General features: G+C 32.6%; 10 protein-coding genes, 1 long non-coding RNA gene and 1 other non-coding gene across 25 annotated transcripts in view; 5 read left to right on the top strand and 7 right to left on the bottom strand.

Moving 5' to 3' along the window:
- Positions 1-16,216: 16,216 nt before the first annotated feature.
- On the top strand, positions 16,217-19,996 carry LOC107885981 (uncharacterized protein C24B11.05). Of its 9 annotated transcripts, none has more exons than XM_041107953.1 (10): positions 16,347-16,533; positions 16,965-16,985; positions 17,253-17,320; positions 17,397-17,462; positions 17,559-17,653; positions 17,729-17,766; positions 18,989-19,076; positions 19,163-19,453; positions 19,555-19,620; positions 19,728-19,996. In XM_041107953.1, the coding sequence occupies exons 3-10, from the start codon at positions 17,260-17,262 to the stop codon at positions 19,884-19,886; spliced, it is 864 nt and encodes a 287-aa protein (XP_040963887.1). In that variant the 5' UTR covers positions 16,347-16,533; positions 16,965-16,985; positions 17,253-17,259; the 3' UTR covers positions 19,887-19,996. The 9 variants fall into 9 exon arrangements, with proteins under 9 accessions (XP_040963891.1, XP_040963887.1, XP_040963883.1 ...); XM_041107949.1 differs by having other exon boundaries at positions 17,227-17,320; XM_041107944.1 differs by having other exon boundaries at positions 16,436-16,533; positions 19,151-19,453.
- On the bottom strand, positions 19,864-22,341 carry LOC107885980 (ubiquitin recognition factor in ER-associated degradation protein 1). Its single transcript, XM_016809760.2, has 10 exons — positions 22,206-22,341; positions 21,929-21,963; positions 21,670-21,732; positions 21,523-21,547; positions 21,380-21,412; positions 21,174-21,295; positions 20,942-21,072; positions 20,621-20,844; positions 20,314-20,534; positions 19,864-20,200 (listed from the first exon to the last, which is right to left on the bottom strand). Exons 2-10 carry the CDS (start codon positions 21,929-21,931, stop codon positions 20,111-20,113), a joined length of 912 nt encoding a protein of 303 aa, XP_016665249.2. The 5' UTR covers positions 21,932-21,963; positions 22,206-22,341; the 3' UTR covers positions 19,864-20,110.
- A 303-nt stretch (positions 22,342-22,644) lies between these two features.
- Positions 22,645-24,934, top strand: LOC107885983 (uncharacterized). Its single transcript, XM_016809764.2, has 5 exons — positions 22,645-22,914; positions 23,202-23,287; positions 23,777-23,858; positions 23,969-24,033; positions 24,349-24,934. Exons 1-5 carry the CDS (start codon positions 22,873-22,875, stop codon positions 24,545-24,547), a joined length of 474 nt encoding a protein of 157 aa, XP_016665253.1. The 5' UTR covers positions 22,645-22,872; the 3' UTR covers positions 24,548-24,934.
- Positions 24,935-25,323: 389 nt separating this feature from the next.
- On the bottom strand, positions 25,324-27,915 carry LOC107885982 (scarecrow-like protein 30). Its single transcript, XM_016809763.2, has one exon. It carries the CDS (start codon positions 27,414-27,416, stop codon positions 25,497-25,499), a length of 1,920 nt encoding a protein of 639 aa, XP_016665252.1. The 5' UTR covers positions 27,417-27,915; the 3' UTR covers positions 25,324-25,496.
- An 11,785-nt stretch (positions 27,916-39,700) lies between these two features.
- On the bottom strand, positions 39,701-42,675 carry LOC107885984 (scarecrow-like protein 14). 2 transcript variants are annotated; one of them, XM_016809766.2, is made up of 2 exons: positions 42,532-42,675; positions 39,701-42,311 (listed from the first exon to the last, which is right to left on the bottom strand). In XM_016809766.2, the coding sequence occupies exon 2, from the start codon at positions 42,292-42,294 to the stop codon at positions 40,012-40,014; it is 2,283 nt and encodes a 760-aa protein (XP_016665255.2). In that variant the 5' UTR covers positions 42,295-42,311; positions 42,532-42,675; the 3' UTR covers positions 39,701-40,011. The 2 variants fall into 2 exon arrangements, with proteins under 2 accessions (XP_016665255.2, XP_040963863.1); XM_041107929.1 differs by having other exon boundaries at positions 39,701-42,421; positions 42,532-42,647.
- A 32,483-nt stretch (positions 42,676-75,158) lies between these two features.
- Positions 75,159-78,119, bottom strand: LOC107885986 (scarecrow-like protein 33). The gene has a single exon (XM_016809767.2). The coding sequence runs from the start codon at positions 77,781-77,783 to the stop codon at positions 75,474-75,476; it is 2,310 nt and encodes a 769-aa protein (XP_016665256.1). The 5' UTR covers positions 77,784-78,119; the 3' UTR covers positions 75,159-75,473.
- Positions 78,120-81,723: 3,604 nt separating this feature from the next.
- Positions 81,724-87,506, bottom strand: LOC107885987 (telomere repeat-binding protein 5). 4 transcript variants are annotated; one of them, XM_041107922.1, is made up of 10 exons: positions 87,186-87,506; positions 85,782-85,965; positions 84,806-85,670; positions 84,504-84,710; positions 84,354-84,416; positions 84,178-84,257; positions 83,615-83,856; positions 82,912-83,229; positions 82,722-82,812; positions 81,724-82,177 (listed from the first exon to the last, which is right to left on the bottom strand). In XM_041107922.1, the coding sequence occupies exons 2-10, from the start codon at positions 85,860-85,862 to the stop codon at positions 81,980-81,982; spliced, it is 2,145 nt and encodes a 714-aa protein (XP_040963856.1). In that variant the 5' UTR covers positions 85,863-85,965; positions 87,186-87,506; the 3' UTR covers positions 81,724-81,979. The 4 variants fall into 4 exon arrangements, with proteins under 4 accessions (XP_040963856.1, XP_016665257.1, XP_040963858.1 ...); XM_016809768.2 differs by having other exon boundaries at positions 82,722-82,785; positions 87,186-87,505; XM_041107924.1 differs by lacking the exon at positions 87,186-87,506 and adding an exon at positions 87,045-87,167.
- Positions 87,507-96,258: 8,752 nt separating this feature from the next.
- On the bottom strand, positions 96,259-102,204 carry LOC107885988 (oxysterol-binding protein-related protein 3C). Its single transcript, XM_041094113.1, is given in 11 exon segments — positions 96,259-96,837; positions 97,457-97,635; positions 97,982-98,073; positions 98,076-98,125; positions 98,565-98,741; positions 98,852-98,967; positions 99,457-99,554; positions 99,610-99,724; positions 99,973-100,058; positions 101,734-101,776; positions 102,166-102,204. Coding segments are annotated over 11 exon segments (1,242 nt in total). The 3' UTR covers positions 96,259-96,590.
- Positions 102,205-104,485: 2,281 nt separating this feature from the next.
- Positions 104,486-107,043, bottom strand: LOC121224497 (uncharacterized). Its single transcript, XR_005922095.1, has 2 exons — positions 105,808-107,043; positions 104,486-104,762 (listed from the first exon to the last, which is right to left on the bottom strand). It is a non-coding gene; the product is annotated as an uncharacterized lncRNA (long non-coding RNA).
- A 15,558-nt stretch (positions 107,044-122,601) lies between these two features.
- On the top strand, positions 122,602-122,708 carry LOC121225580 (small nucleolar RNA R71). The gene has a single exon (XR_005923440.1). It is a non-coding gene; the product is annotated as a small nucleolar RNA R71 (small nucleolar RNA).
- A 10,441-nt stretch (positions 122,709-133,149) lies between these two features.
- LOC107885989 (respirasome Complex Assembly Factor 1) lies at positions 133,150-135,341 on the top strand. 2 transcript variants are annotated; one of them, XR_001680597.2, is made up of 5 exons: positions 133,206-133,583; positions 133,790-133,893; positions 134,733-134,862; positions 134,966-135,141; positions 135,231-135,341. XR_001680597.2 is itself a non-coding variant. In XM_016809775.2 (4 exons), the coding sequence occupies exons 1-4, from the start codon at positions 133,467-133,469 to the stop codon at positions 135,002-135,004; spliced, it is 390 nt and encodes a 129-aa protein (XP_016665264.1). In that variant the 5' UTR covers positions 133,150-133,466; the 3' UTR covers positions 135,005-135,341. The 2 variants fall into 2 exon arrangements, 1 of the variants encoding a protein (XP_016665264.1); XM_016809775.2 differs by having other exon boundaries at positions 133,150-133,583; positions 134,966-135,341.
- Positions 135,342-141,279: 5,938 nt separating this feature from the next.
- LOC107888003 (RHOMBOID-like protein 1) overlaps positions 141,280-144,179 on the top strand; it is a 3,623-nt gene continuing 723 nt past the window's right edge. The window contains exons 1-4 of the mRNA XM_041107917.1: positions 141,280-142,171; positions 142,416-142,579; positions 143,620-143,783; positions 143,872-144,131. Coding sequence (XP_040963851.1) covers positions 141,759-142,171; positions 142,416-142,579; positions 143,620-143,783; positions 143,872-144,131 — 1,001 coding nt within the window. The 5' untranslated portion in view covers positions 141,280-141,758. The remainder of the gene's footprint in view (positions 142,172-142,415; positions 142,580-143,619; positions 143,784-143,871; positions 144,132-144,179) is intronic.

Here is a 144,179-nt window from a genome sequence, read left to right as displayed (position 1 = left end):
AGCCAAAGTGACCGCCATAAAGAAAGTAAAAAATTTGGAGACTCTTTCATTGGATGAGCTAATCGGTTCCTTGTTTACTCATGAAATGAGAATCAAATAAAGGAATGAAGAAGAGGATATCGATAAATAGAAGGTTGGAATAACTCTCAAATCCACAATAATTGAGGAGAGAAAATCAAGTGAAGAGGTGGATGAAGAAAAGAAATTTTCATGTTTACTAGGAGATTTAAGAGGTTTATGAGGTCCAATTGAGGTAGAAATTTCTAAAAGAAAGGACTCAAACTTGAATCTACCAAGGAGAAGGATTTCATAATATGCTAGAATGCAAAAAGTTAGGAGATATCAATTCCGATTGTCCTCAATTAAAGAAAAAGGGATCTAGAAAACAAAAACACAAGGTTAATATGGCTACTTGAAGTGATGAATGTCGAAGCCTTTTTTAAAACCGATTTTGGAAAATGGGAATCGACTTTAAAAAACGAAAACGGGAGTCGCCACCAATTTTTTTAGGTGTGATTGGATCACCTTTAAAACTTTTTGTTTTAAAATCATTAGTTTTGGTCTACGAAATAAAAAGAACGGGTTCGGGAGTCGGTTACGTACGAGGAAGGATTAACACCCTCGTAACGCCCAAAAATTGGTACCTAATTAATTATCAAATGTCTCTAATGTCGGAAATTTAAAAATTTTAAGATGCAATCCTCTTTCAAATATTTTGATTTTGAAATTTGGGGTTCACTTGTATCAAAATATTGATACCAAGCTAGCCTTTTTGGAAATCCCTATCTTGAAACAACAAAGCGCCATATCCAGTAAGTTAGGACACATCGCCTTGAAATTCCAAGACAGTCGCTTGCACTTTGAAAACTTTTAAAACTTAGAAGGGTGCTTAACTATTCGAACTCAACGAGAAAAGTTGCAACCCAATAAGTTAGGGCACTATTTTTCTCGAAATTTCTAAACGCCAAGCATTGCCTTTATATTTTTCGAAAACTTGGAAAATTGATGTATGAAGAATCGTATTACATTATAAATCATGTATGATAACATATTATCGTAATAGGTAAATAAAACATGCATTTAAACAAAATGATAGCAATAATATAAAGATCACGCATTAGATACATACGTATAAAAAATAATAAATATAGCAAATCTTAACAACATACGTACAAAGATACACATAGCATATATTGAAGATGAATAAGCAAAACATACAAAGTAATAATTAAAAAATGCATGATATACAATTTAATATCTATATAAAAAAAAGGTAATATAATATCAATATACACATTCATAAAATATAACATCAAATGATAATTATAAAATAACATTTAATACCTAAATGATATATACAATATAAAAATATAAAAGAGTTAGTATATATAAAAATATAAAATAAAGTGAGTAATTGTTAACAAGATATACATATAATACAAATAAAATATGATGTTTAATAATAATTTTAAAGTAGTATTTAATATACAATATATAATATATAATAACAAAAATTTATAAAAGAATAATAATTATATATAAAATAAAAAATATATTGGTTTAGAAAAATAATGTATAAAATACCAAATATGTAAAAGAATTTATATTTATAATAAAATAATTATAATATATATATAAGTTTAGAAAATATAAAATAAGTAATTAATGATGAAATATACGTATTATACAAATTATAATATTATAATATCTTCAAAATGTATAATAATAGAATATAAGTAAAGTAATTATTAACATATAAATAAAAATAAGTATATAATACAAGTTAAAACGTTTAATGATAATAATATATAGATAAAAAATATATAATAGTATAAAAATAACATAATATAAAATAATTATAATATATAATATGAAAGTATATATGCAAAAATAATATATAATATATATAAATGATTAATAAATATATTATACAAGTAAAAATATAATAATAATATATAAATAATAATGTAAAATAATAATATTTCGTGAAAAGTAATATATAATAAAATAATTATATAATATATAATATAAAAATAAGGTTAAAAATAAAACAAATAATAATAATAATAATTTATATATATATATAATAATAGAAATAAATATATAGGGTTAGATTTGAAATTCAATAAAATTACAGGGGCGAATTTTAAAAAAAATGAAGCTGAATTAAGGTCCTAATTAAAACACACGTAAAACGAAAGGGACTCATTGGGCAAAACGCCCTATTCCCAAAATGGCAGCGTTTTAACTCTGGGCTTAAAATAGCTATAGCAGGGACTAAATCAAAACTGAAACAAAATATTAGGGCTAGATCATAAATAAAATAAAACATAATTATAAACACAAAAAAAGTGGAAGGACCGATTGAGTAATTAACCCAATCCTCAAAAACACGTGGATCCTTCCCGGGTAATCGGGTCAACGCGCGGATCCTTAGTCCTAATACGATGTCGTTTTAAGCTTATTGGATTAAGCTAAAACGGCGTCGTTCTGTTAAGGCTATATAAGCCAAATTTTTAGTTTTATATTCATTTGAAACCCGAGTTAAAAAAAAACTTTAAAATTTCCTTTGAAAGAGGGGAGAGGAGAGGAGTTCCGGGTCTGGCCTCCGTAGGCCACGCTCCGGTCATCGGTCCTACACACACCCCACGCGCCGTCGTACACGGTGGTCTGAGGGTCTAAAACCTTCGTCCTTCCACAGGTAACTCCCTTTTTCTTTCGAACGTTACTTTTTTTTAAAAAAAACGATTTATATGTTCGTAAAAGAGAAAAGAAAACAAGGTATGAAAAAATAATCACCTTCTGAAATATTATTGCAAATGTTTGGTGTACAATGTTTTTGTGGTGTGTTTTTCCCTATTTATCTGTGTATTAGCCTCCCTTTTTATAGATTTGAGAAAAGGCTTTATAGCCTTGATTTACTGCCTATTTTGGAAAGAAATCTTTCGATTTCTTTCCAAACTCTGTTTTAATCTATTTACTGCAATCTTGTTTTGATTTCTTTCCTTTTCTTGCAGGTGACCGCGAGGATCTTGGTGATTCAAAGGCTGCTGGCGTTGATGGAGGCCTGAAGTCTGGTGGTGAGGATTCGTGGTGACGGTGAGGCGCTGATTACAGAGGCAGAGCCTTGAATGGTGGCCTCGATTCGAGAGCTAGACAGACACTCCCTGAACCTTCTAGAATCAGTGGCGACTCGAGGAGAAAGAGAGCTAAGGTTTCTAACCTTATCTGAAAGTCATTTGGGCCCCTACTATTTGGGCCTTCAGTTTTGGGTCTGCTGTAGGTTAAGTTTGGGTTTGTAAGTTATTTGGGTTAAGGTTGTAACTAGTATAGGGTAATGGGTCTAAGGTATGTGGGCTTAACGGGTCTTGGCTGTAAATAGACTGTGGACTGTTAAATAAATATTTATTCATTTTTTTTGTTTCTGATTTTAAGGCCCGGGTAAATTTGGGTTATTACAATGAAGATTCTTTCGATGATGAAGAGTAAGAAGTAGCTAACCTTTGCCTTATGACTCTAAGGTAACTTCTAACTCGTCTAGTTCAATTTCTTATTCATTTGATGAGTTACAAGATGCCTATGATGAGTTAGATTTAGAATTTTAAGTCATGATTTCAAAGCATAAGAAAAATATTTCAAAATTGAAAAATAAAAGTCATTTTCTTTCCAAAACCAATTATGAACTTGAAGAGAAAGTAAACAATATGCAAGAAATTATTGCTGTTTTTGAGAAAAAGAATTTAGACTCGCATAACTTATTTTCAAAAGTTCATGAAGATCATGAAAAGCAACTTGGGTTGTTTAAGAAAAAAAAAGCTTTTTCAAACAATGCCTCTTCGAAAAGATTTGAAAATTGAGAAAATTCAAAATCAAACTTTGTTGGAACAAGCTTTAATTTCTATACATATAAATGTCCCTCAAGATTTTATAAAAGAAGAATTGTTAAGAGTATATAGGTTCCTAAAGGATTCATTACTACTCAAGATAAAATAATCCTTTCAAAATGGCTACCTAAATAGACTAAAATTATAGGAACTAATGCTTATAGACCTAAAAGAATTTGGGTACCAAAAATCAAGACTTTATCCAATGTTTGTAGGGAAATGAACATTGCTTCAAGGTGGACAAATCAAGCATAAACTCATAGTACCTTAATAATGGATGCCCGAGACACATGACCGATGACAAGAGTCATTTTATTGAGCTTAAGCCAAAAAGTGGAAGAGAAATTACATTTGGTGACCACTCCAAATGATTCATTAAAGGAATTGACTCAATTGGTAAAAACTCTTCAATCTTCATTGAAAGTGTTATATATCAAAGGTCTTAAACATAATCTCTTAAGTATTAGTCAATTATGTGATAAAAGTCTCAATGTCAGTTTTTAGTCTAATGGTTGTAAAGTTATTGACATTGTGCCTAATAAGGTTATGCTTGTTGGTCGTGGAATATGAAACACTTATATAATGAATTTAGATGAATTACATGATTCAAATGTTTGTTTGATTGCCAAAAATAAAAATTCTTCTTGGTTATGGCATAGAAAAATAGGACATACTAGTATGAGAACATTGAACAAATTAGTTAAAAATGACTTAGTTAGAGGACTTTCAAAAATTGACTTTGGTTTAGATAAAATTTGTGATGCATGTACTAAGGGCAAATACAGAAGAGTTTCCTTTAAATCTATTAATGATGTATCCACTAATAGAGTTCTTCAACTAATTCACATAGAATAATATGCATTTTTAAAAAGGTTGGTGGAAAAAAGTATGCATTTGTACTTGTTGATGATTATTCTAGATTTATTCGGGTTCTTTTCTTAAGTACTAAAGATGAGGCTTCAGAAAAATTTATAACATTTTCAAAAATGAATCAAAATGAAAAAGGTTACTCCATTTCTAGTGTAAGGAGTTACTATGAAATCAAATTTCAAAATCTTAATTTTGATAATTTTGTAACTTTAATGGTATTAGCCATAATTTTTCAGCACCTAGAACCCATCAACAAAATGGAATTGTTGAAAGAAAAATATAAATTTAAAAGAAATAGCTAGAACTATGCTTTGTGAAAACAATTTTTCAAAATATTTTTGGGCGAAAGCCATAAACACCACATGTTATATTGTAAATCGAGTAATGATTAGGCCTATTTTGAAAAAAACTTCATATGAACTTTTCAAAAACAAAAAGCCTAACATTAGCTATTTTCATCCTTTTGGATGTAAGTGTTTTGTTTTAAATAATGGAAAAAATAATCTTGGCAAATTTGATGCAAACATGAAAAAAAAAATTCTTGGTTATTACTTAATTCTAAAGCTTATCAAGTCTTTAACAAAAGAACTTTAGTAGTAGAAGAGTCTATATATGTTATTTTTTATGACTCTAACTTTCCTCCTAGGAAGGATTCTTGTATTGATGATTATGATGCAAAATTTTTTAATAATGATCAGAAAATGGATAAATCATCAAGTGAGAAAATACAAGAATAAATTCAAGATGCTCTAAAGGAGCTTACATTAGAGGAGAAGGAAGTCACTCATCCTGTCACACCCCGCCTAACGAGGCCATAGTGTCTGAATATTGATTAAAGAAATATAACAAACCAGATAAGTTCTGATCGTGTAGAGTATTAGGAGTTTATGCAGAATTAGAATTTTTTAAGCACGCCTACGACGCTAGACATTGTAGAAAATAAAGACTGAAGTATAGATAAAAAGAAAATGATTGACGAAATAGTATTCGCCCAAAAACCTTTTTGGCTTATAGAACAGGCGAACTCTAATATGGACATAAGAGGATAAGGGTTCTATATCAGGTTTTTAGGATAAAATGAGTAGGACTTATGGTTAAGTGAAATGACTTCTAGGGTACGAGCTTATGACAGCGATATTGTGTACCCTGTAACTATGGTTCTGTGTTGGTTAAGCTATAAGGTAAGCTGATTAGGTATTAATTAAACTTAAACTAGCTTAGTTATAAGGAAAGGGAAATCACTCAATTAAGTTTCTCGGGAGTTGAAACCCTTGATAAGACAATTCAGTAAAAAAGTGACACTTGTTAGGTTTCAATAAGGCTATAGGCTATATAAATAGATATGTTGGATAGGATAAAAAAGCCATTTTTTACTCTTCTAACATTACTATTTGGAGGGGCAGGAAAGGAGATTTCTTCATGCTATGACTGAGATCCTAGACACCGCCAGCAATTTTTCATGACAAGGTAAGGTTTATAAACCTCCCATGTTAAGAAAACAAAGATATGTGGAAGTACTTTGAGGAGATATGACCCATATAGGTTTATAAGTTGAAAGGTTAGGAGTTAACAGATGAGCCTTAATGACATTCCTCTGTTCCATCAAACAGTGGTTGCTGTGGTACCAAGTCGATTAATGGAATTGGAGTTTAAGCTGCTACTTGTAACCACCAAGTGACTCTCCAGATTGACTCTTACATGTATGTTTGTAGTTTAGACATTTCTGTGCTAAGTGACTAAAGCATGACTCTATAACTTTGAGAAGGAAAGGAACTTATACATGCATATATGTCTGAAAGCATGAACATGTCTGTCATGAGTTAGCCACGATTTGAACGAGTCTGATATGAAGTGCATTGCATCTGTAAGCATGAATACATTTGTTATAAAAAAGTCTAAAAGGAATAAGTCTATTAAGTATGAGTCTGCATGTTGAGAATATGTTTGTCTCCAGAGTTGTCTAATGGGGTCCGTCGGGACTAAAAACATGAATCTCTGATAAGGATAGGTTCATGGACATGGCACTTTGAAGACTATATAGTGTAAGACCATGGCTGGGCCATGGCATAATATGGAAAAGATTTAAAGGTCGATTGGGTGAGTACCAGGCGATAAGGGGCAAACCTCACGATGGTGAGTTTAAGCGAATCCTTATTTCGTCAAAACACCAATTTCTATAAAAGTGAGCCTTTGTGGCTATTTCCGTTAAAGAAGTGCCTTTGTGGCCAAGCTCTGATAAGGAAGACTTATGGTAATCTGCAAGGAGACACATTTGTGGCACAATCTAAAGAAGCTTTTGTGGTGACCTCGTTAAAAGGAAACTTTTGTGGCAATCTCTATTAAAGAAAACCTTTATGGCAATCTCTAGTAAAAGAAATCCTTCATACGATCTCTGTTAATATAAATCCTTCATGACTATCTCTATTAAAAGGAAACATTTGTAGCAATCTCTGTTAAAGGACGCTTTTGTGGCGAGACTTTAAAAGGAAAGCCTCTACGATTATCTTTGGAAATTAACACATTCATGGCATAATTTAAAGAACAATTCTTGTGATGGCCATCTAAAGACAATGCATATAGGTAGACTCTGAATGAATGGCAAACACGATATTTCTAAGAACTGACAAGTGCGGGTTAGCTCTAGAAGAAAAGCCAATATGGGAGGTTATGGCAAAGTCTGTGCAATTGATAGGGTCAAAGTTATAAACGAGAAACGAATAATGAAATCCTTAAATAAGGGCTCAAGTAAAAGAAGGTTCTCTCACTAAGTTATATCAAAACTTACCCTTCTGTGTTTTATGTCTCAGGTAAAGGAGATGCCAAGAGGGACGACTCTAGGGTTGTGCCCAAGAAGTGATAAAGTGGACACTTATGAATATAGAGCGGAGGTTGCACGGGCGTGATCGAGTCTAATAGAAATGTCTCGAACAAGTCTTTGAATTTTTTTTATAAGCCTTAGGATGACCAAGTTGTGTTGTCCAAATAATCGAAGTTAGTAATGTTACTCGAAGGTTAAATAAATGTGACAATATAAGTAAATGTGATGTGTGATTATATTTGTAAGTTTTGTACACATTGTTCGCTCAAATATAACCTTGTTTTGACAGTATTACTAATAAGATGCATTTTTTTTAAATTTATATTTCTTAAGCATGTATAAGTCTGTAATAGTAATGTAACGCCTATGATCCGGATCTGGTGAAAAAAGGTCAAGTTTAAGGCGTTACACATCCAAAGGAGTATAATTATGTGAAGGATGGTAAGATTTTGAGAGATTCATCCAAATGAGTAACTACTAGATCTTCTCTTAGAAATACATATAATTATGTTGAATTTATCTCATGCATAGAGCCTAAAAATATTAAAGAAGCATTAAATGATGAATATTGGATGTTGGTTATCCAAGATGAGTTAAATCAATTTGAGAGAAGTAATGAATGGGCTCTAGTTGAAAGACTTAGTGAAAAATCTACTATAGGTACTAAGTGAGTTTTTATGAATAAACTAGATGTGAATGGTAACATAATGAGGAACAAGGCTAGACTTGTTGCTCAAGGTTACATTCAAGAGGGAGGAATAGATTATGATGAAACCTATGCTCCCATAGCTAGAATGGAAGCCATTAGGATACTTTTAGCTTTTGCATGCTATAATGATTTCAAATTATTTCAAATGGATGTCAAAAGTGCCTTTTTAAATGATTTTATTAATAAAAAAGTGTATGTTGAACATGTAACACCTTTACCCGACCCAATTGCAAAATCTGGGTTGGAGTGTTACCACTAAATCGGGTTCATATATAAGATTAGAACTCATTATTTTAAAATCAGATTGTATTACCTATTTATTTAAAAACCTTTACAATAAAGACAAATTGTAAATAAAATTTTATTATCCTAACTCCGGACTTTAAAGGAACTACATAGTTACAATATTTTCGACCTCATGATGAAGTGTCTTAAGGTATCCCCTTCCTATATGCATGATATTTTACTGAAAATGATCCTTGATCCAACACAGTATGGTTTGGTCTCTCCTCAAGTTTCCTTATCCTACAAATCCTTCAAAACACATGCCAATACTTTGGTAAGTTCAATGAACTTAGTGAGTTCCTTCACTACCAAATTTTATAACTCGCCCATTTTTTACTAGGGTAAAATTTTAAAAGAAAATAAAATGCTTTAACTTCCTTTTTATACTCAAAATTTAATGTCTTATTTGAACTGGCGGACCTTTTATGCATCTTTCACTATTCCTTAAGTCATTGAGTCCTTGGTCGAACCTATGTCCCTACAACATGGTTTTGGTGGTTTTTAGATGTCTTATTCAGGATTGTAAGTGCCATAGTCCCAACGAATACCCAGATATTCTACTAATGAGGCCTATCTATTCATAAGGCCTGCGATAAAGGACCATGCACATTGGCGGTTTTTTCTAAACTGTATAGTCCATAGTGGACTCCCTTTTCTTACCATAGTCCCAAAAGACTTGCTGTCAATCCTTTCGTTAGGTTAACTAATGAGGTCCCCCGCCAATTTGGAAAACTAAGTTTTATTTGGGATGAATAGTGATTGGATTACTTTCTTGTATTTCGCCTTATTTGAGATACCATACTTATAGGTGTAATATGTTTTTCTGCTATGGACCACTTTGACTTCCACTACTCAGTAGACTGTCATCTGAGTTCACGATTTCTCTTATATATTGGTTCCCTATGGAACTAACCATTTGACTGGTACTTCCTCAATAGTTATCCCTTTAAATATGAATAGTTTTAACATACATATCTATCACTCGATGCATCCCTTTTATGTAACTCTCTCTGTCAATGGGTTTTAACTAATCCCTCTTTCCTTATAGATTAATCGGCATACTTATAACAAAGATCTAGCATACAAGGTTTTTTTGAGCACCTTTTGATGGTTCTTAATAGCAAATCCTCATCTACGATCCTTGGATAAACCCTATTTCATTTATCTAAATCCCAAGCACCCCTAGTGTGTCATCTCCTCCGACTGTTTCTTCTAGGTTACCATCCATATGCCCTACTGGCTATCACAACTACTAGTCTGACAGTCCTTTCCTACTTTCATTATACTTTCCAATCAATAACGGATTCTCCTAACCCATTAGCTAACTATGGCATGTCTATACTTTCATTTCCTTTCCAACCTTTTTTCCTTATTTGTGGGATCTCCCACAATTACTGTCCTCGTTATCCACTCGTGTTTATTGCCTCGATGAATTCTCTTATACTTCTATAGCCAAGCTTTGGTCTTACACAACATGATCCCATGTTTAACATCATGGCAGACTATCCTGTGTTTATTGTCCCGGTAAACTACCCCGTGATGTCCCTACGGACTATACTAGTTGCGATAGTCAAGCTATGGTCTTACATGTTATACCTCTTTTGAGGTGTCGCCTTGATTGGCCTTATCGCCATCGCAGTGTCGCCCCATATGCATGCTGACCACCATTGCGATGTTACTCTATGGAACCTAATATTCATCGATATTAACCATTTTATATCTACATTGATACTCAAACATCAAATTCTCCCCTCTAGAAGGCCCGAAGCTTTGTTCATCACAGTTTGCACTCAATAACACTGTATGAGGGTATCTACTGGGAAGTCTACTTTCCCTATTCTTCCGTCCATTCTTCCATTTTGCCATTCCTAACTTTGATGCTCGAACACCACAGTGTCCCCTCTGTAAGGCTTGAAGTGTTGTATATCACGGTTTGCACTCAACAATACCGTACGACTGTATCTAACAGAATCACCCTTTTCCCATCCTAACTTCATTTAGCCCATCAATAAATCCTTTCAATATTCCACAATAAATGAATAGAAATAAAATGAAATTCATAAACATCTTTTTATAACAGCATACCAACAAATACTCATAAACTTACTTAGCCTTATGCAAATAAGCATTCTCAATGCAACAAAAATAGTGCATTATCATGGAACTCATTCTAAAATTAACACATGTTCATGCCAAACATTCAGCATCCCAGAGACGAAGTATAGAAACTCACATGACTCTTCTTTGCCTCCCCTTTTAGCTTTTACGAACGTCAGGGTTCCTACTCTTCTGGTAGCTAAGCATGACAACCTAAAATCATGAGTTAAACTCGGTGTTTTCAACTTAAAACTCAGTTTTCCATGACATACAAAACTACTAAAATGGTTTTAAAAGCCCTTAACTTTGTTTTCAAAATCTTACGCATACAAAAGGATTAAGAACTTTACTAGCTTATTGGACTCTCTACTCTTACGACTAAATCCTCACGACCACCACTTTATGCAGAGCTTTCCATAACTATCTCTTTTTCGAGGTAACCAAAGAAGAAAATGAGGAAGAGAGGAAAATGAAACATAATTGAGATGAATCCTTTCTTGGAAGTCACTTCTCAGTTATTTATAGATTTCCTTGCACGATCTCTAACCGTATAAAATCCATCCATTAAAAATCATTATGTCTTGCACTAATGAACTAATTGGTTTGATTTCAACTGAACCAGCATTGGATTTCAACTATATCCAAACCAATTACTAACTTTTCTTGATTTTCTAGTAGAGGCCGCCAACTTATAGCTTCTTTCAATTTAACCTCTTAGTTATTCCTAAATTTTTGGACTTAAAGGAAATCGAGTGTGGCAAGACAACCACCCAATTTTAAAGATCCAAAATTTCCAAACCATGCTTTTAAACTTTCAAAAGCTTTATGTGGTTTGAAACAAGCTCCTAGAGCTTAGTATGAAAAACTTTCAAATTTTCTTGTTGAAAAAGGTTTTTCTAAAGGGAAGGTTGACACAACATTTTTTATTAAGAGAAAAGGAAAAGATTTATTAGTAGTGTAAATTTATGTTGAAGATATTATTTTTGGTGCTACTAATGAAATTCTTTGTGAGGAGTTTTCAAAGCTAATGTAAGGTAAGTTTGAGATGAGCATAATAGGAGAGCTCTCATTCTTTTTTGAGCTCCAAAACAAGTAAAAGAAAGATTACATCTTCATCAATCAAGCCAAGTATACAAAAGAAATACCCAAGGAGTTTGGGATGGACATCCTCAAACCTCAAGTCACTCCAATAAGGCCTTCTACAAAGCTTGAAAAAGATAATGAAGGTAAATTTTTAGTATATAGATTCATGATTGACTCATTGCTTTTTCTTATCACAAGTAGACTAGATATTATGTTTAGTGTTCACTTGTGTGCTAGATATCAATCATGCCCTAAGGAATCACATTTACTACTTGTTAAGAGAATTTTTAGGTAATTTAGAGACACTCCTAATTTAGGACTTCGGTATCCTAGAAATTTATCCTTTAGCTTGTATTCTTTCTTGGATGCGAATTTTAGAGGTTGTCAAACTAGATAAAAAGAGCACATTCGGTACTTTTCAATTCTCAGGCAACATGTTAATTTCATGGTTTTCAAAGAAACAAAATAGTGTTGCGTTGTCCACCACTGAAGTGGAATACATTTTCATCAGTAGTTTTTGTGCCCAAGTTTTCTGGATGAAACAACAACTTAAGGAATATGGAATTGATATAGATATCATTCCTATCAAGTGTGACAATGTTAGTGCTAGCTGTCTCACTAAAAATTCTATCTAACATTCAATAACTAAGCATATTGAAATAAGACATCATTTCATTAGAGATCATATCCAAAGAGGTGATATAATTCTAAAGTATGTAGACACTTTACATTAATTAGCTGATTTTTTACAAAACCTTTAAATAAAGAAAGAATTTGGACACTTAGGAGTGAACTAGATTTGACCACCTTCCCTTGACTTTGTTTGTGTTGAACATTTTCTATGCACTTTGAATGATTTTAAAACTTGTATATAATTTAAAATGTATTAAAAAAGCATTTTTGCATAACTTCCATGGCTCTTACATGCAAAAAGATAATAGTAGTTTAAAGTGTTTGATTAATCTATTTTGGCTTTATTTGTCTAGCATGATTTATTTTTTTATGCCTTTGAACTTGTTTGAATGTGCTTTATTTAGTTAACTTAGTCTATTTTTTTTAATGAACTTGTTATGATCTATGAATCATATACATCATACTTTTTTTCTATATTTTCAAGAATATGAAATCATTAGAATTTATCTAAAAGTCATTTTAGGATCTTTAGAGCATTTTAGGACTTTAAAAAATTGAGTTTTGGAAATTTTGCACTTAGAAAATGAATTCACAATTTGGTGTCGATACAGATTTAAAATTATCAACACCCTTTTAAAAAATATCGATACCTGTCGAGTTTTAAGAGTCTTTGCACCAGAGAAATTTCAAAACAGATTCAAAAGCCAAACCCTCTTCTTTGTCTCTCCCAAAAACCTTTTCCTCCAATGAAATCTTGAATCCTAAACACTTTATAACCACATTACAACAAGATTTAAACATCTTTGCTAAGGATTTTCCATCAATTTTGATATTTTGAGGTAAAACCTAAACTTTGTTTGTAACACCCCAAACCCGGCCTAGACGTTATGGCCGAATCTAGTGATGTCACAAGGAATGGGTTTTGAGAACGTAGTCGTCACGAATAAGCCTCTTAGTTATCGGTTTCATGTTTGCTTAGAACGACCGACAAATCATTATTTACTTAGTTAATTCTGCCTTAAAAACGTATCTTACAGCGAAAGCTTATGAAAAACCATTTAATTCTAAAACTCAGTTTGTTTTTGAAATCATGAACTCATAAAATATTTCATCAAAGCACAGAAATAACGAACAAACCAAAACCACAATAAAAAATCATAAAGTCCAGAGAGTCCCATAAATTATAAACTCTCAAAATATAACCCAAACTATAAAATGAATTCATAAACCAAAAAATTAAACCGTTTTATGAAAAGGTGGTCACTATTGAGTCTTCCGCTGCACCGAGTCGCCTAACTTTGTGGATTACCTGTACATAATAAATAGAAAAGAGTGAGTTTAAGTAAACTCATTGTGTAACCCCATAGAATTAAGCATGCACACAACCAAAATATCAGAACCAGTTAGATACAAATTCAGACTTAAGCCCATTACAGATATGCAAATCAGAATCAAAAATTAGATATCCTACCCCTATCCTCTACACACCATCTCCGACCAACCCTGCACACATCATGTTGCACCGATGCGGCACATAACAGATATAACGCAGCCTTACTGCCAGATAATAGGCATATTGTCTTTTAGAACACTTACTCCAATATACATCATCCCACCCCAATAACCCTACCAAATACTGAAATAGTCATGCAATTTAACATGCTCAACATGTTATCAACCAATTCACAGATAGTCATACAGATAAATAATCATACATGCACAATACTATTATGCTCAGTATGTGATAACAGTTAAACAGATCATACAGTTTAGGGTTTTGTTAGCCATTACTGACCTTACGGTAGGCCCATAGTCGTTTGGGACGACTCGTGCAACCCTAAGGAAAAATTCAGATAAATGGGCCCACATATCCGTGTAGGCCCACACGCCCAGATTACCTTGTTCGTGTGGATCGCACGGCCTACCCCAAATACCACACGCTTGTGTGGTGTGCCCGTGTGGGCCCACACCTCAGTGTAGCCCACATGCCTAATTTGGCCTAGCCCGTGTGGCCCACACGCCCAATTTGGCCTAGCTCTTGTGGCCCACACGGCCACCCTCCGGCTATCACACGGCCATGTCTTGTGCACAGCCTGGCCTTCATCAATCACATGGCTGTGTCGTCGCACACGGCCTACTGTACGGCTGTATGATGTATATAGTGAGATTTTTCAGCTTTCGCTGAATCTCTTTTTTTTGCATTTTGGGTACACACCTGGTGTCTATTTAATTTGAAAACCACTCCCAAGCCTCTCCAAACCTATAATTTGAAAACCCACAACGAATTTAGCAAACAATTCTCAACCCTTCAAAACTAGACCGAAAGAAACGCACCCACTTACCACCAACACACCCTTTCACTCACTGTTGAATAGAAGCTGCTGTTCCACCCACTTCTCCTACGCACAAAATATCGCAAAGGTTCAGCCTCTAGAAATCAAACGATTAAAGAATGCTATCACTAGCTTACTTACTGATTAAACTGAAACCAAGTGTTCAAAGCGCACAAAAGCAAAGCTTAGAAGCAAAGACCGAGAACGGAAGAAAAGAATTCAATAATTTTCGTCAGAGAGTAAAGAAGGCAAGAAGAAGAAAATTGGGGATTTTTTTTATTTGGAAGAGAAAAAAAGTCAAAAGGTTTTGGGAAAAGAAAATTAAAATTAAAATTAAAAAAATGACAATCACCAAATCTCAACTTCCTCAGAAGCCCAACTCCACCGAAACACTTACGCAAAAGTGAGCAAAATAAATACCCATGCTTGCATAGGGATTCAAACACCAATCCTCCAATTACATTGACACCTTACCACTTGAACCAGTAGGCTCATTCTAATATGAAATTGCAGGCAATTAAATATAAGCCTATTGAACAAAGTTAGGGCTTAATTGCAAAAATAACAAAAATTGTAAAGTTAAGGCTTGAAATTGGGACCTCTCACACACACCCAGAATACTTAACCACTAAAGCAGATACATAATTGTGTCAAAATCACACAGAAATAAAAATAGAAATTTTGGGGTGTTACATTATTTATTTTAAGATTTTATGAAATGTAGGTTAAAATACTAATTTATGATGAAATTTTGGGTTAATTTGGACTCTATAAATTATGTTTTATTGCAAGGGGTTGCCTATCACTAAAAGTTTTCTCAAAAATTTGTTTCAAACCTTTTGTACACCAAGTGTTCGACAAAATTCCTCAACGAAATTTTTGTTAGCCTTAGTATGTTTTAAATGTTTAGCCCTTTACCATGGCCCCTAAAAAGCATCTTTGAACTGATGCCTCCTCTACCAATCCTTCTAGTGGGTTTAGATAATCTTTAATGAATGTTTTCATTTCGAATCAGAACGAGATCAATTCAATAGAAATTTTGTATCTAAACGTGTTTGGGAGTCTAGGAAGCTAGATTTTTCCATGCTAGAAGGTATAAAGTTTTCTTATCTTCCAATTTTGCATAGTTGGGGTTGGTTTGATTTTTTAAATTCACTCACCTACTTATATTAATCTTGTTCAAGCTTTTTATTCAAATGTCAAATTTGAACATAATGAGTCCGGGGATACTGTCATTGCTATAAAATCATTTTTAATGAATACCCCGATTTGCTTAAATTTATAAGACTTAGGAAATATTTTTCATTTAACTTCCGAAGGTGAATCTAATGAAAAAGGTGTCTACAGGCTCGCTCTTTATATTGAGTCTGGACACTCATCCGAACTCAATCTCCATGATTGTATTCTTCATCTTATCATTACTTGATCTTTCGATCTATCAAAAAGCATGTCATGCTTCGTTCCATCGATTATTGGTGGACTGGTTGTGTTCAATCCAATAGGTGTCTCGACCTTGCTCTAATAATGTTCAATGACATAACTAAGGGCAACGGGAAGGCAATGTCTACAAACATCACCCTTCCCTAGGGCACTTATTTGTTATACATTTTTGGGCAATTAGGCTTCTCAGTTGCAATTGTGCGGCATGAGTGATGATGTCGACATTGCAATGTTTGCTCGAGGCTAGATTAAACTAGCGCAAAGCAAACTTGCAGGATACAATCTCAATAGTTAACTTTTGCAGTATGATTCTCCAAAAATTCATGTCCATATCAACATATTGGAGGAAGATATTCGTCTTCCTTGGAAGCAGATAAAAGGGTATAATCTTGCTGTTTCTTTAAGATTGCCCTTTTTCTAAAAAAAAAAATTGACTTCATATTTAAATTGAACTGATTAAGTTTTCAAATTCAATCAAATACAAAGAGTAAAGAAGGGTGATCTAGTACGTGATGGTGGTGTTGATTTATGTGGCTAAACGAAACGCGTTCACTTGTTGAATTAAGGTGTCCCCATCACCGCATCTTCATTTGCCCTTATTCAGACGCCATTGATTCAAAGCCTAAAGTCTTGTGTTTTCTCTTTTCCACCTTCACGTTCTTCTAGATTCTCTCATTTCTCTCCCTTCTCTACTCTATTCAATACCCTCTGTTAAACATCCCTTTCCCCCTTCCTGTCCTTCCTCTTTCTTTCCTTTTATCTTTGCTTTTCATTTTTAACTTACCAAGTTTTTGCTTTTGTTTTTCTTCCAGTGTTTTATTACTTGGAATCTGGTAATGTTCCTTTCTTTTACATGTTTTCTTCTTCGTTTTCTGTTTGTTACTTAATGTCTAACTTGAATGCTTTATTTTTCTGGGTTTATTTATATTTCATGTTTCAATGCATTTTCTCTTCACACAATAAACTGGAATCTCTCTGAATCTGGGTCTCTTTCAATTTTCATCACTGGCAAAACCCTTTTCTTTTGGGGGTATTTCTAAGATTTTGTGAATCTCTGTTTTTTTGAACTGATAGAAGCATTTGATAACCCTTTTCTGAAGATAAAAAATGGAATATGAAGATCAGATCAACCAGGCCATGGACCCCAAATACGAATGTCTTTTATTTGGTAAATTTCTCATCTTTCCCCTTTAGGATTTATTTTCTGATCGAATTGGTGTGAACTATATTTAAAAAACTTACAGATCTAGACGACACTCTTTATCCTCTGACTTCTGGTATATCAAGTGAAGTTACCAAGAACATTCAAGGTATTGTCATGGTTTCATTGAAGGGACACCTAGTTTGGCAAAATTGTTAGCTTCCTCTTCAATTTCATAACCTTTTATTTATACCCCTTTTTCTAGAATATATGATTAAGAAGCTTGGAATCAAGGAAAATGTTCCTGAATTATGTGTTTCACTGTATAAGCATTATGGCACAACAATGGCTGGTTTAAAGGTAAAGCCTATCATAACTTTCTTTTTAATATAAAAACTCCTTTAAGAAACCTTACAATTTTTTTTTTCTTTACAGGCTATTGGTTATAACTTTGAGTATGATGATTTTCATAGGTACTGTTTTTCATCTTTGTACTTTGATGAAATTTGAGATTTAGTCTATACACTTATGAGTTAAAAATGAAATCTCCTTACTTTTTTTCATTTAATAATTTAGTATGTTAGTATTTTCAGTCAAACTTTACTAATGCAGTTTTGGTTCTTTGGAATAAAATAAAATTGTAATGGATTGCTATACTGTGAGAATAGAATAGACTTGAAATAGTATTCCATTGTTTGGTTGGTAAAATAATATTAGTGAATAGAAATGGAATAGATTGAAAATGGTAATTTTACCCTTATATTAAACCCAAGATCCTAGATCCATGAGTTATTAATATTTATTCATAATTATTATCATTTAATTATATTTAAATAAAATTGTTAGTATTTATTTCTAAGTTTTTCACTATTTTTTGTTTTATTTAATGATGTTTCATGTTATTATACAATGATGGTGTATGAGATTTATGCAGTGATCGGTGCATCAAATATTGTTCTTTTTGATATTATTAATAATATTTCAATAAAATTTTAAATACGTTATATTTATCAATAAAATAAAAAATATTATGATAAAATATTTGTAAATTATTCAATATAATTTATTAAATATTTTTTATAAGTATAATATAAATTATATAAATTATAATAATTTTTAATATGAAATTTCTTTATTTAATAATTCTAAAATATTTTTAAATATATTTTTAAAAAATAATATATTAAACTATATAATTATTTCACAATAAAACTATATAATAATAAAAAATATTCCAAACTCAATATTTAAAAAAAAAAAAAAAATTCAAGATATAACATATATAAAAATTATTATTTTATAACATTTTAATGCATACAATCTATTATTTAATTTATAATAAAACAGACTATGTTGGTAAGAAAAAATAATTTTGAGCTATTCAATAGCTATTACATGGGGAGGCAATGAATTCCAATTCAATGTTTTTGATGAATAGGACTGGAATGAAGATCAACTATTCAGAAGCTAAAATTAAACCAAACAACGAAATGAGTGTCCTTCTCGGAATTAATCCGGAACCGCATTCTAATTCCATCGAAGCAAACATGGCATAAGTTCATAATGATTTGATTTTGAAGTTAATATGATAGTGTAAGACGATTTAGTTATTAAGTACATGTCAAACTTAATTCAAGTACAAGATTTTAGATATGGAGCATGCATATGGTTCTAATATATTTATTTACTTGACAGTTTCGTTCATGGGAGACTGCCCTATGCAATGCTAAAACCTGACCCTGTTTTAAGGAATCTCTTGCTTAGCATACCAATTCGGAAAATAGTAAGATTGTTCTTATTATGAATATTGCTATTTATGATCATTTAGAACCCTGTTCCTTTCTAACCATGTTCTAGTTTTGCATTCAGATTTTCACCAATGCAGATAAGAACCATGCTGTCAGGGTGCTCAACAGGTTGGGATTGGAGGACTGCTTCGAAGGGATTATATGTTTCGAGACTCTGAATCCCATAAACAAAGAAAACCCTTCAGCTGCTGATGATATCAAACCAGACACTGCCATTCTTGACATCAATGGATACTGCAGTGCTGTTCTTGATTCTGAGCTTAAGCTTCCAAGTACTCCTGTTGTCTGCAAACCATTCGAGAACGCATTCGAACAAGTTTTTAAGATTGCCAAAATCAACCCTCAGAAAACGGTAACTTAATCAATCCTTTTGTACTTCTCAAAAGCACAATATCCATTGAATCTGTCCGACTTCCAGATGATATCATATTTTTGTTATTGGTGGCTCTGCAGTTGTTTTTTGATGACAGCATCCGCAATCTACAAACTGGTAAAAAGATGGGCCTTCACGCTGTGTGGGTAAGTTAGTATATATCGTGCTGATAATTTGTGTTTGGTTTTGCCTTTTATTAGTTCGAGAATGCTTGGCTCACTAGTTTCCTCCCATAATATGCATACATATACAGGTCGGAACTTCTCACCGGACCGACGGTGTGGATTATGCCTTAGAGAGCATCCACAATATCCGGGAAGCATTGCCTGAGCTCTGGGAAGCTACAGATGAGAAGACTAAGAACATTCGGTATTCCGGCAAGATCTCCATTGAGACAACTGTTAGAGCTTAGCTCTTTTAGATCATATATATTCACTGGTCTTTCACAATAACCGTTCTATTTTGTAACCATGTAAGACAATGAATCTAAAAAAACTTAATAATAAAATAAAATTGCTCCCATCCTACCATTTGGTTGTAAAAAAAAACTCAGTTTCTTCTTCGTCCTACCGGTCTAAGTAAAAAGGAACAATCAAAACCTTATATATATATATCAAGTTAAAAGTTTGAATGCAGTCATCCCATCAGTTTATACTTTTTCCCAGTGAAGGCTTGAACTGGTTGTTTCTCTCTCCTTGGTTCTTGACTGCTATTCTTCATGGCAACCTACAACAAGAGTTCCAAATAACTAAATATAAGTCGACTTATTTTAGGGAAATATGTATAATCTGAATCGCATGAGTGACTTCCGCCATTAAAACTAGAATAGCACAACATACTTTTGTTGTTTTATTTTGGGGCCGATTTCCATTCGAACCGAACACAAGCTTTCCAGCCTGTTGACGTGAAGTATAGCTTCCGGAAGCAACAGTTTCATTACCAACATTTGAATTTTGTTTAAGCAAAGGAGAGACAGGCATTGCAGCCAGTTCGCCATCCAAGCGCCTTGCTGAACCGCTGAAAGGGACGAACTTGATTTTTCTTGGCAGCTCTTCTTCAACTGAAATATGCACGGAGAGGTCATTTGTTGCATGGAATCATTTGTATGTTCAAAAATCAAAGTTCAACCATTGCATTGGTTATTACCTTCAAGTGGCCTCTTGTTTGAGTGTAGAGAGGGAGCTGGCTTTTCAAATTCTTTATAATCAAGAGGAGGTGCAAAGTCCACTTCACAATCAGTTTCAATTACACTGACTGCAGGGGAAGGTTTTGCTTCAACTATATCAATATAATACTTCTTATCATTATAGGGGACCATGATAGTGTCACCGACGGTTAAGCAAGAGTAACTCCTCAGCGTAATTTCCAAGCTGCATGCAAACAGACACAAGAAAAAGAATTTAAGAAACAAATGCGGATCGTAGAATTTGATATATTCCATAAGTCGGTGCCAATAAGATCACTAACATTGCTTTGGGGTTGGAGATGTCCAAAAAGTCCATAGTGTGTAGTTGCAGCTTCACATAGGTTGCCTTTGCTAAGCTAGTACTCTTCACCAGTACAATATCTCCCTCTTCAAGGAGCAAGTTCTCCATCATCTGAAAACAAAAAATGTAGGAAAAGCACGCAGCACGAAATCAACAGAACACAGTCTTTGAATCACAGTATCGAAAGAATCAAAGAAAATTCAAAACCATACCCAGTGTGCTAAGTACATCAGGCCCTCATCTGCAATAAATTCTAGAACCCCGCAATGAGAAACTCGCCCCACAGGAGCATTTGTCAACTCGAATAGCAATGGGAAATCAACATGCAAAGATGCTGGATAACAATCGTTGTCGATATTAGGATTATACATTCATTAACAGGGATACAAAAGAAGGAAAAGTTGAGTTAAATACTTACCAAGGCGATCAAGAGCTGAGGGAGGCATAATAGCTGGAAATAACAAGCAATCATTATAGTTAGTCAATTGCCATGAAAACCAGACTTACAAACTGATATTGGAGGCATATTATCATATAAATTGGTGAAGAAGATCAACAAACCTTTATCTCCTTTCTCTAGATGTGCCTGTAAAGACTTAACTCAATTAGAATTACAGTGGAGTTAAAAAAGGCTCATAGAACAATAAAGAACACTTCAGTTGCATATATAACACATTGTAGCCAAGAAAACTAAGTGTAACCTCTAACCTTATTAATGAAAGAGACAGAGTAACATCGATAACATTGTTCAAATCTTTCATTGCCACGGTCCTGCAATAAACAAATAATAATAAGCAAACAAGAGACTAGAGAGAACAACTGCCCTAAGCTATATAGGCGGTGATCAAATAAGCTAAATCGTCAATACCAGTCAAAGAAACAATTTTACAAAAAGCTTATGATCAATCAAATAAACTGAAATTAAAATTAAAACGAAAAGGAAGAACTACAAAATCATTAAACGTACCATGTCTATGATCACAAAGTTTTCAGCTAAAAAATCTGCTAAAAAGAAAAGAAGTCAATAAATCTAAAAGATAAGTGATAATAATGAAGCAATAAACAAAACCCAGTACCCAAAACAACTAATTAATATGAACGAATTAATATTTTAACATGCAACAACAATCCCATTAAAAACAGCTTCTAGTACAAAGATAACAAAAAAAAGAAAAAAAAACCAGTTTTCTTTATGACAAAAGAAAGAACATTGTGAACCGATAATTGAAAATAAAAGTGGAAACCTTTTGAGTTAAGCTAATTGCTAAGTTTTGGGGTATAATGAAAGCTCTCTGCTTTTCTTGATAAGTACGGCACTTCATATAGGCTTATGAGAGTTGGGAAATCATACAAGGTTTGTGTGTCATTGCGAAAGAGTAAGTCTTATTAATTAAAATCTTTACTTTTTGTTGAAATGAAATTTTTAATTTCTATCCATTGTATTAATTTGTTTCACCTTACTTCGACCTATTTAAATTATCCCAATAAATGCATACGAATATAAAACTAAAAAATATGATATTTTGATTTACTTTAATTATAATTATTTTATGTTTAATTTTATTTATTAGATATTTATAAAATATCATTAAATTGAAAGTGATATATCAAAATAATCTCATACCAAATCAAAATGATCCTTGAGTATTAATAATGAAATTATACGTTCACCCTCTTTATTTCGAATCCCTAATTTGGCTCATTTGGATTGGGTTAAAGACCTAAATTTAAATTCGTCGGCCCAATCTATTGGATGCCCTAAAAAAAGAAACACAACAAATCCAAAAAAAATTGTGTTTCCCCCTAATTTCTTTTTGGTGATAGTGTTTTCCCCTAATTAAGAGTTAAGAAATTGATTCAATTCAGTATTTTTAACGGTGTTTTCTTCGGGAGGAAAGTTTGGCTGTTAAAATGGCGAAACGAGAGCTCTCGAGTACTTTGAGGGGCTTGAAGGTAAGCTTGCAGTACAAAAAATATTCTTGCTTTCTTCCTTGAGTTTATACCGACTTGAGTTTTGAGCTGGTTTTTGCGTTAATTTTATATGGGTATTCATTATTTTGTTTATTTTCCTTTGAATTTATATTGAAAAAGATTTCTTGAGCTCCTTATATGGATTATGGCCATATTAATTTTGTTCATTTGAGTTTCCTTTTTTCTTTTTCCTTTTTCAATTTGAAAAATAAACTGGGAACTGTAACTTGTATGAATTTTGTTTCTATTTTATTTAATGCATTTAATAGTTCATGCAAAGGGCTGCTCAGAGAGAGGATAAAGTTAAGAAAGAAGAGGTTAAACCTGAAGAGAGTAGTGCTATTACTAGAAAATGGTACAATTTTCCAACTCTGTTTTTGAATGGTCTTTTAATATATGAAGTGTATTGAGCAATTATTTTTCTTCAGTGCTTGTTAGATTTCAGTTATGCTAAGCTATGAATGACATTATGCTGCTACCTATTTTGTTATATGTGCTTACATTATAAGGTTAGAGAGAAGTAACAGACCATATGCTTTTTGGTTTACTAGGAGTTGAATCATTGAAATAGAGCAATGGTGGTTTTGGTTTTTCTTTAGTTTTCAAATAGTAATTTAGAGGGCTAAGAGCATTTTGTCAATTGTTGCCTTCAGTATATTGGTCAAGCTTGATTCCCCTCAACCTGCAGAAAGCTGAATTGTTTACTTGTAGTATGAAAAATACAGAGGGATACTTGATAGATAAATTTGCTAGGATGTAACTACTTGTGAGATCTAGTTATTTTCTTCAATTTTTTTCCCTCTTTCAAGTTGTTTAATTCCTATTTGTATTTGCATGCATTCAGTGTGGTCATTATGGAAGGGGATCCCCATCCAGGAGCAGTTGTTGGACGGATGTCATTTCTTAGTTTCAATCCTTCTATTGATGTGAGTATAAACTATAAAGGTCAAGCGACTTTCGAATTTTTCCCAGTGATTCTTCTCTTTCTGTGATCTTGAGTTGCTTCTGCTCTCATAAGAAAGCCTTGTCTTCATAGAAACTAAATGAAGAAGCATCAAATGCATGTCGGCCAAATGCCTCTGGTGGAAGAACTTTATCTAGGTGGGTTTTTTTTTAGTTGAGCAGATCTTATGTTATTGTTCTGGTTTTGTCCTAAAAGCTTTTGAAAATTATTATGTAATTTGTGTTGGAACTACAAAATGGTATTAAGAAATGAAAGATTTTAATCGAAGGAAAATCCGATGTTTCGTAATACCAAGGGACATTGAATGTAAGAAATATGGGGATGTTGAGATGGGAATGCTATAAGAGTTGCGTGCAACTTTGGTTCAGATTGTAGGGTAAGTTGAATTGAACACATGTTTGCACAAGATGCATGTTTTTTATCTGACCTTTTGTCCTTGAATTGGGGGACAGTGAAAATGGATCTGCATCCGAAGCGGCTAACTGCTCGAAGGTTGGCACAGAATCCACAGATAGTGGAGACCTTAAGCGAAAACAATCTGAAATGGATTCTGAACCACATAAATCACCAAAAAGAGTTCATGGAGTTCAATCATCACCAAGCACTAGTAAAGGCTCCAAGAAGCAGTCAAAGCGTGTGAAGCTGGATTGAAATGTTCTCGGGCGACCAAAGTCTCCTAGGTGATCTTAGTTGGGAAATGTTCTTCACCATTATCAGTCCGTTAACATAAGTTTTCAGGTTCCTGTAGTTGAATATGTAGCCTTATCATGAAATTATGGAAGCTCAGGCTTTATAACTTCCAATTTTTGTTCCTTTAAGTTAATTTGCTCTTTCTTTACCCCTATTCTCTGATGTGCATGTTAACTCTTATGGATAGCTGAAGTAGTTGCCTGCAATGTAAATTTATTATGACAAACAACTTGAATGAACTTCCAGTTGCATTCTGCTTGTGCTGAATTTGCTCTCTTGTGAGTAACTGTATACTTCTTCAAAACACTAAATAGTGAATAAATGTGGTTCTAGTAGAATTTGTCTTCAGTCTAATATGTGTTTTACATTGAAGTTTTTCAGTTTCCGTCTATTAAATTCTTTCTAACGGCTGAATAACTGCAATAGTGAGCCATCCTATATCATCTCTCCATCCCTTTCTCTTGGCTGGGAGCTGGATATCAGACTACCGTATCAAAGCATACTATCTTTCTATACCTGCATCTGATAATGAACAATTTTATGAGAGAAATGATGAAGCTATTGTGAATCCGGGTTGCTGTTAGATATGCTGAGTGTTTCCTTGAAATTAAGTTGAACTTGCAGCCCCAGGAACCTTTCGGTGTGTGCTTATATGAAACACTGCCTCTGGAGACAGCTTTCCATTTCCAGGAGACCAAGAAAAGCAAAGGGTTAGTCATTTTCATGCTTATTCTGAATGCAATTGAATTCATTCGAAGTAGTATATTGGTAATAATGAGCTTTAACAATCAACACACATGAAATCTTTACTTCTAGGAATCTATATTTACATCAAATAGGATAGTGAGTCTTAGTTTACTGAATAATCAAAACTAATCTGCAATTTGCTCCCTATAGTTCCTCATGACATTTAATTCTTCACAGGTTTCCAACATGAAAGGGCAAAAATAACTCTCCCCTTCCATCCCTGCAGCATCCAGCGGCCATCCACATCTATGATAAAATCCCTATGATAATTGGATTGGACCATATTTGTCACTTTCTTCACAAGGTCCTGATCCAATGGAATCTGCTTGAACCCTGCCCTCAGTGTCCTAGCCTGCCATTGCTTGTATGTCTCTGGCCTTTCAACCCTCTCAATTCCCTCACATGCAACAACATTCATTATGTCCCTCCCAATTACTTCCCTCTCAAACATCATCCTTTGTGGATCATCCCGAGGCACATTTGCTTCAAATATATCAAACATAGCTGAGAAATGGAAGAGTGCCTCCCGGAACCTTGTGACAAAGAATGGAGCATTATAAGTCCCATTTGAAATCCCATGGATGAAAAACTCTGGGTTGATGCTTCTGATCAGTTTCAGAACAATGTCCCTCGCGCTGGTTGATGACAGCGTATCATCGGGGAGGTTCTTTAGCCGATACATGCAGTTCACGATGACAACTTCATCTTTCTTGATCTTTAGTTCTTCCAGTTGGATGGTTTCCCATTTCTTTGCTATCACGTTGTACTCAAATGGGACTTTGAATTTCTCACAATATCTTTTCAAGCGACGTCCTGTCTCTTCAACCCTTTCAGCTGGCCGGAATCCTGGTTGTGGGAACTCGATGCCGGTAATACGAAGCTTGGGAGGTCCACCAGCTCTTGCTGAGAGACGCTGTATGAGGCAAGGCCATTGAAAACCATAACAAATGCCAAAATCAACGATGTGGAGTGTGGTTGCCTTTTCTGCAACCTTCATTATCTTCTTATTCGCGTAGAAATGCATCATTTTCTTAAAAGGGCAAGCTAAAACAAGAACTCTGTAAGCTTTTAAGATATCAGCAGCTGATGTCCTATTGCTTACCAATGGTGAATACGATGGTGCCCCCATCCCAGCCAAACGTGTCTTAAGTGCATCCGCAAAGTAATGAGCCAATCTTTGGGTTCCGTCTCCAGTTGTAGAAGAGTTTTGACTTATCTGTTTCAACAGCTCATTTGCGGTCCTTTGGTCATTAATGGTGACAGCTTGTGCACATTGAGTGAGGAGACTCCACAGATCGACCACCTCACTTTTCTTGCCGTTCTTCCTGCGTGCTGTTCCACCTTTAGATGTCCCTTTCTGCGGCCAAACACGTTGCGAACTCTCATTAAGAGAACACCTTGGATCATCCTCGTTTTCACCTTTGCAAAGCAGTATATCATCAAACATATCTGTTTGCTCTGAATCATCAAGGGAAACAGCAGATTGCTTGTTGCTCCTACCTTGTTCCAAGTCATCAACATCTCCTCGTTCATAATTTTTCCTTCCCTTTGACCCTAATAAGCTGCTGCCAGAAGGCTCTATTGATGGGGGAATCCCTCTTTGTAAATCTGGGAACAAAGAGGTCCTTTCAAGAGAATCAACAAGAGATGTTTGGATCAAAGAGGAGTCGAAATCACCTGGACTACCACCAGTTTGATCTGTATATGCAGGGATAGGATCCGTTGAAAGTGGATATTCATGGCCAAGGACTTCATAGAATGATTTTTCAGCGGCTTGGAGAGCTAAGCAATCCTGCAACATACAGGTCTTTTCTTCCATGTCTTCTTCCATTAACATCTCATTTATGTACTTGAGCATCTCATTGGCAAAAGGGATGTTGTCAAGGGGATGTGCCTCTGAATTCGTTGTTGTCCATGACTCAACAGGTGAGTCTGGACTCGGAACAACCTGTGGAGGACTATCTTTAATGAACCCATTATTATTATTGACGAAGTCGTGATTTGAATATACTGGGACTGCTCCATGATCGAATTTGAACGCATACATGGAACTGGGAAAATCTTGGAAAAGGGTAGTATCCATAGAAACTTAATTGGCTGAGAAAGGGATTATTGAAAGAGTGACAAAAATGAAGGAATTGAAGGAAACCCAAAAATGATATATGAAACAAAGAAGAAAGGAAACCCAGAAAGTGGTGAAGAAGAGTAGTCAAAGGAGGTAAGCAGAAAACCTGGATTGTTCCATAGTTAGAAGAATATGCCCTTCACTTTATAAAGGTCAAGCTTATTCAAGTGTTGCGCTGTCCTAATTGAAACTTCCCAGAAACTACAGTTAATGACAGAGCAGCCGCCACTACAACTCACCCTTTTATTAACAGGTTTTTAACTGGACCCGGAGTCTAGTAGTAAACTTTTTTAATTAGAACCGTTTTTTGAGATTTTAGGTTCGAGTCTCATTTTCGGTGTAGCATATCTTGTTCAGATTTATTTTAGTTCAAATTCGGATATATTTTAATTTCACTTTGATTGTGCTTTTGTAATTGTTGATTTTGATTATAATTATATATATGAATATTATTTGTGATTATATTTGTACATATATTGAAATTTTTCCTTTTTGGATACAGGATAAGCTCGTTCATATAAAAGACTAATTCTATGTTGCAATTAAAAATTTAATCTAATTTTTCATCTTTTATAATGTTATTAATAGGTTGATATTCATACCATCATAGTTGTTTACTGTTAACATATTAATGTTATTTTTAATTGTTATTTGAACTTCTAATTAACACCTGAAAATTTAATCAGTTATGTTTAATCAAATAATAAATTTATATGTTAGTCAGAATGCTAAAAAGAATCTTCACTTCAACAGTAGAAACCAAGGGTGTTATCATAGGGAGATTAAATGACGTCGAACTAAAATGAAGTATTAAATCCCAAATTTCAGGGACCAAAAAACAAATTAGACCATTAGTTAAAAAGTTGCCTAAGGCCCAAGACAATTTGACTTAAGCTTTCAGCCGAGTGGGAACGCAAAGTTATCCCTTTTACATCGAGAACGTGGGGCAGACTGAATTTTATGGTGTCTCCTCCCCCCTTCATCTGAATGACCCAACCCTACCATTTAACATTGTCTTTTTGTGTTCTGTTTTTTCAATCGAAAAATCAACGAAATTTACTTTTGCCCCACTTTGTGAATAAAACTCCCGTGAAGTTCTCAACAATACCTGTTTGATTTTTCTGATATTTTCTCGAGAAAATTATTTGTTTAATAATTCATTTGTTTACCTAATACTTTTTGTTAACCAATCATCTGAAACCACTGGTTCCCTGTCTGTCTTTCTTGTTTGGAATCTTGGGTTGGGATCCTTTACAATTTTATATTTGAAAATGGGATTTATCTTTTTTTTCTTTTAGATCTTATTAAATTTAGAGTTAAAGGTGAGATTCTTAAAATGGGTCAAAGTTTTTTAATGCTGTTTTTTTTTTTACAAGATTTGGAATCGAAATTTTATTGAAGTCACTTTGATTGAATAGAGGCGAATAACAATATAATATTATGATGAACAAATAAAATTGATCCTATCAGGACTTTAACAACAGGGATCAATGATAACAATGGAGGCACAGTGGCTGGTTTACAGCTACACTACGCGCTTAGCATAATCACCCATAGTTTTCAATGACCAATGGCAAAATAAGCATAGATTTTTGTTGCTCAAGTTGAATAGCTAACCCTTTTGTTTCATACTTAAAATTAGTCCCTCAAATTATGATCTGTTCTGATTAATTCGGATTTGAATTTAATCCATCTTGATTGATAGAATCAGAATCGATTTGAGCTTAAAGTCGGTTTGAGCTTGAAACAATTCAAAATCGAAATGAACCGAAGTAGTAACTTTAAAATAATTCAAACCTAAAGTGACTAAAACTTGAAATGATTTAAACTTATAAAAGTTATATCTTCAAATCTTATTTATCTAAACTCGAAATAAACTTAAATTTAAAATTGATTGAAGTTAAACTAAACCGAAAATTTTAAAACTCAAATTAATTCCAAAAAAGAACAATCATGTACATTGATAAGTTGAGCAAATGACTAAAGAATAATAGTAAGGGACCTATTTTAGAATTCAACCGTGTTGGGTGAGCTCATTAATCTGGTTTGAATCAAAGTTTAAAAAATGGGAAAAGAAGAAAAATCAATTCCAAGGGTCAATGCAGTGAATCTGATCCACTTTTATTAAAGTTTGAAAAAAATCACAATTATTATAATTTATTAACTAACAAAACACAGTATAGCATTGGACTGTTGTCTTTCAAATATAGGGCAAATTTTCATTTTTGTTTGTAGCCTCCAAGCATTTGACTAGTTTTTTTGGGGTCAAAGCTAAATCGCTGAAAAGACCAACAAACAATCCTAAACCAATCAAATAAATCAAATTTAATCCAAATACAATAACCATGTAAATTATCTATTATATAGGCCACATGCATCATCTAAAGTTGCTCATCCTGCTTTTCGGGCTCAGTTAGGATTAGATCGGAATCATAGAGTATTTAGATTAATTTTTAAAATTTAAGTTCAGTTCAATTTAAAAAGTGAGTTTTTTTTTTAAAATCTAACTTAATTTAAGAAAGGTAAATTTAGGCTTGACCTTATCTGTTCATATTTATTTTTTTTAGATTAATTTTTATTTAAAAATATTTTTTAAAAAAACTATAACATATTAAATGCACTAAAAAATACTAAAATAAAAATATTCTAACACATTAAAAATACATTAAATGTATTTATATTAAAAAATATATTATCATAAGTATAACAAATGTTTTATTATATTAAAAAAACACAACTAAATATAATAAATATTTTATTGTGTTAAATAAAATTTTTAAAATTTTATATTTTGCGTTGGGTTATTTAGTTGAGTACATTTTTTTAGGTTTTAGTTAATGGGTTTAATTGTTATTAGATTAGTGATTTAATCTAAATATAAATATAAATAATTTAATATATAATTAATATAATTTTTTATAAAATAATATATTTGGACTGAATCGGGCTCAAGCAAAAAAAACCTTGCCTAAGGCCTGACCCATATAAAAAACAAGCCTTAAATTTTACCCAAGCCCACTTTTCGGGCTTCATATTTTGTCCAAATTCTCTAATTTTTCGGGCGGGCCTTCGAACCTTACTGAGTAGCCTGACTCATGAGCAGTTTAATCTCATCCCACCTGAAGAGGAAGTTTCTCTTGCATTACTTTTCCTTATTATTATAATATAATCTATATTATTATTTTAACATTTTACTAAGTTAATGTCACAAATTATCTAAGCACCAATTTGATTAAAGAAATTACGAAAATGTTCTTCTATAATTAAAATATGTTATATTATTCGATGGTACTTTAGTCTTTATATTTTAGAAGTCAATAAAAAAGTTGGATGTTGTGAGATTTGAACTAATACCATTTGCATTGCTAAAATTTTAGTTTTACCACTCAACCAAAATTTTATTTTAATTTCTTTTGTACATTTTAATTTTATTATGAATACTATATTACTTTCTTCAAGTATATTGTAGGGTGTGCCTCGCATTTATCGGACACATTGCAGGCACTTTAGACGAAAATCGACAATAACCAAAAAAGGGCCAAAATAAGCCTAACATAGGGACGACAAGACGGTTTTTGGCAATGGGCATGGCGATAACGTTGTGACTAGGAGAGCTGGCACGTCACGATGATTTCTGATGTTATGCAGGTACATTTTGCATAGCTCAACAGGACTTTTTCTCCCAGTTGGACTTTGATTACTTTAAGTTTATTTTAGTTGTTTTAGCCCTTAGTATTGAGTCTATTTAAAAGGCCTTTGTAACCCTAATTTAGACACGCCAATCAACAAGGACTTTTTTTTAAAGGCGACAAGATGTAGTCGCATATGGAGTTTTAGTGAGAGTTTGAGAGAATTTTGTGAAACCCCTTTTGTGAGAGCTTTGTATTCTAGGCTTGGATTTTGTATTCTCATTGTACTCTTGTTTTGTTTACTCCATTAATGTTAAGCAAATGCCTTATTTGTCTGTGGTTTTTATCTTCTTCAGAAGAGTTTTTCATGTAAAATTTGTATTCTTTCTTCTTTATCTTTTCTATTTCATTGTTTATACGAGTTAATCCCCAATAAATTGGTATAAGAGTTTGATTCATCTTCCACAGATCAATTCGTTCGATGACACAACAATGAATTTTGGATTCGAGAAGTTCAACAGGATCACAAATTTTAGTTTCTGGCAGTTTCGGATAATTACAAAGGTAGTTGATGTGGCCAGCACAAGGGTAATGATTTATTGTTCTCCACATATAATTCGGTTGAAGGTGGAGTCGTGATAAGCTATAAAATTAACATATTTTAATCTCATTCTTAATGCCTTTTTATGATTAATTATGCAAGCTAGTGAATTTGATGCTCCTAATCCTTTAAATTCATGTTTCTATACTTAGGAGAGCATTTGGGAGTGAAAGGAGTGAAAGGAACAAAAAACGAGCCAAAATTAGACAAAAAGAGCTATTTTCAGGATCCACATAGGCTGGACACATGCCCGTGTGAGCCACACGGCTGGACAAACACCCATGTGCTAGCTCGTGTCGATTTCACACCCCACTTCCCAAATACGTGGAAAAAAAACCAATTTTTAGGGTTTTTGAGCATTTTAAAGTCTATAAATACCCATTAGAAGAAGACATAAGAAGGCAATCAGAGAAGATCGAAGAAAACACTCGAAGAACACCATCGGAACCAACTCAAAATTGAATCTCCATCAAGATTAAAGATCTTCCTTTAATTTCTTTCGAAGTTTTATTAAGTTTTTTATGTCTTGTGGTTATTCTAACTTTGAGATATTTCTATTCAAGATTATGAACTAATTCCCTAAATACCTAGGGAAAATGAAATCTATGATGAATCCTTTTATTTAATTTTTGTTTTTACGCGATAAATACTTAATTATTGTTCTCAATTATGTATGTTTATTTCTTGTTTTAATATTTCCGGGATATTAATTCATGTTTAATATGCTTAATTCAGCGGAGCAAAAGTCCCTATTTAAGAGTAGATATAGCATAATTGAGTGGAGTTGCATGCAATCCTAGAAATAGGACAACATAAATCTACCTGATTAGAGTCAAATCTAATAGAGGAATCCATATATCAAGTTAATGCGACGATAAGGGTTTTAATTAGAAAAAAGATTTCAATTAATCAACCTAGAGTCAATTGTTCTTACTCTCGAAAGAGATATTAACATAATTTAGGAATTTTTACAGATCAAGACACAAGTGAGTAAATCATTTAATTCAGATTCATAATAATAGGTGAAGTCTAGGTGAATTCTTTCCTGGGTATTGTCTATCTCATTGATTAATATTCAATAATTTCCTTGATTCATTCTTTGTTGCGCTCTTAGTTAAATTAGTAGTTAAATTTAGATTAAAACACATCACCCCAAATTGTCGGCTAAATAATAGAAAATTAGTAATTACTAATACTTTTAATCCTCATGGATATGATATTTTCTACTCACCATATCTATACTATTGTTCGATAGGTGCGCCTGGCTTTGTCGTATTTATAGTTAGTTTAGTGACCATCAAGTCGTGTCAGATGCCAGGCATGTAGCTGATTTAGAGAAGAATCTCATCCCCTTTTGGTCTTTAGAACTCGAATGGTTCGCAGAGTGTTTAAGGTAAGATTGGTCGTAGAGGGTTACAACTAGGTGGAGAAAGTTGTTTTCTCTCTTGTTTGGATATTACTAGTCCTTGTTGCATTATACAACTTTGATTTAAAGATTAGGAGTCTTTTAGTTTCCAAGTTCAAGCACAGTTTAGAATGAGTTGACATTCTGCAAAATTCGAGTTAGGCCCGTGATGAGGCATGAAAAAAGAGGCATGATAAATACGAGTCAAGGTGGAGGTTTGTGGGTTTGCCTTGAATTTATCGGGCGCGTTGTAGACACTTTATACGAGAATTGATGAGCAACCAAAAAATGGCCAAAATAGGCCTGACATCAAGACAAGGAGGTTCCTTACGTCAGGACGACATGACGATTTTTGGAAATGGAAGTGCAAAGAGGAGAGTCGGCACATCACGACAATTCATGATGTTATATAGCCACGTTTTGTATAGCTCAACAAGACTTCTTCTCCCAGTTGGACTTTGATTACTTCAGGGTTATTTTAGTCATTTTAGCCCTCAGTATTGAGCCTATTTAAAGGGCCTTTGTAACACTGATTTAGACACGCCAATCAACAAAGGCTTTTCTTTAAGGGCGACAAGATGTAGTCGCATATGGAGTTTTGGTGAGAGTTTGAGAGAATTTTGTGAAACCCCTTTTATGAGAGCTTTGGGTGTGAGCTTTGTATTCGGGGCTTGGGTTTTGTATTCTTATTGTGCTCTCGTTTTATTTACTCCATTAATGTTAAGCATATGCCTCATTTGCCTGTGATTTGTATCCTCTTCAAAGGATTTTTTCACGTAAAATTTTTGTTCTTTCTTCTACACCTTTTTCTATTTCATTATTTATACAGGTCGATCCCCAACAAATATATTGACAAAATTGTTAATTAAGTCGGTGTCACAAGTTAACTCGACACCAACTAAAGATGGATGACAATACCAGAATAAACAATTGTACTTCAATACATTTAGTATTCTTGATATGATATATTTACATGTTTAAATTTTATTTTACTCACAATTCTATCTATCTTTTCATGTGTTGTTATTCATTACTTTTAAACCATGCATTTTATTATTTATTATATGTTATTTTTAAAAACAACTGTGTGTTCTAAGTATATAGTTTCCACACACATTCACATATAATAGAATTTCTAGTTCTATTTAGAATTGTCCATAAATCAAATCACTTGTCCAAGTTTAAATATTCATTTGAAATTAAAAAAAAAATAGAGTAAAATATTAAGCTTGGGAAAAATATTAACAAAGTAAAAAAAAATCCAATTCATATATTTATTAACAATTAGATTAATTTTTTTAATTTTTGTAAAGCTCCCAGTTCTTTTATTTTATCCTATTAAAATTTATAATCATGCTATTTGTCATCTCTAATGCGTTTTTTTTATTCTATCAAAAAATTCAAATGGTTCTAAAAATTGTCCATTTTTATTAATTTGTTTAATATTTAAAGAAATTTTAAGGGTAAACTACCTAGTGATCACTCAACTCTTAGGATGTTTTTATTTTAGTCACTTAACCGTTAAATCTCTAACGACGGTTGATTGTACACGCCACACCATGTTTACACTTTCATTTTGGTCAGCTGAAAAAATATCTTTTTTTTTAAATATTGATTGGGGTAAAAAAAAGTAAAAATTAAAGTGAAAGTTGTAGAAACTAAAATAATACATTTAAAAATAATGTCAAATTATACTTGTTTATCACATTGCCAAAATTTTAATTTTCTTTATTTTTCAATATTAAAAATTTAAATTTCAAAGTATCAAAATCAATTAAATAAATTTTTAAAATTTTTTTATCCCTTGATAATGTTAACTGATTTGTTATTGTAATGTAACAGGCTGTTTTCAATGGTGTCGAAAACAGTAGTTTAGGGACCACAATTCTAACATGTGAGTTCGTAAATATTATTTATTTAATATTTATGAGGTCATTATAGTGTCATATTGAAATTTAGTTTGGTAATTTTGATGTTTAGTTAGTTAATTAATTAAAGAAAAAAGACTAAATCGTAAAAACTGTAAAAATCAATCTCTATAAATTTATAAGGGTTAATTGAGTATAAAAACATAATGAATGGATTTAAATGGTAATTAAGTCATTCTTGAAGTTAGTGGTTGATTATATGTTCAATTAATTAAGTTTCATGATTAAAAATGTATATTAAAATAACGTTAATGTATTAATAATAAAACATAAAGAAACCAATATCATCATCCCCATTTCTTTCTATTTCCAACCAAAAACTCCATTGTTGTTAGCTAAGGAAGCTTTGGCCTTGCATATACTCATGCATGTAAGTCAATTTCACACTTGTTTTTGCATGAATTTTATGTTTTTGAAATCGTTGTAGCTTAATCTAGCTAGCCTAGAAACTATTTTGAAATATTGTCAAGGAAAAACTTTGCATTAATGTTCTTGAAGCTTTTTAAATGTTAATGCTTGAGTTTGAAGTTTGATGATGAAATAGGATTATTTTGTAAAGTGATTTTGAATAGTTTTTAAGTTTAAGGATTAAATCAAAAGTATGTTAATTTGTCATGGATTTCTTGCAAAATTTAAATACTTGAGGGTTGTATAGGGATGGATATGAATTCAACATGTTAGTCTAGGGCTTAATTGTGAAAAATAAGCTTGTTTTGGTTTTAGGGACTAAATTGAACAAAATGTAAAAGTTTAGAGAAATTGTGAAAATATTAATAAGAAGTGAAGCCTACAGGTTTGTCACTCGATGTCCAGGCATGTTTTGGAGGGATGTTAGCCTTCGGGCTAGGCACTCAATACTCAGACGCATTCTTGGTTGGATTAGCTTGGTTAAGCATTATAACATGTCTTGAATGGATAACAGCGTATCCATATCTATTCATATTGGCTCATCGGGCTGAATAGTGATTGTTAAGTGGTATAATGACTTATATTGATGTGTGGTAATAATGCCTTGATGAATAACTTGTAAATGTGCTCAAACTTATCGATATTATATTGTGACTTGGTATTGAATGAACTTGTATAGCTTGAATGATATATTACTTGCATAAAATGAACTCACCCATTGGAAATGGTTGTGATGACAAGACTAAGTGATTATTCATTTTGTTAATTTTAAACTGTGACTTTAAGGTATGTTATATTATTTTTTTTAACATATGAACTTACTAAGTTCAATTAAGCTCTCTGTTTGGTTTTCCTGTAATTGTCATGTTGCGGAATCATGCGATTGGATCCACTAAAAGATCACACTATCCCAACTATCTTTTAGTAAACTTTGAAAACATTATATTTTGGTTTTGTGGCATGTAGTAGGAGTATTTGGTATATGTAAGTGTTCATGAAAATATATATATTGTGTTAGTACAAATTATATATTATACCTATGATATTGAATGTTTGTTGTTTAATTGCATATTTAAAATGAATTTGTGTATGGTAAATGTTATTAATTGTTGTAGCATCTTGTAGCTCGGATCCAACGATCGAACTGGGTATAGGGTGTTACGTGTAATATCGAAATTAATTAAATTAATCATCTTCTAAAATTTAAAATTTTATTTTATGTTTTTAAATTATCATTACTAAAATCAACTCAATAAGCCATATTTAATAATTGCCAACAAAACTAAAATTTCTTTTGATTATATAATCTCAAATCTTCCATAGTAATCTAAAAGTAAAGAAAATCATTGCAATTAAATAATTAATTGCTTGTTCTTTGTTTCGGTAAAGATGTGATGAAAAATTATAGATTTTGTTTAGTATGGAAAATAAAATTAATTATTTAATTAATTGCAAAAAAAATTCTTTGCTTTTAGCTTAGTATAAAAGACTCAAAATTATATAATCAAAAGAAATTTAGGTTTCGTAGGTAATTATTAAAGATAGTTATTTGAGTTGATTTTAATTTAGAAACATAAAATAAAATTTTAAAAATTTAGGAGGAGATTAAATTAATTAAAGTGTTGTTTGATAAATTGAAAAATTAAGTGTCGAACAAAAATAAGTGTTGAAAAATTAAATATTGAAAATTTAAGTATTGAATTTAAGTTATAAAATTGTTTGATATATTAATTAAAATGAATTATAGAATATAATATAATTAGATTGTTTGATAAATATATATTTTAAATTATAAAAATATTATATATTTTGTCCTTAATTTTTAAATAATTTTCTTTATTCTAAAGAAAAATCAAATTTTAAATCTAAACGAAAATCAAATTTTAAACCTAAAATTTTTATAAGAAACTATAATATAATATTAAATTAAACTAATTAATTAAAAATATTCTCCATTAAAAGTTAAATAAATGTTATCTATTTATTATTTTTACAGTTTTTTATAGAAAAAATCTATCAAATTGTTTTATTTTAATTATTAAACATGTATAAAAAAATTAAATCATTAGAAATATTAATTTTCAGCTGATTTAATTTTTTTATTGCTCAATCAAATAAAGCCTAATCTAATTAATTTTGATCCTATAGTAACAAATCAGTTGATATTATCAATAGATAAAACTTTTTCAATAATTTATTTAATTGATTTTGATGATTTGAAATTTAAAATTTTAATATTAAAAGTAAAAAAGATATTTAGAATTCGACAAGGGGGTAAATGAATACAAAATTTTAAAATATTAACTTAGTTTTTAATGTTTTTTCACTTTAATCTTTAATGTTTTTTTACCTCGGCCAATACTTAAAAAATGATATTTTTTGGGTGACCATAATGAAAGTATGAAAATGATGTGGCGTGGACAGTTAATCGCCGTTAAAGATTTAATTGTTAGGTGACTAAAATGAAAGCACTCTAAAAGTTAAGTGATAAAATTATAAAAATTTTATTTTGATTATCCAAAATAAAAATCCCCTAAAAATTAAGTAATCAACTAAATAGTTTACCCAAAATTTAGCCATAAAATGATACATGTAATTAATTAATGCAATTAGTCAATAATGACGTTACGTGATACCAAAGGAAAGCGCCATGTGATTTGATGTAAAATAATTCAAAAAAATTGAAAAGTAAGAATACCTAAAAATAATTTTAAAAATTTCTCAAATTCTTTTGAAAAATTCAGAAAAATTTAAAAAAGTAACATAACCTTTTTAAAATTTAAAAAAAAAATCCAACAAAATTCTCAATTTTTTTCAAAAATTATTATAATGAAATTTTTAAAAATTCATAATATTATGTTTATGAAATTGATAGGATTGCATGAGTGGATAAATTTTGACCAAAAATGTTAATAATGTAAACAATTAGACGAATATTTTAAATAGCAAATTAAGGTAAGAAGATTCAAATTTTGAAATTGAATTACGTTCAAAAAACTAACATCATGTTTTAGAAATATATATTTAGAAAGAATTTATATGTTAGATTATATATATTAGCCTCCAAAGAAAATGAAAAGGAAATCAGTGATCACGTTATTGTTATTGTTTTGACAAACCATTCATCTCTCTCTCTCTCTCTCTATATATATATATATATATATTAAGAAAAAAATATATAATTTGAATAAAATTTAATCATTTGACTTTTTATGGCAGGTCATTATTTAATTTTTTGGGTGAATTATCTTCATTTTTTTCATCTAAATAAAAAAATTATAATTTGATATAATAATTTATCATTTTGATTACCCAACCATTAAATCCTTAACCACAGTTGAGTATACATATCATGCCATCAATTTTGACTTTTTTAGATTGTTTATCATCTTCAATCTCAACCCATTTTTCTCTCCAACCCACTCTTTGTTTTCATCATTCTTTTCTTCTTCCTTTACTCTCGGAAAGGGAGAATCTCCCAAGTTTTTTTTACTTTTATTTTTGTATTTCTTAGTTTTGGTTCAGTGTTTTGAGAATAGTCATCTCTCCCTGGATTTGATAACTTAGAAAACAATATGATTTTGTTTTTGAGATTTTTTACTTTAGTTTTAAGGAGGGATCAAAGCCAAGTTCAGCAACAAGCTTAAGACAAACAACTTTCACTGGAGTAACGTTGCTCAATAAGTTTTAAGTGTTTAACAACAAGGGTTTTTCCGAATTGAATAGCTTAAAGTACCAAACAAGTGCTCAGGGATTTCAAGGAATAACACTCCCAGATTAAATTACAAGTTTTTTTATTTGAGGGACCAAAAGGAAGCATCCAAGTTGAATGATCAACTAAGTAATTTACCCTAATTTTTTTAAAGTGTTCGGTGAATTAAAAGAAAAAGCACATGTTGACCTTGAATTCTTTCAAAGTGTTTGTGGAGTAGAAAAATGAAAAGAGACGACCCACCATGCAAATTCAAATTCATGGATGCAATATCAAGTCTTATATTAATTATGTGAACATGCTATTAAAAAATTATGTAATAGAGGTCGTGTTTATGAAGTCTATACTATGATCAGAGCAGGATGGATAGATTTGGAGTCAGCTAAATTTAGATTGAATATTTTGAAGAAACAGAGCCAAAGCACATATATTACGTAATGTTTTTATCTCCCATACAAGCATCAACTGACAGATTCATTATGTGCTGTTTTTACTTACAACAAAGCTCCTCTCAAGCACATAAAAGAATCATATAACAATGGTGAACTTGTAGAAAAAGTTGCAAAAACTTGTCTTCAAAATTTCACTTTCATGGGCTAATATTTGGAACAAATGCAGTACACTGTACAACAAACATAAATATGTACAGACAAGATGCCGAGATGCCTCCCCAAGGATGAAAATAAAGTCAGATCCTTACTTATGTCCTAGCCTACTGAAAAATAATAAACGAACTGACCCCTAACACACTGCATTAATCCTACTGCAATGTCTATCAACACATGCGAGTATTACGTTTATTGTCTTTCCAGAAAGAATACCTTGGTTAGCTTCTCCGTACTAGCTGAGATGAGATTCCAGGCAAGACTCCTATGCAGGTACCCAACAGGAGGAACCATACAGAATCCTGCCCTTCCATCCCTGCAACATCCAGTGGTTGTCTTCATCGATTACGAAATCTTTGTGGTACCATGCCTTCAACTTATCCCTGATTATCTTCATCAGTTCCTGGTCTAATGGAAGCGGCTTGAATCCTTCCCTTAATGTACGAATCTGCCATTGCTTGTATGTTTCCGGCCTCTGGACCCTTGCTGAGCCCTCACATGCTATCACATTCATTGCTTCGCGCCCGTAAAACTCCCTCTCGAACATCAACCTTGCCAGTTCTTCACGAGGTAATGTGTTCTCGAATACATCGAATACTGCAGAGATATGGAATAGAACCTCCTTGAACCTTGTAACAAAGAAGGGAGCATTGTAAGCTCCATTGACTATGGAGTGAACGAAAATATCAGGTTTCATTTTCCTGATCAATTTTAACATAGCATTCCTCGGACAGTCCACATCAGCAGTCTCATCGAGTAGATTGTGAAACCGGAAAAGAGAATTCACAGCAAGCATCTCATTGCTATCGATCTTGATGTCCTCGATCTGGATGGTTTCCCAATGTTCAACTGCTATAGGATTGTACTCGAATGGAACATTAAAACGCTCACAATACTTTGCCAAGCGACGACCTGTCTCCTCAATTCTTTCAGCTGGGCGGAAACCGCGTTGGGGAATCTCTATTCCAGTGATGCGTAGCTTAGGAGGCCCACCGGGTCTTGTTGAGAGATGTTGGATAAGAATGGGCCATTGGAAACCATACAAGATACCAAAATCTACAATATGAAGAACACTTGTTTTCTCAGCCATGTGGTAAATCGATTTGTTTGCAAACAGAATGGCTAGCTTCGTAAACGGACAAGAACAAAGGTAAGCTTTGTAAGCTTTCAAGATATCAGCAGCTGTTGTCATCTTGGAAGCCAGGGAAGCATAAAAAACGTGAATTAGGGCTCCGCTTCCATCCAAGCGAGCCTCAAGGCCATCTGCGAAGATATAGGCCAACCTCTGATTTGCATCACCAAGAGGAGAAGAGTGCTCTTTAATCTGCTTTAGAAGTTCACTTGCAGTCCTACGATCATCAGCAGAAACAGCCTGTGCACAGAGAATTAGAAGAGTCCTCAAATCCACCACTTCTTTCTTCTTCCCTTGTCTTTTAGAACGATTTCTTCCAACAATGGATCCATCCAACTGTTCTTCATGCTGCGAGCTATCGGTTTCCCCATGCTGCACAGTTTGATCGATACCACACATAGTTTTCCCTTCAGTACAAAGTAACACCTTATCAAATACTTCAGATAAATCACTCTCTTCTGTATAAGTTGCCGATTGCTTGTTACTCCTCTCATCTTCCAATTCCCAATCATCCCGTTCATGGTTCTTCCTACCCGTCAACCCATTGGACGAAATCTCCCTCTCGTCCTTCTCCACCTTGACTACAACTTTTGGAACATCTACCTTTTTCCCCACAGCAAACGTGCTGCTCTCTAGGTCAATTACCAGCTGTTCACTACTAGGGATGAACTTACTGGCTTCCTCAAACCCTCTCTGGAACTGCAACACAGATTCCTTATCACTGAAGATGTTCTTAACCAGAAGCTCGCTAACAGAAGATTCCATCAACCCATTACCGATGTTACTCAAGCTATTAACCGAGTCAACAGAAAACTGTGAACTGGACTGTTGCAAATCGGGCTGCAAAGAGTAAGGAGCTCGTAACAAGGAAGGATCGGGCCCTCCGACTTCCCCGATACCACGAGGATTGATATGATCACTAGTCCCACTACGAGAGCTAATACTAGCATCTGAATGGCCATTAGTACCAAAAAGATTACTATCAGGACTCTCCACTTTGACTGGTTGGATGATATTGCTCACCAAGGCATCATACAATGATTTCTCAGTGTCTTCGAGAGCCAAATAATCATTAAACATATAGGGCTTGTCCTCCATGTTCTCTTCCATAAGCATCTGGCTTATGTATTTGAGGACTGGATCTGTGGAGTCACTGTCACTTGGAGGTGAATAAGACTCCCCCAATGGACTCCACCCCGTGGAAGCTGAAAATGGGCTACCATCTGAACTTGCAGTAATGGATGGAACATTAATACCCGGGTCCGAGTCAAGTGGTATAAAGGGAACATTCATGTTCATAAAGTTAAGATCTGGGGAGGGGACATTGAACTCAAATCCATTGTGGAATGTATGATCTTCAACTTTGAAACAGTTCAGGTAATCAGAGATTTCAATGGAATTTGGATCCATGGTCATCTAAAAAAATCCCAATTCTACAACCCAAAAAGAACAAAAAAAAAAACAAGTCAAACACTTACCATGCATCAAAGGAGAAAGCTTTATGGTGATCACTAGACTAATACCCTTTAAAGATTCAAACTTTCTGAGATTTAAAACAAATAAGATCACAAATTCACCAACAAATAACACATAGAAAGGCCGCAATTCAACAAAAGTGGAGAAGTAGAACCAAGAAACAAGAGTTAAACGTACCTTAAAGAGAGAGAGAGAGAGAGAGAAAGCCAGAGAATAAGAGAAGCCTTTCGAGAAAGATGCGGGGTATTGAAAGTTTTAAACTTTGGGTTTTGACCCGAAAACAAATAGGAACTTTCCTGGAAGAGATTGACACTCAAATATATATATATAGGAGGAGAACATGAAATGAGACACATTGGGACCCTGTTATTTCAGCGGCTATTGGTGGGTCAACATGATATCTGCTGCAACATATATTTTTACTTTTCTTTCTTTATCTCTTTTTTGACACATTCATTGTATGTATTCCATTTCTGGTTTAATCCTATCCAAGCAAACACTTGCTGTAAAATATTTGCTAGAAGTAACTTTCTCACGAAACAAACAGTTTATTACAGTATATTGCTGTATTAACGAAGATTATATTAGTTTCAACCTCACATAGAAAATTTGCATGTAAACATAACAACTTCAACATAAGCCTGTCCAAAGGGTATATTTTTTCCTTGCAGAATTTGACCGAAAAGTGTGCTGTAGTTTAGTTATACGAATTCTTCTCGAGTGCGCCTATCTATATTATTACCAATATGAACATAAAGGATTGCGGGGCCCACTCCTACATATCTGAGGTTGAAGTTGAATAAACAAGTGAAAGGAGCAGCAGCAGCAAGATGTCAAGCTTCAATGGGGCCAAAGTCACACGCGTTGAGCTTTCTGGTAGCTCATATATGACAACATATGGATATATTATATTATATTATATTTAGTTATTTACCATCACAAGAATTTATTTATTTCCTAGTCTAACAGCCACCACCAATTTCACCATGAGATTGCTTGGAAATCAAGGCTTTTTCTTTGTTTCCAATCACTCACGTTGGATTTTGGAATGGTTTTCAGGAAGTCAAAGCTTTATTTTCTAATTTTCCTTTTTCTGGTCTATTAAACTTGAGAAACAAGAATCTCCAACTTGGGAGATTAGACAAGAACTAAGCCAAGAAAAAAATAATAATGTTAGAGATAGTGTTTTTTTTTTTTTTGCAATTGCATACAAACTAATTGTGTTTTCTACATTATGCTACAAAAATAATTGTAATGCTAGTAATTGCATTTTCCAAACGATTTATCATTTATTTAGAAATGGTTATTTTGCAATAGCAGTTTGGTTGGTTTTGCTTAGGATTATTGAAATATAAGATTTATTATTCAGTATGTTATATTATTTTGTTTAGTTTATTTAGACAGAATGTAAAATTTTGTTATTTAGTTGATAAAATATAAAATTATCTAAAAATACGTTTTACTAAATTAACTTTTACTTCTATTTTTTTTACCATACAAAAGTTGAAACTTATAGTATTTTATTTTAGAGTAAATTACATCGTTAGTAATAAGAGTTGTTCTATTTTACTCACTACATTTTTTTCTTTTTTCTTTTTTTTTTGTTAATTTGGTCACCCAAAACTAAAAATTTATCAATTTTGTCACTCCACCATTAAATGGTAATAGAATGTTGACTATGTATTTTCATGTTAGTCACTCTAAAATTAGGGTAAATGCCCGTTAATCACTCTAACTAGGGGTTGCTCCTATTTTGGTCACCCTAAAACTATACGTGAGAATGCATCATTAATATTTTCATTACCATTTAATTGTGAAGTGATCAATTTCTTTCGAGTGACTAAATTAACAAAAAAAATGAGATGACCAAAATATGAACGACCACTATTTAGAGTAACTAACGAGATAGTTTGCCCTTTATTTTACTAATAAATAAATGCATTAATATACTAAATTAATTTCATATTTATTTTCTCAGAAAAAAAAATGGGATGACCAAAATAGGAACGACCACTATTTAGAGTGACTAACGGGATAGTATGCCCTTTGTTTTACTAAGAAATAAATGTATTATATACTAAATTAATTTCATATTTATTTTCTCAGAAACTTGGGAGGAGCAATAAGCACTTAAAGTCTCTTTTAATCAAAGTGACAGATTGTTATACCCCTATTTGCGTCAAGACACGTGACAAGTTAAAAAGGCACCCAAACAGTAAGTCTGCCACCAACGAACCGGGAGGTCACCTACAAGTTTTCCCTTTCAAGATTACAATTCGAACAAGTGTAGGCCATTCGTTGTCCAGGTCTTAGGGTCTTCATTGAGCACGTGAAGTTCTTGGTAATCAAATATCATGTGGGCTCAATTTTTCCATACCATCAAGTCAAAATAAATGATCGAAATATGTTCCATCACAAACGTCCTTATCCCATCGAAGGCATCCACCCCACACATTCCATTATGATGACTTAATGGCAAGTCCAACACATTAATATGACCTTACACAAAACCTCCACCTATAAATACCTCCAAGAACAAGGAAGAAAGGATCAATTCTCCAATATGCTAAGCCTACACTGTAACAGCTCATTTTCAATGAAATCAAAACAGTGGTTTCAGGACCACAAATCTGAGTAAGAAAGAAAATTCATTTTAAAATTATTGCATGGTCTGTATCATGATAGGAAAGACATATGTAAATTTCGATAAGAAAATTTTACCGATTTCATGTTTCATTATAGAAAGGACCAAATTGCATAAAATGCAAAAGTTGAGTTCTAGTAGCTATAAGTATCAAATAGCTATGGAATTCAAAACTTGAGGTCCTTATATGGTAATTAGACCATTAACAAAAGTTAGTAGGTATTTTTGATGATTCATCCATGAAAAATTAGAAAAAGAAAAAGACTAAATTGGAAATTGAAATAAATAAAAGATGATAAATAAAATAAATATCAAATATCATCATTTTATATCATCTTCTTCTCCAAATTTTATGGAAACCCTAGGAAAGAGAAAGAAAATCAAGCAAGCTTAATTAAGTAAGTAACCATATCTCGTTTTTAGTAATTTTTATATTTTTGAGATCAGAATAACCTAATCTAGCTATTTTGGGGATCAATTTGTAAATTTATAAAAGTATTAAAAAAATTTCATGGAAGAATATGCTGAAATTTTAAAATTTATGGTAGAAAATGAAATGTTATTGATAGATAAACAACTTTTGTAAAGTGAATTTTCATGAAATTGTGATTTAGGGACTAAATTGTAAAGAAGTAAAATTCATGGAAAATTTCTAAACTTGAAAGAGCATTCTGTTATAAGCCCTCTCGAGCTTCCCGTTATATGATTCTTGTAATAGCCCATTTTTTAGTGAAATCGGAACAGTGGTTTCGGGACCACAAATCCAACCCAAAAATAAAATTTATTTTTATTTTACTAGATGGTCCGTATTTTGATAGACATGTCTTCTAAAAATTTTGATACGAAAATTTTATTGACTAAGTGTTTAATTACGAGAAGGACTAAATTGCATAAATGCGAAAGTTGAATTCTAGTAGCTATAAGGATTAAATAGCTATGGAATTCAAAACTAGAGATCCTTATATGGTAATTAGACCATTAAAGAAAAGTATGTAGATTTTTGGTGACTCATTCATGGAAAAATTTAAAAAGAGTAAGGACTAAATTGGAAATTGAAATAATTAATTAATTAAAAGATGATAAAAAGAAAATATCATCTTATTTTGTCATCTTCAACCCCAAAATTATATGGAAACCCTAGGAGAGAAAGAGAAGAAACTTTCAAGGCTTAATTGGGTAAGTTTCCTTGTCCCGTTTTTAGTAATTTTAATATTTTTGAAACTGAGATAGGTTAAACTATCTATTTGGGGGATTAATTTAAAGAGTTATCAAAGTATGAAAAATGGGTCATGGATGTATATGCTGAAAATTAGAAATTTATGGTAGAAAACGAAAGGTTGTTGATAGATAAACAACTTTTACAAAGTGATTTTTGATGAAAATATTATTTAGGGACTAAAATGTAAACTTGTGAAACTGAAGAAAAATTTTGAATTTTTATGAATACATGTGCTTTAAATTCTGTAATGGGATTTTGGTTAGGCTTGGAATAGGGAGTAAATTGCACAAGTTTCATTTTTCGAGCCTAGGGATGAAATTGGAATTTATGAAAAAGTTAGGGGCAAATAGTAATTTTTCCTAGGATGTAAATTGAGTCCAAATAAATATGAAATATGTGAAATTGATGATTAAAACTATTTATATAGATCCGGACAACACAAATTCGAGGTTAGACTGAGTAAAAGAAAAAGTTTCGGATTAGTAGATTTTATACGCGAACAAGTGTAGAGGTAAGTTCGTGTAACGTAATCGGGCATGTAAATATGATTAATTGAATGTTGTGTTGTATGGAATGTGACTTATATTGATGTACATTACTTGAATGCTATAATGAGAAATTTAATACATGTTTGATATGGTGAAAAAGGGTTAAGTCCCGATTGAATATTGAATTTCGATGAATATATGAGCTTTCCCGAAATGAATAAGGTCCTGTATTTGTTGCGGACGGGATTTTACTCGAACGAGTAATCCTATTGACCTTGTTATAGAAAGGATTTAGCCCGGACAGGTAATCTGGATATAATACCTCTCGAGTATATGTTATGATTAGGGTTTAGCCTGGACTGGTAATCCTAATTGAGCTCTTCTGAGCATACGTTACATAAAGTATTTAGCCTGGATTGCTAATCCTGTAATACGATATGTGGCTTGAGAGTGTGTTCTTTGATTAAATGTCGTAATGAGTACCTTTGAATAAGAATTGACGGATTAGGGAACTGTACACCTCAAGTTTACTACTTGAGCATTCATTGGAATTTCAATGATTCAACGGACATAAAACTCTTGACATGGCATGAGAATTATGAGATGAAATGATAATGTCTTGAAAGAGTATTGCATGATGAGCTCATCTATCCTTACTTGATGTATATGTAAACCTTGTGACTAACATGTTTGATTGAATGTACGTGTTTAGGCAATTTAGCCAAATGGATGGAAAACATGATATTGTATGCTTAGATTTAATAAACGAGATTGGTAAGTTTACTTTCCGTTATACGAACTTACTAAGCATGTAATACTTACTCCGTTTTATTTTTCCTGTTTATAATGCTCCAAAGTTCGCGAAGGTTGGAGCATCATTGGAGCATCGTCACACTATCGACTAACTTATTTTGGGTATACATAGTAAAATCATTTTGGTATAATGGCATGTATAGGACAACTTGGCCATTAGTGGCATGAAAACGATGTTTTGTAACGTAGCCATTGGAATGGCTAGTAATGGCTTATTTTGGTATGATTAAATAGGTTATTATGATATATTCATATGTGATATGTTAAGTATATATGATCAAATGATGTTAATGCCTAAGTTAATCTAAGGTAAGTTTATAAACACATATGCTTGTAATGGTATGTCATGATGAATAATGAAATTGTTTAATTTGAATGCTTGGATTGGTTGGAATTGGGTGTGTGTTTCAAGTGCAGGTATTGGGTGAAATTTTGGGTGAGAAATAAAGCTAGAAATGGCTTCATTTTTTCCACATGGGCGTGTGTCTAGACCATGTATGACACACGGCCTGGTAACATGGGCATCTGGTTAGGCCGTGTATCCCCTGCACTTTAATTTTGAGAAATAGAATGCTTAGAATTGAGCACACAAGCAGAGACGCGAGCATGTGTCTCAGCCATGTGTGCTACACGGCTTAGAACAGGGCGTGTGTCTTGGCCGTATGAAACCTGCACCTAATTTCGAATTAAATTAATTAACCACACAACCTAGCACACGGGCGTGTGGCATGGCCGTGTGCACAAGTCAGAGAGTTACACGGGGTTGAACACGGTCTGTAGCACGAGCGTGTCCCTTGGACCACACGGGGGTGTGAGTTCTGTACCTTAAAATTTTTTTAAAATTTCGCGAAAAATTCTTAGAGCTCTTGATTAAGTCTCGACTCGATTCTAATGCTTGTATTGGGCCTCGAGGGTCCAATCAATGGACGTTTTGAATGATCTCGATTAATGAATAGTAATTTACATAAGTTATTTGAAAATTATTCTGAAATTTTTGGTAATACTCCGTAACCCTATTTTGGTGACGGATACGGGTTAGGGGTATTATATTTGTGGTATCAGAGCTACGATTTAGCTGATTCTTGGATTTGACGTAGTAAACACGAGTTTAGCTACACATGCCATTATATAAATTGTGATAGTATGATGACTCCTGATCATTTTAAATGTGTTTTTCATATAGTAATGTCATCCAACCAAGCTAGAGCTGAATCCGAGGAAGCTGAAAACAATGCTTCAACTTTAGTTCAAAGAGTTGCGTCTGTGTCTGGTAGTGAAAGGCCCGTGTCTGAAGGCCGAAGTGAGAAGGCAAAACAAGCCTTCTTTCAAATGATGAATGAATGGTTTACACAATACCTGAGAACAAACCCTGTTGTACAACGACCTCCCCCACCTACTCCTCAACTAGTTCCTTAGGTACCATAGGGTGCTAAACCTGTTAGAATTGGTAAGCCTCCAATAGATAAAATCCGCAAACATGGGGTAGAAGAATTTAGAGCTACCGCAGATGATGATCCAAAAAGCATTGAGTTTTGGCTAAAAAATACCATCCGGGTTTTTGATGAATTATCCCGTACACCTGTCGAATGTCTAAAATGTGCAGTATCTCTACTGAAGGATACAGTTTATCATTGGTGGAATACCGTAACTTCAGTGGTACCGAGAGAAAATGTTACATGCGAACTCTTCCAGATTGAATTCAGAAATAAATATGTTAGTCAGAGATTTATGGGTCAAAAAAAAAGAATTTTTAGAGCTCAAACAAGGAAATATGACTATGTCTAAGTATGAACGAGAATTTATTCGGCTAAGTAAATATGCCAGAGAATGGGTTTTAACCGAGGTTGAAATGTGTAAACGCTTTGAAGAGGGTTTAAACGAATATATCAAGCAATTAATCGGAATTCTCGAAATAAAGGAATTCGCGGTGTTAGCCGATCAAGCACACAAAGCTGAGGAATTAAGTAAGGAAAAAAAATAGGCTGAAAGAGAGGCTCGGGTTTCTAGAAAAAGAACTATGAGTAAGTCACAATCATTTTCTTCTAAGAAATTAAAGAAATATTATGATCGATTGACCACCTCTACGAGATATTTTGGAAGAGAGCGGGGCTCTCAACGTTCTAACCCGAGGTCTTCATCTCCATCTGTGACCAGTGTGGGTAGTGTCGGTAATCCCAAATCGAAATGTAAACATTGTAACAAATTTCATCATGGGGAATGTTGATCTAGAAGTGGAGCTTGTTTTGGATGTGGTGCACTTGACCATTTTCTCAGAAATTGTCCCGAAGGAGTTGAAAAATAAATAGAATCATCTCCAGAGCTTAGTAATCCTGTTTTGAGAGGCAGACCACCCTGTCACCCCGACAATGTTAGTGGTAGTCAAGGTACTACCAGGGATACAACAGTTAGATCTAAGATACGAGCACCTGCAAGAACATATGTTATTCGTGTAAGATGCTTCTGCACCAAACGTAATTACTGGTACATTTTCTCTAGTTGACACTGATATTACTGCATTGATTGATCCTGGTTCCACATATTTATACATATGCACAAACTCAGTGACTGTTAAAAATTTACCTGTTAAATTTATTGAATTTGTGGTTAATGTTTCAAACCCCTTGAGCCAGCGTGTTATGGTGGATAAAATTTGTATGATCTCGGTTAATAAATAATAATTTACATAAATTATTCAAAAATTATTCTAAAATTTCTAGTAATGCTTAGTAACCCTGTTCTGACAACGGATACGGATTAGGGGTGTTACAGTTCTTGTGAGCATCCTGATCGGTAGTGATCCTGCATGTGTTGCAAACTACCGCAGCTCTTTGTGAGCATCATGTTATATGATCGGTTGTGATCTTGCATATATTGCAGACACAAATACAGCTCTTTATGAGCGTCCTGATATATGCTCTTCTTGAGCTTCCTGATATAGCTCACTTGAACATCCTGTTATATGGCTATCCAAAGCTCCCTGATAATAGCTCTTCAGAGTTACCTGTTAAGCTCAATGAGCTTCCTGATTTAAACTCTTATGAGTTTCCTACTGTAGCACAGATAAGCTTCCCGTTACATGGCTCACAAAAGCTTCCTGTTATATGACTCGAGAGAGTGCTTCCTAATTATGTGCCCTAATTGGGTACCCCTGAATATGAGTTGACAGTTTACAGTGTTGTACACTTCAAGTGTACTACATGTGTATCCATCGATATTTCAAATAAATTCAACGGGTAAAGTTCTGTCATAGCTAATCTGAACTTGAGATGATTTATCATAGAAATGTATATATATTATATGGAAATATGATAAGAAAAGTATATGTGTATGAAAGTTATTACATGATGAGCTCATCTTTATTACTTGAAAAAGAAATTAGAATTTCATGATTAACTTGTTTGATTGAGTGTATGTGATTAGGCAATTGGTCAATTTGTTGGGATGCATATTATTTACATGATTACTTAAATTGAATATAAATGGTAAGTTAAATTCATGTTCTGCGAACTTACTAAGCATTAAATGTTTACTTTGTTTTCTTTTCTATGTTTTATAATGCCCGAATGCTCGTAAAGTTTACAGAGCACTATCACACTATCCTTCAGCACATTTTGGTATAAATAGCAAACTTATTTTGGTATAATGACATGTATAGGCTAACTTGGCCAATGTTGGCATGTAAATGGTTATTTGTAATCTAGCCATTGGAATGGCTAGTAATGATATAGTTAGATTGAATTATGGTAAACATATATGTCTTTCAAAAGGTAAGTTTGAATACATATGATGATATATCAAATATAATGTTAATGTTGGCTTGGTTTTAACATCTTGAATTGGTTGGTATTTGTATGCAAGTATTAATGTAGGTACAAGGCAAAATTTGGGTGAGAAATAAGGATTGAAAATAACCTTATTTTGTCCACATGGGTAGACATACGGGTGTATGTCTCAACCGTGCATGACACACGGCCATACGCACGGGTGTGTGGTTTGGCCATGTGCCCCCTGCATCTTAAGAATTAAGAAATAGAATACTCAGAATTGGTCACACGGACAAAGACACAAGCGTGTGTCTCAACCGTGTGAAACACACGACCTAACACACTAGCGTGTGTTTTGATCGTCTGAATCCTGCACCTGTTTTTGAAAATTAAATTGTCCACATAGCTTAGCACACGAGTGTGTAGCTGGCTGTGTGACCCAAGTCAGTAGCTACCCTAATTTGAACACGGGCTAGGACACGGTCGTGTGCTTCACATCGAATGCCCATACGGCCTAAGACACAGGCATGTCACTTAGCCGTGTGAGCCACATGGGTGTGTTTCCCCTACACTGAAGAAAAATTTTAAAATTTCGCGAAAATTTTTCTGAGTTTCTGGTTTAGTCCCGATTTGATTCTAGTGTGTATTTTGGGCATTAAGGACCCAATTAAGGGACGATAGGATTGATTTTGAATATGAATAGTAAATGACCTAAATTTTCTGTAATTGATCTGTAAACTTTGGTAATGCTTCCTGACCCTATTCCGGCGACGGATAGGGGTTAAGGGTGTTACATACACTCTACTAACTCACCTTTAGCACTCAACCTTCATACTCTTTTTATTTTCACTTTTTATAACCTTTGGCTCTCCACCCCAATTAGGTGAATCAGCCACCATAAAAACCAGCACTCTCTCCTCCATATTCTCTTCTTGTTATATCACTATATTAACAATTGGTATGATGAACTTGGAAAATATGGCTTCACAATCTCAAAGTGGTACCATCGCTAACACAACCAACCGAACCAATGACCCTACTAACCAGATCCACTCATCACCCTCATTTTACTTACCTAAAGAACTTCCATTAGTTTGAACTCTACCTAAACTCCTCCTTCTTCCACACCACAAAAACCCTTCTATAGTATATGAGTATCATTATTCCCACCCTTGAACAATTGAAAAAGCTCTAAGGGATCCTCTGGTTTCCAATCCTGTCACTCTTATTGCACCAACAGAAACCATTTCCTCAATTACTCTAACTCCACCAATTGTCGTAGTGCCTCAACCGCAACCTGGTGTGTCTTTTCTTAGGCCCTTGGACCAGATAACTTGTTGTTTGCAAGAGGCCATAACTTGCCTCATAGCCAGGGTTACTCCACCAATTGTGACCCCTACCCCATTGGACTAGGGTTTTCACCAACACGCATTAAGTCTTCAATCTCATGTCTCAGAAACTTAGGAAAAGTTGTGACACCTGAAAGATCAATTTTCCCAATAATAGTGTCATTTTAAAGAACATGAAGAAAAACAAAACACCTCTCCAATCAAAGGAATTCCCAAAATGAGTAACTTATTACTGAGCTGAGAGCTACATGAGAGGCTCCTAGGTGAGAAAACTCGTGTTGTCAGGAAGATGAAGCTCAGCCCGCACTTCGTGGAGAAGACGAGCATAATAATTTGAATTACTACATAGGAACAATGCTGAACTCCCAACAATATCCCAACATTCTAGGGCAACAAAAAAAACATTTCTGTAGAAGAATAGCTCAAAGCCTTTAGGGCGGAATTGATGCAGGAAGAAAATAGAGCAAAAATAAATGAATCTTTTTGGAAGTACTCAAATAAACTGTTGGCTTCTAAGGTCATCGATAATCATATCTTGACATCCTTGAAGTTTCTGAAGTTTTTGTACAATGGATTAGGTACCATTTAGCTCGATAAAATAATCATATGAACATGCTAAGAGCATCCGATGAAGTTAAATGTAGAGCCTTCTCCATGGCCCTCTTACAAATAACTCGACAGTAGTACCTATTTCTACCTCGGGGCTCCGTTTACTCTTTCGAGCAATTAGTTGGAAAATTTATGAGTCATTTTCTAGCCAACAAAATGCTCCAATAGTCTCCAACTTATTTAATGACCATTCGTCAAGGGGTAGATGAGTCCCTCCGCGGTTATGTAAAAAGATTTAGTGTCGCCACTATGATCCCAAAAAGAGTCACCCATTTAATTTACAACCAAGCATACATATACATAATTCAAATTCATACAATCCAAGTTATAATACCATATGAACTTACCTTGTCAAAATAGTAAACAAGTTAATCTTTAGTGACTAATAATTAATTTTGGTTTTTCCTCTATTACCTCTGGTTTGATCCAATTCTTGATCTGTTCAATTATTCCATTCAATCCATCAATATTAAACATTTATACACTATATCATGACATGTATGAACCTATGAAATCTCATTTTCAATGCCTCTAAAATTTTACATTTTATTCAATTTAGTCTCTGAAACCGAAATAACTATAACTTTCAATTTCGAGCCTCGATTTGAAAATCAACTTCAATTCCATCCCTTAGGGACACTATACTATCTATTTATACCAAAATCTCACATTAATTTTTCATTTTATTCACTTTAGTCCCTATGTACAAAACTATCAATTAAACATTACATTTTAGTCATTTTTTCATAATCTAAGCTTAAAATCTATCAATTTAACACCAATTTCTTCAAGAAATCAATAATGGAAACTATCAAAAACTTTAAAAAAATTTCAAATTGGTACATGAACTAGCTATATGACCTTAAAAACATGAAATTACATGAAAATGACTAAGATTTACTTACTAATTTGTGACTGAATACACACAAGCTTCCAAAAGTTTCTTTCTTTCAATTATAGCAAAATGAAGAAGATGATATAATGGTTTTTCAAGCTTTCCTACTAACTTTAGTATATATAATGTAATTAGGACTTCATTAACCTTAGTTCATTAACTTAACTAATCACTAATAATCTTTTTGGTGCATAACCCATAATCATTCACTATCACATATTAGAAAATGATTTAATTGCCATTTAGGACCTTTGGTTAATTGCAATTTAAGTCCCTAAACCTTTGGCCAATTAAAAATTTTTAGCAATAAAATTTTTACAATTTAGTCATTGTACCCTAATTAAGCAATTAATAGACAAAACTGAAAGACCAAACTTTAATATTCTATTACACCAACTTCGTAAATATTTATTTATAGACCCGGTTTACGAAAATAGAGCTCCGAAATCGCATTTTCTAACACCACTAAAAATCAATCTGTTACAATAAATTTTTAAATTACTCTTAAGAAATTAAATAATTTTATTTTCTTATTGTAACTTAATTTCTAAAAAACCCTTTACGTAACCGTTGTGAAATTAAGTAATTTTTTCATAATTTAAGAATTACTTAAATTTTTAGAGTTTTAAGTAACATTAAAGATTAAAGAAATTAGTAATTTTCCTATTATTTAGGCATTTACTTAATTTTTTTTAAAAAAAAGCTTTCTAAGTTTTAAGTAACCCTTGAGAAATTAAATAAAATTTTCATGATTTATGAATTACTTAATTTCTCAAAACCCTTTAAAAATAAATATTTTAGAAATTTTTTAATTTCTTAAATGCATTTTAAAATTTTAGGCCTTAAAGAAATTAAGTAATTTCTCATCATTGAAGAATTACATAATTTCTCAAATACCCGTTAAAGTTTATTTCTTTATATGAACAATGTCAATAAAAGAATTAAAATAGCACATCTTTTTTTTTAAAAAAAGGACTACAATTTAGGGCTCGTTTGTTTGGAAGTAAAACATTTTTCAGAAAAGCTTTTCAGCCTTTTCCAGTGTTTGTTTGACTAAAAATATTTTCTTAAGGTAAAATCAATTACAAAACATGGGAAAAGAAGCCCTTAATTTTGGAAAATATCTTACCCTTTCTAATTCAGTAAGACATTTTTAGGAAAATTAGAAGCCAACACTGATTTTCTGCTTCCCCTTCCCATTACTTTTACCTTTACCCTTCCCCATCCCCTTCTCCCATCCTTGACTCCTGATCTTCTACTTGCCGTCAACCAACACCAATTCTCAACACCAAACACCGGCGTTCATCAAAGCTTTTCCCCATCTTCGCCTTTCGTTGTCAAAATTTGCACTAGCGTTCATCTTCCTCTCTCAAAGGTAAGAACAAAAAAAATTGATATGGGGAAAGGGTGTTGTCTTTTCTGATGTTTAACTTTGGTTTGTCGGTAGCCGATTTGAGGAAAGGAAAAAAAGAAACATGTGTTAACTGTAGTTTATATAATATCTATGGGATTTTGATAGGATATCTATCTATTAAACAAACTTGAAAGTTGAAGTTTTACTCTTTTTTACAGGCAAACATGACCATAAAACAAAAATCCTCTAGTTTCATGAACCCATTTTTCTTCATTACTGATTCGATCACAGTGCTTATTGTTACTTCTTTTGGGTTAAATTGACAACTGTGAGTTTTGGTAAAATTAATGATTTGGTCCATTTCCCTTGATGAAAGTGAAAAAAAGGGACAAATGGAATTGATTTTTCAGCTAAATCTAGATAAATGTTTGCTACATTAATATTTATTTGGATTGAATGGACAGATTAACTAACATTACTCCATTGTGTTTTGATCTTTAGGTTTTCTTAAAGAAAAATTGTGAAATGATGGTCGTCTTGCATGTAAATAATTTTTTTCTCATTTTGCTAAAATTAAATTTGTATATTATACTTGTAGTCACAAAATTAACGATACCGAAACATCTTAGCTTCCATCACTTGTGGTTGCAGAGATAAACCAGTAGAATTTTAATTTTTTATTATGCTTTTGAATGATACAAGAAAGAGAAGCTTTTTGGAACAAAAATTATAATTTAATAAATATGTGCACTTTTAGATTGAGATTGTTGGCACATCTCAATAAGTTTATGTGATGAGCAGGCAGGGTAGTAGTCTGTGGGAAATACATACCCGTTTCTTTGTAAGGTTAAACTTTGTCTGTAGTCAATGCTTCCCCTCAAACCTGACATTTTGTGTTCCCCTCTCTTACAACATTCTATTCTATACACTTCCCCTTTACACTAGTTTTCTGCTGCTGCCTCAGTGCTCCTTTCTGTTACAATCGTTCTAGTTTTCTACTCTTTCTTTCAATTCAACCGACAATGATAAACTAAATGAATTCTGAATCCTATATATAATTTGTTTCCTATAGTACATAAATGATTTATTTAGTTCTAGAGGCCGCAGAGACGTTGAAAGATCTGTAATTGCAAATTTTAAGTCAAGTTGGACACGATCGCTTTCAGTGTGCATTCTTCACTGTCCAAAATCATTTTAAATTTAAGTTACCTTTTAAGGTTTAAAGCTAAGGCTAGATTATAAGATATCTTTATGGTTTAAATCTAAAGCTTGGATTAAAACTTTATTTGTAGCAATATTATAAATAAGCTGTAAAATATTTACAACCACAACATTATAATTATTTTCTTTGAATTGGAAGAGAGAAACTAGAAATTCTTTTATAACCATAAGTTTTCTAGTGTTCCAACTTCTACTTGTTTTTCAGTTCTAATTATTTACTACTGTTGGAATTGAAAATTAACTTTTGTTTCTTGTTATTGTATAATTTATAATCTTGATTTCTGTTAGAATTAAGTAACCCGAATAATAAAATAAGATGGAATATAAAATAAAAGTAAAATCCATATAGAACTAGACTTCTTTTATTTTATTTTAGAATAAGGCTTTTAAACCTTATTAAACTCCATCTATTTTATATTGATTAGGATAAAGTGTTTCAATCCTACTAGAATATGGCTTTACAAGCCTATAAATAGACAAAGTCTATTCCTCTTGTATTGGATTCAAAATTTTGACATAGTGAATTTTCTTCTCCTCTGCCCGTAGTTTTTTCCCGAAAGGGTTTCCACGTAAAATTTGTGTGTTCTTTATTTTATTTTATTTTATTTTTCACAAAATGGTATCAGAGCTTCCGGGTTGTTCATCTCAATCACAGTAATGGCATCTTTGAAGTATGAAATTTCGCTGTTGGATCGCAACACCAGATTTGCATTGTGACAGATTAAGATGAAAGCAGTTCTTGCACAGATGGATTTGGAGGATGCCCTGCTAGGGATAGATAACATGCCTTCGACATTAATAGATGAAGAGAAGAACCGCAAGGATCGAAAGGCGTTAACACAATTACATCTGCATTTGTCCAACGAAATTTTACAGGATGTGATGAAAGAGAAGACTGTCGCTGCATTATGGAAGAGGCTAGAACAAATATGTATGTCGAAAACTCTAACAAGAAAGTTGCATATGAAGCAGCATCTTTATGCTCATCGTTTGGAGGAAGGTGCGTCTGTACACGAACACTTAACAGTGTTTAAAGAAATTCTCTCAAACTTGGAGGCCATGGAGGTTCAGTATGATAAAGAATATCTAGGGTTGATTCTACTTTGTTCGTTGCCCCTGTCTTATTCAACCTTTAGAGACACGATTTTATATAGCCGCGAGTCTCTCATAGTTGATTAGGTTTATGATTCTTTAACCTCGTATGATAAGATGAAGCATTTTGTGGTTAAACCCGACTCTCAGGGAGAGGGTCTCATTATTCGTGGGAAACAAGATCGGAATGTTGATGATGTCGTGGTAGGACACAGGAACGGAATCCTCGTGGTAAATCTAAGGGTAGATCGAAGTCTTCAAACAGAGGTAAAACTTGTAACTTCTGCAAGAAGAAAGGGCACATTAAATCTGATTGCTATAAGCTACAAAATAAGATTAAAAGGGAGGCTGATAATCAAACGGGAAAACAACCAGAAAAAATTTTAGTGAAGCTAATGTTGTAGAAGACTACAGCGATGGTGAACTTCTAGTCGTTTCTGTCAATGATTCTAAAGTAAGTGAGGAGTGGATACTTGATTCAGGCTGCACCTTCCACATGAGTCCTAATCGGGATTGGTTTACAACTTACGAAACAATGTCTGAAGGTGTTATTTTGATGGGAAATAATGCTTCGTGTAAAATCGCAGGTGTTGGAACAATTAAAGTTAATATGTTTGATGGAGTTGTCAGAACACTTAGTGACGTACGGCATGTTCCAAAATTGAAAAGAAATTTAATTTCGTTGAGTACTCTTGATTCAAAAAGGTACAGATACACAGCTGAAAGTGGGGTTTTAAAGATTTCCAAACGGTCCCTTGTTGTGATGAAAGGGTAGAGAAAAATTGCCAAGTTATATGTTTTGCAAGGTTCTACTGTTACTGGTGATGCAACTGTCGCTTCCTCTTCCTTGTTAGATGATGATATTACTAAACTTTGGCATATGTGCCTAGGGCATATGAGTGAGAATGGCATGGCAGAATTGAGCAAAAGAGGACTTCTTGATAGGCAAGGAATTTGCAAACTGAATTTCTGTAAGCACTGTGCTTTTGGGAAGCAAAAGAGAGTTCGAATCACTAGAGGAATCCATAACACGAATGGAACGTTGGAGTATATTCATTCTGATCTGTGGGGGCCTTACAGAGTACCTTCGATAGGTGGAGCTAATTATATGTTAACCTTTGTTGATGATTTTTCCAGAAAAGTTTGGGCGTTCTTCCTGAAGCATAAAAGCGATGTGTTTTCTGTATTTAAGTCTTGGAAAATTATGATTGAAAAACAGACGGGAAAACAGATAAAATACCTTCGTACAAATAATGGCTTAAAGTTCTGTTCTAATGAGTTTAATAGATTGTGCAAGTCAGAAGGGATCATGAGACACTTGACAGTTCGTCATACTCCATAGCAAAACGGCGTTGCAGAACGAATGAACAGAACGATCATGGAGAAGGTTCGATGTATGTTGTCAAATGCCAACTTATCGAAGTCATTTTGGGCAGAAGTAGCCCCTACTGCATGTTTTTTGATCAACCGATCTCCATCCGTTGCCATTGAGAAAAAGACTCCACAAGAGGAATTTTGAGTTATGTCAATATTGGGAAGTATATTATGATATATTAATTCAAGAAAGGACTAAATTGTAAAAGTGAGAAAAGTTTTGTTGCATAAGAGTAAATACTTAAAATTTGAGGGGTTAAAGTGTAAATATGAAAAATTTGAAGGACCAATTGTGTAAATATTTTAAGGGTGGAATGATCTAGAAACTAAGGAAAATGGATGAATTAGGACCAAATTGAATAGATGAAGAACTATGAGGGACTAAATTATAATTTTACCAAATTAAATGATGACTCAATGATGGAATTTTAAAAGATAATAAAGGGCAAAATGGTCAATTGGAAGAGAGAGAAATCTAGAAAGTAATAATGATGCTAGAGATATTTTGATATTTTATAATTATTTAATTATATAAATATTATTTTATTAATATTTTAATAAGATATTTTATTATTTTATTAGTATTTTATTAGTATATAAAGAAAGAAAGATGAGGAATTCTCATCCATCTTTCCATGTATGCAAACGTTAGAAGAGAAGAAAGGAAAGAAAGTTTTCTTTTCTTTACAATTTGGTCCTTCCACCAAAAATTCAATATTTTCACCCAAAAATCAAAAGAATTTCCATAGCTACCAAGAGAGAAAAATGTTAAGGAGACTATAGGGAGTTAGAATATCAAGTTGGATTCAAGAAATGGAAGCTGAAGGAGAGAGAAAATCAAGATGAAGATTGAAATCAATAGAACAAGGTAAGAACATCATGATTTCAATATATTTTTAAGTTTGTTATTATTGAAAAAGCATGGGATTAATGTTAATGTAGAGTTTCCTTACATATGTTCCTATGTTCTTGATATGTTAGTGAAGAGAAAACAAGAGAAAGTGATGACAAATAGTGTAGAGAAAGAAAATAAGGGTGTTATAAACATGGTAAATAATATCTTGCACTAAAACACTTTTGGATAGCAGCAATAGTCTAACTTTGAAAAATCACCAAAAATTGTATAAATCGAATTATAGGATTAATAAAATATGAAATTAAATATTATTGAGTCTAGCTTCTAATAGAAGAAATTATGCAACCAATGGAATTGTAAATCATGAGATATAATAAATTTTGTGAGACAAGGTCAGAAAGATTTCGGGTTCCCCTATTCTGACTTTGGAAAATCATAAAAATTTGGATAAAAATAATTATGGGATTAAATTTATATTTTTAGAATAATGTATGAGTCTATTTTCAATAGAAACAAACAATAACATCATTTAAATTCTGTACGAGGAGATAATTAATTTTTAGTGAAGAAGGGTCAGAACTGTTAGACAGCAGAACATGGGTAATTTTAAAGAATAAAATGTACTTATTGGCTAAACCAAAAATTCTGAAAATTTTATGGTAAGAATATATATGAGTGTAGTTTCAGGAAATATTAGCAGATCTTAATTTGGAGTTCTATATCTCCATATATAAATAATTTAGTGACTATGACACAGATGGACAGCTTGAATATTCATAAAAGTAAATAATAAAAATTATAGATAATGTTACTTACAAGTGTGTTATATACATTAAGGATGTGGAATGGAGAGGAGGAGGAGGAAAATATATATGAATATTCAGCTAGCATGGCTAATTTGCATGTTTTAGGCTTAAGGACTAAATTGAATAAAAGTAAAACTTTAGGGGGCAATTTAGTAAAAATGTCAAAAATAATCAAATTAAAGGGAATGAATTGTTTTGTTATATAAATTAATAAATTGAATGAAATTGTCAATTTAAGATCGGGTGAAAATTGGGAAAATGGTAAATTACCAAAATCCCCCTGAATCTTGATATTTCTGCAATTTCGCCAAGTAAGTTCATATAACTTGAATTATATTTTTAAATACTTGAAATTTATGTTATTGATGTGAATATGATTTTAAATATCCCTTGTATGAAAATTGATGAAACATTGATATATTTGATAAAAAGGGGAAGAACCGGTTGAACGAAAAGGAATTGACGGTAAAAAGGATCTAGCCCGGACGGGTGATCCTATCCTGATATAGCCCTCCCGAAGAATATGTGTAAAATGGATTTAGCCCGGACGGGTAATCCGAATTAGGGTCTGAATTTAGCCTGGACTGGTAATTCAGATCCAAGCTCATTAGAGTAATTGTTGTTGCAAGGGATTTAGCCTGAACTGGTAATCCTGACAATACTCTATGAGTTTATATTACAAGGGATTTAGCCTGGATTGGTAATCCCGTTGTAAGGATGAGGTTCGCGGGAGTGTGCTCTCTGATATAAAATGTGTAAGACCATGGTTGAAATATACCATGGCAACGTGATATGAAATGAATAAGACCATGATTGAAAGATACCATGGCAACATGGCAGAAAATGAGTAAGACTATAGTTGAAAGACACTATGGCATCATGTCAAAGATAAATAAGACCGTGGATGGGAGATGCTATGACATCTATCGAACAATTGATATTCAGGTAATATGTATCAGACGACGAATGGTTAAATGAAATGGTTGTGTGAAATATTTACAAGAACTGGTCATATAGAAATATATGTATAGAATAGTTGTATGAAATAATTATGAAGATAGATAAACGAAATAAGTATAAGTACATGGAACATAATTTATGTTAAGTTTGATATAAACTATTACCGGAATAAATATTCAAAATATATGGAAATGATGGAGCATGAAACATTGATATAATGAAATGATTGATATATACTTATGAAGAAACGGTAAGAGAATGATATATTTCATGTGCATATATGATTATCTCTAATATGTTGATACAAGGAAATTATGTAAGTAAAGACAATTATTAAACTCAAGTATGACATGTCGAGAAAATAAGTATATCAATGTTGAATTTATATGAAATATATACAAGTATACTAACAATGATGTTGTTTGACGCTTAGACAAGTGCCAAGCTATTGATTGAATGGTAACATGTTTAATTATAAGGAGCATTGAAATGGTAAGTACTTAGATGAAAATATAATTTAAGATTTAAAAAAAATTCTATGATCCTGATTTAATTCCGGTTGGTTTCTAATGTATGTTTGGGGCTTCGAGGGCCCAATAGAGAGACATTATGATTATTTTCAAAATATGAATAATAAATGACTCAGAATTATCTGAAAATGTTCAGTAAACTTCGGTAATGCCTCGTACCCTATTCCGGCAATGGATACGGGTAGGGGGTGTTACAACAGGTGGAGCATCAGATTAATACAGAGTCAACTCCTCAAGCCATAACAAAAATTGAGAATAGAGTTTCTTCTTCACCACAATACCCTATCGCCAAAAACAAAACTAGAAGAGAAATTAAACCTCCAAAGAAGTATGCCGAAGCTAATTTAGTTGCTTATGCTTTAAATGTGGCTGAAGATATAGATGCAAATAAAAAGCCATCTAATTATTCTGAGGCGGTTAGCTGTGAAGACTCAGAAAAGTGGATGTTTGCTATGCAAGAAGAGATGGAATCACTCCACAAAAATAGAACATGGGACCTTGTGAAACTTCCTAAAGATAAAAAGGTTGTTCGTTGTAAATGGTGTTTAAAAAGAAAAAAGGGACTCTAGGAGTTGAAGAACCCAGATATAAAGCAAGGCTTGTTGCAAAGGGTTATAGTCATATTCCAGGAGTGGACTTCACAGATGTGTTCTCTCCAGTTGTTAAGCATAGTTCGATTCGAGCTTTGCTTGGTATTGTGGCCATGCATGATTTGGAGCTTGAGCAGTTAGATGTAAAAACTGTATTTCTTCATGAAGAACTTGAGGAGGATATTTACATGCAACAACCAGAGGGTTTTATAGTCTCAGAAAAAAAGGACTATGTTTGCTTACTGAGAAAGTCCCTTTACGGTTTGAAATAGTCACCAAGACAGTGGTACAAGAGGTTTGATTCCTTTATGACTTCTCATGATTTCAAAAGAAGTAGTTTAGACAGTTGTGTTTACTTTAAGAAAAACAGTGATGGTTCTTTTGTGTATCTACTTCTTTATGTTGATGACATGTTGATAGCAGTAAAAGATAAAGGAGAGATAAGAAAGGTCAAAGCCCAACTAAGTGAAGAATTTGAGATAAAAGATTTAGGACCAGCAAAGAAGATACTTGGTATGGAGATTCTCAGAGATAGAAAAGTAAGTAAATTGTACCTAAGTCAGAAGGGGTACATTGAGAAAGTTCTTTGCAGGTTCAATATGCAGAGTGCTAAGCCTGTTAGTAATCCTTTAGCAGCCCATTTCAGACTTTCATCAGCTTTGTCTCCACAATCAGATGATGAGATTGAGTACATGTCACATGTTCCATACTCTAGTGCAGTGGGATCTCTCATGTATGCTATGGTTTGTTCACGTCCAAATTTATCATATGCAGTCAATGCAGTTAGCAGATACATGACAAATCAGGGTAAAGAACATTGGAAAGCAGTTCAGTGGATTTTAAGATACTTACAAGGCACTACTGATGTTTGCTTATAGTTTGGAAGAACTAAAGATGGAGTCATAGGGTATGTTGATGCTGATTTTGTTGGAGACCTTGATAGAAGAAGATCTCTCACAGGTTATGTCTTTACAATCGGAGGTTGTGCAATTAGTTGGAAAGCCACTTTGCAAACTACAGTCGCTTTGTCTACCACTGAAGCTGAGTACATGGCGATTACTGAGGCTTGTAAAGAAGCTATTTGGTTGAAGGGACTATTTAGTGAACTCAATGAAGACCTTCAAATCAGTACAGTATTTTGTGACAGTTAGAGTGCCATCTTCCTTACAAAAGATCAAATGTTTCATGAGAGAACAAAACATATTGATGTTCGGTATCATTTTTTTCGTGATATTATTGCTCGTGGAGATATTGTTGTGAGTAAAATTAGTACTCATGAAAATCCTGCAGATATGATGACTAAGTCACTTCCTATAACCAAGTTTGAACATTGCTTAGACTTGGTTGGTTTTCATTGTTAAAGTTAAACCCTTAAGGGGTTTTATGGAAGAGGTGGAGAACTTGTTCATTAAAAGTTCGCGATGAAGAACTTGTTCATTAAGAATTTCTGTCAAGGTGGAGATTGTTAGAATTAAGTGACCCGAATTCTTATTTAATAAAATACGATGGAAAATAAAATAAAAGTAAAATCCATATAGAACTAGACTTCTTTTATTTTATTTTAGAATAAGGTTTTTAAACCTTATTAAACTCCATCTATTTTATATTGATTAGGATAAGGTGTTTCAATCCTACTAGAATATGGCTTTACAAGCCTATAAATAGACATAGCCTATTCCTCTTGTATTGGATTCAAATTTTTGACATAGTGAATTTTCTTCTCCTCTGCCCGTGGTTTTTTCCCGAAAGGGTTTCCACGTAAAATTTGTGTGTTCTTTATTTTATTTTTTAATTTTATTTTATTTTTCACAATTTCATTGGACAAAAGGCTCTCACTCGCTGTTTGTTGTTGTGTTTGATTAAAGAACAATGGCTTAGATAAGGAAGCAGGCGAGTCGTGTTAATGTTGAAAAATTCTTCTATAGGGATAATAAAGATAGAATTTTGTTTTTCTCTCAAATGGAAACGTATAGGATTAATCAGTTGGAGTTTAACTGTTTTGGTCTTATGAGTTCCTATATATATACTGATCTCTATTTTTTTGGTTTCATGCAATGTTGATGACTTTTTAGAATGTACTTGTTGTTGTCCTGCTTTTGATTCTGAAATTTTCTTTCACAGATTCTGGATGAAAACTAGAGATTTTAGTTTATTAAGTGCCAGGTTATGTGTATCTTTCCATAAACTGCCTACTTTGGCACTACCTTGCAAGTTCTTTACCCTTTGATCAAGAGGCACAGCTGTGCACTCTTTAGAGATGAGCAGACAGGGATTCTGGAAACTGATGAGGTGATCAGGACATTTTTTTCAAGTCTGAAGAGGTTAGTTTTGGAAGCTTTCGCCTTTGGTTCTTTCCTTTGGGACATTGAAGAATATGTTGACACGGTTTATAAGTTGAAGAACAACTGATTCAGGGAAGAAGTTACAACAGTTGAGTATAATGCTTTTGTATAAAGGAGTTGATGTTTTTGGCATTTTCTACTTCATTGCTCTGGTTTGGTAGCATTGGGAAATACGCATTATATAGTTATAAGTTGATACGATGAAATAATGTACAGTAGAAGACTTTTTTCATCAATGGGATCAATTCCCTTGACTGGTATTTTGTTGATAGTTCAAGTACAATTGTAACACCCCTGACCCGTATCCGTCGCTTGAATAGGGTTACGAGGCATTATCGGATAATACATCTCATTCACATACATTTGTGCATTCATAATCAAAATCTATTCAAAAAATTCACATTGTCCCTTATAAGGCTCTACGAGACCTTAAAATATGCTTAGAAGTGTTTCGGGACTAAACCGATAACATATACAAACTTTGAGAAACTTATAAAATTTTCCAACATTTAAAAGTCACATGCCTGTGTGAACAAGCCGTATGCCTCACACGACCACCAGATACGCCTGTGTCACAGGCCGTGTGAATACAGAGCATACGTACTGACTTGCACCATACGACCGATGTAATATCCCGATTTTGGGCATAGTCGGAACAGTGGTTTCGGGACCACAAATCTGATGATAAAATTTTAATTTTTATTATATTTTTATGGTATACTATTTCAAGAAATGATTTCGTGAAAATTTCATTCGAAAATTTCGACGTTTGGGCACTCAATTTAGTAAAAAGGACTAAATTGTAAAAAGAGCAAAAGTTGAGTTCTACATATTAGAGGTGTCCAATTGTCATGAATTTTAAAATTTGGAGTCCTTATGTGGTAATTAGACCATTAATTAAGTTGTGGGCAAAAATGGATATGGTTAGGTATGTTTTAAATTGTTTTTCATTAAGGGTATTTTAGTAATTTGGCTAATAAAAGCCAAAATAATATGAAAAAAAGATGTCATCTTCTTCATTTTCATGCCTTGGCTGAAATTTTGAAGACCACCATGGCTAGGGTTTTGTTCAAGCTTTCCTAACTCATTTGTAAGTGATCTCTAACCCCGTTTTTAATATTCTTTACATTTTTTAAGTCCCGGTAACTCAATTTACCTATTTCTACCATTAATTTGAGCTAGGGTTTATGTTTTAAAATTTACCCATGAGTGACATGCTTGTATTTTGATGTCTAATGGTAGAAAATGAGTGTTGGGTGTTAATTAAACGACTTTTACTAAGCGATTTTCGATGAAAACGTCCGAAAAGACCGTTTTGTAAAAGTTGTAAAATTGGTCATAAAAGGGTGATTTAGTGGGAATTGGAGGCTGCCATAGTTATGAAAATGATTCAGCTAGACTTAAAATGTAAGGAAATTGAATAAAAATCATTTTGCGAGCATTGGGGCAAAAGTGAAAATATGTGAAAGTTTAGGGTTCAAAATGAAAATTTGTAAAAATATGATTTTTGGACCCATATGAATAATGTAACTAATTAATAGGCTAAATGTGATATTATAGATCAAGGAAATCGAGATTCGAGCTTAAATCGAAAAAATACAAGGTTATGGACTAAAATGGTAAATTATCGCTTCTGAATCCGAGGTAAGTTCGTGTGATTTAATAAGCCTATTATTCATCTTATTTTCGTTATACACAAAATATTTCTTGCTATAAATATATTGAATTTGATGTTAATAGAAATTTGGTGGAATATGATATTTTAAATGAAATGAGTAAGTTCATATAACTAAACTAAGCATGTAAATGTGTTTAATTGATTGTTGAATTATGTGCATCATGATTTGAAATTGGTAAGTACATGTAATAAATAAATATTGATTTATGACTTATATAAATGATGAAATGGTGCATGAATCCGTTTGAATATTGATTTCCGATTGGACAGGTGATTACCATGAATATGAGATCTTGCATATGTTGCAATAAAGGTTGTCCCTAAAGGATAATCTTTTGATCTCATTATGAAAAGGAAATATATCCCGAAAGGGTAATACTTCAAAAGGACTTATGTACTCAAATGGTACAACTTGAAACTTGAAAAGGTTATGTACACTTTGTATGTACACTTGAAAAGGTTATGTACACTTTGTGTGTACACTTGGAAAGGTTAGGTATACTTTGTGTATACCATATGAAAAGGAAAGGTATACTTTGTGTGTACCACTCAGAAAGAAACGTACACCTCGAGTGTACAACTGGAAAAGGAAAGGTCCATCGAAAATTCAATAATTCAACAGTTAATGAGATACAAAGTGATATAAAGAAAAATGGCATGATAAACTCATCTATGCTTAGTTGATAATAGTATGATGCGTATGATTGTCCTGTTTGAATGAGTGGTTGTGCTAAGAGATAGCATAGGTACGTAGCCTAAACCCATGAGTATGTGTTTGACATGTGAAATGAAGTGGACTTGTGATAAGAGTGCAAATGAATGAATGGTATTTATGAGAATAATTTTTATGACAAACTTGTGATGGTTATCATTATGTTGCACTAAGACAGATTAGGACAATAGTAGTGGTCCAACTTTGAAAATCCACTAAAAATAATATAAATTAAGTTATAGGCTGAATAAAAATGGAATTAAATATTATTGAGTCTAATTTTAGATAAAGGAAACGGTGTAAGCAAATGAATATTATATGATGAGATATTTGAATTTTTACAAGACAGAGTCAGAGTGATTTCAGGCTTCCCTGTCTCCACTTTGGAAAATCATTAAAAATTATACAAAAATTATCATGGGTTTTAATTCATATTCTTGAAATTATTAATGAGTCTATTTTCAAGAGAAATAGATGAGAACATTATCCTAGCCTTGTATTATGAGATAAATAAATTTAAGTGAAGAAAGGTTGAAGCTGTCAAACAGAAAAATAGGGGAGACTTTGAATAATAAACTATACTTATTGGCTAGACCAAAAATTCTTAAAATTTTATGGTAACAATAGATATGAGTCTAGCTTTTGTTAAAATTAACGGATCTTAATTTGGAATTCCGTAGCTTCAGATATAAATAATTTAATGACTATGACTCGAGAAAACAGCTTAGCTGGAATTTGAATAAATAGAAAGAATATGAAAATAGCATGTTATCGCATTGCTTATTATTTTCATGCGAGCTTACTAAGCGTAAATCTTACTCCCTCCTTTCCATTTCTTTAGTTTTTTCAGGTCAACTCGGGGTTGGAGAATCGTCGGAGGCAGTATCACACTATCGAGCCATTACCCTTGAAGTATTGACATGGGCATGTTAAATGTTTTCAAGTGAGTGGCATGTATAAGGACTTAGTTTTTCTATGATGAATATTGTTGTGATTAGCCAAATGTATTGGCTTATATTGATTTGTTGTTTATAACCATGAGATGTGGCTTATAATGATTTTGGCTTGTAAGCTTATTTATCCATGATATGTGTTAATGTCTTGTGATGTGGTTATGTGATTGTGCTTATTCACTATGTATGAGAAGTATAAGGCATATGTACACGATGAATGCCTTAGGACCGTTTGAGGCGGTCATGGTCATGGAATAATTGTGTGATATGGTAATAAGTTGTTAGTGCCCTGAACATGGATGTTGATGTATAAGTAAATAACCATAACATAATGGTATAAGTGATTAATAAGATGACAAGGTCAAATGTATATGTGTGCATGTGAAAATGACAAAAAGGCTTGAAAATTAGCCTAAGTTTTGACCACAAGGGTAGAGACACGGCCGTGTGTTTCATTCGTGTGGAGGACATGGCCTCTCGCCACGGGCGTGTGTCTTGGTTGTGTGCCTTTAAACGGTTGCTGATGTCACAAATAGACAGTTATACGAGCTAAGGACACGGGCGTGTCCCAAGCCACACGGACGTGTATGACCACACGGGTCAACCCACACGAGTGTGTGACTCTCCAAAGCAAGAAAATTTGTTAAGTTGCCCAAAGATTTTTAAAGTTTTTGGTTTAGTCCCGAACCACCCGATGTATGTTATAGGCTTCGAAGGCCTGTATAAGGGACGATATGCACGTGTTTGAGATGTTTTTATTTTGGGCAAAATTTTGTGGCCCAGTTTTGCATGTTGTGAATGTTTAAGTCCGATAACGCCTCGAACCTTGTCCCGGCGTTGGATATGGGTAAGGGGTGTTATAGCCGAGGACATGCCCATGTGCCATGGCCGTGGGAAAACTGGAGGGGTTACTGACTTGGGTCACATGGTCAGTCACACGCCCATGTGCCAGCCCGTGTGCCACACACGGCCAATAGACACGCCCGTGTGACTAGGCCGTGTCAAACATGTAAAGTATACTGACTTAATTAGAAAGGGTACCCCAGGGGACACACGATCGTGTAACATGACCGTGTATCACACACGCCCATGTCTCTACCCATGTGGACAAAAATAAGCCATTTGTAAGGCCAATTTACCACCCTTCACTCATGCACAAATAACAACCAAATTGGTACCATTTCAAAACATATTTTAGCAACCAAAACATGCTATTCCATACACATAACATGCCATCTATCCACAACCATTTCAACTACTCAATTCTATATTAAAAAATATAGCAATTCAATATGCCAAAATCATCAAACTTACAGAACTTCTAAATGTATTTTTATCACCTTTCCATCAACTAAATCATGCCTCTCAAACATATCAATTTCTCATCTATAAATCATACCATAATATACCATTCCTCAAGCATTAATAACTAACCAAATAAGCAACCATTTAGTCATATCAACAACCATGGCAAACAATGCCAAAACGCAAGGCATTATATACATCACATATATCATCTATCAAACATATAATTTAAGCCAACTTAAATGGCTATACACACCAACATTTACAAACCAAATATCATGGCTAAAATCATAACTCAAAACATACCAAGATGACACTAGCCTATACATGTCATATACCATATATACAAAGCTCCAAAAATACCAACTAGGAGATCAATAGTGCGATGATGTTTTCCTGATGATCCCCGAGTCCGAGCTAGCTTCGATAATCTATAAAATAGTGAAAAATAAACACAGTAAGCTTTAAAAGCTTAGTAAGCCATATACAAATAAATCATCTCTTGAATCAATATCATCTCCATCAATTAAGTAAGATATGAATAAGCACATCTAAATATACATTCAAATTCAAAAACCTTTTTCATGATACACATATCCAATATCATAATTGAATTCATCAAATATTTTCCTATTCAATGCTCATATGAATCTTATACGTACCTAAGTCATTTAACTTATTCACACATCTTTCTCGACTTGACTTTGCCCATTGAACCATTCAGAATTGTTAAGGATACTTGGAAATCACATAAGCTCGCACAATGCCATATCCCAGATATGGTCTTATATGTTATCATATATTGATGTCACTGTCTCAGACATGGTCTTACACGAAATCATAATATGATGCCAATGTCCCAGACATGGTCTTACACTTAATCTCAATACAATGCCAATGTCCTAGACATGGTCTTACATGTAATCACATCTCGATAACCTAATGTCATGACATTTGTATCCTATACTATTCCTAAGGTTCGTACAGGACTTTCGGATGTCGTAACTCTATCGATTCTTGCTCATAATTGTTCATTCAACATTTATAACATTTCAACGACAAATAAACACATATAATTCAATTTAAAGAAATTTATTTGCAAATGAACTTACCTCGTATTAGGGATTGACATATCGGGTCAACTATTCTACAACTTTCGATTTCCTCCGATCTAAATCTGATTTCTTTCGTTCTTGATCTAAACACATTCAAAATTAACTCATTTATTTACCAAACCATTCAATTTAGTCCACAAACACATATTTGAGCATTTTTCACTTTAGCCCCTAAAGTTTCACATTTATTCAATTTAGTCCCTATTACACAAATACACAAAATTCATAAAATTTCATTACACCCAAGCCTATTCGAATTTCATGTAAGTCTCTAGCAGCCCAAAAATTTCATTTATTTCACAATTTAACCCCTCAATTTACACTTTAAACAAATTAATCCTATTTAGGCATTTTCACTCAAAATCACTTTAGAAAACTTAGATATATATCACTAAGCTTTCATAATTCATCATCAAACATCCAAAAACACATGAATTCATCAATGGAAACTTTCAAAATCATCAACACTTTCAAAAATTAGGGCATGAGCTAGCTAGTACTCAAAGCAACAATCACAAAAACATAGAAATCATAAAAAATCGAGCTAAAAACATACCTAAATCAAGCTATGCAAGTGCCGAAATTTCCAAAGCTTCAAACCCTATCTTCTTTTCTCATTTTCAGTTGTAAAAAGATGAGAATGAATTAATGAATTTGTTTTGTTTAATTAAAACATATGTTAATTACTAATTTACTAATTTGATCTTTGTTTCAAACATTAATAAACATCAAATTTATGCCCATTTATGTCGATTCCCACTATCAATGTTCTAATTACAACATAAGGACCTCCCATTTAATAAGCCATGGCAATTAAGCACATTTATCATATAGAATGCCACTTTTATATTTTACGCGATTTAGTCTTTTTTCTCAAATTGAGCTATTAAACGATAAAATTAGCTCACGAAATTTTCACACATATATAATCACATGCTATAAATACTAAAAATAATATTAAAATAATTTTTTAACATTGAATTTGTGGAATCGAAACCACTGTTCCGATTTAGCTAAAATCGGGTTGTTATAACAGTATATGGCCAAACGTTAAATTCATGGTTTGAAATGCGAGGGCCTTATTTATGTGGTCAAATTGTACAAATAGTTCTGGTACTTTTTGTTTTCTGCGGTATAATCCCTTCACGATTTTTTTTTAATCATAAACATAATTAATGTTACAAACACTTATTGGGGTATAAGATTAGGTAATATCATCATTGAAGCCCAAATAGAAACCTCTCCTCCTCCCCTGGTGGAACCAGCAAAAGCTTAGGAGGCAGAAAACGGAGAGAGGATGGAGGATGGAGGAAAATGCCAAATAGAGGAAAACATGAAGGAGAAAAGTCATTGGTGCATTTCAAAATGTTATTTTTCAGTCCAAAAACAGATGAAGGGTTTGTTTGGAACCCTCATTTCGGCACATTTTGCATGTTACTGGAGTAGTGCATGATGTTCGGATAATCATGGTGACACAATTTCACCGCACCACGCTCAAGTGACCTTAAAGGTTTGAGTCAAAAATTGATGTTGCGTTATGTAGCTTAAATTCTTGTTTGTCTTTTTTTTTTTTTGTGCTCGTTATTTTTTCTTTTATGATTTTGGAATTTTATGGTTTTGGATTTTTGTATTAAATTTTCCAAGTGTCAAATAACCTGAGGTGTAATATTTGAATACTTAATTATATAAAAATAAAATATCTAACTATATAAATAAGTAATCTCAATTGAATAATTGTAATTAAATATGTTATTAAAATAAAATAAAATCACAATATTTTTTAGTGTATAAAATTTAAAATTTTGAAATAATAAAATAGATGAAAAAATATTTAAATATTATCTTATTATAAAATTAATATATATAATAAACTCAATTAAACAATGAAAAAATTAATAATTCTTAAATATATATTTGTTTAATTTAAAACAGCTTTTATGAAATATTTTCAGGAAATCTGCCAAACAATAGAAAATATTTTACATAGATTCATCCAAACACCAGAAAGGTAAATCATTTCCAGAAAAGTAAATCATTTTTCAGAAATTATTTTCCGAAAAATATTTTACTGGCAAACAAACGGAGTATTATTGTTAAATAATCACGTATTTCTTGTATGATGTTTTAGATGTTAATCAATTTTTTTTATCTTGTAGAATGTTTGGATTTGGTTATATATATCAATTAAAATGTATTACATTTATTTATTAAAAATTTGCTGCAAAATCTGTAACCTTTTAGAAATAATATGATTGAAAAAGTACAAAATAAAATAAAATTTTAATTTTTAAAATCTTGATAGTTTATGTGGAGTTATGTCTCATAAATTTCGATTTTTCTTTTCTCAATTAAATTTTGTTTTTAGTTTTCCACTTAAATTTTGATTACACTAATTTACTACATATTTAGGTATTAACTTTTACAAACTTTTAAAGAATTTTATATTTAAGTTTTGAGATTATTATTTTGAGTTTCGAGATTTAATTTTATCTCAATCTTTTATACCCTTCATTCTTGCCGTTTTAATAAAATTATCTTTACTCGTGATTTTTATCCCTTCGGAGAATTTTTTTCACATATAAAATATTTGAGTGAAGAATAAAATAAAATAAAAGTGTGTGCAAACCGTACGTAAGTTCACTATTTATAAGGTGAGTAATGTGAAATTATTCAAAAAAATATTAATTACCGAACATCCTTAAATTATTTTTATTCGAATTTCTCTTAATTTTTTTTATTTTTAAATTATAAATATGTGAAGTTATATTTGATATTATCTGAATATTAAAAATTAAGAAAATGATATTTAAAGGGATTGTTTTTTTTAATATATATTTGTTGTCATACTATGTATATAATATTCAAACATATTTTGATGTAGAAAATATTGATTTCATTTTTACACTAAAACATTACACTTAACATGACCCATAAAAAAAATTCACACATTAAATATACATATATCGTATAAATATAATCGCACTTGTCAAATATAGAAGCTTTTTTTTTTGTCTAAAATATTTAACTTAGAGTGTATATATTAGATTTATTTCAATATTTTTGACAAAAATAATTAAAAATTAATATACAATCCCTTAATTTACGTTTTAAAATATTATAATTAATATAAATATGGATTCAAAATATTTATGTTTATGATAATAATGAAAATATGAAATTATGATTTAAATTGTATATTTGACCATATGTAAATCCTTACCTAGTATTTTAATTTTAGTTTATATTTATAGAAAGATTACTTAAATAATTTTTATTTGTATATTAAAGCACCTATATTTATGCCAATTTCTATTTTTGTTTCATTAATATGCTTAATTATATGGTGTCAAACGAAAACATTTAAACTATGCCACCTAAGCCTACTTGTCAATTTTGTGTATACACTTTGTTGAAAATATTTCATAATGGATAACGTTAACCTGAATAATTATTGATCATTTATTATGTTTAGCAAATTCTAAATTAAATACATTTAGCAAATTGGTTAAGGATTTCCATTACATGTGCCATCTTTTCACTATGACAAATGGCAAGAAGAGAACTATGCCAACAAATTGTAATTTCCTTTTTGTGTGTCCTAACATTACTTATATATACATTTAGTATAAAGATCCCACTAAAACTTTGATTGTTCTAAAGCCTAGGGTTACATCACCACCTATTTGTGTGTACACATATATTTCAATTAACTTAACCTAAAATGCTTGCTTTTTCTTCTTGATATTGGTAGGATCAACAAGGAATCTGATGCTACTTTTTGTATACAACTTTAATCATCACCATAATGCTTTGATTCCCACTTAACCACATCAACCTATTTGTATGTGTATGTTTGTATATTGCGGCTTTCTAGATAGCCTTTCCTCTTCACAGCAAGATCCTCTTTTTAACTTTCAAAATAATCTTTCTTTGCATTAAAATATATGCCAATGACCCTTATTTCTGCCTCATACATTGAACATTATCCCCACTGATTAAATTATTCATACCAGTTCCATTAATCCCATTCATTTTACTCGATTTCATTTTGCTTATGTCTCACACCGAGAGACCAAATCCTCTCATCTCTTCAACCATGTGTCTAGTTGATTCTACTTTGCTTATAGTTTAATTCTAGCAGAAACTGTTGACATGAATTTTTTATTTCAAAAAAAAAAAGCTAGCAGGAACAGCCACTACCACCATTTCTATGCTGTAAGAACCCAGGCCATGGATTATGGATAAATTATAGTACTGTATCATCTTCATCTTTGGAGTTATACTAACTACATTAGGGTACAACAATAGGTCAAAGGCGCCAAAGGGCCGATGTACAAAAGCTATGCAGTCCTAAGCTCGATGTCACTTCCCGGCATAATGACGATGGCAGTAAGTTGTCTCTAAAGTGGACACACCTCCATTAGTTGGCCCTCTGCTAGTAGTTATTATCTTATGCAGGTATCCAAGCAGAAGATGCATAGATGATTCGACCCTTCCATCCCTGCAACATCCACCGGCCATCCACGTCAACCATAAAATCACTGTGGTAGCGTGCCTTCACCCTCTCTTTCACTCTCTTCATAAGTTCAGGGTTTAACGGAAGCTGCACAAACCCAGCCCTCATGTTACGAACCTGCCACTGTTTATATGATTCAGGTCTCTCTACTCTTTCTGTGCCTTCACATGCTACGATATTCATAATTTCCCGCCCGTAAAACTTCTGTTCAAGCATCGACCTCATGTTATCTTCATGAGAGACATTTGTCTCGCACATGTCAAACAGTGCAGAAAAATGAAAGAGTGCCTCCCGGAATCTTGTGACAAAAAAGGGGGCATTGTAGGATCCATTAACAACACTATGAACAAAAACATCTGGATTTATCTTCCGAATCAATTTCAGAACAGTATCCCTCGGACTATTTAACACTACTGTCTCATCGAGTAGGTTCCTAAATCGACAGAGACAATTGACAGCAATAACTTCATCAGAATTAATCTTGAGGTCCTCAGTTCGGATAGTCTCCCATTTCTGAGCTATAGTATGGTACTCAAACGGAACATTGTAACGTTCACAATACTTTACCAATCGACGCCCCGTCTCCTGCACAGCTTCAGCAGGCCGGAAGCCAGGGTGGGGAAACTCTATTCCCGTAATGCGTAACTTTGGAGGACCACCAGGTCTGTTTGCGAGGCAGTGAATTAAAGCAGGCCAATGAAAACCATAAAAAATACCAAAGTCTATGATATGGAGCTTTGTTGCTTTCTCTGCTGCCTTCGAAATGTAGTTGTTTGCAAAAATAATAGGCACCTTCACGAATGGGCAGACTGAAATATAAACTTGGTAAGCTTTCAACATATCAGCGGCTGACATTCTTTTAGCAACCAGAGAGGTATAAATTTGAGTTCCAGTGCCAGCTAAGCGTGCTTCAAGGGCGTCAACAAAGTAATGAGCTAATCTCTGAGACCCGTCACCATAGGGCGAAGAATGCTGCCTAATCTGCTTTATCAGTTCCTTAGCAGTCACATTGTCATTGGAAGTGATAGCTTGCGCGCATAAGATCAGGAGAGTCCTCAAATCCACTACTTTCTTCTTACCCTGTTTCTTGCCACGCGCCTTCCCACTATTGGATCCATTTGTTTGCTCATTCGGCAGCAGCGTCTTGCTTGGTCCATTCGGCAAAGTCTCATCCGCAGTGGATGAAGAAGACTGCCCTCTTCTCCTAGCACAAATCAACACCTTATCGAACATGTCTGATAGCTCGCTCTCGTCCCCCAAAACTGCCGACTGTTTGTTATTCCTCTCTTCTAAATCTTCATCTTCTCGTTCATGACTCTTCTTTCTCATCAAACGAGGTGGTGAGCACTCCTTCCTGTCACTCTCCACTTTGACTACCGTGTTTGAAGCCTTCTGCTTCAACTCTGAAATCAATGCATTGCTCTTGAAACCGACATTCAGTTGATTAGCTTTTGGTAGGAACTTACTAGCTTCCTCAAACCCCCTCTTGAAGTGCAATGCTAATTCACTTTGACTAAAATAATTTGGAACTAAAAACTCACTCGCAGGACATCCCATGAATCCATTCCCATTATTAGCACTACCATTTTGAGAATGAGATGAAAACCGTGAACCCGGATCCACAGTAGACTGAAAAACAAAGTTTTCAGGAATGCTTGTTTGTAACAAAGACGGTCTGTTGTTGTTTTCGCTAAAATCACCATTCCACTGAGACTCAATCGTATAGCTAGTACAGGAACTAGAGCCACTATGAATGCTATGATCACTGGAAGTACCAAAAGAACAGTTATCCGGGCTCTCAACACTTGGATCGACACAAACAGGAGCTTGATCTCGAGGAGGATAGCTTTCACCAAGAACTTCATAAAGAGACTTCTCTGCAGCTTGCAGAGCCAAGGAGTCATGGAACATGCAGGGCTTCTCTTCCATTTCCTCTTCCAAAAGCACCTGACTTATGTACTTAAGAACGGTGTCCGAGACATCAGTGTCATCGGTCGGAGAAAAAGTATCTCCCTCTTTACCCATGCTGCCCATGCTCAAAATTGAAGCAAAGCTAGAATCACCCAAACCTAAAGAAGGTAAAAATGGGACACCTAGAGAGCTGAAATCTAAAGATTGGTCATTTGATCCAATCCCATCAGAAATTTCAAATTTTGGGTATACATTTGGATTAGGCAAAAGATACCCGTCACTAATCTTGAAACCATTAACTGTGTGAGGGAATCCAGTGAGATGAGAACCCATAATTACAGGCCAAACTTACAACCACAACAAAACAGGGTTTTCTCTCTAATTTCTATGAAGAACCCAGCAACGGAAAAAAAAACTCATATAGAGAAACCTATCAAAATTTGGAGACTAACAATAAAAAATCAGATCTTTCCCCATAAACTAACACAAAGAAGCTTACAACAAGAAACCTTGTAAAAAAGAAAACAAAAACCAACTAAAATTCCAACACAAAAGGGGAAAAAAGCTTGTTCATACCAGAGTGAAAACAGAGAAGAAAAACCTCGGAACTAGAGAGGAGCTGCAATAAAGGAGGTAGCTTTTTATTTATTTATTGTATTGAAGAAAAAGAAAGTGTCTTCATCTTGAAAGTTCCCCGGCATAAAAAGACAAAGCAACTTTTTTATTTGTAAGATAAATAAAATGCATTTATGTGAAAAATACAAGGACGCAAGTGGCAATGTCACTGCACCGTCCAAGCATGACGGTGACATTGGTGGCCTCTTTTCTTGGGGGGGAGTGATTGATCCCCGATTGCAATTGGCTTGTAATTTGGTGTCATCCAATGGGAGGTTGTTGCGACTGTTCACTCTCAGACTACGAGTCAACAAGGTGGGACAGCCGTGCTTTATGTGCGGAACAGGTTTAACACGGCTTGTGTCTTAAAACCAATAATTCTTAGGAACTCAAAACTTCAAACAGTTAAACCATGTTCTAAGACAATCATTAAGTTAATGGAATTCCACCACTTATCATTTTTTATTTTATTTTTCCCTTTGAGATGAATACATATATGTACTTCAAACTTTTTCTACATTTAATACTTAAAAATGTTTTTTTTCTTAATTTGATATTTTCACTTTTTTTTCTTTATTTTAATTCTATTTTACTTCAATACTTAAACTTGATATATATATTTTTATTTAACATTTAAGTTTTTTTTTAATTCGATACTTATGCTTATTAAATTATATAATTCAACTTTAAATTTGATTTAATTTGATAATTTATTTTCATTACTAATTAATACTATTATTTATGTAATTAAATTGATATTACAATTTGATATCAACTCAATTAATAAAAATATCAACAACCCAAACTTTATACAATTAATAAATATTATTAAAAGGTATTTTTTTCTATTTTCACACCTTTATATAAAATTTATAACAAAATAATTTAAACTGAAAATTAGAACCTAAAACCTTAAGCATCTTATGCCTTTATCATTATAACCAAAAGCTGATTCGTTTGTCACACACATAATGTTGTATGTATATAAATAACTTTTTTTTTACAACCAAAGTTTGATTTATTATTGTTATTCTCATTTATTGCATGTTGTTTTTAAATACATGTATATATTCTAAATATGTAATATTTATATGTATATGTGTGATAGAATTATTAACATATTATAAAAGGTAAATTACATTGCAGGTCACTCTAAAATAGTGTTTTCCTTATTTTAGTCACTTTAAATTTTTTTATCAATTTAATCACTTTAATTTTTTTTTATCAATTTAGTCACTCTAATTAAGATAATTGTTCGAATTGGTCATTACTATTAAAAATCTCATTAATCTACTAACATATTGTCGACATAGAATATTAGCCAATTAAATGACACTTTTCTATTACTTTTGATTAAAGTTTAGTGACCTCTCTGTAATTATTTTCTCTATATCTAGAAATGAAGAAACCATAACTCCTCCATTTTCTCAACAATGGATCAATGGCAACTATAAACAATAATGGTGGCCGTGAAAGTTCTTCCTTCCTCATGGGTGCTTCTTATAATTGTGTTATCCTCAATGTAACTATTATATATTCATGTCCATAAATGAGTTTAGAATCTATTCTACTTGGTCTTGCTCAACTATCAATCCAATCAATCACAATTTCTATCTTTTAAGAGTCATCCACTTCGATATTCAAAATAATTTATCTTCCAAATTGGATTTAATAGACAACATATTAATCTTTTAATCGGTTTGTTCATTTTCGATTAGACTAAAGACATGTTTAGATTATCTACTAATATATTTTATCTTTTTATATTAGTATCTGTTCACATAATACCGCTTAGTATTAGTTAAACATAATATGATCTCATATGCTATGAATAAGCTAAAGAGAGACTGACCAGTTGAGCTGTGCTTCTTCCAAAACCCGCCTCCTATGGTGGCAGCATTGATCGAGGGGTTTTTTACTAAAATAGGTCCAAAAAATAAAAAAATAAAATACTAAAATAATACAAAGCAAAAATTATGTACCAAAATGGTACATTTGGGGTGGTGCCGCCTATGGCAGAAGCGTGACCACCCTATGTCAAATCAAAATTCTATTTAAAAATTAAAAAAAAACTGGCAAAAAAAAAGCTGATAGATCGAGGGGGTGCAAAGGCGGCACCAATTGTGCCTCTGGCAGAGGCGGCACCTAATTTGATGGGACGGCTCATGCAGCAGCCCGTTTGTTGTTTTGTGTTGGGAACCATTATAAGATCCCCATGTTTCAGCAGCAGAAGCAAGAAGCAGCAAGGAGAAGAAGAAGGAGCAAGAAAAAAAGGAGAAGAGAAGAAGAAGAAGGTCCCCAACCCAAAAAAACAAACGAGGTGCCGCCTTTGCCAGAGGCACAACCGGTGTCGCCTCTGCCAGAGGCACAAACGGTGCCGCCTCTAGCACTCCCTTGATCTACTAGCTTTTGTTTTCTTTTTTTGCCAATTTTTTTTTAGCTTTTTGTTTTTTTTTAATTTTTAAACAGATTTTTTGATTTGGCATGGGGTGATCACGCCTCTGCCATAGGTGGCACAATCCCAAATGTACTATTTTGGTACATAATTTTTGTTTGATATTTTTTATCCTATTTTAATAAATAAAAAAAACCCTCGATCGAGCAAGACAAGGACAGTGCCACTGCTGGTGGTTGTTAGATAATCTAAGTCTTATGTCCCAACTTCCACATTTATAGAAAAGAAAAAAAAAATTAAATCATTACAACATCTAATACAAATTTTGCATTTGCCTTTTAATTAAGGTATTGTATTTTTCTTTTGTAATGTAAAATAATCTATATCAAATTTACTTTTTTTTATTTTAATCATTTTACTTAATAATATATATTTTTAACACTTTACCTTTTTCAAGAAATTCATGTATTGTTTTCATAATTCCTTTTGACCCTTAAATAAAAGAATAAATATGTTTGAGTATGTTTAAACCTATGTCCTCCTGTATTAGTAATAATGTCGATACCAACTAAACTAAAACTCAAGTCGATATAGATTAGTGTTTTTATACTCAAATCATTTACCTTAAAAAAAGTAATCTATACCAATCGAACTAGGACGGAAGAAAATTTTATAAATTAATGTTTTTAAACTCAAATCATTTAGATGACAAAAATTTTCTTGTCCAAAGCTAATAACAACTTTGCTAATAACAACTTTGGAATTGTTTTAGTATTAACAAAATATTTTTATAATTTTAAATACAATTTAGAATTAGAATTATATAAAATATTCATAATAAATTTAATTTTACTTTAAATAATTTTTTATATTTGTTAAAAATACTTTTCTAACTTTTTATATTTGCTTCAATCCTTGCGTCTGCTTTAAGATACTGAAAAAAAAAAAGCAAACTAGTTTAAGATTATAATTAATTAGGTTCTGTTTGAGGACGTTTTTCGAGTATATTTTTCAATGATACTCAAGTGGCATAGCCGAAGCCTCGTCCCAGGGGGTGAGAACTGTTGAGAACAAAGTGGCGATAGATGTCTATATGACATATAGACCTTTCAAGACCTTGCATTTGTTGGCTAAAACGTGAATCACGTCTTCTGTTTTTTTAATTTGGCATGTTTTGTTGTTCTGTTATACTGATTAATTTTATGATTTATCAACTTTTATTACTTTTTTTATTGATTTTATTACTTGATAGAACTAGCAATGTAATTTAGCAAAGCTCTTATTCCATCAATAGCAATTTACAAAAGGGCCATCCATGCCCCTACATTGTAAGAGAAGAATCAGTGCTAGAGCACATAAAATATTACATATTTCTTGTCATAATTTTTTTTCCTTTTTTCTTTTAAATAATCACAAGAAAATACAAGAAAAATGATAAAATAATAATTAGACAAATCCTTCCCTAAAAACCCCCCATCATCATCAACCCAAGTTTTTTTCACCACCATCACTTCTGCTACTAGCTCTTACTGTTTGAGTTATAAAGGAGAAGGCAGCTCTCAGGCTGCTGTTGCTGCTTCAGTTGTTGCTTGGCTTGCTGCTGTGACCAGTAGGCATGCGCAGTTAGGACCCTGTCCAGGAGCTCCTGAGGCACCGGTTCTCCCCGCCTTTGCTGTGGCGATATTCTCGCTGTATGAACAAGTGTTTTCCACTTATCCTGCACGATTCCAAAATAGATACCATCACATTCATGCAATAATGCTTATAAAAGACCATACATTGCGTTTGTTTTCGTTTTCCAGCTGAAATGCCAAAAGCAGCAGAAAGCTCTAACCAGTCGTATAACTAATACACGAATGTATTAAAGCTAGAACCTAAAGGGGGGAAAGTGTCATTCGTGTCACAGTTGGTAAAAGGATAAATGAATAAATCAGGAGAAAATACCTCATGGAAGAGTAGGATTCGAATGATTTGTTCTAGGGTAGTTGTTATTTTACAGATAAAGCTACAAAAGTTGAGGAAAGCTTTGTAAAAGATTTTCTAATCATTTTACCTGTTGCACAAGCAACTACGTGCCTGAAACAGGTTTAAACTATGTGCTCTGGTTGGTCCAACACATAAAGTGGACCTTTGGAATTTTAAAACAAAGGGTTTAAGACCGGAAAAAAAAAAAGAAAAAAGGTTAGGAAAAAAAAAAGGTTAGAAATACAAAATACAACGAAAAAAGCAGTTTTATCAGCAGGTGTAGAGTTTTAACTTACCTTTAAATCTACGTAAGTTCGGTGCTTTGCGTTATCAAAAGCTCTTAACTTAACATCACGCCACCTGCAGATTAGTAAAGCCATTAAAACCCTGACCATCACAGCATAAAGGGGATGTCACATTATCAAAAAATAGGAATGGCAAAGCTGAAAGATCCTCATTGCTTCTTGAGTAAGGTTTGAAACATACCTTCCAGTTCCAAGTTTCTCAACAGCTTGAACCAGGGCTTCAACTTCAGCAACAGAGAAAGGTCGACGAATTCTACGTTGCACAACTTCAGATTGCTTTGATTTCCTATGAGCTGGAACCACATCTAGCGCCTCCACACTAATCGCTGGTACAGCTACCAGGGCTTTAGAATCCGTTGTGCTTTTGTCAAGTGACATATCTGTAGGCGAGGGTGCAGAATCATGATCGCTTTCAACAAAGTGGCCCAAATTAGGCATGTGAGGCTCATGTGAAGGATCATGTGTAACCCGAGCAACTAAACCAGGAGTTGCTGGATACCTGGCAACAAAGTATTACACTCATAAACTGAATCTACAGAATAACAATGTATCATTTAAGCATTAACAACATGGGACCATGGGAAACTATCACTACAACTTTATGAGACTAACAAGCTTCGTGTCTCAAATCCATGCAGACTCATGAAAAAGAATGTAGTTTCCAACAAAAACTCAGCCTCTTCTTGAAGGCTGCATTTACGAGAACAATGTAGATCCTAGATGATCATCGTTCCGGTATTTGCTAGCACTTGCACCATTTTCATTTTTTCCAACAAAATATAAAAAAATGAGAAATGATAGAAACAATAAAATAAGATCATGTTTTAAACCATCAGATGTGTGTAGATAGATATCTGCCAAATTTGTAAAACTATTTTTGTTACCTAGCTAAAGGTAGAGGCGTGTCACAGGGAAACGTCAAGGGAGAACCTCCAGGACAGTGCGATGGAAAGGTTTGCGAAGGGTTCGGCTCCAGGCTAAAACCCAGTGCATCCATCTGGTTATCACGAGAAATTCCCGTTTGCAACAGAGTTTTATTGTCATCTCTAACCTTTTTTCCTTGAAGAAGTACACCAATGCGTAATCCACCTCCGAGTATCGCTGTCACTGCCTCCATAACAGTCCTCTAGAAAAGAAAAAACAATTTAACATCATTAGAAGGAACTCTAATAAACATGCATCTATATGAGACCAATCACTAGATTACATTTTACATGAGATACTATCAAAGTATTCATCATTGTCTGAAGCAAGATGTTATGCCTGGAAAAGACACAAATAAACATTCACACGGTGAAACAAATAGACCAGACAAAAATCTTCAAGGTCCAAATGTAGCAAAATGTAGCAAGTGTAATTGGTAGTCAAATACCAACCTTTGAATACGATGAACAGCAACCAAACACTTTTACCAAAATGATCAGAATCATAGATCGTTAGTCATTACCTTCAATGAACCAATAGTTGCAGATTCTGGAATTTCAATAAACAATTCTGGCACCCTGAAAGATTTGATCCTAAACTTCACTGAGTAAAAGGAAAGATATTTTGATATAAGAACCTCTTTGAACGTCAATAAGTGAAAACAGTACATATGAATCACTCCATCAAAGGCTCTCATACCGTGAGAATCCCTAGAGTGGAATGATTTGCGTTGGTCCGCTAGGGAAGGTGATTCTCCAGTGACTAAATAAAGATTTAGAAACAGTTAGCAAAGCTGCTGTTGTTTGCTAAAACACCAAGAAAGTAACGGTGAAAAAGTATGGAAATCACCTCCACGCATCTTTGGATATACGCCTGAAGCATTTCCATTGATGCTCTGCTCAGGTGAATCGGAAATACCCTCACTGCTGATTCCTCCATCTGAATTTGATACTGAGCTATAGTGTAAAAACTTCCTTTTTTTGAAAGGATAGTTCCTTTCGGATCTTATGCGCTTGTAAGCACTGCTATCGCAGTAAGCAGATTTCAAATTCTCATCTGAAGGATATTACATAGTTGTCAATATCCCCATTCAACTGTGCCAAACAATTTACTCAAAGTTAAGATGATTTTAACTTTAAGAAGCCGCGTACCAGAATTGGATAGTGTCACATCATTCAATCTCGGAGCAACTTTCAAGTATTTAGAAGTCATTGTCTTCCTTATTCTTCGGTCTCCAATGAGTGGTGTTGGCCTAAATGGTTTCTTTATGGGGCCAAGGTAAGTACACCTTGAAGATTTTTCATCATCATCTCTACTAACTACCTTTAAATCATCTCGCTTACCAGGAAAAGAGCTAAGGTAATTATTGAACCCATATGAATGTGTCTTGCCACTACTATCTGAACTAACTAGAAGAGGAGGTTTACCATCCACAACTACAGGATCCTCTAAGGGGCATGTATCAGCCACTTCTCTAATAGATAACTTATCAGTTCGATCCAGCTCCTCATGTATAGGCCCTTTATTTTCAAACTCTAGTTTAATACGACCACCAGAAGCCCCGCACAGAAAGGGACCAGTCTCTACCTTACAAGGCAAACATCCCGTTTCATTCTTGATTTTGCCATTCATTAACTTCAGAACACCAGATCTTTCTGAGCAATCAGAAGTTGTTACAACAGAGGTAAGTCCAAAATGGGTGTCATTTTTAAGGCTCGGTGATTCTCTAAAACTACAGCTTCTTAGGTCATTAGTTTGTGAGACAAGTTGAGAAACTATGAATTCCCTATCATTGCTGTATTGATCGCATGTTTCTAGCTTCGATGACTGGCTTCCATCCCACCTTTCTTCTTTAACAGTATTCTTTTCAACTTTAGACGGATCTTCAGCACTTGACGTATTACTAAAGACAGGAGTACTTTCTTTATCTAGTAATAACTTCCCAGCTACGGTGGCCAGTAAGTCGAAAGCACTTATTCGGTTGTCTTCAACTCTCTTTTTAAATGAAACCCTTTTCTACAAATAAGGTGACAACAATAATTTAAAAGAGATCAGTGTTTTTGCAACAGGAAATAAAGGTAAATATGAAATAGAATACCATCATAGTAATACATATATATATATTACCCTGGCTGATCTGGTTGCTCGTGGAGTAGCAGGCACCTGATAGCCATTGAATCCATAATCTAACCTCTTCTGCAACTCCATGCTTCAAAGACCATAACATTAAGAACACATCATATGCAATTCACCAACACCTTTGAATCAGTTCCAAGAGACACAAGTATTTCATCTCAAATCAGCTTAGACCCTAAAAGGAGATGAATAGGAGAGTTAATTCTAAATGAACTTATACTTAATGTATAATCAATTATAAAGTTTACTTTCATTTAAGGAATAAAATTCAAAGAACATAAAATTTCATTCTCAAAACAAAACGCAATCCTTTAACCAATAAAAAGTAATTACAAGATGGAAACATGTATATGTCAAAAGCCACTACATTTGGATCCACAACAAGTCATCAAAATTAAATCTAAACCACAAGCTATGCTTATGATTTTCAAGCTTTCACTGGTTATCTTCAACTTTTACATAGAAATTCAGGCCTCCAACTCCATTCATTCACCCCCCCCCAAGAAAAAAAATTGAAAAAGAAAATAAAAACAATATAGAGACTTTGTTACAATTGTGAGTAAAACCAGAAGCAAAGGGCTCTGTCCTAGAATTATAACTTTAAAAAAATATCCACATGATCTAATGAGAAATGAATAATCCATTAAAATGGGCTTTCTATGAAACTTTAACATTCAAGGAATGATGTGACATTTAAAAAAAAAGTTTTCTTTTTTTTGAATTCTCAATTCAAAACATCAAACTTTTACAAATTCAAAAGAAAGAACTGGAGAAGAAATCAAAGAGGTAATTAGCAAATTAAACTAAAAAAAGAACCCTTAAACCACAAGAAAAACCTTGACAAAAAGATCCCCAATCCCAAATAACCAATTCAGGCGTCTATATGAGTAATTCAACATAATTTAGATTTGTATTTCTTCTTATATGAAGATCTAAAACCCTGAAAAAATATTCATCTTGAAAAAAACCCAAAAATGAAAATTTTAGAAATAACTGATAAATGGAAAGAATATGAGATCATCTCTTCGGCTTTTCCAACAAATTGCCTCCAAAATCCCAGATCGAATACGTTATTACCCACAGAAAAAAGAATTCAACGTTAAAAGGTGACAAATTTTAAGAATTTTCCAAAGAAAACTAAAAAGAGAGAGGGTGAAAAAAGTACATGCATTTGATTGCATAGAAACTACAAAAGATTAAAAAGAATATAACGTCGTTGCCATTAATCAACTTTCTCCTCAAATTAGAAATTACCACTCAAATCGTATATTTCCTTCCACTTTCTAACCATTTGTCGGCAACCAAACACACACACGCCAAAAGAAAACCCGTGAAAAAGATCAAAACCTTGGGCGAATTCGCAAAAGAAAATGAACAAAAGCTCGTTTTTCTCACCTCTTAAACAATGAAATGTTGGATCAATATACGAAATTCTCAGCCAAACATAAGATCACATAAAGAAAATAACAGATTCGAAAAATTTGTCTTCATAGCAGAAAAAAAGAAAACTTTCTTCCATTTTTTATCCCATTATCTTCCCGACAAAACAAAAAGAAAAATCTCAATGTGCTTTCCAAACAAAACCCATTTGAGATTTTCTCACACAATTCTAAATTTCATTTTTAAAAAAATTTTCTTGTCCAAAAAAATTATAAATTTCCCTTTTTTAATTCTCTCTCAGATAGCCGAAAACCCTCTGAAAACCACCCAACTTTTTGCTTAAACCCCAGCGCCTTATAACATTGACCTCGTTTACCGGACGTATTGGTAGTTACCATAAACCTCACCGGTTATAGCCGGTAAGAAGGAAACCCCACCTAAGACTAGTTCTTCGTTGATGGGTGACCCACACCAGTGTTTTCAGTCCCCCTCTGATCTTGTAACAGGTGGATCCATATTCAATCCTACGATTATGAGAGAGTTGCAGGATCGAGAAAAACGTTGGGTCACAAAGAGAGTGACTTTATTTTAGTCTTTTTTTGGATTGGGTTTTTAATTATTAATAATTTTGTTGAAGGTAAGGTAAACCGTTCACACCTTCACTTACATTTTCATTCTTTTTTTAATATATTCATATTTTTTATTTTTTCTGAAATCTTTTGCCTCAAACTTACCTCTCACCAATCTTTTGTCACAATCCAATTTTACTCATTTGTAGAAAGAGTGTAATTTTGATTTCATCACTCTATTTTTTTTTTTGCTGAAAATTGGGAATAATTTATATACAACAAATTCAGGTATTTAACAATAATTGAATTAACTTATCGATTTTTCATAAAATACAATAATGATGAATTAAAAATTAATTTTTTAAACATTAAAAATTACTATAGACTAATATAATTTACGTATTTTTTATGTTTGTTTTACTATTTATAAAAATTAATTCTTTAGAATGATGTCATATTTAAAACGATAAAAATAAAATTTTATAAGAATTTTTTTTCTTTATACAATTATACCAAAGCATTTTTCAATTTAATTATTAAAAAATGACAAAATCTTCATCACAGCAACCACACTGTGGAAGGAAGGAAGCGAGTTGAAGGGTGAAGCAGATGAGTACATTACGTGCTCTATTTTTATTTTATTTTTTTGAAATTTGTTTATGAAGAAATACGAGTGCCACGTAGGAAAAAGCACAATGGTCCTACGTGGCAAAAAGAAAGGCTTCCATTGGTCTGTTTTTGGTGCGTGTTATCGACAACTTGTGTGTGGTCTGCTTTTTATTTTTTTATTTATGGGTTAATTTCATTAGAAATCTTTAAATTATGACTCAAATTCTATATTAGTCTCAAATTTCAAAACAGTGTAATTAAGTCTTTTTGTCAGTCTAGTCTATAATTTGAATATTAAATAGTACAATTAAAAATACTTTAATCAAATTATAAACATATGTGTACCTACTAAATTGTTAACTTAAAATTAATGTATTAAAAAATAGCTTTCATAAATTTTATTGTCAATATCCAAACTCACATTTAATGTGATATTTTAAAATTTGAAAACCAATTTAAAATATAAATTCATATTTGAGGATGCATCTTGAAATTAACCTTTTTTATTATTAAAAAAACAAAACCAAAATGGGCCCGCCGGACTAACGGCGATATGGAATCTCCGTTACATTTAACGTTGACGGCTTAGGTACGTGGATAATTCGAAGCCAAGCGGGGAAGCAAAAACAATTGTCGAAGTATGAGGATAAGGGGTGTGGGGTCCGTGGCGGGTCCTACACCAATGGTGGCCCCACATTCTTAAAATATGATAAGTTAAGTGACACGTGTATAGCGTGCTAGAAGAGCGGTTTTAATTAAATTAGGGAATGTGATGAATTTCTCTTACAGTGCAAGGATTTGAAGATTACACGTGGTAAGAAGGGAGTGAGTGAGCAGTACAAAGATTCTATTCACTCGGCGTGAGTTTAGAATGATTATGTTAGTTACATACACTAGGCGAAGAATGGCAGAGAGGAGAGATAGTTTAGTGACGAAATCAGGACTGCTTATCTCACATACAAGAAAATGAAAATCACGTGTCTCCAATTAAATGTATAATAATTAGTTTTTCCTTTAATAACAAAAATTATCATACTTTTTAACTTTTTTTTCCTTTTGATCCTTAGATGTTAATGTATTTTAGGACACAACCCTGTTAATTAATTAATTAAAATATTTATATGAATACATAAAATAATTTTTTAAATCAAAAAAATTTACTTACTAAATATCATTAAAAATATTTATAAAATAATTATCAACAAACTTGGATTAATGTAAATAATTATTAAGATAAACAATAATTAATTACAGCAATAATAGAAATATTATGATACTTATTATGATTTTATTACTAAATTTATAATGTGACATATTTATAACACTCATAAAATTAAACTAATTTAAATCTTCAATTATATACTATTTTTAGTCTAATATCTTTAATATTTATTTTTTATTCTCGTTATAATTACATTTAAATCCAATACATATTTAATAATAGACTGCAATCTCATCATTACAAGAATCATCTTCATCATTATAGTGATTAATCATAGACTAAAGTTTTAGCTTTCTTAATTCTTTTTATCTCTCAATTGGTAACAAAATTAACATTGAATTTTTTATCTTTCAATATGTCTATTAATGGGTTTTAAATTCATCAATATCCATCTCATCCATGAAAACTGCTCCATCGTCTTCATCTCATTTGCAGAAACATAATTTTCAAGTTTGAGATCAATACTGTCTGGGAATCCCAACAAACAATGGTTTGCAACGACTATAATGTGGGTTGCATCGAGTGTATTTTACATGTCCCTTTGCTGGTGATTTATTTATACTAGAAAAAAATATATATCTCAAATTAGAAGGCCCTTTTAAACAAACCCAAAAAAAAAGTGGTTGGTAAAAGTGGTTGGTAAGGTAAGATTAGCAATGGGTTTACTAATATCATCTGCAAATCTAAAGTAAAGCCAGCCCCAAGGTCGTTATTCTTATCTTCATCTCTAACCAGTGTAAGAAAACAAGAAAAATAAAAGCATGATTGTGGGTTTTGATGGATGAAAAGAAAATTTTATGAGAGTTGGAGAGCTGCAAGGGGAAATCAAAGAGCTAGGCTAGATGAAGGGGATAGAAACCCAAAAAATTCTTTGATTTTCTGGGTTTTTCTTTCACTCATTTTTTCTTTGTAATAATCAACACCGACAAACTCAAAAGGAAAAGATCAAATTTCGAAGATGGAATCATGGACGTCATTGAACGCTTCTTGGTCGGAGAAGATGCCGGTGAGCAATGGCATCAACAGTGGGAAAAGGCGACTAGGGCTTTTTTGTTTTAGAGAAGAAGATTGAAGAGGATGAAGATATTTGCCTTTTTCTTTATATTTTAAGTAATAATAAATATTGGGTAAATTACTTTTAGTCCCTATAGGTTAGACCTGATATGGGTTGGGCCACCTGTCTAAGCTTGAAGGTTCCTCTGAAAAATAGTAGGGGCTCCTCCATACCTCCCTTGGGGAGGCTTAACGGACATTCTCTCTTTGCATTGCTTTTGCCCTAGCGTGCTCGCTTGCAACCGTAGGTGGGATTTAGCTCGCTATAAGCCAAATAAACCAAGAAAAAATCTCTATAACGTATCCCGGTGGTGGATCAAAGCTGTGCTTTGACCCTCGAAGCCCTTAGGGGGTGTTTTCTCGTGCATACAAGGATTGGTGTGCTATGCTATATATGAATTTCCCAAAGGGCTATAGAAAGAAAAAGGATGGCAAAAATATAAACTTGAAAAATGTACTTGTATAAAAAAATAATACCTGTTTTCTAAACAAGTTGGACCTTGAGTAAGATTTTTTTGGCCCAAGCTTGGCCTGATCTGAATTTGCCTAAAAAGATTTCTTGCTATTGTTTATTGTTGTTTTGCTATTTTATTATTACTATTTTGTTAGTTTGAATATTGTATAACTTTTGTTTTATTGTTAATTTTGCTACTATTTTAGAGACATTTATTTTCTAAAAATTTTTTAAAATATATTTTCAATTTGTTGGGAACATTTATTATAATATATTATATTTTTTAAATTTATTTTTATATTAAAAAATATAAAAAATTTAATACGAGTAAACCTGATTGGGTTCACATTTTTTTATCTGGTTGAGACTTAGGCAAAATTTTAAACCAATTTTTTGAGTTTAAAATGAGTTTACAATTTTGCATTGGCTCAACTTATGATCATGTATGCTATAGGTGGCACAAGATATTGATGACATTAAATGATGTGACAAAAATTTCATGTGGCATCTTTTTATTGGTCTAACACCATGTTATTAACTGTGTTAAGGATAAGTACCACTTTAACAAATGAATTTAAAATACAAGTACTAAAATGAATAAATTAAAAGCAAAAATACTACATTAATAAGATACCATGGCAAATCTTGACATTTATCCCTTCAGTAATTATTGAATATATTTATAGATTACAATCTAAATAGGAAGATAATGTGTTTCAGTGTACTAAAACTTATATTCTTCTACATTAATAACAATACCGATATCAATTGAGATAAGATTCAATTCGCATATATAATGCGTTTATAGTAATAAAGAAAATGAATTATATGAAATTGTTATTCCATGTCATCGCTATCCCTTTCCAATAGGAGAATGACAAATCAGATTTTTACTTTTTATTTACAGTTTTTTCCTTTTGAAAAAATTCAAATTGTCATTATCCTATTAAAAAGGAATAGGGATGACGTGAAATTACAGTTTTATATAATCTATTATTTAGTAATAAAAAATTATGGAAGAGAATGGCGAGGGATTGTTTAATTAAGAAAAGAAAATTAAAAATAGTTGTTCATTTATTGAAGATAACTATTAAAAATGACTAAAAAATTAATTAAGAGATTGGTGTGGTGAGGTTTCTTTGCGTAAAAACAACAAATGGTGATTTTTCTTTGCACAATTTTCTGTTCCATCAACGTCCACTTTCTAACAAAACTAAAATTGAAACAGACAAAAAAAAAAAGGAACTGTTCACTTTCATTCTACTTTTAAGTTTAAATATATTTTTATTATAATTTAATCGTATTGATAATTGTGCTTTATAATGTTAATTTTAATTATTTGGATATATTATTTATAATTATGATTATAATTACACTTGTAATTATATATATATATCAAATATGAATATATTTTTATATAAATCTTTTATATTTTCATGTATATATTTCTTTTGAGTCTGAACTTTAAGTATTTCGTGACGATATTTCATTTGTACGCCATCACAATATTTCATATGTCGAGATTAAAGTAGTTGTTATTATTGTACTTTATTTTATGTAGAATTTTATTAATTAAAATCTTATGTTATCTCTTTTGATTGATAAGTGTAAAATGTTTATCCGTTGGTTAAATTATTTCTAAACTCGAACCTGCCCTAGCTAGTTCGAAAAATGGCCATCAAATTCTACCTAAGCTTGGTCCATATTAAAAATGCTATATCTGAGCTTGTCTATATTATTTTTTTAGATTATTTTTTATATAAAAAAATAAAAAATATAATACATCAAATACACTAAAAATATTAAAATTAATAAAAATATATTTAAAAACTTTATACTTAAATAATACTGAAATAGTTATAACTTAGCAAATAAATACCTTTAAACTAGTAGTAAAAATAACAATAAAATAAGAGTTATACAATATCCAATTAATAATAACAAAATAGTAGTAATATAACAATAAAGCAACAACAAAACAATTGATTTGAGCCAGACTAAAAAATCATACTCGAAACTCGACCCATTTAGAAAATGAGTATTTTTTTATTATCTAACCTTATTTTTTAGATTAATATTTTTATCCAAATCACTACTTTTTAAACATATCTTCAACCTATAATAAATTCTAGCCCACTAGGGTAGTAATTTCCAATCGTTTGTTCCTTTTGATGAACTTCATGTTTATGATTTGCTTTACGTGTCCTTTTGTAGATGATGTGTAGGTGGGACTCTATACTAGTGTTTAATTAATGAAGTTTGTTCCTTTTGTGGAAAAGAGAGTCAACGTTACTTAAATTATTATCAATACATTACTGCCTTACATTAATAGCATTAACAAAAAGCTTAATGATTCGCATCCTACCCCCACTGTTTTATATATTTATATTATTTGAATGAAGAGTTTAAAATATATTGTTAAATTGATAAAATTTTATATATGATTTCTATATTTAACAAGTTAAGAATTAAGTCTCTTATTTTTTTAATTCAATTATTAAAATTATACAAAGTTTTTCGTTAAATTTTGTTAATTTGATAAGTTGATTAAGCTATTTTCATATAATATGACATATAATTGACAGAAAATAAATATGATTAATTGATAAATTTCGATAAAAACTGTCAATGACAATAATAATTGAACTAGACTAAGATTTTTAAATTAAATAAAAAATTAAAATTGTAATTTTACGTATAGAAATTAAATCTCAAAATTTCTAAAAATACAAGGATTAAACTGATAATTAAATGGAAAACTTGATATCAATGTAATTTTTTGTCCCCTTCATTGGATTAATTGAACGAATATATTAATATTATATGTTTTTTATTTTTCTATTTCTTGATGTTTATGATAAAAAGAAAATTTATACTCTTCTAATTTTTTCGAAAAAATAAATTAAGTCTCAATATATATATATTTTTTTGCACACAGTTAAATCACTGAACTAATAAAATGAACTAAATAGATTCTTTGACAAATATTAATTGTTACATCGCTAACGTTTAATAATGCTGACATGTCGCTCCATGTCAACAACAAATGTTGGCATCACAATGCCACACCAGCAAAAAGTAGAAAATTCAAAATTTTTTAAAGTATAAAAAATTAAAAAGATTTTTTTAAATTTTTTACTAATATAAACCTAAACATATGGTTTGTCCAAGTTCTTTCCTTTCAAAGTTTAATTTTTTTAAAAAAAATTGATTTTAAATTTATAAAAAATTATTAAAATGTATAAAAATATTAAATAAATTTCAACATAAAAATAAAAATTAATAAAAACAATTTAAAAGTTAAAATCTAAATTCATTCAAGAATTTTTCTACATTATATAAAATTTTAAAAAATATTTAAAATTAATTTTCTTTTAAAAATAGGTACATGTACCAATGTTTTAATTCTATTGATACATTTTAGGATATATAAATAAAAATATTTTATAAAATAAATCAATTTAAATAATTTAAATTTTATTGATTGCACGTGTAAATTTTTTTACATATACGAATATATCCAATTATTTAAAATTGATACACTTTTTTAAAATCTTTACACATACGATTAATAAAAATAAAATTATTTTTATTTTATTCATTTTATAAAATATTTTTTTTATTTTGTATACATCCTAAACGGAACCAATAGCATTAAAACATTGATACACATATTAATTTTTAAAAAAAATTAATTTTCAATATTTTTTAAACTTTATATAATTTAGAAGATAAACTGTCTTCAATGAATCTGGACAACATTTTGTCCAGATTTAACTCTATTTTCTAGATTCATTCTAGACTTAACTTTTAAATGAATTATTAATTATTAATTTTTTTGAATTTTTTGAAATTTATTTAATATTTTTTATAAATTTTAATAATATTTTAAAAATTTATAAAAAATTCAAAATTAATTTTTAAAAAATTAAGCTTTTAAACAAATGAATCTTGACAATAATATGTCCAAATTCATTACAGTAAAAAATAAATATTCTTTTTAATTTTTTTATTTTTTAAAAAATATACCAGATCAACTGTTGCTGACATGGAGTGCCACATTGGCGCTATAATGGTCAACTTCGACCAAAAAAACTATTTGACTAATATTTATTAGTTTAGGGGCTCAATTGGATGCAAAAAAGCTTTAATACCGTAATTGATTTCTTCGAAAAAGTTCGGAGAGCAAATCTCAAAAATTCTAAAGAAGAAAGATCGATCCTTCAAAAAAAAATGTTTCTAAGATTCACAGAATTTAAAACATTCATAGCATTAATCACCTAAAGTACCCAATTTTTTATGTGCATGAGATCATGCATACTTTTTTGTTATTTGATATCTCAAATATAAATTTGAAATGGCTCCAACTCAAAATAATTTCTATAAGAAATTCAAAATAACTTAAATTTTAAAACTCAAATTGAAACAACCCGACTCACTCGATTGTGATGTCTATTTTCCTACACCCTGTCCCAAGTGAAAATGAAAATGTTTTCCTAGTACGATGCATTCTTAGCCCTTACTTATAATGGATACTAAATAATATGGACCATTTATGCCACCCAAGTTTTGGGGACATAATGCCCCCCACTTTACCATTAAAAGACGCAAAAACTTGGCCTTCAACCATATAAGCTGCAGGACGCTAGCAGTCAGAAAATATTGCTACGGGACACTGAAAACTACATGAAACATTTTTGTTTTATTGAAATGTGTTTTTGGACGTGGTGTTGGAGTTATTAAAGGTATTCAAGCAAAAAGACATCATTCTAGACGCAACAAAAATTACGACACGATTAATGAACAATTAACACGACATGTTTAATACATAATATATTTATAAACAAAATAACACCAGCAAGTGCGGGTCGTCACATCTGCTAAACATGCAAGTTATGCACGTTGATTAGACCAAGGATAGTATGAAGTACTGTAATGATATTAACTGATACAGCACTTCACAATCACAGCTAACTTATGAATTCAGAATCAAACCTCGCATGGGCATGTCTATGCATGTGCATTATCAAAAACAATTATCAAATGTCTAGAGTTGACATAAGTTGCTGATAGCATTTATCACTAAAGAAAACACAATATCAGCTACCAGGAACTGTAAATACTCCACAATGCATCTGGTAGCAAAAATATCACATGATAGTATAATATATTAAGCAGATATTTCCCATGGAACAACTTTTTTTTTTTACGGTAAATAAATATATACAGAAATGGAAATCAGCTTGAGACCTTATCATGAGCATATACTTTTCATCCATCTTTTTGATGCTACTCATGAGCTTTCAGACCATAAGGCCATGAAAGAAGGTTTCTTTGACAAATTTGGGAGAAGAAAAGTGGTGAAAAAGATTTCTCAAACAGTTCAGACTTCTACAGGGATGATTAAGACAGGATTATGGAATAAGGGTACAACACAGACATGCTGACACATATCACACCAAAAGGTTTGATCAACCGCGAACTCCAAACGGTATACATTAAATAACCCATATCTATTTGTTAGATAAATTACCATACTGCCATGGGTTAAACTCAATTGACATAATGTCCAACTCGCCATTGCTGTCTGAGCTATCTACAGTGGCCCAATGCTCGGGGTATTTACCGTTGTAGCTATAGATTTCTAAGTCACCCCAAGGTGTTACTGTGACTCCATCTATCAAATCAAACCATCTAGGGGTAAACTGATGGCCACTGGCCTTTCTTGTCCTCTTTTCCGCTCTCTGCATCTCTTCCAAACTGGAAAAAATGAGCCAAAGACAACTTAAATATCTAGACATTGTAAGGAAAAATTTGTATTCTGAAACCATGAGAGGCAAGTATACATTCCAAATATGTAGCTCCTTGATCTTTATCATTTTTTTATAATTAACTGTACAAGCATAAGAGAAGGCGCCAAACGGAAAATCAAAGAATTAGGCTTAAATTCATTCATTGAATCCCCTATTTTCTTTTCTTAGTGATCAAGGTGCACTTTCCTACGGAAGAGCACACACTATTTTTCCTTGTTCTTCGAAAATTTATAATGTTAATCAAAATGGAGACCTTATAATACAAGTTCTCAAAACTACAATCATTAAGGCAGTTAATGCATCTACTGATCAAGGGATTGACATCAAGTGTATACCTGCCACTGCTAGTGTTGATGCATTACCATGGTGTGTCGGGTTTGTATAGATCCCTCAATTACAAGGTTAGAAATTAAGGTCTAGTTTCTGGCATTCATTGAGAAAGACGGGAACTGATTACTATATAGATCCCTCAATTACATTTCAGTAGTTGACAATTTCATTTGGACTTTTTGGAGGCATAAAAAATTTTCAAGTGTCTTTGTTATGCGTGTGTGAGAGAGAGAGACCTGCTCTTCTCAGCTCCAGCCTTAGATAAATCACCCCTCTCAACTGCAAATCGATCAGGTCGCAGATGGGAGTCTGATGCTAACAAATTCTTAGGAGCAGTGTCAAAGCTGTTTATTTTATGTGCAAAATATGTGTATTGAAATTTGTCATTTTCTGGAGTAACAGCAACGTGCCAAACCTGCATATAAAAATAATACAGTATTCATAAAGAGGATTAAGTTTATTAGTCACAAGCTCATTTGTGAGCGAAACTATAAGCTAAAATCATAAGATAGATCCATAAAATTATATTTCCAACATTTAGGTAAAACATGAAGACTCAAAGGTTTTAACAAATAAAATGATAGCCAACTATTCTCAAAAGAAAAAAAATGACAGCCAACCAAGCACTGAGCATGAAATGTAAAATGAAATATTTCAAGTAGGCCTGTCAGGGAAAAGGCATCTATTCCACATTATAAAGAATAGGTTAAATAAAGCAGTTGGTTACTATTGTATGACGGGAAAATGCTCTAAGAAAGAACCTCTTTCAATTCTGTGCCTTGATGAGGTTCCCCTTCTGTGTCACATGGCTGATAGCTCGTTGACTCATTCCACTTCCCTGTCATCAATAGTTAGGTTCCTCAGCAGCATCATAAACATAACCATCCACTTCATAGCGACCAGATCTGGAATCAGATAATCTCATAAATCAGTCAGTAATTTGTCAGCAAGCACTAGCAGGTAGCACCTAGTGTAAAAGTAAGCATATTAGGAACATAAAGAGAGTCATGGAAACAAACTTTAGGTAGAACGGGACTGATCAAAGTACAGAAAACATGTATCTGATTGGTATGAGTAGCTCCACTAAATTAGTTTAAAGTAAACTTCTGCACACACAGAAGCCTCAGAGACAGAGAGAACAAGCATGGATGACAAAATGGGAACAAAACTCTGATTCAAGTTAAATCATAAAATCAAATTTTATCTCAGACCATTTGGGTTAAAGAATTCCAGTTGTAGTACTGCTATTACCTTAAAATATCAATATGAAGGTAAACTGTATATGAATGACAAATAAACAAAATGCTTAAAAAGTAATATGTATGAGTGAAGCACGGTTGATACCCAAACCAGCCACATGGTTGAAAATATAGCACAACTTTGTCCCCAATAGTCAAATTTGTCATGATCATCTCTCTTGGTGAATCAACCCGAGTTCGTCCAAAGATTAGATTGTTAACCTTGGTGGGAGGAGGCACCAAATCTAAAACCACACCATCCCTTTTAAGAGTAACACATGTTCTGAAAAGAAAATTTTACATGACTATTACCTTTGAACATTTATTAACCATAACTATACCATGAAGACGAAGGGGGAAAAAATAGCGTTCAGAAAAGAACTTGAGAACTACCTTCCAACAGGATGAACTTCAAGAGAATTCCACCCCAAAAATATATACAGAAAAATAACACAAGTACTAACTTCCAACAGGGTAAACTTCAAGAGAATTCCCCAAAAATTTAGTCTTTAACTTTGATGTGATGTCATATGTAAAATGTTCATTTTCAGCAAGCCCAGCACTCAATGGAGGATGATGACTGACCTGAAATGATTAAAAAAGTAAAAGATAAAGAAAATAACAGATAAAGGAAGTTATTAGAACATGCTTTTCATGAAGCTTAAATTAATAAGACCAAGCATGAAAGATCCCAGAATTGCTTTTAGAACACAAAAAACAGTGGAGAGGAGTCCTAGAAATCACTAGACAATAAGTTGCGTGCACAGACATACAAGAATGAAAGAAACCATGCTCAAAATCATCAAATAACTTGAAAGTCACCAGCTCAGAGATGAATGTAATCCCTCCATGTTTAACCATCTCCTATGTCTCCCCAAGAATAGGGTTAAAAAGGCTTCCATGTCCGTTGGTAGGCATATTACACAGAATAGGGTCAAAATCATCAAATTTGCACTTGCTTCATTAAATCAAATAAAATACGAAAAAAGCATACTCACATGCACACCAGTCGGAGGTAGGGATCCTCGCATTTGTCTGCTAGGTCCAACAAGTAGGAGTATTCCATCAACTGCAATAGGCATAGCACATCCACATACTGGAAAAGAACAAAGATGAAATAAAGTAACAGATCTCTGCCAAGTAAAACAAACCTCTGCCATTTTCTGAAGCAGTCATTGGCTCAAATATGATGACAGGAAGTGTCACCATTGATGTAACATCTGAACCTATATATTTGACCATCATCTTCCAGTAGCTCTCTCGTTCCTAAAAATAATAATAATAGAAAGTAGTTAAAATATGAACCTATAAAAATTAAAGTGCTTACAAAATCCGTCTTCTTATAAGCCAATTTTAGCCCAGTTATATTTACAATATAAGCCTACCTACTCAATACCCATGACCCATTTATATTACGAAACCCAAATACTAGATCCAATTCAAAAGCCCATTAAACCTAGCCCAACAGCCATCACAAACCCTAGCCCCTAGCTCGTTAGCGCCGCACCACCAACTCTATGCCTTCTGACACCAGCCCTTGCAGCACGCCACCATTCCCTGGCACCACTTGCCTCATAGTCACTTCCACCGCCCTCTGCACCTGCAAGGAATTAAAAGGAAGAGACAGAAACTAATAGAAAATAAAATTGTATGGCTATAAAAAGCCAAGTCTAAAATTTTTTCGTTTCTTCGGCAGTTCAAGCAAAATATAATACATACATTAGTTTTAAGAAAAAAAAAATAGATCAGTATCATAGATCGTTCGAATCAAGATCGAAATCAAAAAGGTGATTAAAATTTATTTTTTCTTTTACCGAATCTGTTTTTTTTTTGTTTTTGTTTTTCTTCTTTCTTCTATATTCTAACATATATCTATATACATATATATTATATTATTAAGCAAAAATAAAAAATATATATATATAATGTTTACTTTTTCGGCCACCGTGCACGGGTATTTTTATTCATGCATGACATATACAAGTACTCCAGTAGAGCAAGAAATTTTGAATGATAGTTATACTGGATCAAGGAAAAGACCCTTGAGTTCCACCAGATGATTTGTTATTCTGATATTTTTATTTCTGTTTTTAAAAATCAACTCATATTGCGAGATGTGAGTTGAGCCTCAGGACACGCTGAGGTATTTTCAATTTCTGTTTTTCAAAAATCGACTCATATTGTGAGAGGTGAGTTGAGCCTCGGGGCACGCTGAGGTATGTTCAATTTTTGTTTTTTAATTTATGTTTAAAAAAAATCAACTTATATTGCGAGAGGTGAATTGAGCCTCAGGACACGCTGAGGTAATTTCAATTTCTGTTTGTCAAAAATCAACTCATATTGTGAGATGTGAGTTAAGCCTCAGGGCACGCTGAGTTATTTTCAATTTTTGCTTCTGCTTTTCAAAAAAATCAACACATATTGCGAGAGGTGAGTTGAGCCTCAGGACACGTTGAGGTGTTTTCAATTTCTATTTTTTTCAATTTACATTTTTCAAAAATTAACTTATATTGTGAGAGGTGAGTTGAGCCTCGGGTTACGTGTCGAGATATTTTCAAAATCTGTTTTTTGAATTCTGTTTTCAAAAATCAACTCATATTGCGATAGGTGAGTTGAGCCTTAGCTCACGTGCTGAGCTATTCTCAATTTTTGTTTTTAATGTCTAGTTTTAAAGAGTCAATTTATATTGCGAGAAATGAGTTGAGCTCAGGATCACATGCCGAGTAAAGAATAAAGATTGGAGCTGATTGAAGACACCAGATTTTGTCTCCCTGAAGTTGTAGTAGAGTTGATCGAGGATATCAGATCTTACCTTTCTGAAGCCGAAGAAGAAAAGACCACAAACCTTATCTCACTGAAGCGATGGAAGAACAGATTGAAGCTATAGATCTTATCTTTCTGAAGTTACAGTGAAACAGATTGAAGCCACAAATTTCATATCCTTGAAGCTACATTGGGGTAGATTGAAGCTACAAGGTGTATATCAGAAGATGCAGTAGATTGAACCAAAGCTACAAGATGCGTTGGACTGGAAAGAGACTATCTGAATAAGAAGAGCACCAAAGAAATCAATACTTGGCAAGACCGGACAAAATTGGCCTTTTTTTTATTTCTTTGCTCTATTCCCGTTACACGACAATGAGCAAAGAGGGGCAGCTGTTATAGGCCAATTTTAGCCCAGTTACATTTACAATATAAGCCCACCTACCCAATACCCATGACCCATTTACATTACAAAACCCAAATACTAGACCCAATTCAAAAGCCCACTAAACCTAGCCCAACAGCCCCCATAGTCACCTCCACCGCCCTCTGCACCTGTAAGGAATTAAAAGGAAGAGATAGAAACTAATAGAAAATAAAATTGTATGGCTATAAAAAGCCTAGTCTAAATTTTTTTCGTTTCTTCGACAGTTCAAGCAAAATATAATACATACATTAGTTTTAAGAAGAAAAAAAACAGTAGATCAGTATCATAGATCGTTCGAATCAAGATCGAAATTAAAAAGGTGATTAAAATTTATTTTTTCTTTTACCGAATCTGTTTTTTTCTTTTCTTTTTCTTTTTCTTCTTTCTTCTATATTCTAACATATATCTATATACATATATATTATATTATTAAGCAAAAAAATAAAAAATATATATATAAAGTTTACACGGTGGCCGGCGCCGGCGCCGGCGACGGTCCGACGATCGGGCCGGTGACCGGCCCATGGCCGGAAATCTCTTCCCTCCCCCTCTCCATTTTCTCTCCCTTTTTTTTTCTCTTTTCCCCATTTCAAATGATTTTTTTTTTAAAAAATTGTCTTTTATAGGGACCAAAACGGTGCGTTTTGGTCCCCCCCCATTTAAAATAAAACGGCGCCATTTTGGCCCTGGGTCGGATCGACCCGACCCGCTCCAATTAGGATCCGCGTGTTTTTTAAACGGAAGGGCTATTTGCGCATTTAGCCCTTCTGCTTTTTCATGCATGTACAATCAAGTTATTTTTGCTTTTAATTCGGCCCTAGAATTTGTCGCGCTCAATTTAGTCCTTGGCCAAGCGCTGTATTTTAAGATGGGGAATATTGCGCTCTGAGTACCTCTATATTATGCGCATGTTGCAATTTGGTCATTTTCTCTTTGTTTTTTTTAAATTCGCCCCAAATATTTTACTTTTACTTCAATTTAATTTTTTTAGTTATTTTACTGTTTAAGTTAATTATTTAGTATTATTATTCTTATTGTATCTATAATTAATGTTATTACTATTATTAGTCTTAGTATTTATTTTGATTAATACCCATATATATATACGCTTGTTATATAGTAATAAATTATTATCTTCAATTTTTTAAATATATATATATTATATTAACTTCCATGTTTTATCATTATCACTATTTTTTTTATGCATTTCTATATAGTGTTTAGCTTTTTATACGTCACGACTTACTAATATATACATATATATATATTATTGTTATGTATATTTTTAGTATATATATATTTGTGAAGTATTATCAATAGTTATTTTTTTATATTGTTATTATTTTTAATACTTATATATTATGTATATATTTTAATACTACATTATATATATATATTTATGTTATGTATATATTTCTAATATTATATATTAAGTATTTCTAATATCCTTATTATTTATATCCATATACGTACGTATCTATGTAGCGTATTAATAAGTTCCTTTTATATTGCTATCATTTCTAATGTATATGTATATATCGTATATGTTTTATATATATTATGTATACATTTTCAATATTATTAGTTATATTTTTTATATACTATTCCATGTACATATTTCCATTTCATCTTATGTATATATTCTTAAACATTATTATATGTATATGTATATTTTTAATACCATATTTTGTATATATTATCATTACATTTATTTTATTCCTACTATATTTATTATTAATATTAGTATATATATTTTATTATTCTTGTATACATATTTTATATATAGTATTATTTTCGTATATCATTATATTTATTATTATACCTATTATTTTCACTATTATCACTTATTATTTTATTTTAATATTATTATGTATATATTTTTCATATATGTCATGTACATACATTTTTTTATATTTATTATATATATATGTATATATTATGTATATATTTTAACATTACTAGTTATATTTTTACTATCTTAGGTATATACTTCAAACACTATATATAGTATATTTCTAACACTATTACTATTCATATATATATATATATTTTACGTACATACTCTAAATACACTCATTGTTTCCGTTTCATGTTTAATTCTAGTATTACGTTTAATATCGCATATATCTTTATTGTTTTCAATATTATTGTCACACTTATATTTGATTCAATATATTTTTAGCTCTGTCTTTTATTTATTTTTATTCATATCAATTTGCTTTGCATTATTTCGAAAATCTTATTCTGGTTTTTTAATTAATTTCAATACATGAGGCAACGTATCGGTTTAACACTAAGTCGTTGATTTCATCGCTATGTTGGGTGAATCATATTGGCTCGTGTTAAAAACGGAACGCCCTTCTAACGAATCAAAATTTAAAAATTCTCGTCTTTTCAATCGAATCATGGTTAAATGTCAAATTGAATTCGTATTTTTTGAAAACTAAGACAACACATGTTTAACAAGATACCAATTTTGGGCGTCGCGAGGGTGCTAATACCTTTCTCGCGCGTAACTGACTCCCGAACCTTATTTTTCCTCTGGCTTTTAATGTAAACCTAAACTCGGCCTTCATTTTTGTTCAAGAATCAATTTTCTTTTTAAAAAAAGATGATTTATTAGGTGTCCGATCACACCTAGAAAAAAGATCGGTGACGACTCCCTTTTTAATAAAACCGAAAGTCGATTTTTTAAATTTTCAATTAGTCACCTCAATTAGCGACCGAAAAGCAAAATTCTCACGTCGCTACACGTGTCTTTATTATAAAAAATAAAGTGCTTACAGAATGCGTGTCTTTATTCATTTCAAAGCCAAAAAGAAGAGAAAAAGTTGCAGTAGAAAACAATTAGTTCTTTCCATCTTCAAATGTTAATTTTCAAATGAAACTCAGGTTAATACTGAAAATAAAACAAATATTGATTCAACCATTGTTAAAATTTCTCAGACATAGGGAGCAACACAAGAAGAAGAGCATCTGTTCAACAGACATCTAAACAGCATGGTTACAAAGGTGTATACCTCCTGCTTCCATCTTCCTTTCTGAGCTTCCGCCTCAGCATCTTCTTTGCCTCCCTCAGGATTTATGACTTCTACCCCTTCATAACCAAGTAACCTGAAAGCCATAAGAACAAGAAAAACATATGATGCCTCCTTTATAATAGGCAAACAAGACAACATTTATCAAGAAGTAAATAAAAGAAAGCTTTATGATTAATCTATAAAATGAAGCCCGCAAGCTACAAGAGGCTGTAAAGTATTAACTAAAACTCCTACATCCATGCATAAAAGTAAACAAACAAAAATAATTCAATTACCAATCTTTAAACAACTACAATGAAGTTCTTGATTAGGGAGTAGAGGGAGATTCTGACTTTTGCGTAAGCACCATTGAGGGTGCCTAAGCAGTTATCCACCAAAAAATCCATGAAAACCCTTTTTGCCATTAGAAAGGCTACATTAAGAAAGGGGAAATGTAAAAGAAAGAGACAAACTAACTGGGTTTTGACATACAGAAGGACGCCTAGAAAGGAGAAACAAAGGGGGGGGGGGCAATGAGCACCATTTTTAATCAAAATTCCAATATTGCAAACCTATAAAATCAATAAATATTCCCCGCAGCAATCATGAACCAATCTAGACACGTAATAAGCCAAGCTAGGCATTAAATACTTCAAGTTGACAATAAATAATATTTGATCTGTAAGAAAACCACTAGCAATCTTTTTTAAATTGAAATGGTTACGTAACTTCCCTAAAGAAACAGAAGTAAAATTGAGCTGATTAACGTTGTCTAAAACAAATAAAAATTTCTTCAATAACCATTTCACTGCATTGCATTTTACTGCATTTCTTCGAGCGGTTTATTCCAGGTTATGGGCCTTTTTTAGTTTTTCTATTGAAGGGTGAGCTGCAAAAAATAGGGTGCCTAACTGCCTATGAAACGATGATGGTGGCGGCTGGTGGAGAAATTGATGGCATTTTCTTTGTTACTGTTAGGGATTTAGAAATTGGTGGAGTGGCGTGGAGACAAAAATGTAATATGTATTAAAAAAATTGCAACTTTAATGAAGACAAAAATTAATTTGTCATCAACAAAATCAAGAAATTGCAGCTGTCCATAGAAAAAAACCAACTGTCCATAGAAGCCATGGAGATACCTGGAATTGGATGAGATTGACTGGCGGCACAGCGTGACGGAGACGGATGAAGGCTGGAGCGAAGAAGGCGACGGTAGTGGTGAACGATGGCAACAGAAGAAGCAGCAGCTTGACTGGAACGACGACAGTGTTTTGATGGAAGAACGGGTGGGACAACGCAACGGTGATGGGCGCCGGCGACAGAGGAAGCAGGGCGGAGTGGCCGCCAGAGTGGAGAAGGCTATTGACGGGTAGCGGCGCTGGACCGGTGGAGGTGGTGAGCGGCACGTCGGGATTTTTTGTTTTTAGGAGCTGATTTGGGAGTTGGTGGGGGGGGGGGGGGAGGGGAGCGTTCCTAGCCAACCGTCAGTAGGAGTAATCCGCACCGTTTCACTTAATGTGTTACTAACCAAAACGGTGCGCAGCACCAACGGCCACTAATGATAAAAGAAAACAGAAATTAACAGAAACATTTCCCTCCCATAACACTGTCTAAGTGTTCTTGATCTATGAATTAAGAAAGCTCTGAAATGGGTTTGGATTACACGAGCAGCTGAATCTTTAAGTGAAAACTGAAGGGTAAGAAGAAAAACTTGAGGCTTTGGAAAAGCTATGGAGTGATGATTCAAGAGTATTGACACGGCTCACAAGTGAAGAGATGAGAAAGTCGGGTTGTTCTTGCTCTTTTTGATGAAAGTGATGGTTTTTAGTAGCAAAGTTTTGATCTTGGAATGATTTTAGAAGATGGGTTTGATTTAGATCATTATTTTGTTGGGGTTGAAGGAGAGAGGCAAGGGCTTGTAGAAGATGGTCAGACTGTTGGGGATATGGAGATGAAGCTGGTGCTGGTAGGAAGAACTGGCTGCAAAAGCAGGTGGTGGAGGTATGGTGGTGGTGGTGGCAGGCCATGACTTAAGGGTTTTGAGAAGGCAGTCACTGGCAGTGGTTTATGGGAGCTTATACTAGGGACAGGAGAGGCTGTTGAGATAGAAAGATTGGAGTTTGCAAAGGTTTGGCCGTTTGGGTTTGGTTTATGGCTTTATGGGACCATTTTGTAATTCTTTGTTTTGGTTTAGTATTAGAGAGAATAACAAGTTAAGATAGATAGATATTAAAGTTTGAGAGTGACCCTGCAAATTTGTGGATAATCTAACATGAGAATAAGATTCATATTTAGTGCTGGGCCATAGTTTAACCTTTACCTGGTCTAATCTTGGTCAATGATCTAACAAAGAATGGCTCTTCTTGAAGTTGAAGGTATTCATGTATTGGATTACAGGTGAGCAATTCGGTCCGTAAATTCCATCTTTTTTTTTTTACAATCAATTTAATTTATTTAAATATATTAAAACTGATTCAATCGACTTTCGTTGATAAAATGGATCATATTGAAACAATATTAATTTGGTCGGTTTTTTTATTAACTTATCCAATTTTTTTTCTCTTGTTTCCTTGTAATGAGCAAGGATAAGAACTTGCTGCTGAACGGTGATGATGCTCTTACTGTTGAATAACAATGAAGCCGTGAAGCTCTTGCTATTGAACGGTGAAGCTCCGTCTATTGAACGACTGGCAACAATGTAAGTATAGCTTTTGCTGTTGAATGGCTTTTAGGGGGTTTTTTGCAATTATCTTTGGGGAAACTAGTTAGAAATGTGGGGGGTGTTCCAACACATGACTGTCCAAGTGAATTTCATGTATAAATGTATCGTTCATACAATATTTCCATCATAAAATTAAAAAAAAAAAACTAAAATACCTTTACGAGTAAATTTATCATTTGACCTTTTATGCCTCTAACCACAATTTTCTCACAATCAATAGTTACTAACCAATCCTAATTCTATAATTCTCATTTTGTTGAATAAAGATCATTTGGCGATTAAAATAACACTTTTACCCATTGCTCGATAAAAATGAATAATTTGTAATTTAATCCTTATACTATTAAATCTTTCCAAGTTGGCCAGAAGTGATTTTCATTATACCAATATATATTCCTAATTATTTTCATGCCAAGTAATAAATAATAATTCACATTTTCTTTTTAGTTGATTTTACACTTTAGTCCTCAAACTTTTTAGAATTTACAATTTAAATTTTTTTGCCACATTTTCACATTTGGAATTCTTTCATTGATTTCCATATCCAATATCAATTTTACTTCCATGAAAATTCTTTGTTGAACTCATTTTCCAATTTTTCCTCGAAAATTCGCTATATTCAATCCTAGAATAGTGTCAAATGTCAAATCAAAATTTTTGGGGTGTGGAAATTAAACCTTTTATGTTACTTTGGATGTGTGTTGGCGCATATTTGAAAACCAATCACTTAGAGTAACAATTATTTTCAGATTGGATCGAATCGAATCAAGCAAGTGAATCCCCTGTTTTAAGGAGATTTGATTGGATAACTTGAAAATATTATTGGAGATTCGTGACTTATCCTAAACTTTATTCTCAACGTTGATTCTTTGCTACTTTGATGGAGATTGAGATTGTAATTAATCTAATATGTTAGCAAGTTGAAATTTCATATATTCAAAAGATTTGTGTAGGTTTTGTACACAGAGAGTTTAGGAATTCATCATTGCGAGTGCATTTTGTAACTAAACAAGTGAGCACTTGATTTACAAACTATATTTTTAAGGGGTAGACTTCCCTTAAAAACTTAATACAACTTAAATAATTGTTTGTAAGAGGTTAAAAGATAATGGGTTATCTCTTTGGGCAATGCTCCACAGACACAAGGAAATCAAATTCTATAAACAATTGCATTGTGTTTATTGTTTTTCTTTCGTAGTTACACTAGCAGTTATAACTACTCCTAACATTGCTCACTCAGTTCTTGCAACTATCGACAATTTTCTTCAAATATCACTAAGGATTTTGTTGAAATGGTAAAATTAATGCTTTTGGGATTTAATGTCATAGATTCAAGTCCTAGTATGGGTGTATTTTTTTCTATACTTAATTTTTTATATAAATTGTTTTCTATAGATTTGAAATAAAAATATAAAAGACAAAAACACTATCATAGTAATATTTGTCTTTTTTTAAATTAAGTCTTTTCCTAATTGAGTTGGTGCCAAGAGTTAACATAAGAGATCAACTCGATCAATTACTTAATAACAGTATAGATTAATAGGTTAATTCATCTATGTTTGGTAGGAGTACTATTTTTTTACGCAGGTTTTAGTATATGGGTTAATGACAAACTAATGCAATTGGTAATATTTAGTTACTCCCAAGACTTATTTTTAACAAAGGGAAGGATAATTTTTCACTTATTTTGAAGAGGTCTCATTTTTTATAAGAATTATTACCATATTTTTAATTTCAAGATTAAATTTGTACTAATCACCATTTATTTTATGTCTAACTATTGTTATACATACGTATGTTTTTCTTCACGTTATTACACTACAACCAAATAAGGCATTTTATGTTTTAGATTAAAAAATTTATTAATATATTAAGTTAGGATTAATTTTCAACTGATGCATGATATAATAGTAATCAACAACATTTTATAACCATTAATAACATAAACATAGAAGTAGTAATAAATAATTTATAATACGAGTGTAAGATAATAAATATATATAGAATAAAAGTAAATAATTAATAATAAAAATAATTGTAAATTTTGTAATTACAATTGTAAAATTTTATATAACCTATTAACTAAAAATATGTATATTTATTTCAATATCATAAGCTTTATAATACTTATTTGATAATATATATTTATATTAAAAATATAATTTAAAATGACAATCAAATGAATAGTATACTTTTAAAATTATTACACCAAATTAATTAACTAACGAGTTTTATTGTAAATTACTATAATATTTATATTTTAAATAATTCATGTATGAATGTATATATAGAAAAATTAAAACAAAAAAGAATACATTTTTATTTGTATTATAATTGCACTTTAAATATTTATTATATTTATTTATATTTTAAAGTTAAATTTTATATCATTATAATAAGATGATGATTATTTTATTTATATTTCTATAGAATTATTAAATAAATTAAATAAATTATTTATAATAATATATATAAAAGCACGAGTTTAAAAAAAACTTTTGAACTGACGAAAATATTTTTTATTTCCCACCATATTATTAAATTTACATTTAAAAATAATTTTAATATTTAATTTAGAATTATTAGTTAAAAAGTTGAAGTAAAGTAGAAGTTGTGATAATTATACAATTAAAAATAATTATAATTTAATTTACAATTATTAGTTAAAATTGTGCTAATTTTAAAACAAAATTATTACTTGAATAGAACTCTAACTATAAAATATAGGAAAAACATAAAAATTAAAATTAAATTATTAGTTAAAAAACATTTGATATAAAAAGTCCTAATTTTACTAATGTAAAATAGAGTTATTATTTTAGTAGAATTCTACTCATCTTAATTATCACTTAATTAATATTAGTGTTATATATCAATTAAAATTTAAGCTTAGTTTTATAAATAACATCTATAGTTAGACATATTTGATCAAGTAACATCTAAGAAAAATTATCAATTAAAAAATAGGAGATTGTTAGATTAATAAGTTAGATATATAGATTTATATATAAGAAAAATAATGGTTCTTCGAAGAGGCAAAATTGAATAATATTCAAACTACAACGGCACCAAAGAAAAATGGAAAATTATTTTAATTATTGATGATGTATATAATATTGTTGATACACGATATCAACGAGGGTGAAGAAAGAGAAGAAGGGGTGGTTTTGAAGAAGGTCGATTCACCCAAGCTGGGTAGAGAGCCGGGAAAGTTAGAGAATGGAAAGAAGAAGGGAGAACCAGGTCTATTAGGATTTGTAGAAAAGGAAGGAGAGTCACCATCTATGTGTTTCAAGGGTATTTATAGGTAGGTCATGGTTCTCGGGTGGTCTCCTCTTGAGGAGAGCGCACCCGTTAATACCAAGTAGCCTAACGGAGGGTCTAATCGGGTAGTTAAGGATGGATGGTTCCTTTCGTGGATGGTACGAAGCACACGAGTAGTTGGGCATTGAGCAACCATTCGGACGATATAAGGTAAGGGATTGTCCGTTGGTCTCACCGGTTGGCTCTTGTGTTTCCACGTGTACCTATCGAGGTAGGGGTGTAAAAATAATCCCCCTAATCGAGATGTAGGTTATAAAATGACCTGCCTCGAGACCATTATATCATTAGTTTAAATGAAATGCTAAAATATGGTCTTTTTTTGTCATTCAACTATGAAAATTTATAAAATGATCATTCAATTATTCTATTTTTGCCTTTTTTGTTCACCAATCGACTAACATAAAAATGGAAACACCAAAAAATTCAAAATAGTTGGATAACCAAAAAAGAAAAAATTGAAAAGTGGAGTGAAAATTTTATAACTTTTAGACTATATTTTAGGTTGGGCTGAGCTTAGGCAAGTATAAAGTGTGTTAATATCTTGTCTAGGTTCGGCTCGACCCATGAACATCTCTGATCTGCGGTGAATGTATTCATACCCGATCACCTGCAATGATGCTTTTTAAGGGCTACGCTAACCCTAACTCCAAAACCCATGTTGTAAATGGTAAGATGAAGGAAATTGCCATGCACGTGCCTATTAGGAGACTAGAGGCTGGGTAGGTTCTAAAGAGTGTTGTAATAGGAAAACACAATGCAAGAAAGTCTTACAAGGAAAAGGATTATACAAATGAAATGATGATTTACAATTTAATAGTTTAATGAGGCAAAAAAGTGATGTGATCAAGGCTGCAAACGAAATGACGAGCATTGATGGTGAAGCCATTTCGATACGCAAGCTTGGAAAATTTGGATTAAGGGTCAAATTTGAAAATTTTGGATTAAGGAAGATATAGCATGGGCTAGGTTTGGTTTGCATGTTTGATGATCTCTTGAAAGATGAGTTCTAGCAAATTGAATCGAATACAATCACAAATCTTTCTCAGGAGAATGATTGTCTTCTTCACGACTATTCCTCTGGCTATTGGGCATCCAGTTCCTATTGGTTAATCTAGTAATTAACCAATAAGAAATTCAGCTCATTACTTGAAAATAACAATAGAACATTCACTAAAGTTATCTATCAAAAACAATATTCAAGAAAAAAAAAAGAATTGGAGTAAGAATTACACAGAAATAATAGAAGAAGATCTAATCCCACTTCTGTTGCTTGAAATCCATCATGTCCAATTTTATTTCTAGTATGTTTACAATTCAACAATAAATAAATTCTAAAACAAAATATCAATGGTAAATTGAAGGAAAAGCTTAAGAAAACAAAGAAATTTGTTTTTCTAGACTCTAAATACCAAAGCTATTTATATTTCCCAAGTTTGTTTGCTCTTAAAAGAAAACAACATAAGTGTAGATACAAATAACATACAATTGCTTAACAAGAAGCTAAATTGATTTTGTAAAATGGTCGAAAATGACTCTTTTTTGGACAACTTGAATATTTGTATATCCTCAATTAAAATAGGGATATTAATTCAACAATAATACCACAAATAACACACATCTAACATACCAATCTACATTGAATAAAAAAACATCAATGTCTATAATAACAATCATAAGAACAAGAAATTCTAATAATTGAGATGAGTTAGAATAAATAAAAACTTAGTGCTTGTGTATAGTTATCTAATTTTTTTATCTATTAATTTAATAGTTCAATTAGGGTTAATTTATATAAATATGCTGAAAAAATTATTTAAAAAACTAGGATGAATTTCTTAAAATTTACCGATCTATTCTATTTTCGGAGAGAAAGTAAAACATGCATTGTAAGACACGCTTTCACTGCCACATCAGTGAAAACATGTAACACGCCAAACCCGATCCCTTATAAAGATCCAAGTAAGACGTGTCATTACATAGAAATCATTCATCTTCAAAATTGTTTCTAGCATAAACTATGTAAAACTATAGTGTTTGAAATAAACCTTTAATAAAATACAAAAAAAATAGAGTATAAGCCAAATGGCATATAGAATTTCAGTAAGATATTTTATCAACCCAAAATAAAATACTTTAAAATCATTTCATAAACTTTAACGAAACTTCATTAAATCATAATTCCTCAACATGAGTCTTATGTACAAATTCTTTTCAAAATACAATCAGACATCACCCCATCATCATGCATAATACAAATAAACAAATATCTCATAGCAGCAGATGTCCTCTAGCGTAGTCATTCAAAAAGTTTTCCTTCAACAGTAAGCCTGAGAAGGAAAAGGGTAACGAGGACTTACAATGCATTTGGTTCATTAGAATGGAATAGAGCTGTAATGGAATAGAACTATAATAGAATAGAACTGTAATTAGTAATTCAATTGTTTGGTTGAATAAAATGGAATAGAATTGTAATAGTATTATTGTGTTTGGTTGAATGGAATAGATATTATAATAGCATAGGAAAAAAGCTGAAATGTCTAGAGTACCCTTAGTAAAAGTTTTTTAGATAGATGATTATTATTGTTATTATTATTAAATTTTAATAGGATTAAAAAATAATAACTAATTTAATCATATTTTAATATAATTATTATTAAATACAATTTTATAAAATAAATATATAATATAATAAAAATTTTAATAAAGTTATTATTAAATTATGAATTAATACATATTATAACCCTTAAACTAGATAAATATTATTTATTTTATTAATACATATTTTGTATATCTAAATTAATTATATTTAATAATAAAATAAGAAATTATGATAAAAATTAATATCAAGAGATATTTTATAAATTATACATGAAAGATTATTTTGTTCAAAATTTATTTAGGGTATTTTTTTATATATGTACTATCTAACAAATACATGTATTTATATATTTTTAAAAAAATTATTTTTAAAATTTATTTAAAACCCACCTAATTATATAAAAGTTAATATTATTTTTTAGTTTTTTTCTTTTTATATAGCCATTTCTGTACATTCAATGTACTCTACGGATAGAGGAATACATAGAGTTGAACATAGTAAAATAAGAAATTGAAAGATTTCGTTGAAATTGTTCGTTTGGAAATTTCCTGAAAAGCTAATCATAGGTTCTTCTCTCCATCGGAACAATAGGGCCGTTATGCTCATTACTAAACTTGTTGAAGAGATGAAATATAACCAAGGTATATCTTTTTGATCAGAGGTTGAATCGATCATCAAAAGAAGAATTAGGCCAAAAATTAGGATACATTCTGGGAAAATAAAACTTCCATCGAAGAGAAGCAAATGAAAGGCTTTCATAAAAATTCTCGTAGAATCGAGAATGAAGTTTTCATTCTGTACATGCCAGATCATGAATTAGTAACTGCATCCAAACTCCAAAAAAAATCCCAATTGTTTCGAACTTTCTAGTTTTGGAATGGGAATATTTACGGAATCCCCATGAATAGGATCAAAGCTTATTCCATGGTATTTACATGAGATTCCTCTTTCTTATTCTTAAGCAAGTCCCCGAGAGGGCTTAGTTGATCCATGATTTATGTTCGTGCCTCTCTAAACTTCATCATCACTTTTAGCCACTCATCTTTTTCATCTAATCTTTTCTCTTAACATGAATTGGAATTAATTACTAGTAGCCAACCGCCGGTGGCGTCGTCGTCCACTATTTCACCTGCTCCAAAAGCCTCTGATTTAAGCTTTTTTTTTTCATCTTCTTGTTTCCCCCCTTTATTTATCTGTTATCGGTAAGAAAAATGGGTAAGAAAGCTTTCCTCTCCAAATCATGTTTTACAGATCTATTATTAAGAAATGGGTTTTAATTTTAGTTAGTTTTTTTTTGTTATCTTCTGGAAATTGATTGAGAGTTGAAACTGTTGAGAAATGAATTTGTATTATTTCTTGTTATATTCTTGAAATTGATGGATAGTAGAATGAGGAGTAAGATTAAAGTAAAAACAAGATGGAAACATACATGGGTTATACAATTTATTTTTGAAGTTTCTGAAAATGACTGAGAGTGAGTTTGAAAAAAATTACTAGGTAAAATTGACTAAAACAATTTTTTTCTATTACGTGTTGATGTTGAATAGATATTCTTAACTCCTTCCATCGAATGTTGGTTTGATGAATTTGATGAATAGAGAAGGAATGAGATTCCACTGAATAACCCATTCAATGAACCACAATTGAATTAGTGTTCACCATTGAATTTGACATGAATCGAATGGTTATTCATGCCAACCAAACATGTTGTTAGGGAGCTCTATACAGATATTAAACAAAATACTAATAGCACAATCCAATCTTTCAAAGGAAACACTCAACATTACAGAGTACGCCCAATGATGTATACAGAATTCAGATAGACTTAGTATGCCAATGGCGTGTCACATGGGCGAATACTATATGCCAACACAACATAACTCAGACATTCCATTTTCATGTCAGCCACGAACCCAGAGTTTAGAGTCAGATTAATATAAAATGTTTTTTTTCTTTCATATACATTATCTCATTATACCTCCCATTTTAGATTCATTCAGTAGCATGTTTAATTGTGTTATGTCAATCCAGTTTGCAATATATATCTGCCCTACCGGAGGCTACACAACATATTTCCTTTAAATGCATTTCCGTAGATAAATTCATATTAGATCATTCCTTTCAAAAGAATATGGAAGTGGCTTAACATGAAAATGACTCATACTTCTTATCCCAAACAGATAGAACTCAGACTAATGACTCTGGTCAAACAACCATTTTTCATACATACATACATTGATCACCCTTTATAAAGTAAAGAATACTTACCTTCCAATTTATAAAGTAAAGGTAATCACAACACATGGAAGTAAGAAGGAACTCGCCAAAAATATATCAAAGTCTATGAAGCAGATCTTTTGCCTTTGTCACTCATATTTTCAGTAGCTTCTGGAGCCAAAAATAAGAGTATTTAAACATATTAAATTACTGTTTCATCGAATCTAAACATGCATGCATGAATCATAAACACTTAACCCAAAACTAGGAAATTTCGTTCCTTAAGCAACTACCTAACACTTATGCATGCAGATTCGAAGACACATGATTAACTTTAAGAATAACTTAGGGTTTATCAGTAATTGCCAAAGAACTATGGCAAACGTATAAGTTGGCTGACTACAATGGACCTAACTTCAAACAGGTTTTTTGGGCTTTTGGTTTTAGAAAATTCAAAGAAAATCAATGAGGACTATGAATACAAAGAAAATGTAAAAGTTTTCCGTGAAGGCACCACTATCCTTATATACTTAAGCACGGCAACAAGGTTTAGTGAAAAAATTAGATAATAATACTCTTGATTCTCGTGATTAAGTGTGCTTATCATAATTTGAGTCTTTTAATCTATAGTAGCTTAATTCCATTTTAACTAAATCTTAATTTAACTAACTAAATTTCCTTATTAAAATAATAAACAAATCCATTCAATTGTAAATAAAGCGAGTTTACCAAAGCATCTGGGAGGCGTACACTGTCCGCCAAACCTCAAATCTTGGCCAACACTAAGAGTCCGCCAAGTAGCGCATACAAAGAATTCTATACTTAATCAAAACAAACAATTTACTTACTTATCACTACTCTTAATTAACCAAAACATCCTAAACAATAATCAGATATCAATACTTTTTTGGGTGGAATGTGACAATTCTCCCCCACATAGAAAATTTCGTCCATGAAATTTATACCTGAAAATAACTGAGGATATTGTTTTTCCATTTGACTTTCTTTTTCCCATGTAGCTTCTTCTGAACTTATGCCAGAGTGTGAATACTGCAATAAAATAGAGAACTACAAGGTGATATTCGTAAGTATACGGGTCAAGTTGCAATATAGGTTTTACAACGAAGTAAGCGAGTACTCTAAGGATCGTACCCAAGGGAGGTGAGTGCTAGATCAATTCTAACCTAAACACCTAAAAAAATCTAATTAGTACTTTAAATCAATTATAGTACAAAAACATAATAACAAGTTTTTTTAGGGTTTTATAAAAATAACATAAAAGAAATAAACGTTCAAGAGATAAAAGAGTAGAATGAATCAAATATTGATTATGAGTGATTAACTTGCTTTGGTAATCCGCAACAACTATCGTTTTGGGTTCTTCGTCAATCAACTAGTTCTGATCTTCCACTAACATAATGAGTCAACAAGAACTACTTATATTTCGGCCTCAAAGTCCAGACTGGCTTGGGGTGAAGGTGTTCACAGATAGAAAATACCAATTTTGGGTTAATTCCCACATTGATGACTTTCTGGGGTTGTTAGGCCTGGGGTTTGTTTCACGTTCTTCCTTTCCCAAACACCTGATCCATTGAGTAACCCTACAAAATAGTTAATAGATCACACCTCCACTTGTTAATCCCTCATAAAGGGATTAATTCCTCATGGTTTTCATAAACAATATAGAATCAATATAAAGAGAAAACATGTTAATTAAATCGACAGTATAGAGTACATGAAAGAGCCTGATTGTATTGAGATTAATCATGAATCCACAAAGCTTGAATGCTTTCCATAATTTAGATCTCTTGAGAACAACGAAAAACAACTTAAATAAGTCCTAAACCCTAAAAATGAAAGAAAAACTAAAACTAAATTTGCTAAAGAAAACATAGGCTAAGTGAGTAATGTCCACAACATGTGCCAAATGAGCCTATTTATAGATTTTAGATGGTTGTCGTCCCTAACCCTAGGTTAGATGACGTCTTCAAGCTTTAAGTTTGATTGTGTAGACCAAATCGCCACTACTTTGTATTTAGTTCTCGTTACAGAGTCGATGTCGCAACACACCAGGATCTGTGTCGCAACATGGAAGTCAATATACTTCTCTTGGGATATCTTTAGGGGTATGTCACGATATTCTTAGTATGTGTTGCAACATCAAAGGTAGTCCTGAGCTTTCTCTATTCTGCACCCTATGTTACGACATCAAACATCCTGTGTTGTGACATAGCAACCAATATAAATTTAGTTTGCCTTTTGAAGGTCTCCTACATGCTTATAAGGTACGTTAGCTCTCCTTTAGGCTTTATTTGGCCCCTAAGGTCAATAAAAGACTTAATTTTCACATTTTATTGAATATAAATAAAACTAAGAAAACTTAACGAAAATATAATAAAAATTCTTGTATTCAAGCTCCTTAAATTAAAAACTAGTTTAACCTGCTACACCAAATTACGACATATCAAACTCCCCCATATTTAAGTCATTGCTTGTCTTCACGCAATATAAAAAAAAAAAGAAATAAAAGCGATGACCTTTGAGCAAATATCATACAAGCATACTTAGCCATTTCATGCTTCATAACAACTTTAACATGATGAGTAGCTGACTTACTACTTTTGATCACAAATATCTAAGTTTAGTATGTTATAAAATATAAAAGTATTAAGGGTCTCACCTGTAGGAATTCATCAACAAATCATACAAGTACTTTGATTATCCGAGTAGAATACAAATAGTCGTTTATGCGATTATTTAATGTAATCTCTATTCATGTATAAGGATATTTAAGTCATATAGGACTTTTCAGCTTGTAATATTCTAAAGCTTAGGACAGGTTTGGAACTAAAAAATAGTATGCATTAAAAGGATTATAAACACGAAAATAATTTGGCACATCGTATTGATCCCTATTCTTCCCCTTTAATAACCCTTACTCGCTCACTACTTTATTTTTCATTCTCTCACTTTCCTTGTCTCTCCATATATAGGAAATCATAGCATGACATAGTAACTACGGCTAGCCTATAAGTTTGTGTGCACTAATGAAAGAGTTTCTCTTTCTTTTGTGACTTTGTGACTTTATTTTTCAGCTCATCTCACTCATGAATGCTTTGTATTTTTCGAGAACTTTTTCTACTTATATATTACTTTTGCTTTTTGGATTTTTCTTTTGTTTTGCACTTTTAGGCTAACCTATAGTTCCCATATCATACTAATATTTCCTGTTTCACTCTGTTTTTACAAACTCCACTATGATGTATCTACTTAGCCCTCAATACGTCTGGCCAGACGTCTATAGTCGTGTAGTGCAGGACTAAAGAAAAAAGATAGATACAAATTAACATTTTTAGGCTTGAAGTTTGTAATAAGGTTCATCAAAAAGTGTTAATAGGCTCAGAAACCTTCATGCTTTCTTACCCCTCTTCTTTTTGTTCCATATTTGTTGGCTCAAACATGTCAAGTGTATAATTGAGGACCCAAATGTTGTTTTGCCTAGCAAATTCTTGAAAATTTGGTCTTGACTCTTGCATCTACTGACTCGTCCAATCTAACTTTGGATGGCTACTCTCACCAACTTCCTGTTGAGCTTGTGCCAACTTTTGTGATGAAGTTGGGGTAGTTGTTGCTTCTTGCTATCACTTGTTTTAATCTTTTATCTGTTTGGCTCGTAGCTCAATGTATTGTTGGAATAAGGTGTCCTTGATAATACTTCTAGAAGGTTTCAACGGTTGCTCAGTAGATGTCATAAATACACCCGCTTTTTTACATAAGGATGTCACTAGGTGGGGAAAGAAAACTCCCATCTTCTGGCTACTAATGTATCTCTTCATGTTTTAGTGGATTCGTTTGTCGATACAGACCTACTTTTTCTGTAAAATAGCATAGAGTAAAACTGCTCTAAAGATGTTAACGTGAGAAACATTTAAAGCAGGTTCTATTCTTATACAAACAAATTGAAGCCATATCTTAACCTCTAGAAACAAAATAGCTTGATGAAAGGACATAGGAACATTGGTACCTGAGCGATATTTCCATTCACTCTTTCATTCAATTAAAAAGTTTATAATGTTATCCATATGTATGTCCCGAAAATATTCTAAATTAGTTTTATAAATAAAATTGTTCTCATACTATGGAGCATTATAAAAGTTACAAATAATTCGAGGGGTTACTTTCATCTCTTTCCCTCATACAAGTATCGATTCACACATATGACCTTCAGTGTTCCTAGACTCTTGGTCCTCTAATGATGCATAAAATTCTTGGACAACGGGGACCACAAAACTATATTTAGGGATTTTCTAGAATTCTTACCTATGATATCTGACTAAAGACCATATTTCCTTACACAAGATCAAAGATGGATCAAAACCCCTCTCTTGGATAAAGGTTTTTCCTTGAAGTTCAATACAACATTTTTTAATTTTCGGGATTGAAAATTTAGAGGGATTTAAAACTATCGATGGTTCTAGTTCATTAGTTTATCTAATTTTTGTAGGTGGCATGATATCGAATGTCACTAACTAATGACCTAATCAAACAGTTTTTTTCAATAGAACAGTAAAAATTAAGATAGGAACCCTTAACCTTGCATGAGCCATTGGATTCCTTGTCACATTTTTGTTTGCTCATTGTTCTTTAGAGTGGTTTCATTTTGCCTTAAGTAAGATTGAAAGAAACAATTTTTCCAAACAAATTAAAAAGAAAAAAGGAAGAATGAGTGTTAGGGTTTAAGGTATTTGGGAATATTTAAAAGATTAAAGGAGGTAAAAAGTATTTAAATAAGAGTTAATATGGTTTTAGGTTAAGAAATAAGTGTTTTAGGGGTTTTAAATCGGGTAAATTAAGGGTTAGGTCATCAGATTGCATAAATGGGTCGAGTTAACCCTCTAGAAAAATTATAACAATGTCGCGAGAACCTTTGTGTCGCGGCATCCCTAGCAGTTTATCATTGTCTTGACACAGCGGTTCTGTGTTTCAATTTGGGAATTTGGGGAAATTATCATCCATGTCGCGACATAGGAGTGTGGTGTCGCAACGTTTAGTTGGTTTCTTTAGTTGTTGCATTCTGCATAAAGTGTTGTGACACAGGATTGCCGTGTCGCGACACTACTCTGTGTTAGCGAAAATTTCCATCTTTAAGGATGTCTCGGTCTTGAATGAACATCTATCAAATAAAAGTTAACATCTAAACTCTACGGTTAGTTAAATATACAATAATTTACAACAGTTAGGCAATTCAAATATTTTAAAGTTTTACTGCCGGATTCATCTGTCAATATCATCAGTTCATCGATGGATGATTCTTTTGTTCTGTTAGTATTAGTCCGTCATCTATCGTGCCATTCCATATGTGCCTACTTGTCCCTTTCCTTAAACCTGTTTATTCTTCCTGCATGCATAAAAGGAATCATGTCGTTTGACTCGAGAATGTTAGAGATAAATAATTTTTTGCATTGCTCCCCTAACTTCCTCCTATCTTCCTTGTTTGGTTAATGACCACATTTAAAGTTTCAGTCTCACCATCAATTTTCATAGCTAATTTATTTTTCTCTAAATTAACGGTAGATCTAAAAGTGGTCAGGAAATGTTTACCTAATAAGATCGATATCTCACGATCTTCTTCAAAATAAAACATCAAAAAATCTGCTGGAATAATGAAACCGTGCACTTTGACTAACACATCTTCTAATACCCCTCTTGGATGAATTGAAGATTTGTCAACCAATTATAATGTTATATGGATATTTTTAAGATCCCCTAACCTGAGTTTTTCAAAGACAGATAAAGGCATCAAACTAATATTAGCTCGTGAGTCACATAGAGCTCTATTAAAATAAATGTTATCTATATTTATGGAAAAAGTAAAACTTCTTAGGTTTTTCATTTTTGGGGGACCCGTCTTGATACGATAGCACTACATGAAGCGCTTATACTATATTGTTCACCTACCTTAATTTTTCTACTCCTAGATATAATTTCCTTTAAAAACTTGGTGTACTTAGGAACTTTCTCTATTAATTTGATTAAGGGCAGCTTAACATTTAATGCTTTGAACAAGTTCAAGAAACTTACAAATTCATCCTCAATCCTGCTTTTGTTTTTCATGTAATCTTAAAGGGAATTAGATTTTTGCACTGGTAGAATATTTAGTTACTTCTTTTTCTGTTTTCGCTGTCGATGTGGTTACCTCCTTTAGCTCTAGCTCATCTTCAACCTTTAGGGATTCCTCTTGAGGATCGTCATTTTTTCTTCACAATTGTTTCAAAAATAGTGGCTTCTAAGCTACTCAATACTTAGCCCGATCAGAGTACAATTGCTTTCACATGCTCTTTACTTTTCCTCCATGGATTGTTTTCCGTAGTGATGAAAATACTTGTGTTAATTTGTCTTTTGATTTCATTCATCATATCATCAATTGACTCATTTGATCCTCGAGTTTAGTCAATGTTATTGTTAAATTGGTGTACTCAAACTGCACCTACTTGACATTTATACTCATTTACTACATTTCTCCCTCGATTTTATCCAAACGTTGTCCATATGCAGTATGGTCACTTTATTTGACTCTATCCAGGGGTTTTTACAAATAAGAAGTTAATAATCAGTATTTTTAGCTTGATTTAAATTGTTACCTCATTCTTGATTTCCTCATCATCTCATGTTTGGGTTATCCCTCAAATTGGGATTATATGTATTAGAATAAGGATTTCCACCTCTATTCTCGATGTAATTTACATCCTTAATAGGATTATTGAGATAGTGAAAGAGTGGTTTATCTCCTCCATGCATAGTTAGTGTATAAGTAGATTTGATACGATTAAGTCTATCCACTATCTGTTGATACTTGTCATCTTTTTGGATAGTTTTGACCGTAGCAGGTTTCTGGCCATATGTAAAGCATTTAATCAGCCATTGATAAGAGTTTAATGCTATCTTTTCAATAATTTTGTATGCATCCTTATACGTCATGTTCATAAGGGCTGCTACTGCTGCTCTATCTAATCCAAATCGTGCGTTCACATTGATCTATTATAGAATACTTATAGTCACATCCACTTAGAAAATCCGTGGTGCGAGCATTTTTGAATTAACATTTTGAAATGTTCCCATGCCTCATGAAAACTTTCCCCCTCCATCTGTCTAAAGTCTGTAATCTTTTTTCTTAGTTGAACTACTTTGCTAATCAAGAAGAACTTCTGTAAAAAATTTCCAGCGAGTTCATCCCATGTCGTGATAGACCCTGGTGCCTACGAGTCTAACAAAGAAAATGCGTTATTAATCAAAGATAAGGGGAACAACTGAAGATGAATAGCATCATCAGTGACCACGTTATAATTAAAAGTATCACAGAGTTAGAGGAATTGTTATCCTAGAGTCCTCTGTCATTGTGCCCCTAAATTGTAGGTTTCTGGATCATCTGAATTATTGTCAGTTTGATCTCAAATTTATTAACTGTAATGTTGGCCTTGCTATACTTTCTTGAACCATGTCCAAACTTGGTAAGGTATAATCCCTTAAGGTTCTTTCGTTTCAAGCCATTTGTATGTTTGCGGGTAGTTGTGGGGCTGGTGGGTTTCCTAAGGCTTTATCGTCAGCGTCACCGAACAGTGGATTTTTACGTGGTACATTAGTTGCAACAGGTGGTGCTGGATCTTGCATCTATTTTTGTTACTGCTGCTGTAGACAATTTTTTGGATTATTCTTTTTGGATCTTTAATAGGGGTGCCCCTACTACGAGTCATACACTAAACCCAGAAAAAGACAATTAGTAATGATAGATAAAATAAAATCGTATCTACAACTTAAAAGTTTTCTAATTATTCTTTTACGTGCAAAAATTAAATTTAAACTAGTAATGTTGCCTCCTTGGCAACAATGTAACAACTTGACCGCCTCCGGACATACTAACGTCTATAGTATGAATACTGCAATAAAATAGAAAACTACAATGCAGTATCTGCAAGTATATGGGTTGAGTTGTAATATAGTTTTTATAACAGTGTAGTGAGTACTCTAAGGATCGTACCCAAGATAAGGGAATGTTAGATCAATTTTAACTTAAACACTAAAATATTTAATTAGCAGTTTAAATCAATTCTAGTATGAAAACATGATAACAGGGTTTTTAGGGTTTAATAATAATAACATAAAAGAAATAAACGTTCAAGAGATAGAAGAGTAGAATGAATCAAATCTTGATTATGGGTGATTAGCTTTTTTCGGTAATCCCCATCAACTGTTGTTTTGGGTTCCTTATCAATCAACTAGTCATTACCTTAGCAAGATCTTCCGATCTTCCACTAACATAATGAATCAGTAAGAACTACTTATCTTCCGACCTCACAATCTAGACTAGCTTGGGGTGAAGGTGTTCACGGATAGACAATACTAATTTTGGGTTAATTCCCACATTGATGACTTCTTGTGTTGCGATATAGCGACCAATATTTGTTTAGTATGCATTCTAAAGGTCTCTTACATGTTTACAAGGTGCGTTAGCTCTTCTTTAGGCCTTATTCGGCCCCTAAGGTCAATAAAAGACTCAATTTGCACACTTTATTGAATATAAATATAACTAAGAAAACTTAACTAAAATATAATGAAAATGCTTGTATTCAAGCTCCTTAAATGCGAAAACTAGTTTAATTTGCTACACCAAATTACGACAAATCAAATACTTTCACTAATGAAATTCATTTGTTCCTCAGCTCTATTACCTCTCTTGCCAAGACACGAACGAGCTCTTCTTCGTAAGACAAATTTGGTTCAGCCTCTAATTCTTCAATCTGTACAACATGATCTAGATTTGATCTATATCTTCTCAACATAAATACATGAAACATGTTATGGATCTTTGATAACTCAAGAGGTAGAGCCAACATGTAAGCTACATGTCCTACTTTCTCTATAACTTTATAAGGTTCTACAAATCTTGGACTCAATTTTCCCTTCTGGCCAGACCTGATGATCTTCTTCCAACGAGAGATTTTTAGAAATACTTTATCACCGATTTCAAAATAAATTTCTTTTCTCTTCAAATCTACATATGCTTTGTGACGATCCCAAGCAGTATTTAAATGACTAAGAATAACAGAGACTTTTTCTTTAGTTTCACATACCAATTCAAAATCCATTAACTTTCTTTCACTGAGCTCTATCTAACAAGTAGGTGTTCTACACCTTCTATCATATAAAGTTTCAAAGCGATACATTTTCAAACCAGTGAAAACTTTAGTTGGAAGCAACTCAACCAAAGGAATATACATTTCCCAATTCATTCAAAAATTAATTACACAACATCTCAACATATCCTTTAAGGCTTTAATAACTTTTTTAGACTGGCAATTAGTTTGAGGATGAAATGTAGTACTGAATTGATGTTTAGTTCCCAAAGACCTCTGTAACTGATTCTAGAATCTCGAAGTAAACCTAGGATCTCTATTAGAAACTATAGAAGATGGGCCAAACAATATATGTATGACTTGATGCTTATGTCCTAGATAAGGTAATATCTCCCTATAACTATATTTAGGGTCAACGCACTTAAAAATTTCAATCTTATCATCTATGTCCATCATCAACTCCTTTTCCCAACATCTATGGTAGCTCTAGAGACGGCCAAAATTTTCCTTCTTAGTAGGACCAGAATCTTAAGATCCTTTTTGAGGTCCAATACAATAAAATCCATTGAGAGAACAAATTATCTAACTCTAACTACTATGTTCTCAATGACTCCTTTGGGATAGTCTAACGATCAGTCGGCAAGCTATAAGGTCACTAGCATCTCTTTAAGATCCCCTAATCCTAACCTCTGATAAATCAATAATGGCATGAGGTTGATGCTAGCTCCTAAATCTCAAAGGGCTTTTCCGAAATTCACTTTTACTATTTTTAAAAGGATTGTGAAGCTGCTTGGGTCCTTAAGTTTTGGGGGAACTTTTCTGGATACACACGTACTACACTTGGCGTTAAGAGCAATTTTCTCTCATTTCCCAATCTTCTTCCTCGTAAACATATCTTCCTTAAGGAACTTAGCATATTTTGACATTTTTTCTAAGAGCTCTAACAATGGGAAGTTAACATTCAAAGCCTTAAACATGTTAAGAAAACTTAGAAATTTTTCACTTTCCTTTTTTTTTTCTTTCCTCAATATGGGCCAAAAAAGTATGGGTACTTGACTCAGTGGTACAATCGACCTATCCTCTAACTCAGATTGCTTGGGTTCTGTAACAGCTCGTTTTCAGTGAAATTGAAATAGTGGTTTTGAGACCACAAATTCGAGTCCATAAGAAAAATTATTTTAATATTATTGCGTAGATAAGTATGATGATTCATCAATGGAAAATTAAATAAAGAAAATGACTAAATTGGAAAGATGAAATAATAAAAGATGACATTTTAATTAAATCACAAAATTTCATCATTTTCATCATCTTTCCCAAAATTAAAACGTGTAAACCCTAGCCATGGAAAACTAAGCTCAAGCCAACTTAATCTAGTTATCTCGAATTTTGCAAAATTCAAAGCATCCCATTTGATTGTGATCCTGCATGTGTTGTGAACACCCCATAGCTCTTATGAGTGTCCTGATATATGGCTCTTCGGAGCTTCTTGATTAAAGGCCCCTTCATGAGCTTCCCGATTATTTAGCTCTCTAGAGCTTCCCGATATTGGCTCGGTCGAACCTTTTCGATTAAAGGCTCTTTGATGAGCTTTCTGATTAATAGCTCGCTTAAGCTTCTCGATATTTGGCTCGCAAGAGCTTCCCGTTATACAGCTCACATAAACTTCCCGTTATATGGCTCGAAAGAGCGTCCCGTTTATGTGCTCATAAGAGCATTCCTGCATATGAATTGACAGATTACAGATTTGTACACTTCATGTGTAATATCCGTGTATCCATCGATATTATAAATAATTTAACGAGCAAAGTTATGACATGAGAAATTATAAAATTGACGCGTATTGTTACGAGTATATACTTGAAATACAAAGATATGATATGCATATGTTTCATGGACACTTGATGTGATAAATATATGTATGTCAAAATTGAATATTGATGAGTTCATACATGTTTCTTGTTATATATGTAAGTTACATGGCTAACATACTTGATGAGGATATGTGTTTAGGCAATTGACCAAATTGGTTTGAGCATATTTATTTGTTGCCTTAAATGTGAATTAAATGGTAAGTTAATTTCCATTATACGAACTTACTAAGCATTAAATGCTTAATCTATTTAATTCATCTGTCTTATAATACTTGGAGGCTCGTAAAGGTTGGAAGCTGGTGGGAGCTACATCACACTATCCCTCGGACTCTTTAGTATATATAGCAAACTAATTTTGGTTATAATGGCTTGTATAGGCTCAATATGACCAATTATAGCAATGTAAATGTTTGGTTGTAACTAGCCATTGGAATGACTTGTGAATGACATATATTGATGTGTTTATTTATGGTCTTAATGTGTTTGATGAGTCTTTGAATTGGTTAAATGAGAGAGATTATAAAAGCTCATAATTAATTGAATTGAGTTAGTATAATTGGTAAGATGTACATGTATATGAATTGGGTCAATTAAGGGAAACTGAATACTTAGACATATGGGATGTTATAACATGTGCTAAACATGGTTTTAGCTTAATTTGAATGATTGGTATTGCCTTATAAATTTGTTAAAGTGTTGATGTAGGTGGAAGATAATTTAGGTGAGAAAAGTGGCATTGGAAATGGCATATTTTCTTCCATACGGGCAGAGACACGGGCATGTGTGTCAGCCGTGTGTCCCGTGTATCTTAAAAATTGAGAAACAGAATGCTCAAAATTATCCACGCGGCCTAGCACAAAGGCATGTGACTTGGTCGTGTAACCCCTGCACCTAATTAATGCAAGTCAAATTGCTCACACAGCCTAGCACACGGGTGTGTGGCTTGGCCGTGTGACCCAAGTCAGAGAGTTATACGGGTATGGACCCACACGGCCTGAGACACGATCGTGTGTCTTGCACCTAGGAAAAATTTTGACATTTTGTAAAAAATTCCCTGAGTACCCGGTTTGTCCCAACTTATTTTTAATGTATATTTTGGGCCTCAAAGGCTCTTATAAGGGACATTATGATTGATTATGATTAGTTTTCTGATATGAATTAGAAATGGTATAAAATGTTTATATTTGATCTGTAAATTTTCGTAATGCTCCATAACCCTGTTCCGGCGACGGATATGTGTTAAGGGTGTTACATGTTCAATTTCAACTTCTACTCTCTCGCCTACCTTATCTTTATCACTGGGAGTGCGAGTGCTCTCTTCCTTCATTACTACATTCTATCCACTCACATATCTGATAGGATCCTTAACCACCATTCCAAATCTAAGGGTAATGGCCTTAGCATGTTCTTTCTTTTCCCTCTTTGGGTTCAGTTCAGTATTACTCGGTATACTAAAGGAAGCATTGTTTTGCAGCATACGTAAAATTTAGTCTAATTGACCTCGCATTAAGTGTACTTTTGCTTGCACTAAATGCAAGCCTTCATCTAGTTTACTCAAATGAATGGGTATCGGAGGGTCACTATTGTAGACGAGTTTTCTCTTGCTTTCTTGGGGTGCCTTAAATGGCTTTGGAAGTTGGTATGGTATGTTAGGCCTAGGCGGGTTATAGTTGGGTACATTTTGATTAGAGGAACCCCCTTGGTTCCCTTCCCACCTAAGATTGGGGTGATTTCACCACCCTGGGTTGTAGGTGTTAGAGTACAAATTGTACCCCCTATTTTCTAAGTAATTGGCCTCTGCATGATTGTATTCGTTGTGGCCTCCCCAGTTAGTACCTTCACTATCATTCCCTGCATTTGAGTTTATTAGAAGCGGTTGGTTTGGGTTTTGCGATTTTGCGAGCTTATTTCAAGATGGTTCAACCTCTCAAAGATGTGCTGAAATTTGTCTTCATTATCGACCACATTTATGGTTGGTTATTTGGTTCGGTATGTGAACCACTCAGCCAATCACATGTATGAGTTCATTGCCATGTCATCTATAAGTTGGCAACCTTTAGCATAGTCTTCGATATGAACATCCTTGCAGACGTTCCATCAAGACTAGATCACAAATTCCCATCAAGCCTATTGTAAAAATCTTGTAATTGCAACCAATCTTGTAAACCATGATAAATGCACTTACGTAGCATTAACTTGAAGCATTCTTACGCTTTGTATAGTGACTCTCTCTCGAATAGTCAAAAATTTGTAATATGCATTCGCAACTTCATGGTCTTATTCAGAGGAAAGTATTTGGCCAAGAATAGACTTGCTAGCTCATCCTATGTGTTTATCGAGTCCATCAGCTGCGAATCTAACCACATGAAAGCATTATCAGTCAAAAAAAAAAGAATAGCCGAAAATGTATAGCTTCATCAGATACTCCACTATATTTAAAAGTATCAAATATGGTCAGAAAATGCTTAAGGTGCTAGTTCGGGTCTTCGTTCATCGATCATCAGAATTGAAGATTCCCATAGATTATTTGAATCATAGCTGGCTTAATCTTGAAATTGTTAGCATTAATCGCTAGACAATTAATGCTTCTTGGACAACATCGAGATTAGGCATAACGTAGTTTCTCAATGTCCTTTCTACCATTGCTTATTTGTAAATTGAAGGAAGATATTCCTCGACTCTTAGGTCGTCAATTGGTTGGCCTATAACTGGAATTGGGGCTTCCCTCAAAACTTGTCCTCATTGAGCATGTTTCAAGATTCTTTTCAATTCTAGTTCGAATGGTGCAATCAAGTTTCCGGTCCGAGTCATACACTACCTCCTGTAAGCAAAAGAGGTTCACACAATCAATAAATTTTTTGAACAAAATAAGAAGCAAAGAAACAAAGTAAAAAGTTGTATCTATAAACTTAGTTTTTGTCAATTATCTCCCTACAGAGCATGCAATAAAACAAACATCACTCAATCTAGCACCGGCTCCCTAACAACGATGCCAACAACTTGACTGCACCCTAGTGTGTGTGCACCAGAGCTGAGAATCAACACTAATATCACAATCAAATCAAAATAACTACATGCAGTGTCTACAAGTGTGACAGGTCAGTTGTAATATAATTTGTACAATAAGGTACTGGAGTACTCTGAGGATTGAACCTACAAGAGTTGGCGATTAAGTGAATTCTAGCTAAAAACATGTAAATAAAGAGTCTAAACAACTACACGCTAGATAACATAGTATGGCAGGCCATGAAAGTGAGATTATTTAAATCGTAAAGTATGCAAATCTAGGAAACTATTCAATCAATAACAAATAGTGGTTAGTTGACTTCAATATGGTTAATTAATCATCAAATTTGGGAACTAAAATGCTTAAACTCCTAAAGTAGCTTAATTTTACCTTTCGGTCTCAATTTTACCAAATTAGACAAATTAGTCCAGTTAATCTCTCAATCTCACCCAACTTACCCGGATTAATGAATTGATGCCCAATAAGATTACCTCTCGGTCTCGCTTATCTTAATTTACCCTCAGAGGCGTCAATCCTAAGTTTTTAAGTTCATTTATTTTAGTCTAATTTATTACAATTTAGTCCTTGACCCAGAATTAGTTTTCCTACATCTCCATCAACCAACCTCCTAGGGTTTAGTTACAGCTAACTAACATAAAAGAAACATACATGAAAGCCATTAATATAAGACTTGAACAAAAATATGAAAGTTTTGGTTTTTACTTTGAAAGAGTTAAAAGAAAATCAACTAACAACAAAGTAATTGAACAAGAACAATAAAGATGAGATTTTTAATAGATGAAAGGAAACCAATTGAGATAACATTAAATTAGAGATGAAAATGTCATTACAAGCAAGTTAGAGGTCCTAAACATGCAAATAAACTTAAACTACATTGTTAGCTAACTTAACTAACGCTAAGAATATAAAGGAAAGCAAATAAACAAACATAAATTTAAATCTACGACTATGGAGAAAAATAACTAAAACCCCAAAAATGAAATAAAACTAAGAAGATGATTAAAAATTATGCCTCATGCTCCTCTCACTCTTTTCAACCAATTTTGGCTATTTTTTAGTAGCTATTCTATCCATTATTCTTGACCAAAATGCCCCTCAACATGTCTTTTAGATTGGTGCTTCAATTGGATAATGACTACCTTTGATGTCAAATTTTGTCTCCTCACAACAGTGATATTGTGATACCCATGGTCTGGATATTGCAATACCGTCAACAGTATCAAAATAGGGGTTTCCTTGAAGGTTGGGTATTGCAATAACCAATGAGGATATCGTGATACCATTGTAGGTGATCTTCATTATTCTCTTCATTTCAGGACTGTCGAGGGTATCATGGTTTCCAGGCCTCGATATTGTGATACCCCTTTTATTGGTGATGTTTTCTCTAAAAAATAGCCACTATTGAGTTTCTACAACACTTAATCAATCTTTAGTGTCCAAATGGCACATTTGGCCAATTTGGGTTTCAAAATGAGTAAAAAAAAAGTAAACACTTATTGAATAGAAAATTTAAAAACTATGCTAAACTATAGAAAAAACACTAATTTGCTTGAAAACAATTTTCTTATGTATAATAGGGAAGTCTAATTTGACATATCAAAGTATGACAGATCAAGCTCAAATATATCATATCTAGCAAGATTCAATGATATTAGATATCCATATTCCAAGTTTGAAATTCTTCTCCGGCTTGAACTCCCCATCTTCCTCCTATTTTTTGATTGAAGCTCGTGCACTTTTAGGCTCTAGTTGAAAGTTAAATTTGAAGACTGGGCTAATACAAAGACGAGTCCAATTTCAGTGTCACAAATTTCACCTTCGTAATAAATCACAACTCTAATTCATCTACTCATATTCAACCAAATAGCTCGTTTCACACGTTTAAAACAAAAAAAAAAAGTATAGAGAAAAATGAGTACGCATCACCCAAATGAAAAAAAATGACACACACTTGAACGAATTACTTTTGTTGGGTCGATTTTTGAAATCCAAATTTTTTAACATAAACAATTTTTTTCTTATGCAAATCTCCTTATAAAAACAATCTACTCTAAATTTCAATGTGGAACCTTTATAGAATGTATTCATTATATAGCTAATAATACCCCCAGATATCAAATATAACTTCAAATTATTGAATAAGATTGGATAAGGCAAGTCCTAAAAAACGCTTCTAAGTAAAAACGTTTTCCTAAAAAGTTTAAATAATTTTTAGAAAAGCGAGTCTTGATAGAAGCATTTTTCGCAACAAATGTGGGATGAGATGTTGTCTGGGATTCTCGGGATTTTATGTTTGAAAATTATCCCGGGATTCTCGGCTTCTGAAATAAACAATTAGGGTTAGGGTTAAAAATGGGGGGGGGAAATGCATCCTGATTATTTTAGAACCAGGAATCTGAGACGATTATGTTAAAAACATATTCCTCCCCCCCTAGGTTGCCTATATAAAGGGGACTTTCGCTCCCCCTACTCCATCAAATCTCTTACCCACCATCTCTTAGAAAAAAATGTTTACTCTATTTTAATTTTTTTTCTTTTGGTTGCATGTTAAAATTTCCAAGTTTAAAGATTTATTTGACTTTCTCTTTGAGAGAGACATAATGATAGTTTTAAAGTGTGTTTGAGTTCATGGTGATGTGGTGACGCTCGAAGACTCACACATTCCATCTGTCGTGTGGAGATAAAACCATTACCTTAGAAGCCTATTGCATTGCAACTCAGGCTCCCAATTCATGGTGATTATACAGTCACGAGTTGAAATGTAAATAGGGTTTCAAGTTGACAAAGGTTATGTTGTCAAGGGTTTGAGTGTAACTTAGGCCCCCAGTTGATAGTAGTTAAGTAGTCACGGGTCCAGGTTTCACTCTACCAGAAGAAGGTGCTTTATAAACCCAATACATAATTATAATATCATAATCATTGAGAAAAACATAGGGGTTTCTAGTATAATCAATATATTCTTTTTCTCCATCTCCACCAAAGGCAATGATCCTGTTACTATCAACTGTGACAGAGTTAGCGGTAACAAGACTTTCAGGGGGTAGAGTTACTATGAGGTGGAGAAAAGTTGAAATGCAACTTGAGGTGACAACGGTTGCTGTGATTAATAACTATAACCGCTGCTGCCTCGACTCGCGTTTCAGCTTTTCTCCAGCATCCTTGTAACTCCTCCTTCTTTGTCACAGGTCATAGTAACAGGGTCACTGCCTTTGGTAAAGATGGACAAAAAGAAGTTGATTATATTAGAAACCCTTGTGTTTTCCCCTATGATTATGATCTTAAACTTATGTATGCAATTTTTAAAACATCCTCTCCTAGTGAAGTGAAACTTGAAACCGTCACTGTAAAACAATTGTCAATTGGGGGCCCGAGTTATACTCCAACCCTTCACAGCATAACCTTTGTCAACTTAAAACCCTAGTTACACTCCAACCTGTGACTGTATAATCACCGTCAACTAAGAGCCTGAGTTGCAATACGATTCGCTTAATGGTTCCATCGCTACGCAAAAGATGAAAGGTGTGGATTTTCGAGCACATCACATAAAAAGTCAAAAATACTTCAAAACTATCAAAATATCTATTTGAAACAAAAAAAAAAGAAAAAGAAAAAAAATCCCTTTAAACTCAAATTTCCAAACATCAAACCAGAAAAAAAATTCCTCACGAGGTGAAAAGGCGTCCAAAACCCTAACCCAAAATAAATCTTTTTTTTTTGGCATATTTGCCTAATTTTGCCAAATAATTCCACTGCCTTTTGATCTAAAATCAAAGCATTTTTGAACCATTTTTTATGTTCTTCCCTATCCAAAACCCTAACCCAAATTTAGCATCTGACCAAAATTCCATCCTTTTTACTGTCATTTTCAATTGAATCCTTAACAAATTCGCATCAAAATCAACTATGAAAGAAACGAAACCAGTTAAATTGAATGCACAGCAACATCAGCAACACGAAAACGGTCACTTTTCCCCGTTCAAGTTCGCCAAGTTATTAGATCCGGAAGCTTCTTGGGATAAAGTAAGTCTTTATCCTATTTTATCATTAATTAAAGGGCATGGTGCTTTTTTATTGAGCTTATTCAGTTCTAGAAGTACTCTGATTTAATGGGTTTTCTTTTTTTTCCTGTTAAATGAAATTTAAATAGGATGATCATAACTGTAACTGAATTGGGTTAATTCAGGAAAGGAAAATTGATGATGGGTTTTGATTGATTTTTGGAGCAGGATCAATTAGGAGATGTATTGCATTGGATTCGACAAGTTGTGGGGCTTTTATGTGGATTATTATGGGGAGCAATCCCTGTGGTTGGAGGCATTTGGATCTTCGTGTAAGTTCTCATATTCATGTTGCTTGCACTTGTGAATTGCAGTGTTTCAGATTCATATTGGATTTGTTGAATCTGTTGCAAATTTGGTGATTCACTAGATTTTTAGATGCCTTTTTGTGAGCTGAGCTGTATGATATGCGTTTATGCTTGTTCTAAAAGGAAGGATTTCTTGACTTTACACTGCTGTAATGGGATTGAACTGCGATGTCAACATGAGGTGATCGAGTTTGATAAAATTGTAGATTGGCTGACCAGTGGTCTCTGATAATTCTTAGCAATTGGATTCTAGCATTTTCTTAACCTAGAATATAAGCATTTTGAATTTATGCACAAAAACTTTACAAAAGTGTGTGTCGAGGTAGGGTTGTCCGGGTCGTATGCCACTATGCCAATGTTTAATTGACATACCAGAGTGTGTTAGTACTCTATAGTTCTTGGGTTTCTGGAACCATATTTAATATATAAGACATGGGGGCCATTTTGCTGCATTGATAGTACCTTTAATCAGTGGAGTTAGGCTGCACATGTCCATCTGCATACATGCCCCTGGTTCTTTTGATGTAATTTTCTAGGCTGTATCCACAATTTTGTGTGTATCATCTGTTGCTGGTCTTCAATAAGTTTTTTACTTGCATTTTTCAAGCATGAATGTTCATGTCACTATACCATTTCTTTGAAAGGATGATTACCTTTGGTGTTCTCGTATTGATTGTGAAGAATTCAGTCAATAAGCAAGTAATTGTAGTATTTTTATTTTTGTATTTGTATTTCTTTACTCTTTCATTACTATTCTTTGAGAAACTTTTAGTCAATCATTTGATGTTGATATTCATTTGCAGTTTTCTGGTCATATCCACTTCAATCATATACGGTTATTATGCTATGATACTAAAGGTCGATGAAGAAGAATTTGGTGGTCATGCAACCCTTCTCCAAGAAGGGCTTTTTGCTTCAATAACTCTCTTTCTGGTACTGAAACAATTTTTGATTATTTCTTTCAGATTCAAATGCCGATGATGTGCAACTTTCCTATGTTTATAGCTAACGAAACCCTCTTCTTTTTTTCATTCAGTTGGCGTGGGTTCTAGTATACAGCTTGGCCCACTTTTGATATACTTTTGTATCATCAACCTGCTGTCCTGTGTTTCAACAACACATATCAAGGATTCGATTCCATTAGGCAAGAGGAACCATTCATTATTCCCAGAAAACAATTAGAAACTTTCTTACTTTGGAAAATGCCAATAGGTATTGCTTTTTTACATTTCATTGTGCAAAAGATTCTGATTTTGCAGATCATAAACCTTTTTAAATGGTTTATATATGTTTGATTTCAGTGTTACCTTATTGAGCCCACAGAATGAAGCAGTTTGTGGTACTTGATGCTAATCTAAAACACTGTTTTGCATTGCTTCAAATAATCCATCTCCAGCGAACTTTCTTGTTGATACCATAGCAATGCTAAATTTGTTTGTGGTTTTGGCAGCTTGAATGTTCTTTTACATGAAAAAAAAGGGTGGATTTCTAGTAGATGTGCGGATTTTTACTGGAGGATGGTAGTGGGTTGGGTATCTGCAATATTCTTGTAAAATCTGAATTCCAATATGCTAAATCCGCTTTAAAATCTAAATTTGTATATTACCTGCATTACTATCCGAATCTAAATTAATTAAATTATCTACTAGAATTTTACAAATTAAATTTAAATTATTTGGATGTTCGAATTTGAATCCGAATTTGTACTCATTTTGAATTTACTATGAATAATAATTAGATTATTTGAGTTCATATATTATCCGAATATGTAATAATTTAATTTGTTGAAAAAGTAGGATATCAAAATCTGTACTATTTATTGTCATCCTTATTCGAAAATCAAATCCATTCAATTTCAACAATCTCATCGTAAAATGTCAAAATTATTTCAACTTGACCTTAAATTTATTCAAATTTAAAAGGTTTTTAATAAGCAATCGAAAGTCACTTCAAAAACTTTAGAACCCTAATTAGTCTAATCAATTCAATCCGTTAAAATGCCAAATTTTTAGGACCCCCATCCATTCCTCGTTTGTGTGATATCTCATGGGCATTTTGATACCATGGTTCCATGACAATGCCTACTGGGTTTTATATTTTAGTTTTATTAGATTCAAGACGCATTTATATTAAAATGGTTACCCACAAATTCTAAGTCATCTCAACAAGTGAAACGGATTTGATTAGAGCAGAAAACAAAGAGGATTTTGCCCAATTCAAAGCTAAAAAGCTACTTCAATTAAAAGGAACACATTGCCTCATCTTCGCCAACACTTGTTTCTTACATGTTTAGCATGCAAGTCATCATGAAATTACGTCATTACCTATTTAGGAACTCCATAAAAAGAAAATGAATCTCTAATCATTTAATCATATCCAAATACACATGAAAGATATCACTCAACTATTAATTCCCCTGAACAACATACTTGTTCAGGGGATGCACATCAAATTTATCATTTCTCTCCAAGCCACAGGTACAACCTTGAAACATTTACTAATACTCTTATGTGCCATATCTAACAGTACTAAATCTGGTTGGCAGCATTGAACTAAACATAGACAACCACACAGAAATGACATGCAAACAAATATAATACTACTCTAAAAGGAATTACCTCTGAATGAGGCCTTTGTATTCTACAGCAACAACACGGATTTCGAACCATACCAGCGTAGTTTTAACTGTTTCAAAAATATCATTTAAAAACAAAGTGAAAGAATAAAGATCTAGATGGAAATTAGATACCTATGCTCTATCAAACATGTCAATCTCATCAACTATGACCAAAGCTGGAAAACGACAAATGCGTGATCATGTCCATAAACAAAATTTTGTAGATGTTTGTCAACTCTCTAATGAAGTCTAAAATTCCACAGTTTATAAAACAATTTTCCTTTTTAAGTAAAATATTTTTATTATAAAAGAAAACAGTAATCCAGCTAGAAAGTCTAAATAGGAACTCCAATTAATATAATAGAGAAAAATCGACTCTACGGCTCAACAAACACAATCAGACCCAAGGGAGCTCTTCTGCTCATATTTGCCATGAAATCAGCAGCCTTATTATTCATTCGGGGCGTGTACTGCCCTTGACAACCCATGATCTCCACAAAAGCTCCTTAATTCTCTTCATCAGATTAGAATCATCAATTCTGTTTTGTTGTTGGATCATCTCAATAGCAGTCCAACTATCAGTCAACTACCACCTAGTTTATTCCTTGCTCCCAAGCTAGCTCCAGACTATGTATGATCACCCAAAGCTCAGCATCTAGGACTCAGCAAACTCCTATGTTTCTGCCATATCCTGATAACCAGCTTCCTTTAGAGTCCCTGAGCAGTGCACCAGCCGAAGCTAAAAAATCATTAATTCTATTCCTTGTTTAGGTAAGTGTGTGTTCCATAAACTACAAAATTAAATACTCAATTTATATTATAGAACCATTTGATATAGTAAATATAATTATTTTGTTTGATAATTTTTTTTTATTTTTGAAAATTTAATTTTATTATTTATTTTATTTTAAATAATTTTAGATAAAATTTGAATATTTTATTTTTTAATAAAACGCGAAAATAATTTATTTCAAAATAAGATTTGACAAAATAGGTTATAGGGTCTTAAAAACTCTTGATTTTTTTTTACTCATTTGAGCCTTAGGATTACAATTAATTAAGCCCTTTAACTGTTAGAATTATCAGTCAACTTTACAAAGTAAATAGCAACAATTTTTTGCATGTTGTTTTCATAGTGTGACATGATAGGATTGTGCCACGAGGTGAAAGCTAGTATTTTATATATAAAATCATTAAAAATTATAAAATTATAGGAAATCATAAAATATATAAAAATTAGGCCTAAAAAATGCCTCAACAAAAAATCACAAAAATCAATTTAACCCTTATAAAAAAGTGCACCCAATTAAGCTCATAATGACTTAAAAAAATTAATTGGCCCTTTTAGTTAACGAAAATTGTCAATTAACTGGTTTGACCATTAACTTCGCTAACATGGTTGACGGAGGCCACCATAAGGTGCCACATGGCAGTATGCTGATGTGGTATGCCATTTCAACAAATATATATTTAAATATATTTAATTTTTTAAAAAATATTTTTTAAAAAATAAAATCTTGTTTAACTAAATAAAATGTGCATAAAAAAAAGATTCTGGACAAATGATTGTCTAGATTCATTTTGGATTAGTGCAAAACTAAAAAAATATTAAAAATTATTTAAAAAATTCTACATTATATATAAATTTCAAATGTACAAAAACTCAAATCTATGTTAACAAATGATATATCTTTGATATAATTTGTTTCGAGCACAAATAGTTAATTCTTTAAAAGACTTTGGCATGTTGTATAGAATGTAACACAAGCCCCTATATATGAATTGTATGCACATGTCGATGACAGAGAACTATGACAATTTTTCCTTGCAGTTCAAGCTTAAATTTCTCCAACAATGAATATGATAAACAATTGGCTTGTCTTTCCATTGTCGTGAGCCTAGTCGTGCTGATAGTGCAACGAGTGTTGTAGCATCTTTTGATAAATTCTCACTCATGTTCTTCCCAATTGTCAATCATCTCAGGCTCAAGGTCAATGTACCAATCAAATGCATTTCCTTTTAATGATTAGACAAACTACTTCACCATAAGATCTCTGTTAGTGTTGGCCCCATTGCAAGTTTCAACGAACTGTACAATATATTGACGTGGATTTTCTTTGCAATTGAACTGTCGGAACTTTGGAGGTTGGTACTTTTTAGGCATCCCCAAATAATTAACCTTTTGAGTGTATGGCTTTGCTTACGTATATAAAAGTGGAGAAATATTTTTAGCTTGATGTTTGATGGCTTTCTTGATGAACTCTTTGAGTTTACCTGAAAAAAACCTTTTAAATTCCTTTTTCATTTGTCTTGGTTTCACCAACTTCCTGAAGAGTTTGATGTTGAGTTTCATTGGAAGAGTTTGGTTGCTTCCATCTAAGCGTTCAATTTGAGTCATCATGAATCATGAAACCAATTTTATCCTCCGTTCCCTTGATGCTTGTTGCAATGGATTCCACGAATTTGCAAGTGAAGTCATTTGTTCTTCAAAGGAAGTAGTGCCAGTTGTCATCACAGGCACAACATCTAACTTTGAAGATAAGCTTTACTAACTTTTAAGTTGAAGAAGATTTGAGATTTGACTTGTTGAAAAGGTTCTTCACAAGAGTCATCGCAGTTTTGATGAACTTAATTGTTGAAAAAAAATGAGATTAAAGATAAAGATTGTCCCACCAAGTATGCCAGAAATTTGTGCACATAAAAAAATAAACCAGAAAGATTAGAATAATTATTTTTTAAAAATTATTTATAAAGTTGAGCTACAATATATGAATAAATCATTTGATTCTTTTTCTCGATAGAGCTTTGATCCAAAGGTCATCTAGCTTGATCTTGAGCCAATGTTATCCACTTCAAGGTTTGTTGATACTTGATCTTGAAAACGAGTTTAGATAGATGTTTGCTTGAGAATTTGATTTAATTTGAATTCAAGGATTTTCGAGACTTGCTTTTGAAAATAAGTTAGAGAGGGTTTGATCTAAGGGTCTTCAAGATTTAATCTTGGATGGTTGAGTCCGCTTCAAGAGTTGTTGAAACTTAATAGTGAGGAATGAGTTTTATTTCCTTTATGTTGGTGCAACTGGATTGTGGAGAGCTTTGATCCAAAGCTGTCTAAACTTTCATATTGGAAGGATGATTTTGCTTAAAGGGCCCTTTAGGCTTGATCTTGAAGAACAGGTTTAACCACCTTTTATCGAATGAACAAGATAGAAAAGCAACTTTATTTAGAATTGGTGCAATGTTCTTATGAATTTCTTCAAGTTATGAGATTTCTTGGGATTTCGAACGAACTTCTAATTCTCAAAATTTTCTCTTTAAGACCGATTTGTGAACTTCTATACTTTTGAAGTTGTGTTAAATAGCTCGAAGGTGGCTCATGATAATGTCATTTAGTCAAGTAAAAGAAAGTTTTTGTAGAATATAATTTCTTTATTTGAGTGTTCTATAACAAATAAACTCTTTTATTTATTATTGATTTCATATTACTTTAAATTAATTGGTGATAAAATAATAATTAATGAATATAATTTCTTTTATACAAAGAATGATTTTAATTTTTAATTAGAAATAAATAATAATGACACATGATGAATTAGTTTAATTTTTTTTATTATGCTCACTTCCTAATATCAAATAAATAAAATTGATTCGTATATTTTGACAAGAATTTAATGATCTCATGGGTAAATTATATAGATAGTCAATCAATTATTAAAAATTTTTATTTTAGGCATCTAAAATAAAAAAAATTATAATTTAAGCACTCACGTTACATTTGTAAAAATCATAAAAGTCAAGCTAATGTGGCAGTTAAAAAATTGGTACAATATTAAATTTAATCCTTAACTTTTACATAGTATATCAATTTAGTCATAATTTTAAAAAAATAATCCTCAAAATTTACAAATGGTACCAATTTGATCCTAATTCTAAAAAAATATAAAAATATAAAAAACACAAATATTTTTAAAAATATATAATAATTTTAAAAAATATATAAAAATAAAAAAATATTTTCAAAAAATTATAATAATAAATTTAAATTTTATATTAATATTAATATTAAATAAAATAAAAATCCTCTCCCTCCCCCACCATGGTTCCTCTCCCTCTCTGTTGCTACTACAAATTAGGATCAAATTGAGATTATTTGTAAATTTTGAGGGTTAATTTTTTAAAATTATGACTAAATTGATATAATATGTAAAAGTTAAGAGCTAAATTTGTTAGTATATTGATTTTTTTAACTGCCTGTAATTCTAATGAGAGTGACAAAAATGACTGAATTATATAATGCTCGTGCTTATTTTGGGTGACTAAAATAAAAAAAATTAATAATTGGGTAACTATTTATGTAATTTACCCTATAGTTATTTCCATTTAAAAGTTTAATTACTATGGGAAAGAATAGGAAATTTTCAAAAAGATGTTATCTAAATCTCAGCAAATAGTGGATCTAATATTATTAAAATCTACAAAAATCAAATGGAGATTTGCATTACTTTTTACTATTATTAGGAGCACGGTTTTAGGTCAGTACATGATGCAAGCAATGGTGAGGAAAATTTCTACTGAATAATTTCCTATTACATTACACATTTACACACATGTTTCTTTCTCCTTATAAAACTTGCATAAATTCCTCTTGTATTTTCCTAAAATAACTTTTGACTACCATCTTGCTATCTATACTACTCTACTTTGCAAGCTTTTTGGTCTGAATTTAAACGTGATTCTTTGTTAGAAACAGTAACTTGTTATAAAAATAATCACTTTGTTCATATCAAATAAATGGAAACTTAACATTATAACCCTATCTCTAACAAGCTGTATTCTTCCATAACCAATATCATTGAATCAACAACAAAAAGAAAAAGAAAACCGGCTACAAGGAAGGTTTGTCTGAACTCTGAAACACGACAGGATCTGTGTAATACCAGAATTCAGAAAACCAAACCTTTATTATTATTATTAATGATATATTGAAACACCGTTAACTCTTTTCCACAATGGGAATCCTCCCATATGTTCTGTTTTCTTGTTTTGTTTGATCCCTAACTGAAAAACCATGCACATATGTCCCAAAACTGTGAAAGAAAATTACCTGTATGATTTTTTGTTTTTTTTGCACTTTGGGTATTTGATTTTTGGTGTTTGAAGGGAGAAGGGAAAAAAAAGGGTTTGTTTTGAGGGGTGTTTTGCAAGACGGGGCATGGATTCCAAGATTGAAATCAAGGTGACCAATCCAAAGAACGGAGATAAGGTAGTGCATTCGGTGAGACCAGGTCGTGCCACGTCACCGTCACCATCGTCACAGCCATCTCAGTCGTCTGACGGGCGGCGTAGGCGGCAGGGACAAGGGTACGGGCATGGAGAGGGAGAGGGGCAAAGGAACAGGGGCACGGAAGGGCAGCAAGCAGGGCGGTTGATTGATTTCATGCCGTTTAAAAAATGGGTGCCTTGGATGATTCCAGGCTTTGTTTTGGTTAATATTTTCCTTTTCATGATAACAATGTACATTAATAATTGTCCCAAGAACTCGAAGAAATGTGTGGGGAGCTTCCTGGGCAGGTTCTCGTTTCAGCCTTTCAAAGAGAATCCCCTACTTGGCCCTTCTTCTTCTACGTAAGCCTCTTTCCATTTGCATTAATTATCTTCCTTCATAATGTCTTTTAGAATACACTTATATTCCAGAGGGATCATTTTTTTGTTTAATATATGTGGGCTTGTGTTGTTATCTTCTGTGATGTTTCGGCATTGCTTATTTGTTGGAATGATCTTTTTTCTTTTTAAAGTAGAGCAGGGATTGTACAGGGATCAAACTCGGGATTGACAGCTGACCTGTAATGGTATGCTTTTCTGTTTTCAGATTAGAGAAAATGGGTGCTCTTGAAGTGTCTAAAGTTGTCAAAAGTCGTCAAGCATGGCGCATGATTTCTTGTATGTGGTTGCATGCTGGTGTTTTCCACATACTTGCAAACATGTTGAGTCTTTTATTCATTGGAATTCGGCTCGAGCAGGAATTCGGGTTTGGTATGTATCTTATTCCCATCTTAAAACTTTCTTACCATTGATGACTTCGATATGTGTGGGGTTTACGGCTTAGGACGGGTTGCTCTCAACATCATGTACTAATTTACGAAATTGAGATGCGTGCAGGGTTATTTGTACGGTTACTTGCATTCAATGTTCCCGCCTAAATGTTCATAATACTAATTCCTTTTCCTAGCTAATAAATTCATCATGATGGCAATTTCATATGTAGTTAGTTTATTTAAGATCGAAGTGTATAATTTTAAAAATAAAAATAAATTCAAATTACAATGATATCACTAAATATGACATCCTATACTTGATCTGATTGTTGAATATTCAGATTTAAATATGTAGTTAATTTCTTTAAGATCAAAATGTATAATTTTAAAAATGGAAAGAAATCTAAATTACAATAATATCACTAAATGTGACATCCTATACTTGATTTAATTTTTGGATTTGAATATGTGATATTACACTACGTTACCGAAACAACTCAAATTATCTCATTACATAATCATAAAATTTAAATTATAATTATTATTTAAATCAATTTAATCATCAATATACGTCGTTAAAAAAGGTCAAATTTAAAGTTAGCACTCAAATCTAAACTCAACTATCAAAAATCTTGATGTTGTGTCTTAAAATAGGAGATTTCTTGTCCTGAGGCAAGTCTTGTTTTAATTTAGGTATTTTAACTTCAAAGAGAGCTGCCTAGTCCTTGCAGGGCATGCGTTTATTAAGGTCACCATCTAGGACTTTGATACGCTTAAACAAGGCCTATCACAGCTGTTAGGTGTGCTTAATTGAAGCACAATAGCTCAAAATTTGAGTTCTAATGCTTTCTTAAGGCGTCTTTGTTATTAACCGGAACTTGTAAACCGTTAGCTGCGGCATCGAATACTGCCAAGATGGGATAGAATCTCTGTTATTGCCTTTTGGAAATGCTTTAAAGTTACCAACTCAGGAGTTATTGCACTAGCTTAAAGGTACATAATCCTAATTTCTATTTGGCTCTCTGGTATTTTGGGCAGTGAGAATCGGGATGCTTTATCTGATCGCTGGTTTCGGTGGGAGTATACTGTCATCTCTTTTTATTCAGACCGGTATATCGGTTGGTGCCTCTGGTGCACTTTTTGGTTTACTAGGAAGCATGCTTTCAGAACTAATCACAAACTGGACAATATATTCAAATAAGGCACGTAAGATTGCAACGAAGTTTAATTCTTGGTGCGCTGTTACTTTAGCGACCAAATTTCCTTACGGTTTCGGTTTTTTACGTGCAGTTTGCAGCGTTGTTAACTCTTGTTTTGGTTATCGTAATAAATCTAGCTATGGGAATCCTCCCACACGTGGATAACTTTGCTCACATCGGAGGATTTATCTCCGGCTTCCTCCTCGGTTTCGTGTTCCTAATCCGTCCCCAGTTTGGATATGTTAATCAGAAAAAGGTTCCTCCAGGATACATTGCACCTTCTCGTAAACCTAAACATAAGACATACCAGTACGTCTTGTGGGTCTGTTCTCTGATACTATTGATTGCAGGGTAAGGAATCCATTTGGTACACACGAAATCATATAATCACTCATCATC

The sequence above is a fragment of the Gossypium hirsutum genome, chromosome A03 (assembly GCF_007990345.1).
Source record: "Gossypium hirsutum isolate 1008001.06 chromosome A03, Gossypium_hirsutum_v2.1, whole genome shotgun sequence".
NCBI classification, from domain to species: Eukaryota; Viridiplantae; Streptophyta; class Magnoliopsida; order Malvales; family Malvaceae; genus Gossypium; species Gossypium hirsutum.
Note: the sequence above shows the minus strand (reverse complement) of the source record. Positions and strands in the feature narration are given on the sequence as shown.

Coding starts and splice junctions, on each gene's coding strand:
- LOC107885986 (XM_016809767.2), bottom strand. CDS start 77,783: ATGGGTTCTCATCTCACTGGATTCCCTCACACAGTTAATGGTTTCAAG.
- LOC107885984 (XM_016809766.2), bottom strand. CDS start 42,294: ATGACCATGGATCCAAATTCCATTGAAATCTCTGATTACCTGAACTGT.
- LOC107885981 (XM_041107944.1), top strand. CDS start 17,260: ATGGAATATGAAGATCAGATCAACCAGGCCATGGACCCCAAATACGAA. Junction 19,077..19,150: donor GCATACCAATTCGGAAAATA/GTAAGATTGTTC, acceptor ACCATGTTCTAG/TTTTGCATTCAGATTTTCAC. Junction 19,621..19,727: donor TGGGCCTTCACGCTGTGTGG/GTAAGTTAGTAT, acceptor ATACATATACAG/GTCGGAACTTCTCACCGGAC.
- LOC107885980 (XM_016809760.2), bottom strand. Junction 21,413..21,522: donor TCTAGAGAAAGGAGATAAAG/GTTTGTTGATCT, acceptor TGTTATTTCCAG/CTATTATGCCTCCCTCAGCT. Junction 20,535..20,620: donor AAACAAGAGGCCACTTGAAG/GTAATAACCAAT, acceptor TGCATATTTCAG/TTGAAGAAGAGCTGCCAAGA.
- LOC107885983 (XM_016809764.2), top strand. CDS start 22,873: ATGGCGAAACGAGAGCTCTCGAGTACTTTGAGGGGCTTGAAG. Junction 22,915..23,201: donor GTACTTTGAGGGGCTTGAAG/GTAAGCTTGCAG, acceptor TGCATTTAATAG/TTCATGCAAAGGGCTGCTCA. Junction 23,859..23,968: donor GTTTCAATCCTTCTATTGAT/GTGAGTATAAAC, acceptor TTGTCTTCATAG/AAACTAAATGAAGAAGCATC.
- LOC107885987 (XM_041107922.1), bottom strand. CDS start 85,862: ATGGAGTTGCAGAAGAGGTTAGATTATGGATTCAATGGCTATCAGGTG. Junction 83,857..84,177: donor CAACTATTGGTTCATTGAAG/GTAATGACTAAC, acceptor TTTCTTTTCTAG/AGGACTGTTATGGAGGCAGT. Junction 82,178..82,721: donor GAACTTACGTAGATTTAAAG/GTAAGTTAAAAC, acceptor GGAATCGTGCAG/GATAAGTGGAAAACACTTGT.
- LOC107885989 (XM_016809775.2), top strand. CDS start 133,467: ATGAAAGAAACGAAACCAGTTAAATTGAATGCACAGCAACATCAGCAA. Junction 133,894..134,732: donor GGAGGCATTTGGATCTTCGT/GTAAGTTCTCAT, acceptor ATTCATTTGCAG/TTTTCTGGTCATATCCACTT. Junction 134,863..134,965: donor CTTCAATAACTCTCTTTCTG/GTACTGAAACAA, acceptor TTTTTCATTCAG/TTGGCGTGGGTTCTAGTATA.
- LOC107885982 (XM_016809763.2), bottom strand. CDS start 27,416: ATGGATACTACCCTTTTCCAAGATTTTCCCAGTTCCATGTATGCGTTC.